The sequence below is a fragment of the Brassica rapa genome, chromosome A02, assembly GCF_000309985.2.
Source record: "Brassica rapa cultivar Chiifu-401-42 chromosome A02, CAAS_Brap_v3.01, whole genome shotgun sequence".
Taxonomy (NCBI): domain Eukaryota; kingdom Viridiplantae; phylum Streptophyta; class Magnoliopsida; order Brassicales; family Brassicaceae; genus Brassica; species Brassica rapa.
In genome coordinates, this window is record NC_024796.2 from 30950375 (window position 1) to 31065955 (window position 115581).

The following is a 115581-nucleotide window of genomic DNA, read 5'->3' on the forward strand; positions in this document are numbered from 1 at the left end:
TATATGTGTGAATTTGATGTGATAATGTTTTATGATATTGATTTGATAATAGAAAAGAAATGTTAAAATAAAATTATTTAGACGAGCATCAGATATATCGTAATTGTTTGCTTTATTTTAATGAAATTATATGAAGATCTTTTTGTTTTTCTTAATTTTATTTTATTTTGTTGTTCATCGGATATATTCAAAAATTAAGCATCCTGTAGATTTAATGTTTGGAATATTTTTTGTAAATCAATGGTTTTTTTTGTCGGAAATCAATAGGCTTGTCATATTTGAGCACCTTACATCATGGGGTAATATCCCTGAAAACAATTTTTCTTTGTTTTGTTCATCAATTTTTTTTTTAATATTTAGTTAAAACTTAAAAGTAAGCAATAACATGGTGTTTTAGATATGTGTAATGGTCAATATCAACAGTGGTAAGGTTATGCTAAGGGTTTTTAAATTGTGATTTTATAAAGGGAGGGTCTAATCAGTATAATACCTTTTCTGATTTATCACGATATCTATATGAAAATGTTCCTACATTCACCGATATTTTGTAAATATATCACTTTATACTTATTTTCGTATATATATATTTTTTTATAAGATTTGACTGGTTAAATTTATAGAAGATCATTAAATCAACCACTCAATTTTTATTAATTAAACATTTAAGGAATGCAAAGGCTCCTTTTCTTTTTTGAGACTTGGCTCGGCTGGCTCCTTTCTTTTAAACTTCCAATAATGTTTTGTTTTTTTGCTTGTTTGTTTTATATATATATACTCTGAACAATGTAAATCATTCAAACTCTAATATAACTAATGTAATTATAATCAACCAATGAGTCCATATATAGTTAGGCAAAAGATTTGAAAGCTTTAAATTCCATGCAAAATTTATGGCCGTATTGAAATGTAATCTAAAATTAATAAGTTTTTTTGGCTTAAATTTAAATATCATTTCAAAAATAAATATTGATGCTTTATAAAATATGAATTATAAAATATAAGATTTGTAGATCAAAATTTATGTAAGTCTCTGAAATCTAATAAAGATTGATTATGCAATACTGAAATCGTTATGAAAATACTTGAACAATAGTCAATATATAATTCATTATAGTCAATCGTTATGGTAAAAATATATGATAAAACAATAGTTCGTAAAAAATTATAGTAAACATATGTATTAAACTTAAAATATATTTATGAAATTATTATGTTTATTTATGAAATTATTATGTTTATTTTTCTAAATAAACAAGTAAATAGTAATGTTTTTTTGTCACAATGTAAATAGTAATGTTAAGCACCTGAATAAAACTACTAATCGTTGTAATCAAAATAATCTGTTTTCTTTGATAATACTATATTATTATTTATTATTCAATGGAAATTTAAATAAGTAAGAAATCATGGATAATAGTTTATCATAAATTCGTATTTAGGAAAATTAACAGATTAGCATTTCTTTCGTTTTATTTTAGTTGTTGTTGTAGAGTAAAATTTTTCTGTTTTAAAATAAATGTCGTTTTAGAGTTTAAATGCACAATTTATTAATTTTATAATTTTTAAAATATTGGTTTAAATGTGATTAGATATATAGATAATTATTTTTTATTATAAAATGTACAAAATTAATATTTTTTAATATGTATGCACAAATTAAAAAAAAATGCAGAGAAAATATTGTTTAAAAAAAAATATATATCAAACAAGTGAAGAGTACGTGAAGATGTCAGATCTCGGGATTTCACTTCAAGATTTGATCTTCGGAGAAGCAAATCTAGGCAACTACACAACAGCTATGAAATAGAACGACAATGACCTCAACAACTACACAGCCACCTCTAATCCCTAAAATAATTAAATCCGTGAAAAAGCATAATCTAAAAAGTAAATACTTTAATAAGTTTTGTAGTCAAAAATACTTTGTAAGCTTATAAAATCTCTATTTATACAAATTATTTCGATTTGATCTTAGAAGCTTTTCGTGATACTTGAGAAAATTGATTAATATATGCATAACTTAATTGAGTTCCAAGTTAATGGAAAAGTATCGATTTTTACGAATACAACAAAGTTTAGATATATTTTCAGAAACCAAAGAGTAAAAGTTTTACTGTTTTGCACTGTGACTGTAGTTGTAGTTCGTGGTTGAACTGAATTTATCTACCCGACCAAACTATCGATCAATCTAAAAATGCTACTATATTAAGAAAAGAATACCAACCATAAAAAAATAGGTAAATTATTATAGAATGCTATTATATCATTGATATTCCATAAACTATAATTATCAAATTTTAACTAGTTTAAAAAAAGTTATATGGTTTATTTGGGTATTAGAAAGTGACGAAATAGCAAGTTCTTGTCAATGGCTAGATGACAATAAGCGAATGGTTTCCTCTTGTCTATGATTCACCTTGTTAGTCCAGACCATAAAACAAATCAAATCAAACATAGATCGAAGAATTGTCAAAAAAAAAAAACATAGATTGAAGAAAAGTACAATGAATACGATTAAATCAGGAAAGGGATACACACATTTTGTTCCATTTACTAAATTTAATTTGGTCTCACAGATCATTGACCCGGTCAAAGACTGTGCTCTGTTTGACAACTTCTGGTACATGTCTCTATTAATCATTACCAAATGTCACTATTCCACATGTAATTACGCATTTTTGTACATATAGTAACACACGATTGAATGTACATACTAGCCTCTCACTGAAATTCTACTGTTTTTAAATAAGTTCTCTTAATATAGATAAATTTTCTTATAATAAAATATCATTTTAGGTGTATAAAGGAGCTATGGTTATTGCTTGTATCATTTTCATATAGACTAACAACTTATCTTTTTTCATAGACTAACAACTCTTTACCTAAAATCAAGAGCTTTTACTCTATTATCAGTTAACTATATTTTAAAAATCATTTAAATTTTTTACCATATATATAATATATGTATCTACTACTGCTAATAGTCAATGTTGGTAAATTCCGTCTACCATTTCTTTTATTCCATTCACATATGAAAACAACAATACTTATTAGAAGCACTCCTTGAAAAGTAATGATAATGAAACGAATTATACGTATGTGTATATATAATTATATATTCATGCTTAAACAAAATCCCTGTTGATGTAAACAAAAAGCTCCATGTTCTTAAATTTTATTACTGTTAAGTCATTCACATTATCAATTTTTGAATAGTTGTAAGTACGTGCTATCTTTTAAAAGAATATTTTGATTATAAGCAAACGATCAAACGCATAGTTCGAGCACCCTTACTCTCTGATATTTTTATACACTAAGAGCATCTCCAAGGGGACTCTATTTTTTCCTCTATAATTTACACTAAAATAGAGTAACTCTATTATAGAGTTGAATTTGCTCCAATGGTTCACTCTATAATAGAGTTACTCTATAATAGAGTGAAATATAGAGTATTCTTGTTTTTTTACTCCAAATATAGAGTGAAAAAACAAAAATACTCTATATTTCACTCTATTATAGAGTAACTCTATTATAGAGTGAACCATTGGAGCAAATCCAACTCTATAGTAGAGTTACTCTATTTTAGAGTGAAATATAGAGAAAATTATAGTGTAGCATTGGAGATGGTCTAACATGTATTAGCCCTAGTTTCAAGTTTCAAGTAACGAAAAAAGGGGAACAAAAGGTAAAGAGCGTTAAAAGTAAGAGTAAAAAAATGAGAAGAAACTGTCCACTTTTAATTGGTTTTTCTTTCACACACAACCATCCATTTCAATTCCGTTCACACTCTCTTCCTCTTTTTTGAAGTTTTTCGCAACCAAAATAATAATCATAACCCTCTCCATTATTTCTCATTCCTCTCGCTAAACCATCATCATCATCCTCTCTCTAGCTAAGCCAACATCTATCTTTCTCTAGCTCTCTCTCTGCCATGGATTCCGGCAACAGTAGTAGCATGCAATCTTCAAGCGGTGGTGGTGGAGGAGAACAAGAAGAGTACGACTCACGCGCCGATCAATCAATCTCTGCTTTATTCAACAACAACAACGCAACCACCGCCGGTCAAACACAGCTTGACTCTCTCATAGCTAACTATCTCAACACCGGTTGGTCAACAGATAATCCACTCTGGTCAACAACGACCATGAAGCCCACTGATGGCTCTACACCACCAGTCTTCTTCACAAACCCACTTCAACAAGATCTGAGAATAGTCTCAAACACAGACACAAGTAGTCCCATTAGTTCTGTCCCTACCGACAAGAAAAACGGTCTGGCGGTGACAACACGGATTCCTAAGAAGAGATCTCGAGTCTCGAGACGGGCACCTACCACTATTTTGACCACTGACACTTCAAACTTCAGAGCCATGGTTCAAGAATTCACTGGTAGTCCTTCAAATCCTTTCGCTGGATTATCATCATCATCCTCTCCTTTTCCAAGATCAAGATCTGACCTATTCGGCCCTTCTTCTCCTTCATCATCCTCACGACCCTTGAAACCCTTTCCTCACAAGATTACCCCACCACCATCAACCAGTCATCGTTACCTAACTCCTCCTTCTACATATTATCATCAGGGTCATCTCCTTAACCTGAACATGCAAACCATCGCAAACCCTTTTTTCAATAACCACGTGGACGTGGGAACAAACTTTGGGGGGCTTCACAACATTATTGCCTCTTCATCCTCGTCGATGGCACAGCCAACCCTAAACACTATGCATGGACTGGACAAGAATTCTGACACCGATAATGATCCTCTAAGATCGATCAATGGTGAAGAGCAATACATGGTGCAAAGATCCGATGGTTACACACCGCCCGTTGCTTCTGGATCGGAGAATAATTTAGCAGCGGTGAGAAATAAAGGTATGAAGGAATTATCATGGATCTCTCCTTCTGATTAGATTCAACCTAACCTTTTTATTGCATTATGATCGTTTTTATTATTATATAGATATATAAAAAAATGGAATAGAGAATCTCAGCGAAAATATTTGATGAATGGAACATTAATTAGTGTATGGAAATATTTTGGAATCTCTTATGTTCTAAAGTTTCTGTGGTCTAAATTAACAATGACTTTGTATATATTGGAACAATGTTATTTCTTTCTTATTAATGTTATTGTTATATCGGTTTTGCTCCGTTTATTAACTGTACTGGATTGGGTGTGTTTATATGTAGAAGTGGGTCTATATAATATATTTGATTTTGAACATCGGCTCGAGGTTTCTATACTTTAAAATTCTATTTAATTAAGGGAAGGATGCAACAAAGAGAAAGGTTTATCAGTTTATGTCACGAGGGACCCAAATATCATGCTATAAAAATGTTAGCTCTCTTGATACTAGGGTTGTGTATGAACCCTAAACAAAAGAACATTGCATTGGTTGTTATTTTATTTCACCTAGGGTTATTAGTTTATTTACCTATAGATAGAGTGATTGGTGGCGAGATCCAGGGAATCTTTAGCCGCCGCTTATCGTAAATTTATCCTCTTATTTTTATTTTAAACTCACATAAATTAACACGTCCTTCATCTATTAATCAATAATAGTAACAGTTTCCCAAAGAAACTATATTTTTACAAATTTATAATTTTTATTAACTTGAAAGTTCCATATCCGAATACAAAGATGTATTAACGATATTGGAGGAAATATACAATCACATTAACTCGTCGTGTCATTGTTATTCGACAGTAATCGTACTCGTCATTCAGTACGTCACCATGCCCGTAATTTCTTTAATCATAGTCGTCGTCATTAAACCAAACTTCGATGGTTACACTTACATCTATGGGGCATTTTAAAATTAGTAAGCAAAACAGAAAAGGGGAAAAAGTTAGTGAGCAAAGTTGCTTTAATCACACAGAAACTAATCAAAAACTGTTCATTTAGTTATGATGTCAGCTTCTGCTCGTTCTTTATTTTCTCAAAGAAATGGTGAAAGAGTTTAATCGTGAATAATAGTTTAGTTAATATAAGATAATTAATCTTGATCATATAACAACCATTCACTCTCACAATCGATCGATTTGCGCTTTTTAAAGTGAAAAGAAGGATGTCATGCCTAGACGATGGCGTTGGGGGGAAGTAGGGTTAGTTTTTTTATATTTTCTTACAAGAATCCCTCTGGTTGATGATATAGTGAAGATCTTCTATTCTTTTGTAGTACCTTGAGGTAAATCAATGGTTTTGTTCTCAATTCTCATTAATTCAAAATATCTCTGTTTTCTATATATATATATATAAATTGCTAGTTGAAAATGTTAATAAAGTAAGCAACTCAGAAGAGGAAAAACAAAACTTTCTGATATATCTATCAGTTTTGTAAATTATAACATAGAAATCTAATGATTGATAAAACATGGATTTTTGTGAAAATAAAGCCATATCTTTCTTTATATCTTCTTCTGGAGAATGGAAATCCAAATGATTAGGCTAAGGATTTTAGAAGATTTAGGGGGCAAACAATTATAGCAGTTTTGTTGTTTTGCAATGATGTTTCCACGTTGATAACTTGATTATCTACATATATATATCTACATATATATAAAATCATAAAATGTTGTAGCGAATAAATGCATTTTCAATTAAAGCAATCTTCAGATGAAAAAGAAGTGTATAATGCGTTTTCCATAGGCATGACGGGACAAAGCCTTTTTAGCAGTAGCTACGCCCCACTATTCTCTACTTATTTCGTAAAATTGAAAAGGTAAAAACCTTTTTATGCATTAGATCGATCACACTATCATATTTCTATATGCGCAGGCATATATGATATCCCCACTAGTAATCAACTATACGTAATATTTGGAACATATAATAACGTTTTAAATCAAGAGGTTAGGTTGTAGTTTACGAATTAAGGGGGCCGTTAGTGTCGAATTCATGTATAAATTGGACAATCATCATATCCATAAAGTAGGGGAGATGTCAACTATATCAGATGATTACTACTCTAGAGGTGGACTAAATATTTGTAAAATTTTTATTCGATTCATTATTCGTTTAGATTTGAACAGAAAAATCTTGATATTTGTAATTTTGCGAAACAAAATATATACTAATATGCAATATCTATACAAGATAAAGAAAATCACATATACTAATATTTTTAGAAACAAATATTTGAAATCCGTTATATACATATATATATACATATATTTAAAAAATTATATATATAATATTATATAGTATAATATCTTAATATTTTTACAATATTTTATTTATTAAATATTTTATATTAGCTATTAGAAATTTTAAAAATAAATATATTTTTTAATAAATATGACTATTTATATTATTTGGGATTTAAAAAATAATAATTTTATTTGTATGGATTAAATCGATATCCAGTTAAAAGTTAAAAAAATTACGGATATCCAGACACCAAATATTTGGATGGCTACAAAGTGTATCGAATTGGATAATTGATTATTCGGATAAATACTTAAAAAAAAAATCGAATATTCGATCTTTATCCATCTTTAATTACTAGACTTGTTCAAAGCATTGGTAAATAATTTTTTATTAATAAACTTATAGTATATAACTATAAATCACTTAATAAGGCACATAAAGTTTTGATCAGAACCCAAATTAATCCTGGAACGTGTAATATATAGCATGCTTTACTCTACTATCAACTGCTTGACAATAGTTTTAAGAGCAAAAATGAACTAGAGCAAAGTAATGCCACGTTTTCATATATTTAGGTTCTAGTGTTAGTCAGTTGATTTTTTGGCATCGATTTTGATTTTTTAGAGTATTTTTGTGTTCAGTGTTCATTATGTTGGATGCGGTCAAGATTTTACATTTCACAAAACTTTACTTGAATTTCAAAGCTCAAGTTTATAAACTCGTGGGAAAATATCTTTACTTTCTATGAAGTTATCTCAAAACTATTTAGCTTTGGGTCTGAATGCTACATAAGAATGATTATTTTAAAACTACTTTCCTTTGGGTCTGAATGCTAGATCCCGTTGCCATATACGAATGATTAATCTTAAAACTATTAAGCTTTGGTCTAAATGCTAGATCCCGTGACTCAAATATAAATTAAGCCCATTTGATAAGATAAAAGCCCAAGACGAACATTCGTTGATTTTTGTTTCCTGCTGCGTACACGAAGTAAGAGAACAGCTGTTTTCTCCCCTGCGATTATCGTTACTTGTTTCTAACTAAAGGTTAGGACTGCAAGTTCATCTTCTCCTTCTCTACCTATCTCCTCTAGACTGATTGATATAAGCTCACCAAGCTCAACAGCACTCACTCATCAAGCATTTGGTTTATACTGATACATACAAACAAGACTACTTACACATTAGTAAAGCTTGGATTAATGTAAATGTTTATGTTACAAAATACCCATAACACATCATATATTTACATCACTCGCGCTTTCTTTGTCATTTCTTTTCTAGTCAATCATCATCACAAAGTTACAAAAAAATACATCACAAACATTTTCCAAATTTTTCTCACTATACAAACAAAGCATGAAAGAAGAAATAAAATGTGATTAGAAGCCAGAAGAATTCTGAGTGACCATTCTGTTCCGACCACCACCACCCCTAAACCTCGACCGTATCGACCCGTTCGAGTCAAGAATAACTCTGTCCCAATCAACCGTCCCTTCGCCATCATCCTCCTCCTCCTCCGGAACCCTCTCCCTCATCAACTGAAGAATCTTCTTCGCCTTCTCCCTCGCCCTCTCCGTCCCCCTCTCCTCAACCTCCTTCAACACTTCCACCACCCTCGCCTCCTTCGCCAACCCCTTAAACCTCAAACTCTCGTGACTCAACGCGAACAACGCCGCCACGCAATTCTCCCTCGCCGCCGCCGAGGACCGACTCTCCTCCCCCCTCCTCTCCTCCTCCTCCCTCAGCTTCCCGACAAGTATCCCCACCGCGTTAGCATCAAGCATCGCCGACCGCCCTTCGCTACAACAAGCCAAGTTACATATAACCAAAAGCGCTCTACTCGCTGACTCGCCAGACCGAACCAACGAGAACAGAACCGGAACAGCTCCAAGCCTAACAAGCTTCAACCTATTCGTTTGGTTTAAAGACAAATGATACAACGCTAGACCCGCGTCGTGGCGCGTGCGGTCACTCTCGGCCGCTCTAAGCGCGTGGAGAAGCGGCTGAAGCGCGCCTAAAACTCCTATAGGCATTTTATTATCGTCTTCCAACGAGAGACTAAAGATCGAACCCGCGGCGTGCTCTTGCGCCTCCTTGGAACCTGACTTTAAAACATCTATCAATAAAGGAATGAATCCTAACCGTACGATCGTTAGCTTGTTGGTCTTCTCGAGAGATAGATTCACGAGAGAAGCTAGAGAGTTCGTCTGCACTAAGCTGTATCTAGACACGATCATGCTCTTGAGGAGAGCGAGGATCCGAGATGAGCATAGCGAAACTCTAGCTTCGTCTTTCGTCCGAGTCATCTTCCTCATCATGATCAACCCCTGCTCCTGATCGAACACGTCGGAGCTTTTGAGCTTGTTGTAGATCTCTTCCTCCTCCGGCGAATTCGCGGCGGCGGAGAATTCGATTTCGGAGGAGGAAGACGAAGGGGAGAAGCAAGCGGGGCGGGTGGTTAGAGGGAGAGGAGTAAATGGGCTTTGGGCCACGATCACCGATTCATCAGAGCTTGTCGAGTTGAAATCCCCGGTGGGCTTTCTTCGGCCCATTAGGTCAGAGTCTGCGTGGTGGTATATCACGGGAGCTCGGTCCGCCACCGCTCTCAGCAGCTCCTGCTCCGACACGCGGATCTCCACTTCCGACGGCGGCATCTGGTGGCGGAGATTGGTTTCCACGGCGGAGTAATCCGGCGGTTGTGGTCGTTCCACGCCGACGGAGTCGCACCAGCCGTCGATTGTTGATTTCATGTTACGGTTAGGGATTACTGTAGAGAAATCCGGCGGATTTTCGTTAAGGTCATTGAGTTTGGGGATGAAGCCTAAGTCGCGACAGACTTGGACGCAGACACGTTCGAAGGTTTGACCGGAGGAGACGACAACTGGGTCGGACATTATTGTTTTTGAAATCGGACATATGAATTCAACTGGAGGTTGTTGTTGTTGTTGGTTCTGTTCCTGTCTTGATGAAGAGGATCTGTGGCTGAAAGGGTTCCATCTGAGCCGTCCGCTCTTACCCATCTTCTTAACAAAATCAACGGTGAGGAATTGATGGTGAGGAATTGATTTTGGGGGAGAAATTAGGGTTTAGAATCCATGTTTGTGGAAGGAAGAGGAGATGAGGGGGTAAAGAGAGTCGTCTCTGTTCTTCCTCTTCCTGAACTACTGACTTTTTCTTTTTTTTTTTCTCTCTCTTTATTAAATTTTAACTTCAGACATGTATTTTACAAAATCTTGACCGTAGATTAATATGGTGGACCATTGAATATTGAATTAGCTCTCATAGTTCATGCATTCTTTATAACCTTTTTTTTTGGCTTTCTTTTTCAGGGTCAATTGTTCAGATAACTAATTAGAAACAAATCTGAATATTAAAGACTTGATTGAAATGAATTTTACATTTATATTTTTTAATTGTAAAATTAAAACTGTAAAAAAGTTTGTAACTAATTTTGCTATACGATTTCAACTGTAGGTTTGAAAAAATTTAATGATTTATATTTAAACTTCTTAAAGTCAAATATAAGTATTTTAGATGTTTTGTTTTCTACAACTAAAAATGAATAGGATATAAAAATATGTTGTTTTAAAAAATAAATTATAAAGCATGATTAAAAAAAGATCTATGGTTTAAAAATTATTTGAACTGTAGAGAGACTCTATAACACTTCTAAAATACTTACCAATCAACCTTTAAAAGTATTTTACATTTGTTGTGAATGTGAAATTTGTTTTGTGAAATTTAATAATAAATTCAGAATAGTAACATACTTCAGATAGATGTGTGATAAAGGACCAGACTTAAGATAGATTATATTACCTAGTATTAGTAGGCTAGTAACATACTTCAGATAGATGTGTGATAAGGACTAGACTTAAGGCTTACTGGGATCTTATTCTGGACTGTGTTGGGCTAAAGAGCCAATTACTATGTCTCTTATGGACTGTGTTGGGCTTAAGAGCCCATTATTATGTCTATGTGGCTTCTGTATCTAGCTTGTTTCATGGTTAGTATTTAGAATACATTCAAACAGTTTCTTCTGGTCCTTTTTTCATGAAGCTCTTAGTCAGGAGAAAATCTTTGACGGATATGGGCAAATGGTGCATTATCGCTGCAATGGTGGACAACCTCCCTGTAGAATACCAAGCCGGTGGGTGTTCCTTCAGGACCATTGATACCACCTCTTTCGCAAACGTCTCTGCAGGTATTGGCTTAACGTTTTGCGACAAAAACGCCCTTTCACGGATAGCTTCTTGGAAAGGCTTATATAGTTTCAGCTCAGGTAACTTGTCGAAGCTCGATATCCCTGAGTCGGATATGTTAGATTGAATACCTCCTGGGACAATGTTGATCACATCAATCCCAAATGGCCTAAGCTCCAACCTTAGAAAAAGAAATAACAAACAAAAATATGATAGTTTTTAGATAATATGATCAAGCAAGAAGAAGATTGATAAGAATCAAGAACCTTAAAGTGTCTGTAAGAGCATGAAGAGCAGCTTTTGATGCAGTATAAACCCCTGCCCATGGTCCTGGTGCCATTGTGCTGATACTTCCTATGTTCACAATCTTTCCTTTCTTCTTTAACGCCATGTGAGGTACAACAGCTTGTGTCATCCTCATGGAACCTGCAAAAAAAAAAAAAAACTTTAGTCAGGAATTTTAACGAACACATTGTGATCATAAGAGAATTTGAGACATGTTTTAATTTACCGACCGAACACATTGGTGTTAAAGGTGTGCTCCATGGTCTGAATTGGAATCTCCGCGAGTGGTCCTATGCATTGAACTCCGGCGTTATTGACCAGAACATCGATTTGACCGAACTTGTCGATAACTTCCGACAAGACTTTATTCACGTTATGTTCTGACTGAACATCGAGCTCTTGTACTAAAAACTTGGGATCGTTCGCCAAATCGGCCATCGTGCTCTGCGATCGACTCGTCGCCACAACACGACAACCCTTCGACGAGAACTCACGAGCCAGCGCGTTGCCGATTCCTCCGTGTGAGCATCCTGTGATGAGCACCACTGGCATCTCCTCGCTGCTTCCCATTCTTAACTCAGATTAAAAAAGAAAAAGGTTTATTCTGCACAACAGAAAATATGATGCTTCTTTTATGAGAAATCCAAAATTTAAGGATCGAACTGCAATAATTACGCCGAAGTCTCTCAACACATGAAATGGATGATGAAGTTTTAAATGTTACGTTTCTTCCCCTAGAGTTTTTCAACGTAAGGAGCGTGGTCCCCTGAGATTTGTTTTTATTAATCAAATCATATCCAAAGTTTGATTAAGTAAACATAAATTTACATTTGATTAATTCAGTTATTTACTTATTTACATAAACTCAAACAAATACATAAAAAAGCAGAGAAAGGAAATTAGATTATGATGAACAAAGTGGAATCTAAGCAGAGAAGAAGCCATGTGAGATGGCAAGAGCGAACTGAGATTTAGCTTCAAACTTCTTCATCAAACTCTCTATCTTCTTCTCGTTGACTCCTATTGTCAACTTCGCCGGAACATTCTTCCACCAATCAAATTCCAACGACGCTGATTTCGAATCCGCCGTCTGTCTCACCCTCCGCTCATACTCCTCCGCCACCAAAATCGCTATGTCCGCCATGTCACTCTCTCTCTCCTGCTTTCGGTTATCTCCGGTTATTGCTTGTCTCTCTCTTTCGTGTTTGGTTATCTCTGGTTCCATACCAATAGATAATATTTATACTGCCTTGACGTGCGGCTTTGGATAAGGTTCGGTCTGTATTTCTCTTATTTTAAGTATTTTTTTATTAATATAAAATTTGGTTAATGGTTTTATAATCGCTCCCAATCTGTTGGTACCGGTGGTTTTCGTTGGCAGGTGGACACGGTCGGTTTTACTTTTACTTTTCTTTTTCTTCCAATGGAAATGTTTTTAAAATTAATCAGTGTTTATCGTCGTTAATAAAACCATATTAAAAAATAAATCAGGGATTATCTAAGATAAAATATTAGTTTTCTGTGGAAGATTGTTGAGTGCTTGCTTACCAAGGTCTGTGACATGTCATTGACGTATGAATTCTCTGTATAAATATTAATTATAGTAGTTTGATTGTTGAGTGCTTACCAAGGTCTGTGACATGTCATTGACGTATAAATTATCTGTATAAAATACTAATTCAGTGTGGAAGGTTGTTGAGTGCTTACCAAGGTCTGTGTCGTGTCATCGACGTGCGGAACTAAAAACTATGGGTCATAAACTGGACAGAGTGACACTATTCTCTACGGTTGAGAAAAGACGGGTGTGTCTAGGGGTGGGCGTTCGGGTACCCGTTCGGGTTCGGATCGGGTATTTCGGATTTTCGGGTATTTCGGTATAGAGGTCTAGAACCCGTTCGGGTATTTCTGTACTTCGGGTCGGGTTCGGGTATTTTTAGTTCGGATTCGGTTATTTCGGATCGGGTTCGGATATTTAGATTTTGAAAAAAAAAATTAAAATTTTCATTTCTCAAGTTTATTGTATTTAAAAATATAACTTTTAGTTAACTATTTTTTTATTTTTAATAGATTGAATGGTTAATAGATTTGGACATAACATTTTAAAACTAAAAAGACACTAATTTAGTTATTTTTTTTTTAATTTTGGATATAACTTTTTGTTAATTTTTGAAATAAAAAACTTGACATGCATTTTAAGTGAGTAGCAAATCATTTTTTCCGTAATTGTATGTATATCATATGAACTTAAATTATGTGTAGTATCAATATAAATATTTTATATAAAATGAGAGATATAAACTAGAAACATAAGGTTAATTATACATATGTTCGGTTATCTTCGGATATCCATTCGGGTTCGGGTATTATCCGTTCGGGTTCGGGTATCCAATCTCTCCTTATTCAATACCCGTTCGGGTATTTTGCTACTTCGGTTCGGATTTCGGTTCGGTTTTTTCGGATCGGGTTCGGGTGCCACTTCGGATATCGGATAAAGTGCCCACCCCTAGGTGTGTCTTTCAGTTTGTGTTCCACACTAAAATTGCTTTAAGCCCATTTGTAAAACTAAACCCATTAGTAAAATTTAACCCATTTGTAAAATTATACAGATGATTGTTTCCAACTTAATTATATGGGCCTATTTCGATGAAGAGCCTCACATCGGTTGACTACATGGTTTATGATCGTTCTCTGCACTCAAAACGGATTTCTTTACAAAGGTTACAGTTAGAGTTCAGGGATTATTACGTTCTTTTTTTCTTTTCTTTTTTTGTAACTGGAATATTACGTTCTTTCCAAGAATTGGTTTCTATATTATGTCTGTATGTCTTAAGTCTTAACTATTGTGAACGTAAAAATCTGTAAAACAAATAAAATAAATCCTGATAAATTTGAATTTATAATTAATATGAGATCTGATTCAAAATACGGTTGTGTGCATGACAAAGAATATAATCTGAAAGGAAAGTGAACGTAGAGAAGAGAACAAAGTAATCTTAAATCGTGATAGTTTTGTTGTTATTCTTGAACAGGCCAAAGTCTTCAACAATTGCGACGATTAGGAGTTTTTTTTCTTTTCTTTTGTCGTTGTTGTTGAAGAGGCAAAGGCTTCGACGTTTAGGAGTCTTTTTGTTGTTTTGTTTTGTCGACTATTAGGAGATTAATTTCGACTATATAACCAGTATAATTTTAAATCGAATATTTATCTAACATATTCACTGTAATACCCAACTTACTAAAGCATGACACGTTTACACGTAAGTAGATAAGTGGGATCTACTTATAACACATAACGTCTTTTCCGAGTCTCGTAGGGGCGTGGATCCCCTGACTTGTTTAAATAATTCGTTTAAAAGTAAGCTACGTAATTATTATACTAATTTGCTGGGTAATCTTTCTTTTTCTTTATCGAGAATCTCTTCTCAAATAATTCTTAAAGCACTCGATATCTCTACCAAAGAATCAGATCTAGAAAAATATGTGTTTATATGATTTGCTTTAGCTTGCCAATATAAGACTATGAATATGGCAATTTTACTTTGACGTAATTAATTAATACGGTTTTTTGGAAAATTATTCTAAGAATATATAAAGACTAAAGTGCCTAGTTAATTTACATGGTCGTATGACGAAAACAATGACCCAAAACGTCTTCTCAATCAACACTCTGCAGGCTGCATGTATGAATAATGTGTCTACATGAGCACATATCAAATGTATAATAGTCATGGTATTAATACTATAAAATCCATTAACAAAAATACGATTGCATAATAAATCAGATATGGTCCATCACTGGAGCTAGGCCTGGGCATAATATCCATAATCCGAAATCCAAACCGGATCCGAACCGAAAAACCCGATCTATATCCGGTATGAAATGTAAAAAATATCCGAATGGGTCTTGTAAGGTGGTACAAAACATATCCGAACCCGAAGTGTTATTAACCGAACCGAACGAGTAACCCGAAAAACCAAAAAAAAAACCAAAAAATCCGAAAAAATATCCGATAAAACCGATCCGAATATCCAAAATAATATACAATATAATTATATGAAACATGAATATATACTTCAAATATTCAATCTCATATTTATCTTGATATGTTATCTAACAATAAGTATTTAAAATTTAAATAACTACCTTAAATACTTAATTATATATAAATAAATATATATTTCTTATGTTTTACTTTTAAATTTTAGATTTTATTTCTGGTATATCCGAACCGATCCGATATAACCCAAATCCTAATGATATATAATTATTTTCTGGGTTCTATGATGTGATAGAAAACTGACCTGAACCTAATATGTTATATCTGAACCCGACTCATACTTACAAATTTATTAGAAACCGAAATCTGAAAAAACCCGACTCGAACGCCAACGAGTACCCGAACGCCCAGACCTAGCTGGGCCCAAATATTGCCTTACTTCTAACTTCTATTAACACCTTTAACATCCATTATTTAATAAAACCTTGGTATTAATTGCACAGTAGAATTTTTCATCAGTTACATATATCCTATTGGTAAAGTTTGCATCTCATCTAGGCTCATGCACGTGCCATTGCATGAATCCAGTTCTCTGCCTGTACTCAGCAGATTATTGATTTTTAAGTAGATTCTAGTCTATGAAAGCAAGATTCGATTTACAAATCAATGATTCTTCATGTTGGTGTCAGTACAACACTAATAATGTTACTAATTTCTTGGTTACATTGTTTTTTTTTGGCAATTTTATATATACGGCGGTGTGTCTCGACCAATATTGAATTATGTAAATGGAATTTTCTTGGAAATTTATGATACAAATCATTCTTTTTCAAAAACCAAAATCACTTTATTTAAACGTAAAATTGTATAACTAGTTATATTTGATCAGTTAAAATAGTATCATATTTCAAATTCATTAATAAGTTATATTAGATAGATTAATTAGTCAGATGTTCAAATTCATAGCATCTCTCTTTGACAAAGGCAAATCCCATAGCATCTATATTTGTATTCCGAATAAGTATAGCTATTGGTTTAAAACGCTATACATAATATCAGGAAAAAATCTACATAATATTAGTTTAAAAACTCTACGTAGTATTAGGGGAAAGAAACTCTACGCAATTATAATTTAAGGTAGCTATTGCATACATAATTTACGTATGATTCTTACGGTTTTTTTTTAACAATTATATAACTTCAAATTTTATATACTCTTCACTAAATATACCACTTTCTTTCGACATTTTTTGTTATTTTGTTTTACCTTTTCTACTTATTTTCAGTTTCACTATACGGTCACTATATATGGTGATAGTATCACTTTTAGGGCATCCGCAAGGCAAGTACCTAAGAGCATATGTCCAAAGGAGTATCTAAGGCACTTCTAAATGATGTATCTAAGTATTTATGTGATTAAATTTAAATAAAAAAACATAATTTAGATAGATATGGTTCTACAATTAAAGGTTTTGGATCCACTTCTAAATGACATGTGTCATTTTGTGAGAGATGGTATCTAAAAAAAATGTTCTTTGTCACAGGTGAGTTCACAACAAAGCCACCATGATCTTTTCTTTGTCACTCACCCATAACAATCGGAAAACTCAGATGCAACCATTGTAAAAAAACAGATTTGATTGAATACATTTTTAATGCATTCATTTTAAAAAAATAATAATAATAAGGACCAATCTTTCAAACAAAATACAGACGAAACACATAATCAAGCTACTGTATAGAGACACGAGAATCATCTCCATTGCAGGTCAAGAACATTAAAACTGAAAATCCAACAAAAATTGTGACTAAAAAACCACCAAACAAGAAAAATAAGGAAGAGATTCATCTTTTACTATGTTTCACTTTGTCAAGAATTAAACAGCATTACCATATAAAAACCAGCCCCAAGAAAAGAAAAAAAAAACTTGAAATCAAAACCACAGGTTGAAGACAAAGAACATACAGTACTTGCTCCATAGAAATTTGCCTAAACACATTAACCAAGTAAAGAAAGTTTAGCTCCATCTTACGCCATTTATATAAGAGTGTGATGCAAGTAATCAAATCTCTTATTACAAATTTTCAAATTTTTGAAATTTAGAACCTTTAATTGGTTCTATCATTGAAGAGGCTAAAATTAAACAAGTATCTAAAATTTTTAATTTAATTATTTTCACTTAAAAATTGATTTAGAAGTCTAATGGTGGATCTATTGTTGGAGATGGTTTAAGCAAGTACCTAATTAATATAAAATTCAGAAAAAACTAAAAAATAGAAAAATAGAGAGAAAAATAAAGAATCACCAGGAGAGACTTCTAGAATAGATGGCATCTAGTTGATGGCAAACAATTATTGCATCAGTTATATTTTTAGTGATTATTGGTTTATTTAATAAAATATTAATTTAAAAAACTCATTATCGACTCTAACCGTTGTGGATAGCCTTAGTAGCTAAAAACCATTGCTTTATTAAAATAAACAAATTTATCTTGAAATTTGTATAAAATATACAAGAATGGATTCAGAGCCCCTCCATTGACGATATTTGAGCATAAAGTTTTCAATTTAAATTAAAGTGCATGTACATATAAATATAGATATTTAAATATGAAAATCTCAAAATGGAAAATCCAATTTAAAATTTCTCAAATTATAATTTTTGGGGTTTTCAGAACCCAACATAATATTTATATTGTATAAGTTTTTAAAAACTTCTTATGAGATATCTCCAATAAAATTACTTTAACCTCGTTCATGCCAAAAATATGAACAGGAAAAGAATGAAAATCCAAACACGAGGTATAGCCACTAGTGGTGGCAAAACCACTTTATAAGATAGCACTTGAAAATAATTCTACAAATGGGCAAAAGCTTAGTGTTTAATGTGTGACATATCTTTTTCTATCTTCTCGTTTTTTTTTTTTTTGTCAACATTGTATTTTATTATCCATGAGTTAAAGAGTACACAGTACACATAGTATACATCAATCCATACGTGTCCACCATATAATACAAAAGATACACGTGTTAAAAAAGAGGCATGCAACTCAATTCCCAAGCTTCACCGGCAATCTTCTCCTTTCCGGCAGCTTTCTGACTAACCAGTCACCGGTCTAAGCTTTCTTCTCTTTCTCAACACCTTGATTGAACTATGGCTTGTACTCTTTTAACTCTCTCCTTCGCCATAACCGCTACTATAAGATGAAACTCTAGCCATCTCTGGTGATTTATCACAGGGAAGGACCCGATCAGATTTGAGGAGACCCTTTGTTGGACTATCTTCAACGCTGGAAGGTACCAACTCTGCTGAATCTCTCTAACAACGATCAAAGTCAAACCAACATCTTCATCTCCCTTTTCATCAGGGATACTAACCCAAAGCCAAAGACAACTTCAAAAGGGTAAGATTTAAACCCATAGAAAAGAGATCTGAAGTTAACCCAAGAGGTAGAGATCTCAAGATACAGCATACGGGATGAGAATGAATTACGAAGGATGGATTAAAATCCGGACTTAGCCGGAAGAAGGATTTTATTTAGGTTCACCCAAGTTCGAGAAGGATGGGACTGATAATCAGCTCTGAACTTAATTGAACTTTTCACCCCAAAATCGTCAACACGACAAAAGAAATCGCCAACGCGAATAGGAAATCGCCAACGCGAAATCGATCATAGATAAAAGCTATTCACAACCAAAAACAAAAGAAAAGGATGGTAACCGGCGGCAAGAGCCACTGGCTACCGCTTTCTACTATGATTAAGAAACCTGTTTTAGAGAGAAGTTGGAGAGAACTCGGAAGAGAGAGAGAGAGAGGTTCTTATTAATGTATTTATCTTCTCGTTTAATAATTATATACAATTAAATATTTTATCCAGCTGGAATAAAATTGATGTATATTAATATGTGGATATAATGTGAAATGAAGTTCACCAATATCTATCATATAGTATGGATCGTACGGTTAAAAAGCCACAATCATATGAATTGCGTAGCTTTACACACAAATCATTTGCACGATCGATGTTTCATCAGAAAGAAAGAAAAAGATCAAATTATTTACTTATTAAGCTTATCCTGGAGTACTCCTCTTACTAGACAAACCAATATATTAGATAATGCATCTTTTATAATTTTTTTTTTTGATCAATCATCTTTTATAATTTCTTAACATAATATATCTCATCGTCATTGTACCTAATTTATGAAACTTATCTTCTCTCTCCCTATGTGTATATGCATGTCCCCTGAAAGATCTCACGTCATGTATTTATGATTTATCGTAAATGTTTTAAAAGCATTGTTCGTAATCGTAACCCTGGATGCTATATATATATATGTGTGCAATCTTTTGATAAATTAATGCTATATAGACAATACATAAAAACTGACAACAAAGTTTTTATGCTTCGGCATTTCACGCAGGCAGATACAACTATAGACTTCTAAAAGTCTCAGTTTAATTAGTTATAGTTTCTAAGCTAGATATAAATTATAATCAATGTATAATGATAGGTTTATGGTCTAAAATCTGTTTGTGGGGATCAACTAAGACCTGCACAACTTTTTCATTAACTATTTTCTACAAAACTACAGCCAAAAAATGATTTTTAATCATAATTAAAATGCATATTGTCTCCTATGGGGTTTGAAGAGCCAATCTGTTTGAATACACCAATTAAAAGTTGCATTAGGTGATTCCTTCACGTAATTAACTCTAATAGTCTAACCTGTTTGAACTTCCAAAGGCTAATAACCAAGTTTTTAAAAATAAATTATACTCGTTTTCCACAATTATGATTTTATCATCCACAATAATAATATATGCATGGATTTTTTCCTCATATACATTAGCATTATCATCTTTTGCAGTAATTAACAAAATAAACATTGATTAGTTCCGAACAAGCCATGCTTGCCGTTCGCTTATTTGCTTAGCTGATATTATAGTGATGCACTAAGTGATAAGAGTATATAACAACTTGTAAAAAAGAAAGATTATAAGTAGGTTTGATTAGTGAGACAGCTATGATATTTGGATAAACATCAGTATTTTTATATTTATAACGTATAAATAACAGCTTCTCAAAAGAAAAAGTCTTTGATTACGGATTTTAGTTAACTACTCCTTCCGTTTTTCTTATATTTGACGTTTTAGAAAAAATAATTTGTTTGAAATTATTTGACGTTTTCAATTTTTTATGTAAAATTTATTATTAATTAATGTTAGATAATTAATAATATTCTAGTTTTTATTTTATTATGGTTAGATAGACAACTAATGATGTTTTTGGTTAGAAAATTAAATGTTTTTTTAATTTATATGCACAATCCTAAAGCATCAAATATAAAAAAAAACAGAAGGAGTAATATTTATTTCACGTAGCGGTTATTTACGTCACAATAATCGAAGCAGAATCTCGGCTAATCTAGTCTCCATACTCCCACTCATGACGACGCGAGTATAATACTGTCTTCTCTTGAACTGCTAAGTTTTATTCCAGAGAAACTCAAGTTGAAAGAAAGATTTATTAGAACTTTTATTAAATTGTTTATAGTTTTTTCAAAATACCAAGACCGGTTCTAAAAACACGACCAGCTTGAAGGCTTCCCGTCAAAACACCGACGCATGCGAGGGTCATAGAAGCCAGACGTGCGCAAGGTAGAACCTTTGTTTCTTGAACAAACTATAAAAGGAAGAGAATAAAAAACGGATCTACCTGGTGCGCACATCAGCGAGAGGTAGTGGAGACGTGACAACTGAATAAAAACGAATAACAATTTCAATTTTAGTTTAATTAAAATAATAATTTTCTGGATATTAAGATTCGAATCATACATATTAATTCGCTGCTAAATCAAAAAAAAAATATTTGGTGCGGAAAACAGTTTGTTTTTTTTTTTTCATTCATTCTTTTTGCACTAATCGGTACAAAAATGTATGTGATAAAATGGTACACTCCACAAAAGTATTAATACGTAGGAAAAATAGCATAACATGTAATAATTTCTTTTACTCTATGTAGCTGCGTTATGCTTAAAGACAAAAACCACCGTGAGAATACACACACAAAAAAAACTAAACGATGCATAAATAGTAATTATTAATATATCTTTCTGACGATGGAAGTTTTCAAATAGCTACGTCAAATGTCTCATTTAAGTTGTCGTGTTCTCTCGTGATTCCTTTTCTTCTTCTTCTTCTTCTTCTTCTTCTTCAAGATGAGTTTTTGAGATAGAAGGAAGAGCTTTTAGAATCCATTGGTGTCCAACTTCGTACTTCTTGGCTTTACGTCCGGTCTTGTCGCTAAAGCCTTCTTTCTTTCCTTCATGGTTTTGGCCACATAAGTTGGCCTTCTCCAAGCCACCGCCTTGACGCAAGAACCCATCAGAAGGTTTGGATTTAGATCTCTGTTCTTGAGTTTGCTTTCTCCGTAGACAAAGCAAGAGAGTGAGTGAAAAGTCAGAGATTTCACGGCGTCGTTTATGAATCAAACCCTTCCACTTTGACTTTACTCCTGTTTTGTTATCACTTAAAAAGTCTAAAAACATTTTTGTTTTTATATTATTGGTTTCTTATTTTCTTTTTGTTTCCCATTTTCTCTCTTGATCGATTGTATAAACTTGGTGAAGTACTTCAACATGTTTTCTGTGGGTTGCTTGGAGTTGAAGCTGTTAATGATTCGAATATTGCTGAGAGTTATGTTGTATTACAAAAGTTTCAATCTATATCCTTTGTCAAAAAAAAAGTTTCAATCTATATCAACTTCTAGAACATGTGTGCTTGACTTCATGATTGTTGGCTATCTTCTTTTGATTTCACCTTTTAACCATAGTTGCGTACAAGAATTTAACTGTTAATCTTGTTAAGTTGGTCCACCTTTAGTGCTGAACATAAAGTGACATTCTCAATAAGTGCAAACTTGACTTCTGAAGCGTTTTTTCTTTCTTTCTTTCTTTCTGATTAACGCATGATCTTATCTATTAACACCCTTCAAACACTATTGAGGATAAGGTTCTTTGGCAAAGTTATAGTACTTTGTTATTATCAATGGAGGTCATGGATTATAGTAGGAGGACGAGGGATTGGGTGATAGAACAGTTGGTTAAAAGCTCTTAACCTTTATCTTATTTTAGCTGATCATTACAAGACATTTTTCACTTATGATCTCTTTTGGTTTTCTCCAAGGTCTTTGGGAATTTTCATGAACTCTCAGATTTCTTTCTTTGTATAAAATCTTTTTGAGTATGGAAAGGTGGGTTTGTTATTTTCTCCTGTTTTAGGAATCAAAACCAAGAACTATTACAACTTTTACTATTTTCTTTGACTCTTTATGATCTATCTTTTTTTGTGGTTAAGACCTAATACCCATCTTTTCTGATTGGCTCTTTGGAATTCGTGATTTGTTTGGTTTATATGCTTTCACACATTGTCCTAATAAGCTTTGTATTCTTCTTAAAATTTGCAGTTGAGGGAAGTATGAATTCAACATCAACACACTTTGTGCCACCAAGAAGAGTTGGTATATACGAGCCTCTCCATCAATTTGGTATGTGGGGAGAAACTTTCAAGCACAATATTGGCAATGGGGGAGATATGAACACTCCTAGCCACATTATTATACCGAATAATCAAAAACTAGACAACAACAACTTGGTAATCATCTTTCTTTCCTTGTTCTTTTAATCTCTTAAATTCATAATCCTAAATGCTTTCATTCCATGAAACCACTTCTTTGTAGTCAGAGGATACTTCACAAGGAACAGGAGGAACTCCACACATGTTTGATCAAGAAGCTTCCACGTCCAAACATCCTGATAAGGTAATTGCTAATGACTATTGTTTTTATCAGTTTTATTTAACGTGGATCGTATGGACTGATCACATTATTTACTCCCTTAGAACTTAATCTTTTGTTACAGATACAAAGACGGCTTGCACAAAACCGCGAGGCTGCTAGGAAGAGTCGCTTGCGCAAGAAGGTATGCAAAAACTTATCACATTATTTATTCCCTTAGAACATAATCTTTTTTTTTATTTATTCATTGGGAGATTCTGTGTGCAGGCTTATGTTCAGCAGCTAGAAACAAGCCGGTTAAAATTAATACATTTAGAGCAAGAACTCGACCGTGCTAGACAACAGGTTTAACGAGAGCAAAATCAAAATATTCAGTTTCTTTCCTTTTCAAAAACATATCGCAAAATTCTCATAGAAAAATTGGATATAATCTCAGGGTTTCTACGTTGGAAATGGCATAGATACTAACTCTCTCAGTTTCTCGGAACCCATGAATCCAGGTTTGTAAAAAAAAACAGACTGTATTGTAGTCTTTCTTGTGTGACAAGGATCAAAACTTAAACATCAAGAATAATGCAGGGATTGCTGCGTTTGAGATGGAGTATGGACACTGGATTCAAGAACAAAACAAACAGATATGCGAACTAAGGACTGTTTTGCAAGGGCAAGTTAGCGATGTTGAGCTTCGTTTGCTAGTTGAAAACGGCATGAAACATTACTTTGATCTTTTCCGGATGAAGTCAGCAGCTGCGAAAGCAGATGTTTTCTTTGTCATGTCAGGGATGTGGAGAACTTCTGCAGAACGGTTCTTCCTATGGATAGGCGGGTTTCGACCCTCGGATCTTCTCAAGGTAAAACGCACAGTGTTAAATTTTATGAAATTCCAACTTAAAACCAATTGGAGATAAATGGATTGACTATAAAATGTTTGACGTGGAAACTTATATTCTCATACATCGACTATAAAATGTTCTTGAGTCCATTATAAAGATTTTCTTGATTATTTGCAGGTTCTTTTGCCACATTTTGATGTCATGACGGATCAACAGATACTAGATGTATGCAACTTAAGACAATCATGTCAACAAGCTGAAGACGCTTTGTCACAAGGTATGGAGAAGTTACAACACACGCTTGCGGATTGCGTTGCAGGTGGAAGACTTGGTGAAGGAAGTTACATTCCTCAGGTGAATTCTGCGATGGAGAGATTAGAAGCTTTGGTCAGTTTTGTAAATCAGGTACAAATCATACCAGTAATCTTTTGTTGGTTTTAAGACGGTTAGTATCAGTTTTGTTGAGTTGTTTTGCATTGTTTCTCTAGGCTGATCACTTGAGACACGAGACATTGCAACAAATGCGTAGGATCTTGACCACAAGACAAGCGGCTCGAGGGTTATTGGCTCTTGGTGAGTATTTTCAGCGGCTTAGAGCCTTGAGTTCGAGTTGGGCAACTAGACACCGTGAACTAACATAGATTTTGAGTTTTTGGAAACAATTGAACAAGAAAAAGACCACCAAGAAGAATCAAGAATGAAGATGTGTGCATCTTTAAAACAGAGGATTGATTACTCGGAACAAATGGGTGTTACTGCCGGTAATTAATTTTTATTTCTGCGGTGGAATCAGGGAATTTGAGAAATATATTGATAAAGCTGTAAATATCAGAAGAGGGAGCTGAGTGCAACGATTTTTACTTTGTAGCTTTTATAGAGAAGTTTTTCTGATGTTTGTTTGAATATATAGAACTTGGTTCCTGATAGATAATATAATACATTAGTGTATGTGTGTGTTCGAGTTATTAACTATCATCTTGAGTATTTTGAAAATATAGAACATTCAAACTAACGGTCTTCATCTTGATTATGTACGATCACACTATCATTAATAAACATGTTAAGAGTTAAAAAAAAAAAAGAACATTCAAGCAAATTATAAAATAATATAAAAATTCACGTATAATATTTTCTCACATCACACTAAAGTATATTTGTATTATACTAAACCTATTTACATTATATTTAATTTTTCTTATACATTTTGTCATTAAACCAACAATAATTGTATTACTTGAGATTAGAGACACAACCTTTTTATTTAATCAAACAAACTGGATTAAGAGGATTTCTACTTTAAAACTTTTCTAAACTAGAAACTATAGGTAATGTTTTTTTTGTATAAACTATCTGCAATTTAGATACTATTGGGAAACTTTCGTAATTAATGATAAATACAGGGGCAACGGAGAGATATAAGAGAAGCCTCGTCCCGACAGTTTGATTCGTTATCTTCTCAGAACTCGCGAGTGAAGTCTTCTTCTTCCGACAATGCTTAGCCTCTCTATCACCTCACCAGGGACAGCGGCGACTTTCCTCAGAGGAGCTAGCTCGGCGACTTCAACCTCGTCTTCGTTCCATGGCGTCAGAATCCGGCACGAGGTCTCCGCTCGCGTGCCGGCGGCGACGGTTTCATCGTCGTCTGGTAAAACAATGGTGGTGATGATGTCGAAAAGAGAGGCGGAGCTGAAAGATATAAGGGGGAAGACGACGGAGGAGCTGAACGAGGAGGTGATTGACCTTAAAGGAGAGCTCTTCATGCTCCGTCTCCAGAAATCGGCGAGGAACGAGTTCAAGTCTAGCGACTTTCGCCGCATGAAGAAACAAGTAAGCCTTCTTTCTTCTTTGTTGAAATTTTAATATTTTTTATTTATACAAATTTGGAGGCTTTTCTATTTTCTTTATGTAAATTTTCTTCAAAAAAAAAAAAAAATTATTAGAGACCAATGAGTCTTGAGCTTGTTGCAATATCTTGTGTAGTTATTTAAGTGGCAATTAATTCACCAAGCTAAAGGTATGTTATTTAGGCTGTACTTTTCTCTTTTTTTTGTGGTACTTAAGAGATGTATGTTATTTTTGGTTGTGATGTGATTAATTTAGGTGGCGAGGATACTGACGGTGAGAAGAGAGAGGGAGATAGAGGAAGGGATAGGGAAGAGGTTGTCTAGGAAGCTTGACAGGCAGTGGAAGAAGAGCATTGTAGTCAGACCACCTCCTTCTCTCAAGAAGCTTCAAGAGGAGGAAGCTGCTGAAGAGGCAGCTGAAGCTGCCAAATCGGCCTGAAAACCCCAGCCATTTGATTGTTCGGTCTCTTCTTCTTGTTTCCTTGGGATGTTACTATCTGCTAATGTTGCTTTACTTCTTCTTTTGTTTTGTAAACTTCCCTCATTAAGTTTAATGGTTTTTGCTGAGAGAATTGGTTACCAATCTGACGGAGGAACGAGTATTATTAGCTCCTTACAACTTGAGATGTAGCAAAAAGAATGTTGATCTAGGTTCTCTCTTGTGTTACAATATAAAAAGCAAAAAAATTGGGGCGAGAGAGGCTCGAACTCTCGACCTCAGGATCACTCAGTAGCTATGAGACCTACGCGCTAGCCAACTGCGCCACCGCCCCTTTGAGATTCTCTGGCTACTTTATTTTATAAACCAATTCTCAGTCGACAAGGCCATACAAATGCCTGAGACTTGTGTTTTGTGAAAGAAGAATGTGGTGTCTGAAACTTCTCAGATCATAAGAAAAAAAAAAACTCTTATTAGAGGGAAACATTACATTAATCCAAAACAAGTGGACTACACAAACCCACCAACAATAATGACAATACAGCAAACCAAAGTGATTTATCAATATCTGGTGTTCTTCGCTCTTGTCTTCAAGACTCCAGGAAAAACTTGTCAACACCAAAACCTTTCACATCTTCATTCACTGTTTTTTTTGTGTGCTTGCATTATGTCTGGTCTATTGAAAGAGTATATGTTTGGATGTTGAGGGTTCCTCTGCTTTGTTGTATTTCCCTTCATTAGTCACTTGCTTGTTTGCTACTAGTACTCTCAAACATCTTCCCGTTCTTTGCAATTGTTAGGATAAGCTCCAGCTGCTTGCGCTGTTGATCCTATAAACCAATTAACCACAGCTTTCTCATAAGCTCAAAGGAAACTAGCACGGTCCTCTTCAGTTCAGGCATGACAGAATCTTAAAAGACGATTCTTTTGAATAATAATAGATGTGTACCTGCATAGCGAGCAGAACCTTTTGAATCTCGCCAAGCTCCTTCTCTAGAATCTCTTGTTGTGCAGCTAATACTCTTGTAGCTTCAGAGTTCTTTTGAGCCAAAGCTGCAGTCTTTGCACAAAAACAGACCAAACTCTTTCAGATACATACAAACACCCAAAAGAAGAACTACACTTGACGTAAAGACAAGCTACATTGACCATTCAGACAAGGTCCATATTCAAGTGAAGCAAAAGCTTTTACCTCAGAAATGGGCTGCTTGAGAGCTTTCCGGGTGACTCGAAACCGGATCCCCAGTTTCTCCAGATGCCTTGACAAAACTCTAACAACGGTGGTCGACGTTTTCAGCTCCTCTTCAAGCTTCTCCAACCTTCGAATCAGGTTCGTCCCTTCGCCGTCACTCATTCCTCTGCAAATCCTCATCCATTGCCGCCGTCTAAGCCAAGAACCAGACGCGACCGAACCCAACAGCCCGACAAAACCCAAACACAAAACCTTCCTCCCGATTTCGCCAACCACCAAGTAGTTCACCGCGAGAACCACCGAGACCACGGCGGAGGATACAATACAAAGCACCTCCGCGACAGAAACAAAGCTGCTGACATCGAAACCATCGGAAGAAGAGGAGGAGCTGTCTTCGTACGATTCGGTAGAAGACGCGTGAGCTCTACAATCTGATTGGTGACGTGGAGTGGTGACGTGGCGGAGGAGGAGGATAGGTTGAGGGAACTGTTTAGCATTCCGGTGAGAAGTCCGTACAGCAAAGCAGAGGCTGTTGCTTCTGCTGATGCGGACAGGATTCGAACCAGGTAAGAAAGCGTATCGACAAGGAAGCGATAAGGACATTATCGTAATGTCTTCTCGGATCTCTCCGACAAGTGAACTCAAACTCAAACTCGAGTCACTGTAAGAAATGTCTAGCGAGGACTTTAAAACTGCGTCGTATAGACTTACAATGTATATGCTTTAACGGTGACACCAAATTAACTTCTTCTCCCTTTGTCAGTGATTTCAACAAATATTAAAACCCAACCACATAATGTAACACATAACAATATGAAACTTGTAAAACCAGCCAAGATTCGAAAAAGTTTACATGCGAAGTTGTTAAAACAAAGAGAGCAGAGAAGTCACTGAAAGCTCAAACAATGGAATGATATAAGACATGTTCAAACCATGTAAGGTTTTTTTTATTGGTATGGCATGTAACGCATTGGTCTTCTGAACCTTGGAACTTTCCTGCATAAAGATTAAGAAAGGAACCAACAGGAAAATTAAGAAAGAGAAGAAAACTGTGAGAAAATATACAATGTGTATTGGTGTTAAACGAACTCTTACCCATAGCCATAAGGAGAATACATGTACGGAGACATGAAAGGTCTGCGGAAGCCCATGTACGGGTTGAACCTTCTACCACGGTGCTGTTTCAATCCGGGAACGTTTGTTCTCTTAGGCAACACCTGCAAATTAAATTTCAAACCCAGATGAGAAGACAATGGAATCATTGTGAAAGTGTTATAGCAAGAAGCTTTTGTGTAGTAGTACCTTTAACTGACGACCATGTAACTCTGATTCATTCAGTAGTAGAGCCTCTTGTATAGCTTCAGCTTCCACAAACTCGACGTAGGCAAACCCCTTTGGCTGCCCGAACTTGTCTGTCAGAATCGTCACCCGGTGGACAGTGCCGCATGATTGGAAGTGTTGCTGCACTTCTTCAGGTGTACATGCGTAATCAACCTGCACAGATAGCAGATATGTGCCTCTTTTTTCCTTTTTTTTTTTTTTTGCTCTAAAACGTATTCTTTTTCTTTGTTTTTTTTTTCTTTATATTTTTTTTCTTTTGCACTTTTTTTTTGTTTTTTTCAATCATTTTTTGCTCTAATACGCAGATTTTTTAACTTAGAAAAAAACAAAATGTAGAGACCCCACTAGAACTTCTGATATGAGATTAATCCTGCGATTGTAGTTAGTGAGAAGAGTCATAACTCATAAGAAAAGCAAAACTCATAACCTCATGTTCTTAAGTTATATGAAGAATGCATCTCCTTTATTAAATCCCTCAGTCACTTAACAACGAAACTCCCTCAAGAAACTACATTTTAAGATATATTCAACACTCTCATCAGTCACTAATATTCATGGTTAACTACAGATATATTCAACCACTAGAGTTGATAGCATGCCATGTAGAGAACATAATCAGATTATAGACTCACAATTAAACTAATAATACCTCTAAAGCTCTTCTTTTAATCAACTGAGCCTAGTCATCAACGCCCAATTCAAAAGCCTAGGTGCAAATCAACCAAAGAAGCATATACTTACATTGCCAACGAAAACAGATCGAGCATCGACCTCCTCCTTGCCTGCTTGATCTGCTGCCATAGTAGCAGGATCTGCAAAAAAACAAAAATTGAATTTAACAAAAGAAGTTGATCTACTGCAGCTAACGAATCAGAAACAAACCTTGAGGACCCATATCCTTCTCGACCTTGGCCTGCATCTCGCGAAGAGCAGCAGCTTCGTCCTCAATCTCTTTCAATCGTTTCTTCATCTCATCCAACTCCTAATTATAAATACCAAATCAAATCAAATCAAATCAATCGATCAGTAATAGCGAGCGAGCGAGAGAGAGAGACCTTAGCGGCATCGTCATCAGCTGCAGTCATCATGTCCATGTCTCCATCCATCTCTCCGACGTCGGGGATTTCTCCGCCGTATACCTCGTGCTCCTCTTCCTCCATCGCCTCTCTCTCTCTCTCTCTCTCCCCGTCAGGTTTAGCCGATTTGGATAGTGTGACACGTAATCAATCATCGTATCCGGCCCATTTATCATTCCTTAATGGGCCTTTACAGGCTCAATTTCTGACCTTTTCGTTAATTATTATTATTATTTGCTATCAGAATATTAAAAACATGTCACCAATAAATCAACCCCTTTGCCGAGGTGAAACGTTGAAAGGTCTCTCTCTCTCTCTCTGCTTCCTCGGGACCAAAAGAACTAACGGTAACATTTTCTTCATTTTCTTACCGTTGGATGGTAAATATTTCCTTTTTTTAAAATTTGGAAAAAGAAAACACCAACGGTAACTTTCACTAAAACCCGACACCATTTGTCTATATAAACAAACAATGGCAGTTTCCTCTCTTTACCATCACTCTTCCTTCTTGATCTTGTTCTCTCTCTCTCTTTCTCAAGAAACGATGGTGTACTTTCATAGACTGTGAAGTAAAAACCTTGAAGGAAGTATTGAATAGTGTCGCCGCATCATATATACGATGCGAAGCTTCCCCTCTCATGCCTCGGCTCATTACCAAAACAAATGCCTTGCGCGCTGCGCTCTCTTCAGATCAGAGTCTAAATCCCATCTTAATCACTTGAAGGCAGGTATATTCTTTTTCTATTATCATCTCTCTCTTATTTTTTTTAATAAACATAAAATTTTAAAATTAAAAAGATTTCAAACTTTTTTAAGAGAAATTTTGGTATATTGTTTTGATTAATTATGAAAACTTTAAGATGCATGATGTGAAAACTATTCGATACATATGGCCATTCAGTTGATTTATCAATTGTACGTAAGCGATTGTATGATTGTTTTTGTCTTCACGGATTGTATTCATTTAGTTTAATTTCTAAATTGATCACTCACAATATCAAAATTACTCTTAAAAAATATTTTCTCAAAATAAACATTTCTATTATCATCTCTCTTTTTCTTTTTTGAATAAACATAAAAATTAAAAAGACTTCAAACTTTTTTTAAGAGAAATTTTGGTATATTGTTTTGATTAATTATGAAAACTTTAAGATGCATGATGTGAAGACTATTCGATACATATGGCCATTCAGTTGATTTATCGATTGGACGTAAGCGATCGTATGATTGTTTTTGTCTTCACGGATTGTATTCATTTAGTTTAATTTCTAAATTGATCACTCACAATATCAAAATTACTCTTAAAAATTGTTTTCTCAAAATTACTTTGATTGCATATATAGTTAAATGTTGCATGTTATAACATTAATTAGAGAAACCCATATCAGACACTAACCCTGAGAGTTTAATAATTGTTTCGAGGGATCCATCGGAGGAAGTTAACAACAGCATGATGGCATTTGGGCTCCTTGAAGTAGAAGAAGGAGAAGAAGCTGTTATATAGGTTGATAACCAGGAAAGCCCAACTGCTGACCAGAAGCCCACGTGATAATTGCATCCTCTAAAGAGAGCAGTGGGTGAAAGTCCAGAGAAAAAGAATACTAGAATAGTGAACCTCTAGTAGTAGACAGTGGAAATTTAAGATGAAAACGTTTTGTAAGTAATGTTTTTGTGTTGACAAAAAAAAGAGTAATGTTGTTGTAAAACTTTAGTTTTCACATTAATCTTTTATTTATAGTTTGAAAATTTTATCCTTTTTTTTTACTATGTGTTTTATATAGTTAGTTACCTTAAGAAAAGTTTGTATTGACAACAACAACAAGATATTAAAAGTAGTATTTACAAATTGTTACTTTGTTTCATAACGATACGAAAAAAATAAGAGTAAAAACTGTATTTACACCAACTTGTTAAAAAATTTCATCGATTAACTCAACCAATAAGAGATTTCAAAACAAAAGAAATACATTTTTTGTTGGTTCTGCAAAAATGCGCAGCATGATCACTCTCTATCTAAACTTCGTGCCTGCACAAGAATCAAGCAGTAGTATCTTCCACCACCACTATTAAAAATTATTGTCCTAGAACATTAATAAATAAATTAACCAATAACACCAAGATTTGTTATCATAATTACTAGTAACAAATTGATGTATATTTTACAATAACGCAAAAGTATACATAAAACAGTTGAAAGAAGGCAGAACAATTTGTGATTCGGTAGTTGAAATAATTTAATATTAATTAAGCTGAACAATTACGTTTTCTATATATGAAAAAAAAAAAAAAGGAATAGAGAAAGCTTTCTCCATCATCAAACGAACCGAACCGAGATCGAGATCGAACCCAACCACCGAGGAGAAAAAAGAAAAGAGAAGAGAAGGAAGACGAGTGGAGCGATCTCTCTCTCTCTCTCTCGATTGTTTCTTTCATACAATTATTTAAAATTAAGATATAATAATCAGGCAATCTGTAGTGTCGATGTGGGTGTTCTACTTGATCTCGTTGCCGCTAACCCTAGGATTAGTAGTTTCCACGCTCCGTTACTTCGCCGGACCTGAGATTCCTCGCTACGTTCTCATCACCGTCGGTTACACCTGGTTCTGCTCCGTCTCCGTCATCATCCTCGCCCCCGCCGACATCTGGACGGTACGGTACCCACCCATCTCCATCGTTTTTGTTATTATTATTCAATTGGAATTGGAATGTTCGTTAGGATTGGGATTGAGTTTCGCTGAACAAATGTGGAGATTAATTAGCTTACTAGTTTAGTCTCTTTAATCTGTTGAGGTTTTTAGATTAGTGCCAAGATTTTGACTCAATTAGGTTACCGGTTCTTAGCGTAATCTAAGAGATGTCTCTTAGTTTTTTTTTAAATTAAAAGTTAAGAGACCGTATCTTATATTACGCTAAGAACCTTATCCTAAGAGACATGCTCTTATGAGACTAGGAGAATCATAGGGGTCTTCTTTGTTTTTTGCAGACACTGTCTTTGCCACCTAATCATCCTGAGAATGGTGCTATTTCCTTCTTGTGGAGTTGGTCTTATTGGAGTACCTTTCTTCTCACCTGGTATGAGCTCCTCTAATTCCTTTGCTCTGACACTTTTTCATTCTTCAACACTTGCAAAAATTAGTATAATTTTCCCTTCATTTTTTTTTCTTCTTATGTTTTGGGTGTAGATCTGTTCTGGCTGACAGTATTTAATACTGCACCTCTAACGGGTCCATCTGCATTGTTTTCTAGTTACTAGTTGTGCCATTACCTAAACTATGTTTCTTCTAAGCAGGGCTGTGGTGCCCCTTATTCAGGGTTTCGAAGATGCTGGAGACTTTACCGTCTCAGAGAGACTCAAGACTAGCGTTCATGTCAACTTAGTTTTCTATCTTGTTCTCGGCTTCATTGGTCTTCTCGGTCTTATCCTTCTCATCATGCTCCATAGGAACTGGTATGGTTGAATATATTGGCTTCGTCTCTCTCCAGCCTTTCATAAGTTTTCCTCTTAGAAAATTTTTAGTGTTGTTACATTTGTTCCTGGAGTATTTGACTAGGCGTTCTTGTAATTTAACAGGACAGGAAGCATTCTTGGTTATGCTATGGCATGCTCAAACACCTTTGGGCTGGTCACTGGTGCATTTCTTCTTGGCTTTGGCTTGAGCGAAATTCCTAAGACCCTTTGGAGGAATGCAGACTGGACCACCCGCCAAAAAGTTCTCTCCCACAAAATTGCCAAAATTGCTGTGAGACTTGATAATGCCCATCAAGAACTCTCAAATGCGATTGTAGTAAGTACTCATCTGCTCTCATTTACCCTCTCTGTTTCAAAGTTGATTATGCATGCCAGTGTCACCGTAGATCATGACTTCCTCATTGGTGCTATTCAAGATCTAAGGAGATATTCTATTTAGCAGACTTGTATGCGAAGTAATTTCTCTTCACGTAGTTAAGTCCCTTAAGGTTTTAGCAGTCCAAATAAGTATAAGCTGTGCTCCCTTTAAGAGATGGTGACACGTGTTTGTTTGCTTGTCAGACTTTTTATCACTTAATAACCATTGCCTTGTTAGGTTGCTCAAGCGACTTCTACTCAAATGTCCAAGCGTGATCCTATGAGACCATACATGAATGTTATAGATGCTATGCTGGCTAAGATGGTAACCTCTACTTCCCTTTTATCCGTATATTGTGAACATACGATAACAATTATCCAATTTTAATTATGATTTCTCTATATCAGTTCAGGGAAGACCCATCATTTAAGCCCCAAGGTGGTCAATTGGGTGAAAACGATATGGACTATGATACAGATGAGAAATCTATGGCAACATTAAGGCGGCACCTTCGAAATGCTAAAGATGAATATTATAGATATAAAAGGTATGTATATGTATATCTTTCTATTGGCCCTGTCTTAATATAGACTTTGTTACTGCAGCATTACATTGAAATCGGTAGTCATGTGTGAATATGGCTGTTTGCAGTGAGTATCTGACGTATGTTACAGAGGCCCTTGTTCTTGAAGACACAATGAAGAACTATGAACGGCGTGATTCAACTGGATGGTCATACTTTCTGTCTTTTCATCTCTCATATAATTAATTATACAAATCTCTTTGTCGTTTATCTTTACCTTAAACATCTTTGTTTCACCAACTTTCAGGAAATATATTTCGAGCTTCAGAGCCAGTAGGACTGGAAAATTAGGGAATCTTCTTGATACATTGGGTAAGCTCATTTATAAAGATTCCCACCTACAGAAGGAAAAAAACGAATGAAAACATCCTTGTAAAGAGTTGCTGATTATTGATTTTGGCAGAGTTTATCTGGAGGTGTATGCTGAAGAAGCAGATTCAAGTGGTGTTGGCAGTAGTTACAGGGATTATGTCAGCTGCAATTCTTTTAGCTGAAGCAACCCTCCTTCTTAGTAAACTGGACTTATCCCTCTTCTCGATCCTTATTAGGTTCGTCAAATCCGATGAACTGCTAGTGCAGGTACGTTGTTCTCTACATTTTGTGTTAATTCTCGCTTTATAGTAGCAAATTGTTTCTATTTTCTACCTAAATTCTGATCATATTATTTGCTTTCAGGCGTTTGCTTTTGTACCTTTGGTGTATATGTGCATCTGTACATATTATTCACTCTTCAAAATTGGGATGCTGATGATTTATTCCTTGACTCCTCGACAAACAAGTTCTGTTAATCTACTAATGATTTGCTCGTAAGTGAATGTATCCTGTCTTTTGAAAAATAAAAGACAATTGAAACACAACGCAGATGCTTAGAAATGTTTTTATATGTATCTATCTCTGTAGGATGATTGCTCGATATGCGCCCCCAATATCTTACAACTTTATTAATCTCATTCAACTTCATTCCGAGACTATATTTGAGAAGGTATAGTTTTATATCTCATAATCTCCCTTTGCTCATTACCTGGTTATAAGTCTTGAGAAGGTTTCTTTACGTTGTTTTTCATTTGGTTCCTTGCAGAAAATGGGTAGAATCGATGACGCTGTCCCTATATTTGGACAACGGTTCAATGAAATCTATCCACTCATAATGGTTATCTACACATTGCTAGTTGCAAGCAACTTTTTTGATCGCATATTTAGTTACTTTGGCAGCTGGAAAAGATTTAAATTTCAAACGGAGACCGATGATATGGACGGCTTTGATCCTTCAGGGTTGATGATTTTGAAGAAAGGTAAAAAAAGATACCATAGTTATCTTTCTATTCATGGAGCGTTGACTGATAACTCGTGCGTTTTTTATGTTGTTAAGAACGAACATGGCTTGAAGAAGGACAAAAGGTAGGCGAGCATGTTCTTCCACTAGCAAGGAACTTCCACGATGCTGATGACATTGAACCAGGAAGCAACTTCTCTGTAAGTGTATGTCAACTCACAACGAGTTTGACTCCGTTACAAACCCCACTTACTATGATCTTCTTGGTAGGAAAACTCTTCACTTGAAATGAAGATGTCATCAAGCTATGACATGGATACAACAAAAGGAAGTTCATCGAACGACGACATGTCACGTAAATACGGATCAGCTAGAGAAGCAATCACTAACAAATACGCAGCCATTAGAGAACAGCAGAACAGACACTCTCCATCTCCAAAGCCAGAGAAGATGGCTTCAGCGAAAGTGTCTTTACTCGAAACAGAGAGCTCATCAGGTCCAAGTAGTGGTCCACCAGGAGAGGTGCCCTCTTCTCGCTTGGCTTCGACATGGAGGAACATGAAACAAGGAATCCAGAGTTTTAAAGAGAATGTAGCTACCAAGAAGTTTCTTCCACTAAGGCAAGGTCCAGAAACAACAACAATAGCCAACACAAGCTCAGGAGTGATGCCTTCGTCGAGGCCGCAGTCTCTGGATGAGATATTCCAGAGACTGAAGAACCGGTCAGAAGAACACGGACACTACCTTGATGATGATGATGAAGTTTAACTATGAAGATGGTGTTCGTTGGTAATGAGAAGTGATAAAAAGACTGGTGAAAGCGGTGAGAGAACAAAGCAAGCATCAGATTTGTTCACCATAGTATACAGAAACATTACAAGACGCTGATTTAAAAACTAAAGCTAATTTAAATGTTACGAATCTCAAAAAGGAACATTTTTGTGTTGTAGGTTTGATATGTTTTAACAGTTATTACATACTATGTACTATCTTATCTTATACGCAGACTTGTCGAATTTAATTTAAAACAACTTTGGATTTGTAAACTATATAATACGGTTTTCTGGAAATCTTGTTATATGTTTTACATACAGATTTATAGAATTGCTGATTGTTATAAAAATTATAATTTGTTCATATTTCATCTCTCCAATAAGTATTATTCATTAAGGGACATCAAATCTATGATGCAAGATGAGATAGGTTACCAATAAAGAAAGAATGTCACGTAAGATAAATCATTAGGTGGCTTGCAAATATATAAAATAAATACTTCAAGATATGATCAAAAATCACAGAATTAGTTGGTCAAATCTCAAGAAACTTCCTAGCTTTACGTATGCGTCTTTGGTCAAAATTGAGTTTTGTAAGAAACCGTAATACTTCAAAACCAATTTCTAATTTTCATTATCTCCTCCACTAAAATTTTATTTTTAATATTTAACACATATTAAAAATTGATTAAAATATATTTTATTTTTATTAATTATATCTATTAAATCAATAATTTTTTTAATAAATAATATTATTTATAAGATTAATGTATTTATAATTAATATTAAAATTAAACTAAATATAAAATGCATCAGAATTTTAAAATGACACCTTTTATATAATAAAAAGAAGTGTCAAAAGTGTTACAAAAAAAAAGTGTCAAAATGACATGATTGTTGTATAAGTAGGAAAAAATAGAGTATAATTTCTACTCCATTTGACTTTTTCTGTTAATATGTACACATAACAAGAAAGAGAAAAAAAAAATAGCATCTCCTACACTCTTTGCCGTGAAGCAACCAACCCTCCGACGTCGGCGCCACCGCCTCTCCCTTTCAGATGAAACAGCTTCCTCCAAAAGCCACTCACCTTAGCCTTCGTGGATTTCAACTTCTCCGTCGTCGTCGTCCTCTTCTTCACCGAATCACTAACGATAAAAGAACCTTTGGGAACATGAGCCATGGATCTGCTTTTCTTCAGCCCTCCACCCAAAGCCTCCATCAGCTTACCACTAAACGCTTCCCTCACAGCGAACGACATCGTCATCGAACCGGACCGTCGGTGGTATTCCTTAACCGGAGGAGACGAAACGGTGGTGGTGGAGGAGTTACTAGATAGGTTTATGGTGTAGTACGACGTCGTGTCGGGTAGTAAGTAGAGTCTTTCTCTTAAGCAAGATGCGCATACTCCTCTGTGACCTTGGTGCTTGTGTTTTATGCAGTCCATTTTTGCTCTCTCTTCTTACTTCCTCCTCAGAGGGTTACAAATGTGTTATATATACACACGCACGTCGTACCTAAGTGTGTACTGTTCTGTTGCAATTAATTAATAAATTGTTTTATTCATTTTTATGTCAATAAATTATAATGATAGATTTTGTTTACTTTTAATAATTTTGATTTTTAAGGAAGAAGATCAATGTCTTTTTAGTCAATTTGTAGGGAATGAGTGTTATTATCCCATAAAATCTGAACATTATATATCATCATGGGAAAGAAAACGATTCTCCAATCTATTTTTAAGTTAATTCTGATTTATTAAGAGATTAATATCCATCCAGAATCCACATGTATGAAAAGAAGATACCTAAATTTGGAACTTAATTTCATTTCATTTTAATTATTGATAAAAATCTTTGAATTCATTCCCTTTTTAAATCAATCATTGATTAAAAAAACTTTGAAATTCATTCCATTTTAATTAAAATAACCGCAATAACTCGACAATTCTCTCAAATAATAATTTTTAAATTTTTGTCACAAAATAATTTTTAATTAAAAAAATAATTAAAATAGTCATTTTTTAAAATTTAATTTTTTTTAAATTTGAAATCATATTTTCAAAATCTCACCATTTAACTCTAAATACTAAAATATAAATATAATTTTATTTTTGCTATTGTTTTGTGAAAATAAATTAAAAGGACTATCGTAAAAAAAATCTAGTTTTTTGTGAAGTTAGTTAAAGAATTAGGATCACAGATTCATAGAACGGGTGATTGAAGTAGTCACAACCCGTGACGTTAATAATACTCTCTTTTTTTCACACAAAAGTCGCAAAGTAGAGGCGAAGATGAGGGTCAAGTCAACAAAAGAAACGCAATGAAAGGGTGATAGGGATGGACGGTTGTGGTTTTAACTTTTAACAAACACTTAACATGGCTCCGTTAGGTATCATCTGATGGTGACCGTGTCCGGTGTACTAGGTCCCGGACTCGTTTGTCACGCGTAAAACCAAAGACATACTCGTGCGGATTTGACTACGTCTTATTATTGTTTTTCTCAATGTGCGCTGTAAACTTCAGTTACATTTCATGCACACGTGAGAGTGTAATCGAATGACCGTAGATTTTATGGGAAATTGGAATATTGACGAAAGCAAAATTTCTAGAAGTTCGTACGGTTTCGTGATCGTGGGAATGAGTGATTTGCTTTTGGACCAGAACATCTTGTTACTAACTTAATCCGGAAAACAATATTTATTCGATGAACCTTCATTATACCTCTTTAAGAAAAGTCTTAATACTTTTTACAAAAAAAAAAAAAAAAAAAAAAGTCTTAATACAATGTTTAATAATGGACCTTGTGGTTTCTACACATGTCGCGGCTCACGTACCCAAAGGAGAAAACTTGGCTCATTAGTCATTACCGAGTTGTGAGTATTTTGGAAAACTATAGTGGCCCATTAAGCCCAAGTGAGTAAAATAGTGAATGTAAAAAAGTTATGGGGTGAGAGAGGCTCGAACTCTCGACCTCAGGATCACTCAGTAGCTATGAGACCTACGCGCTAGCCAACTGCGCCACCACCCCATGTTGTTGATGGTCAAAGCTCCTATAATAATGAGTATGCTGTACAAAACAGGTGAGATACACAATGAAACCAAACAATTAGTTCCGTTTGCTACACTAATTACACAATCACGTTCAGAAAAGCGAGTGGTAGAAACGATCATAGGAAAAATGAACATTGAATATATATAATTAGTTAGGGTCTAACTTGCATAGCAAACTAAGTAAGTTGATAAATATGCTAACCAGAAGGGTGTTTTGTAGTTTACTAGTAGAGTATCATTTCTTAACCTAACCGTTAGTTAAAGGCTATATATACTATAACATATAACGTTTCCAAACAATTTATAATGGGAATTGGGACCTCGATTATTCAGCTGCAAAGTAAAACTTATATGACGACCTGTTAGTTACTAATCGATTAGTAAGATACTGACATAAAAATGTGCATATTTCAGTGATAGATATGGTGAATATTAAGTCATGATCGATAATTAATTTACTGAACAGTTCTATTGATCAAAAACCGTATTTAAAATCCTAACCAGAAAGTTTTATTCTCTCTACTCTCAGATATTTGTATAGCAGCTGCATATATTCCAAATTGACTTTTTTAGGTTTTGATTGGAAAACTATTGATTAAAATCATTTGGATTGTTGGTAGAAAAACATGTTGGTACATGCAATTTGAGCCGAGCCGGTGGATGGAGTCGCAGTTTTTTCTTTTGATTAACTCCAAAGCACATGGAAAGGGCGGAGATGTTACTGCTGCTTACGTGACAGGAAGAGTCAAAATTGGCTGGAGAGTAAAACGAGGGTCCAGCTTCGTGAAATGACAAGCCGAGTTTGTTCCTTCGCTGACCCCAACTAACCTCTCGTTATGGCCTCCAAGAGTATTTGCTAATTTTGTAAGCAACATTATGTTCTTCAAGGACAATGTTTTTGGCAAAAAAATATAATTGTCGTTCTTGATCTTGAATTCACCAATATATAGTGCTTCGGATAAACAAACACTGTCGTTTTATATATTATCCAAATTATCTTTTCTTTTGTGACAAATGATCAAATACAAATCGATTACCATTTTAAAGAAATTGGTTTCAAGATAACAAAACTAGGAGATATCGTTTACGGGAAGTTTCGTTTTGCGCAAATTAGATCTCACTCTCATATGTATAATATTAATTTTCTTCCTGTCATCGAATATTAATATCCGAATATATATGTGTATTAAAATAATTATGTGGATACAGCATATATCATAAGGGTATAAGTGCACATGCATGGTTGGGAACTTGGGCAGCATCAAGTTGGCATTACACAAAGTTCTCGACCAAAAATCAGAATCTCTTCATCTATTGATTTATTATTTTATTATATACATATATATACCGGTTTGATCAAATATACATATATATATATACCATTATCATGTTTTATACAGTAAGCATCAAAACAATAAACCTTTCTGTTTATACGTTTGAATTACATACGTTTATCTCCTGATCAAAAGAAATTAAAAGGCGAGTTAAATACGTTTATGTGATTCAGCCGTTGGTTTGTCATTAATTCAGTGGGAGAAAAGGCAAAGATGCCCTATATACTACAACAATGTCAGAGTTGTTTAGACAGAGTGGAGCATGTCACCCCAAGTGTTAGCTAATGATCATTTATTCCTTTGGCTATAATATAATCCATTGATTAACAGACAGCCAATTATAGTTACGTTCACAATTCTTTTAATTTGTTTTAAGTATATAGTGCGTATATTTTGGGCTAAAAGATGAATGATAGTGGAAGTCGACGTGAACAACTTTATTTTTTATGTTTTTGGGAATGATCCTATATTATTAATATACACCCCCATTTGACTAAATGAGCTGATTTTCAAAGTGAATTCAACATTACTTTAAAATAAAAATGACTACATGAACACTTTTAAATTCATTTTCTTATATAAATGATAATTAAAAATTTTGAACTGATAACTATGTTGCTTAAAGGTAGAGACAAATAATAAACCATAAATCATGGAACTCTTTTATTTTATACTTTCCGAACTTAGCTAATTAAAACAATGGATCTAACTAATGACCAAAAAAACGAAAAAGAATAATACATTTTTTTATTATTTTTAATTTTTTTATTATTCATATGAAATAATTTTTTTTTATTCTTTCTCATTCATTTTATTTTAAAAAAATATAGAACAAATTTGTTTCTCACTAAAATTGATAAAAAATAATTTTCTTTTTCATTCCTATAATTTTATTCTTCAGTATATTTTTTTTATTCATTCATAGTATTTCTATAATAGTCATCATTTAGACTTAATATCTATTAAGTTATATAGTTTGTATTTCCCCGCCATACATAGTTTTTTATTTGTTTGTTAAAAAACTTTGATTTTTGAAATATCTAGGCCAATATCTATAACTATAAATCTAGAAAAAAAACTTTGATTCATAATTCTTGTTGGTCAGCATCTTTTTCGCTTCCTTTAACGAAAGAGCATCCTTACTCTTTTACATCATATCGAAAAGTTTCACAGAACTTTTGTAATCAAGCTAGTTTTTGAATAACTTTTTTTTGTTGACCAAAATAATCTTTTAACGGCAGTAAATAATATGATGATACACGTGCATATATATAACCATTACCGTGCAAAGAATCTATATCAAAGGAACATGAAAAAAGAGAGGGAGGACTCTGCGAGATATACGTGTGATTTAAACGGTGACGCGACGGCGGTAAAGTGACGTGCTCGATGTAAAGCAGGTCCCACATCACATGCTTCTCCACCATTGTCTTTGTCTGAAAGGGAGAGAGCAAAAGTCTTGCGGGGTCCACTATCTTTTGTGTGGGGGCCCACAGTAGCTTTAAGTCTTTTGGCCTTCTCTAAAATCTAACACCTTTGATAAGAGAAGATCTCTTGAAGATCTAACACGTGTACGGCTAACATGTTCTGAGATTCGGGGTCAGAATACGGATCGCCGCATGGAGATTAAAAACTCACAAAAAAATATTTTCTGAAACTGGTTGAACAGCATCCCATGTGCATCTCTCCACTTCGTCTTGTCTGAAATTTTAATTTATTATGTATTTTTATTATTTTACTACGAAAAATTTAATCTTTTTTTTTTGAAACACCAAATTTTGTAATCTTATCAATTGATAAAATATGAATTTCAGAAAACAACGTCGAAGACGACCGATAGATAAATGAAAAATACACACCACCACACGAATTTAATACTATTACAATGACTCTTGGCCTCTTGGGTGAATACTAGAACGACCGATAGAAGGTTAAATTACGTTATAATAATTTTCTTTTTCATTCCTGTAATTTTTTCTTCTTAAAATAAGGATTCAAGTTTTATATTTCTAAGATTGATAATTTTTTTTTTATATTTCTAAGCAAAAAGCTCAAAATGCTTTAAATTATAAAAGCAAGTAACAAAAGGAGAAAAAGGAACGGCTAGAAACAAACACGGATATTTAGGGAGATCCAATTAGGTGGCTCGGCTTTTCATGTTCTTATCACTCGGAAATTTTCAAAATAATGAAAAATACTATGCATTTTTTGTGTTATGTGGTTTTGAATATTGTAACGTTGTTACCAACACTTCACCATCTAAGTTCAATTAAAGATCTTTTCTGCAGCAAGCAGTTTTATTTATCAAAAGTTGTATATAACGACTCAACAAATAGATTACCCAACAAACATATTTTCGAAATTCTTGTCACAAGACTCACCATCTTAAGTAATGACCATTTGCATGCAATTGCTAGATCCCTTCGGGATTTAAAGCTTTTTTTTATCACTACATTCAACGACGCAATAATTCTAAGTATTAATATAAACTTCAAAAAAAAATTTCATCTTCACATAATTTGGTTATTTAAATTATTTTATTTCAGAGTTTTTTTTTGTCCTCTCTCTCTTCAACCTTAACCTGCAAGGATACACTGCCGACGTGCATGAAACCGCATGCGATTTTCAGTTTAAAACGTTTTCCCTCCAGAAATGTTTTCACAAACGTCCCTCATTGTTCATAGTTTCAGTTTTATTCTCAGCATTGTCTTTTAGCTTTAGGAACTCCACTGACCAGAGCAAAACCACTGCTCATTATCCGCAAACAACTTGCAAGCTTCCTCTCCACTAAAAAGATCTTCATGCTCTTCCATTTTCACAAACTGCCCAAAACATCCCATCGTCGACATCTCAACCGCTGTCGCCGCCGCCGCCGTGGGACTATATTCTTCGTTCAAAACAGCGCTTGAGTCGCTACTGTCGGCTGGATCTTCTCTGAAGCTTTCCGTACGTGGGAAAATGCTAAACATCTCGTATGCGAGCTCCGATGCCGGAGCTTCCCCAGGCAGTGGAGGACACTGGCTTAGCTCTAAGACTTCGTTATTAGCAATCACCGTCTGAAACGCCACCGTTTCCACCGGTTTTACAACGCCGGTTTCTTCTGTCACCGCGTTACCATTGTTTCCGCATGTCCCTTCCACGTCAAGTTTTGCTCTCAGCTCTTTAATCTGCGGAAATGCAATATTTAATAAATCATAAGTTAATTTTGTTGTAGAGTGTAGTTTATTATTTTTATTTCCATTCGTGTAATCTAATCAATAAACATGAAATTATGAGTTATAATTATCAAGTTCTCAACATTTAGAAACTATAAATTTTATTCAGTTTTTTTTTATATATTCTACAGTACTTAAGACTTGTGGATTCCTTAAAATATAAAAGTTCTAATATATACACAAATGTAAACAAACAATTAAGTTGATCCTTTTTAGTATATGTACATTTTAAATGATATAATAATGTCTTATTCGTTCGTTTCTTATATTAACATGCGTTTGTGGGTGGGTGCCTAAAACGTTCGAGTTTATACTCTCGTACCGAAGTGCCAAAATATTAAAATACGAAGTTGTATACCTCTGCAAGAAGAGAATCGTTATCACGTTGAAGCGAGTCGCGGCTGCGTTTGAGTGAATCAAAGTTTGACTTAAGAACGCCGTAATCACGTTCGAGCTGCTTTGTCTTCCACCGAGCACGGCGGTTCTGAAACCAGATCGCCACTTGTCGAGGTTGCAGCCCAAGCTCTTGAGCCAGCTTCACTTTCCTCTCGGGCTCTAACTTGTTATCAATCTCGAAATTCTTTTCTAACGCTTTCACTTGCACTACACTCAACCGCCGTTTTTTCTCCGCTGCTGCCGTAGACGACGCGTGTCCAACGCCGATGTCCTCTAGACTTCCGTCTTCTTCTAGACCGTCGAACATCTGGGAGTAGTCTCCGGCGCCGCCGGGGTAGAGAAAGCCGGTGGCTGTTGGTCGTGGACTTAGTTGTTTGTCTGATAAAATCATTAATCACGGTAGTGCATTAAAAAAACGTATATATCGATCTGAACGGATAATTTAAATCAAATTTGGAATATTTATAATATGCTGTCATGAATTACACTAAATTTCAAAAACCCTGACAGGATAACGTCTCGATAATATGAATTGTCAGAAAACACATCTTTGCCAGTTTTAAATAATAAATAATTATAAATAAACACTCGACTTGTACCTCTAGCTAATTCTACATTTTCATTAATATAAATTAAATCAAATCACTAATCAACATCCAGATATCCTATACAGAACTGCAATTTCAAAATAAAAAACCTTAATAAGATAATTGACGGTAACCTCAAAAAAAACAGATATACAACTAACATGTTTTTTACCTGCTGTAGAGTGGCAAATTGGTAAGAAACCGGATAAAGAATCCGAGCTTCCTCGTGATCTCTTCATCTTGTTTGGTCGGGAACTATTGAGATCAAGAACTACTTACGAAGATCGAAAGATTAGAGGGCCTAGATCAGTGTGAGTAGTAACGAACGATGAGGATCTATCTACGACCAATACATGTAGTAATATTGCTGGAAGATACGATCATCTCCGAAGGATTTTGGCGCTGTGTCTACAATTATCCATCCAAAGATGGAAACAGATAATTGAACAGAGTTAACCAATTTACCTAAGAAAGATTCATCTAACACCTCCCAAGAAAAATATTAAACTCTTTAACCATAGAATTTTCTCGATCAAGGAAATATAAAAATTAGAATTTACAATAAAGAGAACAGAGTGGGAGAGAGGGAGATGCTCTCAAGGTCCCTCTCCGGGTTTTAAATAAGAAGACAGCTTAACCCTAGGGGAAGTGTTGGAGATATCTTGAGTTTATTTCAATATATTTTTTTGTTGGAATGTTCATTTTAATATAAATTTTTAAAAGCGAAAACAATTTACAGCAATTTACAATGGTTGATGTTTTACACCGGCTCTATAGCCGGTTTTTTCATGCGAGTCTGTTTCAGGATCTTGACGAGTTGATGGTGTTTTTCAGCTCGGCTACATTTGGAGCCGGCATCGAATTCTAAAGATTCATTAAACCAGACGGTATAATCATTAGTTTCTATTTTCTATAGTTTCTTTTAAAAGAAAACAACCCATCAATTTAGTTATAAATACTCCCTTTTATCATACAATATAAATTACCCCCTCTGTTTTAAATAAAAATGGATTTTCAAGATTCTAAGGTATTTTAGAAATTAATATTAAAAGTTGTATATTTTTAAGAAACATTAGTTGAAAATATTTAAATTAACTAAATATCATTGGTTGTTAGGTACTAGAAATTAGAAAGTGTATAGTATAAATAAATAATAAATTTAAATATAAATATTTATGATATTTCATATGCATGAATATTCTAACATTTCATCATTAAGAATGGAGAGAATATTTTAGAAAAATTATTTTGTTTTTAAATATTAGTTGCGTTTATTAGATAGTGTAACTAATCAAATTATGAAGATTTATTTATGATTAGTTCAAATACATCTAATTTATCTATTGAATATTTTTTTTTTAAAATATAACTTTTTAACCTTTGTGCTTTTATTTATAATAGCTTATATTATGAAATAGATTGAGTATCTTTTAACTAATGAAAATAAATTTTAATTATATATCTTGATGTTTTTTTTGCTAAATATAAAATTAATTTAATCAAATGAATTATTTAGTAAATAATTCTGAAAAGTTGTCAACAAAAAATCAGACCTTGAAATTATTAAGGGCATTACAGATTTTGATGTGATTAGACTGCGCGAAACCACTATACTATGAACAACTCAATATCTTGATGTTTCAGTTCAAATACTTTGTAAACTAAAAAAATATATATATATAAAAAGGGGACTCAGATTTTTAAGTTATTTGGAAACAAATTTGTAAGATTAATTGGTATTTGTAAACATAAATATCAGGGTGATATTATTATATGTAGTTATCTTTAATGAAACTATATGTTCAGTGACATTAATAATATGTGGTATGACTAAATGTTGTTTTATATAGTCATACCGTTTTAATAGTATAGAGTGTGATTGATAAACTAACAAAATAGCTAACAGTAGTTTAACGTAAATTGAGAAATGATACATACTCCATTGTTAACGTAGTGATGCTGCAATAGTAACGTTAAACCGTGACTCTATATTTTTTTAAAAAAATATTAACAAAAATTTTGGACTTCCAAAATATGAATTTACTACTTCGTTTTCACTTGTATACTTTATTATTTGTTTGGACTGTTTGATGATACGATGAAAAAGAGTAAATTAGAGATTCAGGTTGGTCGAAATAGGGTTCAATAATATTTTTTATATTTTCCACTGAAATAAAATAATTTTTATTATAGAGTTGGTTTTGTTCCAATGGTTAACTTTAATTATAAGACCATTTCTAATGAAATATTTTTTTCTATAATCTATACTATTAAATTAGGATCATGACCCATTGATATATGTTGTGTCCAACTGTTTTTACCACTGAACCTATTTTTAAATATATTTATTTAGTTATATAACAAGAACTACTTTGTAGTTTGTACGCTTGGTTCATATTTGAGTAACTTCTATTATAAATTCCTAAATAATCGGGATCCATTTTTTTGTAAACTAAAACTGCTCAGTGACTTACCACAAGTTACGGATTCTATATAGGTAATAGTTTTCTGCAGTCCACGCCCTTTTACGATACAACTAATGCTATATTATTTCACAAAAAAAAAAAACTACCCAATAAAAAAACATTTCAATTGCAATAATGAAGATAATGATATGACTTCAGAACAACATCGTCCCATCTTAAACCCAATACGATGTCATCTTTAGATGAGAAAATATTTTGATTTTTATTTTTAGCCTTTTATTAGCAAGAAAATTAACTGTAATAAATTTTACAAATAAAAAAATATCCTTACAATTTTATTAAGCTTCAATCAGACATTAAATTTTTTTGTGGTTACAAATTTTTGCAGATTATTTCAAGGAACATGCAAAATATTCATCAACTAATAAATTATTTAAACAAACATATTAACTCATCTATTATATTAAATTAGGAACATGATCTATTAATATATGTTTTGTCCTACTATTTTAATACAATTATTAAAATATTTTACTAATCACTTAAAAAAATATTTTACAGAAATATAATTATAAAAAATACAAATACGATTAAAACACACAAATAGAAAAATTAGTTTAAAAAAATGTAAAATAGAAAATATACCCGCTCTTTGAAGAGCGGGTCAGAATCTAGTTTACATTAAAATACAATAACTATATTATAGAGTAATTTCTGTTTTAATAGTGATACTTTATTATAGAGTGAAATATAAAAGAATGTCACTTTTTCACTTTAAATATAAAGTAAAAATATAATATTTCTCTATATTACACTTTATAATAGAGTAACAGTACATTCTATTGGAGTAAAAATTACTCTATAATAAAATTATTCTGTTTTAGAAGAAAAAATAGATTTTCATTGGAAATGCTTTAGTAGAATTATTCTATAATAGATTGGAATATAAATGAATGTTGTTTATTTACTCTATACTTGGAATAAAAAAACAATATTTTTCTATATTTCACTCTATTATAAAATACACCATTAAAACAAATACAATTCTGTGGTAAAATTATTCTATTTTATAATAAAATATAGAGTAAATTATAAAATACAATTAAAATGTCATAATCAATCGTAGTATTAATACGCTGGGCCAACCATTCATATTAATACGATATAGACATGGGTCATGGGTGTTATAGACAGCAGATACACGTAAAGAAATATTATATAAAAAGTTGAAGAAGTCGGTCCAGTAGGTGGCCATGCAAATTGATTTGCTTTAACCACAAGATTTTTAATAGGTATCAATGTGGGTCAGCATTTTTATTAATTTATATTGTTAATTCGATGCACAAGTTATATATATACTAGTAACAATATTAGTGTGTTTTTCGTCTTTGAAAAATTATCGGTTTCCTCAGTTACAAAAAAAAAAAAAAAAATTATCGGTTTCCTGTTGTCATATATTTAGATTACGTATTGTGGAAAGTTTAAAACCCCATCATATATCTAAACTCATCAGGATATAAAAGTAGTATATGCGATATCCAAAGAAAGTAGCATGCTGAATATTTTTTGTTGCTCGTTATCCGATAACGTATATACATTTATAGATTAATAGTTGCGCACACACAAACATGTATTTATTTTAGTGTGGTTTATAATGTTATAGAGAGAGAGAGTGTGGTGGACAAATGATATTCACAAGCTGCAGAATATTTTAAAAATCGGGTAATGAGAAAGGCCACATAGCTTTGATGAGATAGCTGTCTCTGTAACGATTTTGCCCATTTGCTACAAAATGCCATTCTACTGCGGCAGTAGTATCTAGTAAAAATATACATATGTTTTTTTTTTTTTTCCGTCAAAGTTATTTTTAATTAAAATTCAGGGGACTAAGCCCAACAAGGCTGGCCCAACACCAGAAACAAATTACAATACTAAGGCCCACAAAACGCTGGGCAAAATTTAAAACACAAGACGGGCCTAAAGCCCACACCAATCGCCACAAACTCAACGGGCCGGACTTCCCCTTATGACCCACTCGTCAAGGAGGCGGGACACGTGTTGTAATCTCCTTCTCAGCGCGCCACGCGTCAACCTATACCTCGACCTGACCGTCGGCGAAGCGAGAAGCCCCAAACCCCACCACCGAAACCCTCGTTACGGCGGAGCTCAAAACCGGAGAGCCTCCACCGAAACCTCTTTTCTTCCGTTTACTGACCTTTCTACGGAGAGCCGCCTCGATCTCTTCGAGCCCTCATCCGCCTTGTGAAAGCCACGAACCACAGAACTCATCGATCCAACACTATGTTCGATCCAAAACCGAGAACACCACTTTACCCCACTAGAACCGGCGACGCAAGGCTAAGTACGCCTTCACCCCCCGGAGACAGGACCGACGAGGCTTGCTGAAGAAGCCAAACACCTCCCGGAGACTTGACCGGCGGCGACGGAGCTTTAGTAGCCTCCACCTCCCGGAGTATAACTTCACCACACTTTACCCCTCCACGCGACTGCGCCTTCACTCCAGCAACCCATCCACCGTAGATGGCGGTTCACTCCTCGAGCTAGCGCCTCCGGATGAGAGCTAAACCAGAACTCCGGCAAGGCGAATCAAGGGGAGAGAGCCAAAAAACGGACTGCTTAAACGGACAAGGAAGGACAAGCGGTTCCGGTGACGGCACGCGCGCCGACGCGCCGACCGCTCACCGGAACCAGATCTACTTTCTCTCTCTTCTCTCGAATATACATATGTTTAACATGATGATTTTGTGTATATATCCATCTAAAATCTTGAAATGGAAAAGCCTAAAAGAGGATTGGTGTTTCTATAAATCAAGAATTAAATAATCTTCTATACGGAGTTTAGTTGATGAGCTGGTTATCCTATGAAAGCAACTAATTCCACTACATTCTTGATGTTTTTTGTCTTCTAGAACATTGATCACGACACAAATGATCAACCCATCATATTAAAAAAGGCCTGAATATACCGTCTTCAACCCATCATATAAAAAAACATTTCTAGTTCTATAAAAATATGCAAAAGTTAACTTTACCAAAAATACCTTTATTCTTTGCTTTTTTACTTGTACCAAATACATTTTATTCAAATGTCTTTTCTTTTCTAAATCGCCACATTTACCCATATGGCAATATCAATAACATGAAATGTATAAACGAAAAAATGAAATGTACGATTTGTTAATATTGAATAAATTCCTCAGGTTTATCGTTTAATGGCAGAAGAGCTGAAAGAGGGTAGTTCTTAATCTAGTAGTATTACTGTACTCGACCTTTCTATAATATTACCGTTATTCTCGAGGAATCAAGATTCAGGCAATCACAAATTGAATATTTCACCCGCGTCCCGTTAAACTCTCCTAAGTTTGAAGGCCCATATTTTGCCTGAGAAAAAGGCTCATCTTGTAAACCTTATAACATGATTAACGAGGGTTTTAGGATGAAATTCTTAAAAGAATATAAAAAACCGTCTCTTAATTTTTAACTAAGGAAACTAAGAACCGTTTCTTAAATAACTCCTCTCCCGTTAATTATGTTCTTAATAGGCTTAAATTTGGCCGCTGCACAATACAAAAATGAAAGTATGGACTCTTAAAAAACCTTTAGCAACATGTATATTTATTGTAAATATGAAACTTTCTTTTACATATTTTATACGCAAGTTTTTGTTTCTTTTCTAAATTTCTCCGTGTGTAAATCGAGATAGGTAAACCAGAAATATAATCTATAGTAAATTTATAGAAGATAGAAGTCCAAAGTTAACGTAAACAAAGTTCATTTTTCTTCTCTTTTGGCCTTTACCAAAAAGGTCAGTGTCCCTTGTGAATTCTGCTAACGACTTCATGCACCGCATCTGCGATCTCATTAGCTGTAGTCGTTAAGCGACAGTCTTCATCTACCTAATCCAGAGAATAATAACGTGCATAGTTAGATATGTATTTTATCATATATATAGTTGATTAAGCTTGAATATAATATATATTAATCATTAATTAAATATAAATTTCCCCCAAAAATGAGGAAGAAAACAATTTACCTTGACGCTAAAAGTGAAAAGAGACATGTTACTGGAAGTTGTGAGGTTGAGATGAAATCAGTGGCGGAGGTAAAATTTTATTTTAGAGGGGTCAATATGATAACAAATGTATTTTGCAAGGGTCAATAGACTAAATTCACCAGATTTTTCTTTGAAAATACAAGTAAATTTTTGGTTTTGCAAAAATTGACATGGGTCAATTGACACCCCTCATAGCACACTGGCTCCGCCACTGGATGAAATATAGTTAAACCTAAGGAGTCAAACTCATTGATCATCTTGAACAACAATCTTCGGCGAGTCTTTGTTAACACCTTAATGTTAGCATGCATTTCGACCATAGTAACTTCCACGTTAGCCACCACCGCAAGTCCGTTGTGGTGGTGGCGGCTCGAGGCGCAAGCGGTGGCGGTGGAGTATTGAGGGAAGTTGAAGAAGTTGGATAATATGTTTATCGATTGATTAGGTTTCGTGGGTTTTAATTGGGCCTCGAATGATTGAAGAAGTTGTTCTTGCTTCTTTAGATAGTTTATAGTCCCTTCTATGATTGATGCTTGGTCACTCTATTAACAAAAGCAAGAAGACAAGTTAGCTAATTGGGCTAATTACTTTACTATATAACCAAAGCTATATAAAATTAATAAAATAAATAGTTAATATATTAAATAAATTAATTAACTATATTTCAAAGTTTTTCAAGATAATAACATCTTTCAATTTCCATTATATTTTTGTATAGAGTATTTTAAATTGTAAAAATATTGGAAATAAGTTTCCAAAAGGGAAACAAAAAAAAAAAAAATTTGACGTCGTGTTTTTTTATTGGTTGTCTAAACATATGTACTTGACTGATCATATAACTTGTCTAAACGCATGCATGGACTTGATATTATCACTTGTAACAGAATCAGTATATCTAAATTGCTTAGCCTTTGCTGATGTCTTATACACCCAACATATAACTATTAAGCTAAAAGAGATTGGAGCTATATATATGTGTGTGGTAAAAAGAGATAATCTTACACGCCGAGAATAAAAGAGAGGCATCATAGCTTTGAGAATGGAGAGAAAATGATTCATCTGCCTTCTCCGGTTACGCTCGACGGCGATGTGATTCATCCTTTGGTTCTCTTTCTCTTCTATCTTTTGTTCACTTCTCGTTCTCCTCCTCTTCCTTTTCTTCCGCGGCGGTTCTTGACTAAAACCACCTTGTGCTTGTAGAGAAGATAGATTTTCCGTTGGATGAGAATGTTGTTCTGCTATGGAGTAATCCAAGACTTCGTAGATTGATGATGTTTTCATGAGTGAGAAGTCATATGGATACTCTTGTTGAAACATCATAGTCTCTACTCTCTCTCTTTATCAATCAAACTAAACGAAAAAAAAGTTGGGAGGCTAATGCATCAAGTTAAGTTATTAATGGATATCTAATAACCTTTTGGATGGATTTAGTAATAAGTTTGTTCAGAGTTAAAAATGTACCCCTAGCTAGATGGAGAGTAGAGACTAAACGTATAAGAATTAGATAATCTGAGAAGTGTTTTAGTAATAAATATATATAGCTGGCGTTTACTAATTGGGGATCTTCAGACAAAACGACCCTACATTCGTGTAATTATCAATAATTAACAACCTAATTTCAATGCTGGTTTTGGGGGTTCACACTTCACACCAGTGCCGTGCCTACCATTTGAGGGGCCTAAGGCAAGAATAACTCTTTACAAAAATCAAAATAAAATAATTATAGAGAGGTTAAAATATTAGCAGTAAAAAATTCATTTTCTATAATTATTTTCTGATTTTTGGTGTTTAAAAATACTATTATAAGTATTAATTATAATATTTCATTTTTTTGTTTTATACTGAACTTTCAGATTTTAAGTATATTTTGTAAATTTTTCAATCCTACTGTAACTCATATAAATCATATAACTATATTTATAAAAATATGAACTAAATTTTAAATTAATGAGTTAAGAACAAAATGCAGAAAATCATAAGAGTGCATACAACAAAATCGATAAATGAAATCTAAGATTTTTTTTTTTGTAAAGGTTGTAAAGAAACATATATTTATATGGAATATATACATGAACATAATCACCTCTAACAATTTTCATAAAATTTGTAGTTATGCATTTCATAAAAACCTAAGTGAATGTATATTTAGTAAAAATGGGGCCCTAAATTTTAAATGAAAAATGGGGGCCCAAGGCAGTTGCCTTTTTCCAACAAAGGTGAGCACGGCTCTGCTTCACACATACACGATTTATAAAGGGTACTTAATAATTGGTGAAGTTTCATTATCGGTATGAACGCCCATTATTTTATCTTAGTTTTGCCACATTTTACGCGTTATGTATTCGTCATGAAATCTTTTATTATCCTTCCCGAATCTTGTACGTTTGACTAATGCATGTACAGAATACATATGTAAGGACGACATACTCATTTTATATAAAATCCTAGGGTTTTTAACACTCAATACTCATAGTTAACCAAACGCTTAATCCAATTAAAATGCAGAGTTTAATTTTTCAGTCTCTCAGCACCTCTTTTTATTTTTAAATTGAGTTTTATTTTCCTCTAAATATTTGTTGTAATTCGTTTAAAAGGGATCTAATATACGGATAAAAGAAGTTTCCTTTTTATTCTATATCTTCGAGAGATTAATTAAGGAAATGTTCTTCTATACAAACAAGAGACGTTAGTTAAGGAAATATTCTTCTATACAATCGAAAGATTAATTAAGGAAATATGCTTATATATATACACGATCGAGAGATTAATTAAGAAAATATGTAGTAAATATGGAAATAAATCATTGAGTTTGCGATTTAATAATGACGAGAGAGAGAGACGCTTGTGTTTCCGTAGGTTCCAAGAAACCTATATAACATATTCAAGCTCACAAAGTTTCTCTCTCACTTTCATAATTCTTCTCCTACGTGTTGTTTTGAGAGAGAGGAAAAACCCTAGTTTCTTAGAGAATCAAGAGAACTCACCATGCGAGCTTCTTCTTCGTCGTCTTCTAACTCACTTGCTGCAACCAGTTTGAGCAATAGACTAAAGACAATCTTCAAGAAGGCTTCCGAGCTTTCTATCCTGTGTCAAGTTGCGGTTAGCGTCATCTACTACGGACCAAACGGCGATTTGAAGACATGGCCTAAGGAGAAAGAGGTAGTGAAAGACATGGCCTTAAGGTATAAGGTGGCCACCAAACGCAAGAAGAGCTCTAATCTTCGTGATTTCTTGGAGGGCAAGTTAGAGAACGATAAGAACTTGAAGAAGAATAAGAAGAAGACGAAGAGAGAGTTTGAGAACGTCAAGTATCCAGATTGCTATCCAGTTCTTGATCATTACTCTCCCGACCAACTCCATGAACTTGTTCTGTCCTTACAAGGGACTCTCTCTACTATGGAGGAAAGGATTCGTGTTCTAGAGGCAAAGAAACAGAGGAACACAAACTTGGTTCATCAGACAGTGCAACCCTCAAACCCTAGCAAGTGCTCTCTGTATCTGTATAACCATGACGATGCTACTCTCTCACAGCTCCCACTCTCTGCATCACATTCCAACCAACTTATCAATTACCAAAATCACTTGAGGATGCAGCAGCAGAGGCTTTATGATCCTTGCGTATCTACCACGCAAGGTCACCCAGCTTTACTTTCAGTACAAGAATCTAGGTTGAAGAATCAGTTGATGCAGCAGCAGGAGGCTTATGGTTCTCATCATAACGTGCGTATGATGAATAACACCACCAACAGCAAGGTTCTAGGACATCCTTGTCCCTTAAAAACAATTCCAAAGGAGTTTTCTTTTGATCTCCAGAAGAACCCTAATGATGATATGGTCGGTAGACCTAAGTACTCTCAAGATTTTCCAAATTTGTTTTTAGCCTATGCTGATATCCCTCAGCTTCAGACATCTTCTCTACCATCTATACACCAAACCATTCCTAACATTAACCTTATTCCTGACAACTCAAGATGTCCCTGAGTTGAAGTAGTTACCTCCTTGAGAGCCAACAATGAAGAAGTGAAGGGATGTTTCTTCATCTAGGTTCCTCCTGCTATAGTCTATAAGTGGAGATTTTTGTTTTGACTTTTTTGGTTTTCTTGAATTTTGATATATTTATTCATTTTTGTAACACTGATTTATTATAATACTATAATTATGAGAATGATTATCTAAACGATTCTACAACCGACAATTCATATGATTTATGAGAATTCACGTCTAATTGTACTACTTGCAACCGCTTCATGAAGATCCTCTGATTATTTTCACTTGCATCATGTTGAAGATCTCATGTAAGTTGCTTCTGTTAATCTACATAATTGTTAATAAATCGTCTTCTCTGAAGTTCACAACCTTGATTTCACAGTTTGAAAACATGAACCCTTGATGAAACAACTGGATTAAAAAGGCTTCCACAATACATTTATGTATATGCACATCCATCTAAAAATAACCGAGAAGTAAAAAAAGTTTGCATTAGAGATAAGTATCACACATCGAAAATTCAAATGGACCGTAAGTAATATATAAAAGGTTACAGCCATTCCATGTACTACCAATTGATTTTAAGTTAGAAGCCCTTAAAAACATGAATATGACATGGTATCAGAGCATAGATCCTATAAACTGTAAACCCTTAATTAATTTAACTTCTCTATTTAATCCTCTCAACCGGGTATAACTATTTTACTAAACTCGCTCAACCGAATATAAATATCAAAGTTCTGAAATTTCTTGCCGTAAGAACCATCATCTCAAAAATGAGTATTAGGGATAAGTATATCACATCAGAAATTGAGGATGTTAAGTAATATATAGAGGGGTAAACCCGAATCTAGGAGTTGAGATGTTTATGTGTTCAGTGACAAGAATGTTATCAGTATATAAGTTAAACATCTCAACTGGTTTAATCCTCCACCTGGTTTTCATTGCTCTTGCATCTTTAAGTATTCAATCCTCCACCTGGTTTTGAAGGCCCATTGTTAAAGAGATTCAACTTCCATTTTATTTTATCTACCCATCAACTATTCCCGCGGCAAGCAAAACGCTAATTCTAATAGTATATAAGAGCTTGAGCTTTTAGCGTTTTGATGTTATCAGTTTGAATACATCTATCTTATTAAAACTCAAGTACAAAATTAGAGTGTTTGGAGATTTGAATAGAACTATTAAAAAATTTGGAGTGTTTGGAAACATGGATTAAAGTCTTTAAAAAAAAATATATTTTTGTTTGAAATAGGCTAATGTTTTTTTAAAAAATTGAAAGTTATCTAGGCCACTTTTAAAATATACCAAAATGGGTCAATCTAATTGCCTAAATTTTTTTTTTCTAAACTAACCATAAAACAAAATTTAAACTTTATATACATATTTCAAATCAAAATAATAATTCAAATTTGATTTATATCAAAAAATGATTCAAAAATATACATATATTCAAAAATGGATTTTTACTAAACTATTTTTCAATAACCATTATAAAAAATATTGTCAATATATATAAGAAAAATATAATACAAAGCCCAATTTGAAATACCAACTCAAATTATGATTTTTATATTTCATATTAAGTCTTAAAAATATAATATATGTAATTATTTATATGATGGTATGTATAAAATACTATTAATTATATGATTACTTATATGATGGTACATATAAAATATGATTAATTATATGATGATAAAATACGATATATAATAATGACTAGGGATGGGCTTTTGGGTACCCATACGGGTTTGGTTCTGATCAGTTTGTATTTCGGGTTTTCGGGGTCAAAGATTTCAGCCTTATTAGAATGTTTCTAAATTTTGGTTTGAGTTCGATTTGGATCTTTGTGGGTTTGGTTTGGGTTTGGATAACTAATTTAAATTATTTTTAAAGTCTTAAATCATTATATATTTTAAATTTCTCAAAATGTATAAATAAAATAATATATTACATATAAATTTGAATAACATATGTCATAATACTTAAGTTTAACATATCAATTGGCTTGATTTAAAATTTTGGATACGGAATTAATAATTATTTTAAGTATTTTTGGTGATTTGAGTATACTTTAACTATTTCATATATTTACTTTTGACTATCTATATATATTTTCAAGTATTTAAACCAATTTAAAAGTATCATTTTTGATGTTTTATATACGTTAAATCTAAAAATAATTAATATATATATAAGTATATAAATCTATTTTTAGATAAATTCGGATACCCAAATACTTCGGTTCGGATCAGATTCGGTTCTCTAAATAACAAAATTTTGAATAATTAGAATATTTAATCAATTTATGTTCGGATTTGGTACTATATTTTTGGATCGGTATCGGTTATATTCCTCGGATTCATTTTTCCAAATCCTAATAATTACATGAAAAACAAATATTAACATATTTTCAAAATATACACCCGCGCGCCTGCGCGGATCAAAATCTAGTGAAAATTATATATTACTACCTAAAATGCTGTGATACATTGATCTTTCTAAAAACAAAAGAACATTGGAAAGACAGAGGGAATCATCAACGGCTATGACAACCAGCTTCCCATTTTCTCTAAGCACACAATAAAAGTATAATGTCACGGATGAATTATTTTGTAATATACGTATATTTTGGTATGTAAATTAATATTTTAGTTGAAAGTTGTTAGTGATCTTGTAGTGATGGATTCGCCTCGTGGACTCTTATTATTCTCCCAATAAGTCGACACTAGTTGACCTCCTCAACACACGTACGAGTTTTTCTTTATTTAAGGGAGAAAATGCTATTATTTTCTTGTTTTGAAATATAAATAATTTATCTAAAAGCGTGGATTTTTAGAAACATATGTATACCTTTTTACGAAAACATTCAAGCATATGACTTCTTGGTTCGCCTGTGATCATCATTTAAAATTGCATAAAACAAAACAAAACTTCTTATAATGTTATAATTAAGAACGATCTACGAAATGTAATTTATGTATAATTAATTTCTTGTTAGTTATATAAAATTATCATGTTTGATTGTATGCCTACACATTCAATAAAAATAATGGCCAACTGAAATTATTTAACTTTATTCTCCCAAATTATTGACAATAATAGAAAGCAAATGCATGTAAACATATACACATATATAAAAATTATTAAAAATGCTTTGCACTACAAGAAACACATGAACACACATGGCCAACACTACTACATACAAAAGTTGAGATCATCAAAAGCTATGCTTATTACATTTTCATCTAATTAAGCATAGCTAAAAAATATTTCGGGAAAAAAAAAACCTAAAACACACAAGAATGTCTCAATAATCCCAATATAGTAATATAGTATGCAAGTGCACGTCCATGCTGTAAACACAATGATCCAAAGATCATTTTCTTGACGATCTGAAAAAGTAGATGCTTAGTTCTTGTCCGATAACTCCGCTTGGGTCGATGACATGAAAAGATTCCGAATCAAAGGATCCAAAAACTCGTTTGAAACTCGCTCTTAAGTACATCATATGATCACTCTTCTCTCGGTTGATCTCTTCACCGTTAACGACTCCGGCTCCTTCAGTCACCGGAGTAAGTACCTTCAACGCGTCTAGCTCGGTTTTTGAAGGCTCTCGTTTGATAGCAAACCCAACTTTCCGACCGTTGCAATACATGTTCCATAAAGGTGTTGTAAGAAGTGAAAAAGAAGAATAATCTTGATGTGAATCATACCCATCCTCATCGTTTGATTCAAGAGCGATTCTTAGCACGCCACCTCGCATTTCGCGGGCTAATACCTCGGTAGGGACGGTGAGTTCTAAGAGGACAATTATTGGATTTAGGGTTTTGGAGTCGTTTGTTGCTTGGATGCAGAAGTTTACTTTGCCACGACGGAAACCAAAGATTGTTCCGGTGAAAGATGAGGAGTTTGTGGTAGCGGAAGAGGTTCTTGGTTTTATTTGGCGATAAGATTTGTCTTCTTGATTATCATTTGGATCTACGAGTGTGCAGTAGCATGATGGGATGAGAAGTTGGACGATGGTGCGAAGGAGCCGCCATGAACGGACTTGTTTATGGCAGTCTACGCCTGCGGTTGTGGTGGTTGCCGCGAGGCGGCGGCAGTGAGGGCTTGTGATGAAGGACATTTTTTTTTCAAGCTGTGGGAAAATGATGATAATATATGTTTCTTATGGTTTAGGTGGTATGGGGGTATATATATAGAGAAATGGTCGTGAAAAGAAAGTGATATGTACTTTTGTTAAGATTATTGACGTTATCACACTTTAGAAGATTATTATAGTATTATAAATGACAATTACTTTTTTTTTGGTCAAAATGACAATTACTTATATCATATGGTTTTATCCGTGTGTACTGATATCTGAGCTTTAACAACTAAAGTATTATAGAGTAGAGACGTAAATATTTCTTAAAGTATATAGGTTTGATTGTAGAATGAGACTGTTAGTTATAAACTTGTAATGGAAAGTTTCAGAAATGTTGGCTCTACTTGATATATTATCTATCAATTTGCAAAATATAATATACGAATACTATTATTTTGTCACATGATTAATGAATTTAATGTTATATATAGTTCTAAAAAATTAAATTCATGCAGCTACGTAATATATGAATGTTTAGTAATATTCTTCTCATGCATGATTAATAAATTTATTGTTATATATAGTTTTGAAATTTTAAAATTCATGCGGTTGAATATGTTGACTCATTTGGATCATTTAAAGGCTAGAAAAACAATGAGACGGAGGCCTAGGAAACTTCCGTACGATCATGTATCCAATCATTGGATTTTCACTCGTCATTTTACCTTATTTAAGTATTAAGAAAGTTTTAATCTGTAGTTTTGTCTATCTAATGTTTATGCTCGTGCATACTTAAAACAATAATATTGCTAATAATTTAGTAAACGACAATCAATAAGTTTCTCATATATGAATCGGATCGACACTTTTGTTAGAGTTCTTTTATTTTAATTTCGTGTGTTTACCTATCCGCTTGATTTATGTTACTATTCAAGACCTACTAATACGGCTATTACCAATATAAACTCCATTTCCAAAACCTACTATATAACATGACTATTGCCAATATAACATCTTCATATATTGATATCAAATTGAAGACTTGCTAGCTCTTATACCGGAGTATTCCTCCTACAAATTGATATAAGATTCACCAATGAGGGAATTAAAATTTGTGATATGTCATCCTGCTATGTGTGGTAATTTAACTCAATTTTGAGACGAACCCTAAGTGGACAAACATAAACTTCTAAATAAGCGACAAAGCCAAATTACCCGTCTATTCGACCATCGACAAGGATTGATCATAAGGGCTAAACTTGTTACCCATTCCGTCACCCATCATTGGCCTTATATATTCCACATGGTTCCCACCAAATTTGGACAATATACGAACCACCATATGTGATTCTTTTTTAAAATTATGTTGTCTAAGTAAGAATATCAAATTCTCTGGAATGCTATAGGTGAAAACCAGTCAAGAAAACATTTGCTTTTGCTTCTAAATTAAAGAGAAAATAGTATACATATTTTTATAACTCAAATTATCAAAAAAGTTATATTAAAATTGACTAAAATATTTATTACTCAATTAACCTCAGAAGATTTAGCCCTGGTATATATATGCCAGTGTGAGATGTTTGATTAGATAAACATAGGAATTGATCATATAATCACTGGACTTAAGAAGTCGAACTGACGTCAATCAGGTAAATGAGTCACCTGACGACTGACACTTGACATGTTTACTTTTAACTCTTGTTTCAAGAGTTTATCTTCGCTTTTCGAGCACTTGCATCTTCTTTTTTTTCTTTTGTAACACCGACGGATGTTGGAGAATGCATTGTTGTTTTGCGATTTGGTTCTTTCCACTCGAAAGCATTAAACTTTTTTTTTTGGATCAAAACATTAAACTTTTAAAAATATGGATATTACAAAAGAAGTGACAAATGACAAGACAATATATCATTTGTCCCAAATTTATTCGGCAGTCCAAGAGCCTGTTTTGGATTTTATTATCGTTGTGGCAATTTATCGTTTGTTCTTGTCATCTAAAACCACGCTATCGTAATTTCAAAAAAAAAACCACGCTATCGTACAAACAAGTACGAAACAACAACGCAATTAACTCAAATCAGCCTTTATTAATCAACATTAGGATTAATGAACCACGTTTAAGAACCCTTTTTCAACCTCCAACGACAATTACAATCAATGGCAAAGCCAGGTTAAAAGGTGTGGGGGCATGTGCACCCACAATTAAATTAAAAGTTAAAAAGTGTGTATGTAGAAAATCAAATGTTTGTTAGTTCATAGGGTACACAGCAGCTAGTGTGCACCCTTACTTTTCCAGGTTTAAATTATTTTCCTATGCAATACAATACATAAGTCGACTGTTTATGGATCTTTACTCAAATTGAATTGCACATGCCCCAAAGCCCCCAACCCATAAAGATGAGATAGTGTTTACGTCATATTCAACCAAATATGTTGAAGGACTATTTCTGGAAAATAATATCTCTTCTCTAAAGATCTCAATAACTAAGCATTCTGATTTTTTCTGGTGTTCCAATTTTAATAAAAGTATAAATGATTCAAGTGAACAGAAGAAGAGAAAAAAGGTAAAGTGTTTATTTGTCAAAAATCATTGTGGTTCCAATATTAATCTGAGAGAGAAGAGAGAGAAGAAAAGTAGATCTCCTTGTGGTTCCGGTGAGCGGCCGGCGCGTCTGCGCGCGTGCCGTCGCCGGAACCGCGGTTCTGTCGTATAAAAGCTTTCTTAAGGCATCTCCTTCGTATCCCTCCCCATTTTCGCCTTGTCCGACCTCTGGCTCCGGCCTAATCCATGGTGCATGGTGGTCGTTTGTGTGGAGTTAGGACGCGGTAGTGGGAAGGTTCTCGATGGAGGAGAGGCGGCTCGTTTAGATCAAGGTTCGATTCCGAAAGGTGGAGGCTCTTTTTGCTCCGCCGCCGTCGGTTCTGTCTTCGGGAGGGGGAGGCTTACCTAGCTCCGTCGTCGCCGTCTTGTCTCCGGAGGGTGGAGGCTACAGTAGCTCCATGCTGCCGGTTTGGTACCCGTAGAAAATTTGGGTGTTAGCGGTGAAAGTTCGGTTAGGGTTTTGTTCTTGTCGGCTCGGGTGGAATCGAGATAGTGCGGATGAGGTCTTAGGAGAAGATGAAGCTCTCCGTCTATGAGACCGCCGACAAGAGAAGTTAGCTGAGGGTGTGGTGTGAGAAGAGTGGGTGGTCCGGATGAGAGCGCGGTTTGTCCGATGACGCTTTCGGTGGAGGACCACCGGGAAGGAAGGTGTTTTGTTGCGGGGTATGAGATCCGGCGAAACGAAGCATGGTTTGATAGCTCCGACGGCGTCCCGAGGCAGAGACGGTCAGGTAGAGACGGTGTGCGACGCGTGTCGATCCGATGGCGCAGATGCTTCCACGTGTTCAGCAGCCAGTCTCCTCGACGCGTTTGATCCAGCCGACGTCGGTTTGGGCTTGATTGGTTTGGGCCGCGGTCCGTTTATAGCGGTTAGACTGTAGTTGGTTTGGCTTTTGGGCTTCGTGCCTTTTGTTTAAGTGTTTGGGCTTCGGATTTTGTAATTTGGGCTTGGCCCGGTATCATTAATCTATATAAAAATCTTGACAGAAAAAAAAAAAAAAGAACAGAAGAAGAGAGGAAATAGCATATCCCGTCTAATGCGCCAAATATATAAATGTTACATGCAACCATAATAATAGTATAGAGTCATAGACTCCCACAAACAGACCAATAAACCTGAACTTAACTAAACGAAAACTGAAAGCCCATCAAAACCCAAAAACACCAAGACAACATACCATCTTAAGGTAAGCCTATAGAGTGTCTTCTACGGTTGGTCTGAATAAATAGTTATTAGTCTTTCCAAGCCCTGAATGATTACGTTTTCAGTGGATCTCTCTTGTAGTTTTCATCGCTAGCTGATGGTGTTAGATAGTCCATTCTATAACTTAAGCGACAATATCTGCAACCACTTAAGTACTGTTCTTCTCTGAAAGCCACAAGGTATTGTTGTCTGTTTCTTACACGATGTAGTGGGCATAAAACTTCATGATGTAAAAAACAAACCCTTGATAATAACCAACTCGATTGGTGCGTTTACACTATTACGCTTCAGATCAAACTTAAAAAAACAATATATATATAAATAAAGAGAAACGAAGATTAAAAGATTGAAATATTCATTGAGGCAAATCGTCGAACAACTTAAACGCAAAATCCTAAATCCTCAAGCTCTCTCGCCTCTGATCCTCCTCGCGAGCTGGATATCCTTAGGCATGATCGTCACCCTCTTCGCGTGGATCGCGCAGAGGTTAGTGTCCTCGAACAGACCAACCAAGTACGCCTCCGCCGCCTCCTGGAGCGCCGCCACGGCGCTGCTCTGGAACCGCAGATCGGTTTTGAAATCCTGAGCGATCTCGCGAACCAGGCGCTGGAAGGGGAGCTTGCGGATCAGGTGCTCTTCTGGTACTTTCTGATCTCACGAAGCGCCACTGTTCCGGGGCGGAACCTGTGTGGCTTCTTCACTCCTCCGGTGGCCGGAGCCGATTTCCTCGCCGCCTTGGTCGCGAGCTGCTTCCTCGGTGCTTTCCCTCCGGTGGATTTTCTCGCCGTCTGCTTGGTTCGAGCCATTTCGTTGAGTGTGGAGATGATTGAAGTGAAGAAAAGTTTAAGCGATGAGAGTTTGTTTATATAGTGAGGCGTTGATGAGGAAGAAGACAGAAGAGTTTGTTTTGGTTCGTTAGATCTTTCATCTTATCAACGGCTACGATTGTTTTGAGTTTAGTGATCCGCGTCATATGAAAATCAACCAATCGTATTAGTTTCCTCTAGCGCGTTTTTTTTTTCAATTTAGGCGCGTGTTCCAAAATTTTAATGTGGATTTAGGAAAAAATCTCTAAGAAAAGCCCAGTTAGGCCTGTTAAGATGCCACTTAACACAAGCCCACAAAGCCCAGCTCGCCGTTCAACTTTTTATACTACTAAAATTCAGTGCAGTCTATGCTAGGAAGCATGCAAGAGTTTGATAAGTTATGCAACCAACGCACGTTAGTATCTGATTAATTAACGTGCCTGATGGTGTAAAATATAGGCTTTGTTTCCATTAATCAAAGCTTTTAATGCGCATGTTTATGCCACCAACGCACGCTAACCCCCTGAAAATCTATCTAGCTAGTATATGTACTAATAAAATATGTAATCTATCTTACTCTATAATTAATTCAAGAAAATATATATAAATACTGAATGAAACCTTGCAATGTTACAAACCACAAACCCACATTACTCAAGATACATACATTTCAGAAAGATAAAACTCGATATAAAACAAAATTTGATCAAATGGGAAAATTCACAACCTTGAGTGGCATATTAAAAGACGAAGCCTCGCAAATGAAACTCAACGTGGTTCATTTGTGTAGCTCCGAGAACGCCAAAACCATTGACTTGGCTCTTTTGAAAGCCACGACTCATACCTCACACAAACCACCTTCCGACAAATACGTTAATCTCCTCCAATCGACTGTTGACACGCGTTACGGTCCCGAGACCATCGCTGCGGTGGTGGAGAGGCTGCGTTTGACGACGGACGTGTGCGTGGCTGCTAAATGTCTCATTCTTCTCCATATGATGTCTAAATCAGAAAATGGAGATAAAGGAGAAGGTAGTGTTCGTGTGACTAATCGTAGTTTGATATATAACGAAGGAGGTCGACATTTAAAATTGAATGTTCTGAACGTGGATTCATCTCGTTTTACTAGAGAGTTGTATCCATGGGTTCAATGGTAAGATCATATATGTACTGAGGTTAATATACTTTTGGTTGAGAATAGAAAAATTGATATAGATATTGACAAAAATCATTGAAAGGTCGTATAGGGAAAAATGTGGTCTTAGTAATAACCAAATATAGTCTTAAGATTTTTTTTAAAATATAAATGTAGTCTTAAGATTATCAAGAATTGTTCTTTTGACTAGGTACAAACAATATCTAGATTGTCACTTTCACATTGCGGAGGCTCTAGGTGTTATTCCAAGCATAAAAGAAAGTTCAGAAGATAAGCGTTTGGAGATTCAACGAGTATCGTCTTACACAACCGATTGTATTTTCAAACAAATCGGTTTCTTAGTGGCTCTGTTCGAAAACATTAGTGCCCGGCCAGAAACTACGGCGTCGAAATCAAACAAGATCGTTATTAAGATGATAGAACTAATGGTACAAGACTGCTTCTCGGTCATGAGAATGATCAAGATAAGGTTTGAAGAACTGAACGTGAGAGAAGCTAGACTTGACGTGATGGTTCCGGTTTTGGTGAGGCTTGAAAAGTGTAAGGAGGCATTGAGCGACTTTTCTTGGCAACGTAGATATTTGGTTGAAGATTTTTGGTGTTTGGTTTCGAAGTTAAGACATGGGTAACGTTAGAAGACAAAAGAAATGTTGGATGAAAAACCTAACGTAATCGGTTACTAAACTCTTATCTTATAGTAATAGCTTGTAAAATAAAACTACCAGTCTTGTGCAGTAACTCGCTAACTGCTTAGGGCTTCTATGATACTTGAACCGGTTCTAGATAAATTGTGTAACGACTTATTGGGTTTTGCTGACAAAATGTTTACAAAGACAATACATAGATAAGAAAATTATGCTGAAATGTTTCAAGAAATCTTCATTCTATTGTTTTGGACCATTTGGTAACACGTGCTTGTGCTATCTGCGCCCGCAAATTTTGCCAAACTAAGTGCAGCATTAACCCAACACCCCATTTAGGGTGCTTATTTTTTTTTGTTCTTTTTTTTTCTCTGATTAAAAAAAAAAAAATTTAAAATCCACTAATCGTGGACCGCCACGTGTCAGTAGAGCCCGCAAACAGTTGAAAAACCTTCCAAAATTGCTGCTTATTTAGGCAGCATAAGCCACCCAATTTTCGAAAATAGTGGGACCCACCCACTATTTTATTTTTATTTTTTAAGCTCTCATGGTTAAGCTTCATTGGTTAATGATGGCCTAAAACTAGTAAATGTGGGGCTCTAAGAGCATCTTTAATCCATAAAACCTATTTGGGTTGCTTATTTTTTTATTTTTTATTTTTTTATCTGTTAAAAAAATTAAAAACGAACCAATTGCAGACTGTTACGTGTCAGTAGGGTCTACGAATAGTGCAAACAACCCACTTAAATCAGTGCTTATTTGGGTGCTATAAAAGCACCATATTCCACGTGACAGTTAAGGAGTGCTTAGATTTTTTTTTATTAAGAAAAAAGGAAGAAGAAGAAGAAGAAGAACAAGAACGAGTGCTTGATTAGACATCACAAGTACCTGTTGCTTGCACTGTTCACGGGTTCCACTGACACGTGACGGTCCGCGATTGGTTTATTTTTTTTTAATTTTTTCTTAATCAGAAAAAAAAAAAAAAAAAGCATCCAAAAAAAAAGGAATGCTAGGATTAATGGTACTCTAAATAACTGTTTTTTGAGTTTTTTTGTGGAGCTTACACTAAGCACTTGCATCAATCACCTGCATTGAGGTTGCTCTGAACAGCATCAGCAAGTCATACTAACATATTAATGTGTGTGATTTACTAACAAAATTGTTTTTTCTCCAAGATTAGAAATTTACACAATTTAATGTACAAACATTAATAATAAAAAACGAAGGTGCCACGTGACAGTTAAATATGGATCTAAATCTAACAGCTCATGCAAACTCCACAACACTTTTGTCCAAAATGCTGAGTCATTCTTATCCCTGCTGCCAAACAGCATCCGTATCACGACCGCCGAGACTAGCCTTCAAGATCACCACGGCGATGTCGTCCGAAACCAAACAGAGGAACCCAAGAATCCTCTGCCTCCACGGGTTCAGAACAAGCGGTCTCATTCTCCGTTCGCTTATTACATCTAAATGGCCCGACACGGTCCTCCGAAACCTCGACCTCGATTTCCTCGACGGTCCGTTTCCCGCCACCGGAAAATCGGACATCGAGCGGTTCTATGACCCGCCGTACTACGAGTGGTACCAAGCTAGCAAGGTCAGAGAGTATATATAAAGGGTTGACTTTTTAATGTTTATTCAAAAAAACAAAAAGGGTTGACTTTTAAAGTGTTTGTGTATAGGGTTTTAGAGAATACAGGAACTTTGAAGAGTGTTTGGATTATGTTGAGGATTACATGATAAAGCATGGACCTTTTGATGGTCTTCTTGGTTTCTCTCAGGTTGGTTTTGATACTACTGAGTCTTTTGTGCGCTGTTGATTCATTTTGCTCTGTTTTGATTCTTGTAGGGGGCTTTTCTATCTGCTGCTCTTCCTGGAATGCAAGAACAGGTAGTATATAAGCAATTAGGATCCAGGTTCTGATGAAACATTGGCTTTGGTCTCCAAAAATTTTGGAAAATTTTAAATAGATAAAAGCCCTGAAACTATGATTTTTAAAAATTATTTTTAAAAATAATATTTATAGTCCCCAAAATTTCAGATTCGGCCCTGCTTAGAATAGTTTGTTTTGTTTTTTTTATGTAAGTGTTTGAGGTTGGGAACGGTGAGATTGAATTTGAGACGTGCTTTTGAAGAGTGAAACATGTGGTTAGAATTGTTTTTTGTTTTTCTTTTGTAGGGAAAGGCTCTAACTAAAGTGCCAAAGGTCAAGTTCTTGGTGTTAATATCCGGAGGAAAGATTCCTGGGTTGAGGTTTGGGCAGCCTGAAGCTGCGGTTGGTGCATTCTCATCTCCTGTTCGTTGCCCCTCACTCCACTTCATAGGTAATAATATGACATGGGAGATACTTGTCCTGTAATGTCTGTAACCTTAAATGATGAGAGTGCAGAGTCTGTAATTCTGTATAATGGTTGCAGGGGAGAGGGATTTTCTGAAAACAGAAGGTGAAGTTCTTGTGGAATCATTTGTAGAGCCGGTGGTGATCCGTCATACAAGTGGACACACTATACCTAAACTTGGTTAGTGAAGAAGAACTTAAGATCTGTCTCTTTCTTGTTTTGATTTTGTGAGCTTCACATTCTGTCTTCTGCAGAAGCTGAAGCTGAGGAGACAGTGTTGAGCTTCTTCCAAAGGATTAGGAAGATGCTTTCTGATGAACCGTCTTCTGTAAGAAGCTTGATGTGATTGAGAGCTCTAAAAAGGTTTCAGTTGGATTAGATGATCTTATAACTATATCTTTTTGAGGTGTTTCTCTTAGCTTTTGTGTGCATGTAGATATAGATTAAAAGAATAAGACAGTTGTAATATTGTACAACAATTTCAGCTATTAAAATTAATAAAAGTAGCCTGATCAATTTTATGATCAATTTTCGGTAAAGTGTGATTAGAAAACAACTACAACGAGATTAACTGTAAAAAGATAACTGGGATGTTAACTAAGTCATAAATAGGGGTTATTGAGTAATAAAAATTATGAAGGGTTAGTCTAGCTATTCATATTTGAGGTAATTTTTCTTCTTTTTTTTTTGTAGCAATACATATCCAATCAAATACGTAATAATATTTTTGTTAGTAAGAATGTATTCTATTTTATTTAAATTTCCTATATTAATTTTGTTTAAGAAAATTGATGGGAGAAAAAAAAATGGACGTTGCGGTGCACTAAAGAAGAAGAGTTCAATTATTGTTCTTTTTGATGAAGCATTAAATGGTCAAATGGATTCTCATGATAATCTATATGTTCCACTTGTAGCCAGTGTTTTACTTCTTTCTCAATCTACTCTTATGCCCTATTATCTTAGCTCTGTCGGTTGCTTTTTAGTCTTTACAAAAAAAAAAGGGTCTAAATTCTTTTCACATTTTTCCTGTATAAGAAACATTATATAATGTATACAATTACTATACATATGGAATTACCAACATAACTTTTAAAATGAGAATTTTGGGCTAGAGAGGTAATAGATATTAGATCTATGGGTTGTGACAATTCAGAACTATATAAATATTAAATCCTAATAAAGTTTTATTCCCACGCTCGCAGAGCTTTGACTGATTCGTTTTGCTTATATCTCGGATCACTTGTTTGGTTTAGCTAGTCTATGCTTGTTTGATAACATTATTCTGTCTCTTTTAGTTTTATAGTTCTGGTGCGCGCACGGCTTATGTTATGTTCTTGTGTGTTTATGTAATGTTCTAAAGAGTATGTCATTTCCATCCATCATGTTTTAAATTTGAAAATATTGTTGTGTGTTTGTTAATAAACGGAGACCAATCCTCTGTGTGTCTCCATGTAGGAAAGCTGTTTCCCGCCAGCTGACATGTACATATCAACTCGTCATCTCAAACGTCTTTCAGTATCCACTTTCCTCATTTTCTTACAATCATCAGACCCGGTCTTTATATTTGTATTTTTGTTCCGAACATCAAAGTTTTACTTACGAACTATGTAAATTCATGATGCAATTTACCAAAGACTAGTCACTAAAAACAATTTATATGAGTATTACTACTTGTCAGAATGTTTAGTATAATATATGATCACCTCAAACGTTTCTTCTTTCAACTTTTGCAAAACATCTACACGTACTTAAATGTAAACATTGTTTTATTCCAGTTAAAAAAAAAAACATTGTTTTATTTGCTGACATATAATAATTATCTTTAGCAAAAAAAAAGACATATAAAATTAATTTAATAAAATGAATTATTTAGTTAATAATTCTGAAAAGTTGTCAACAAAAAATCAGACCTTGAAATTATTAAGGGCATTACAGATTTTGATGTGATTAGACTGCGCCCATCACTTTATCACAGAAGAATCAATGCATTCATCTATACTATTGGCATATCGACAAAAATAATTATCACATTTTTATTATATTCCTTTTTAGTTTCCCAAATTTTTTTTATCTCTAATACTATCCTTTGCTTTAATTTTAAAACCATACACTACACTATTGTATTTTCTGTCAACTTGTGCCGGCTTAAAACTATATTGGACCCTTGGACAAATTTTGTTTATGTATTACAATTAGTTAAGCATAATATTTTAGACCTAAACAAACATAAATACGACCCCTTTTTATCACTAAATTTAGTTAATTTTAAGATGGACTCATGGCATATGCCATATTTTCCACCCCCTAGAACCGGCACTGCAAGAAAACAGATAAGCTTATTACAATCCCAAAACAAAGAAGCTGCTTATTTCATTTTTTTTTCTATTTTCAGCTTTCTTTCTTTAGAAAAAAAACTGTAAAACATAAACAATACCATCATTAGAAGCTACTCAGAAAACCTTCAAACCACAAGTGACTAAATTATGCTTGTTCCTCAATTTGATTCTTAAACAAAAAAAACATATTTTACATAGTATAATGGCAATTAAAAATCAGTTCAGTCAGCATTTCACTGGACTAAAATGTTTCCAATCCATCTTTATAATTCATATTCATGATTAGATTTATTTTCAAATAGTACAAAATGAAATAGTTGTAATAAGCAATTAATAAGCACATTAATTGGTTTTACTACTTAGTTGAGAAAAAACCAAGTACATTATAAAGTAGTGGTAATGATCAATTAATAAATATATTGGTTCTACTTAGGTGACAAAATACATTGTTTCAACTAGGCCTGGAACGGATCGGGTATCCGGACAATTTTAAAGTATCCAGATCCGGATCCTTATCCGGCGGATCCATAATTTTACTATATTTATCCGAATCTAAGGTTTTCGGATATCCGGGCGTCGGATATCCTTCTAAAAATTATAATATCAGACGGATATTCGGATCCGGATTTGAATCCTTAAAATAAATAAAAAATAATTTAAAAATAAAAAATATAATGTTTTTTTTTTAATTATTTCTATGTATAATATTACAAAATTTACATATACTTTTATAAAAAAAAAAGAAAATATATTAAATAAAGTTAGTTTTTATATATAGATATTACTATGTTGAAATAGTTATTAATAAAACTTACGTATCTAGATATCCAGACTAAAAAAATAAGATATCTGGATCCGACTTTGACGGATCCAACATTTCACTATCCGAATCCGGATTCGGCCCCTCTGGATATCCGGATTTTTGGATCGAATCTCGGATCGAATCCGGATCTCGAATAAAAATCTCAAGTCTAGTTTCAACTATATTTAAATTAAATACAGTATAAAATTAGAAAAGAAAAAAAAAACAATGTAGAGAGATAAAAGAAAGCGTTACAAAGTGTGGTAGAGGATAAATTTATTAGATTCCGATTTCCAATAACCAAGAATATGTATAGTAGCAAAAAAATAAAATAAACCCTTTATCAAATCCCAAATCTAGAGAGAGAGAGAGTGAGAAGATAAACCCTTTGATGTCCACATTCTCTTGTCATTTCTTCTTCTTCTTAATCTTCATCTCTCAGAAAACGACTTAGTTTCTTAACCATCTCCACTTGCTTTAATGGACTTTGAAGAAGAAATTAATCTTCACGAGGAAGAAGAAGAAGACGCCCTTTACGACTCTCCTCCTCTTCCTCCACCCTCCCGCGTCCTCAAGGCCTCCACTGAAAGTCCTGACACCGCCGGAACAACCTCAACCGGCGAAGGAGGATTTATGGTGGTTCACGGCGGTTCTTCCCTCGGAGGGGGAGGCAGGTTTAGATTCCGTGAGTGTCTCAAGAACCAAGCGGTGAACATAGGAGGACACGCGGTGGATGGCTGTGGCGAGTTTATGCCGGCTGGAATCGAAGGTACCATCGAAGCCCTAAAATGCGCCGCTTGTGGCTGTCACCGTAACTTCCACCGCAAGGAATCACTTTACTTCCACCACCACCACGCGCCGCCGCAACAGCAGCATCATCCTCCTCCTCCGGGATTCTACCGTCTTCCAGCTCCTGTGAGTTACCGACCACCACCGTCACAAGCTCCTCCCCTCCAGCTCGCTCTTCCTCAAAGAGAGAGGTCAGAAGATCGAATGGAGACTTCTTCAGCGGAGGCAGGAGGGATTAGGAAGAGGTTTAGAACTAAATTCACGGCAGAGCAGAAGGAGAGGATGTTAGGTTTAGCTGAGAGGATTGGATGGAGGATTCAGAGACAAGATGATGAAGTGATTCAAAGGTTTTGCCAAGAGACTGGTGTTCCGAGACAAGTTCTTAAGGTTTGGTTACATAACAACAAACACACTCTTGGTAAGTCGTCGTCGCCACCACTTCATCATCATCAGAATCCAACTCTTCCTCCACAGTCTTCGTCGTTTCATCATGAACAAGACCAACCATGAATCATGCATGAGTTTCTTGATCACTACTAGGGTTTTAAGTTAGCTGATTAATTACTTAAAATATTTGAGAAGATTTTATTTTTTAATTTATGTACTCATTTTGGTATTTTCATGTTGATGTTGTTGCTGATGATCTTTCTGGTTAATTACGTTTTTCATTTTGAACTTCTAAAATATCTTATTAAACACTTGATTTGCATAGCTATTTAATTATTAGTGGGTCTTTAGTAATTAGCATCATATGTGTCCGTAAGTGTTTAAATCTATCAAGTATTTTGTCTAGGAATTTATACGGATTCGTACGTGTGTGTGTGTTTTTTGTGTGCAGTTGTGTAGTAGAGATAGCATATGATTAATGTTTTCATGTGCATTTGTGTGTATATCCTTTTGATGAATGGTTCTTTTGCACTGGTTGACATTGTTCTTGTTTCTTAAGTTCTTGGTGTTTGACAGTGTTTTCATGATTCCCTGACCACCATTTTCAACGCGCGCACACAAACATTTGCCGATTTGATAGCGTCCTTGTTTCTTGAGTTATCTAGGTGTCTTAAGAGTTACTCCTTCGGTTCCATAATAAAATACATATTTTGTTTGAATGCACAACAATTAAGAAACTTACTTTTCTACAAAATAATATTATGATAATATAAATTAAAAATAAGTTAATCAATCATAGATAATGTGTAAAATGATATTGTTTAACCAATTTTTAATAAAATTAAAATATTTTAAAAGTATCAAAACATTATATATTTTGAAACATAAAAATTTCTCTAAAACATCATTACATTGTGGAACCGAAAGAGTAATATATTTATCGTACACATAGTATACTACATATGTTTATTAATAATGTTATGTTTTCGTGTGTTTCTATATACACGTTTCATTTAGTTGTCCAATGAGTGTAGTAGGACTCATATGTGGATCGGTCGGAATCTCCTTGGGATGGAGATTTCTGCTTTAAAAATTTAGTTCAGTTGCTAAGATATAGACGTGGACTATTCAGTAACCAATCAGTATAAATATATATTGTTCAACTTAAGAATCATTCATCTGTTCCCCCTTAGAAATGAAAAAAAGATGAAGTAACATCTGATAGCTGCTGCAATAGTATTCTAATTCCAAGGAATTAGCTTAGACAAAAAAAACGAATTATGTCGATGCATCCAAAGCCAGCTTCGTCTTTCCACTATATGTGTGTATAAGTGTGTATTTATATACTCCCTCCGTTTTTTTATTTAAGTCATTTTAGAAAAAATTTTATGTTCAAATTATATGACGTTTTCGATTTTCTATGTAAAATTTATTGCTAGCATTTAATGTCATATGCCCAACGATAATATCTTTCTATTTTATTATTGGTTGATTTATGATTAAGTAAATAATTAATAATTTCTTAATTTATATGCACAGTTCTAAAACAACTTATATTAAAAAACGGAGGAAGTAACATTGTTCTTTGAAGATCTGGGGAATGCGACATGTGGGCTCTTTGGAAGCATGAAGGAGAAGAGGAGTATAAGACATATGGGCACGCATGCATACATAAGTATATTAATGATGTTCTTCCAAATCCCTAGACTCTCATTCTGACCTGGAATCAATTCTTTATTTTTTTCTCAAGTGCATTAATCATTCTTATTTAGTTTTTCCCGTTTCATACTCCCTCCGTTTTTTATTATAAGTCGTTTTAGAGAAACTTTTTTGTTCCAAATTATATGTCGTTTTCGGTTTTCTATGTAACATTTATTAATAATTAATGTTGTATGACCAATAGTAATATATCTTCTATTTTTCTATTGGTTGAATTGTGGTTAGGTAAATAATTAATGATGTTTTTGTTTAGAAAATATAAGAAATTAATGATTTTCTTAATCTATGTGCATAGCTGTAAAACGACTTATATTAAAAAACGGAGGGAGTACTAATCACTATAATCAAGGATATACCTTTCCATTGGATCAATATGTTTAGTAATGTACTCCCTCGTTTCCAAAAATAAGATTTTATAAAGTATTCACGCTTATTAAGAATTTAATAAATGTTTATAATTTAATTTATTTTTTATTTTATTATACACTTTTCAATAATTTTCCACCAGTAAAATTTAATCAGTTCAAATATTCCCAATTAATGTTTCTCAAATATATAAAAAAAACACCTTAACAATATAAAAAATTTATCGAACAAAAAAAAATCTAAAAAAATCTTACTTTGGTGAGCAGAGGGAGTATTTTTTCTTCCCCAAAGCTTTAGTAGTAATAACGTCAACTGAACAAGTTAAAGTAAGTGCTTCGGCCTACTATAAATTTATTTGAAATCGGGTGGTAAAAAACTCATGTACCAACGGAAAGATTAATGAAAATTAGGGTTTCTGAGTGATGACGCAATGAAATATACAGAGAGAGGGAACCAAAATGATTGAAAAAGGATAGAAGAGGCAGATAAGATTCGAGTCCCCATGTCACGGCCACTTCTAGATTTAGCCTTTCATGTCTCAACCTCTCCATCTTTTCTCTCTCTTTCCTTTTTACGAAACAATAGAATAGAAAGAGAGACAAATGAAAAAATATACACACACATGAGAGAGAGAGAGAGAGAGAGAGAGAGAGAGAGAGAGAGAGAGAGAGAGAGAGAGAGAGAGAGAGAGAGAGAGATGCTTTTGCTTGATAAGGCAATCTCTACGCTTTCTTGTCTAAATTAAAGCTGCACACTCCAAGTGTGGAGATGACTTTGTGGTCCTCTGTCCTTTTTCTCTTTGTTTCTTGTTGGGTCCAAAATTTTGTTTTCACGAATTTCAAACGCGTGACTTGATCGAGTTTCATCAGTACATGTTAAGGAATAATGTGCAACCAACGTTTGCTAATCAACTATTTTCACTCGATATTACGTGGCTTTGACTATAATTCAAAACCTAACTAAATGTGTTTCTCCTTTTTCTTATCCTTCTCTCAATTGTTTATTTTCTCGGAACATGAAAATTATCTTAAGAGTATTTAGTTTTTCCAATGAGTATGAAAAAAACAAGTCTTCTAACTATTTTCTTAATATATAGCTACTGTCTATTCAGTTCACAATTATTTGCTTTAGATATTACTAAAACTTCCTAGTTTACCAGAAAGCTTAATTTTGGTAGAGGAATTTCCATTTTTCCATATATCCATGAATGAACTAAAAATAAAGAAATTATGGCCGGGGAACTTATAAGTTGTATGTTCGAAAAAAATTATTCAGCTGTAAGAAAAGTTTAACTAGGCTGCTGCAGTAATGAGAAACGATCGGACCCTACGTTGGAGTCTGGTTATGTAATAAATTTCATAGAAAGTAGTGCAACGCAGATTTTTGTGCAATTATTTTGGCTTTATTATGTTGTAAAACTAAATTGAATTATTGATGTGAAGTGTTTGATCAGAAAAATATATGTTCTCAAACACGATTTTCTTACCGTGGTTGCAGTCAATACGCAGATACCTTTCGGACAACGACCTATCGATGTGTTTCTTTTTGTTTAATTTGGGATATTCCGAACTCATATAAAGATCCACATTAATTTTCAAAAAAAAAAAATTCAATTTACAAATGATTTTTCTCTCCAAATATTCAAATGAAGGCAACATGATTATGACCACACGAGTTTAGTGTAGAAGAATTGATTCAAACTCGAATTTCTTTAAAATCCGCCTATCACTAAATCGAGTTTATTTGAAGTCCGCCTATCACTAAACCACTTTGGTGTGGTTCATTGTGTATATTATGTACCATACATGCAAGAAAATTATCAATTGATCATCATCATCATTCTTAATGTGGAATATTTAGTGTTGTTATGATTCTTTTAGGGGTTCTAAATGTGACCCACAAGCAAGGTTTTATCACCACCCTTTCAAGCTAAGTTTGGAACCAAATAATATTATTATATTAAATAGAAAAACAAACAAATTCGATTAAATTGCGTAAAACATATAAGTATATAGTAGCAGCTAGGGCTAGACTTTTCTTTATCCTTTAAATTACACGACATTCCCATACTCTTAGCTTCAAATACATTGTTCTAATTTGGGAAACTAATGATGCTTCACGTGCAATGAATACATTTTCCACTTACTCCTAGAAATAATATATATCAGTGATTTTTTGGCAATGTATATAGTTAATTTAGTCACTTAATAACCATAACTCAAATGATAACTTAAACACAATATTATTACTTACAAAAGGAAAAACATTTTCTCTTTAATTATGCGTAAAAGAGAAAGCAAAGGTTGAAAAAAGTATGGAAGCTATATAACTTTTAGCAACTTTTACCGAAGAGAATAGTATATAACTATATATGTATTTGTTTTGGACAGTTGAATGACTATGACGACTCATTATGACGAATCCTAATTAATGAATTATAAAAGTTCATTTGTTTTGTATTGTTGTCTTCACCTAGTCTACTGTCCAAATAAAAGAATTATAAAACGTTTATCTGTTTTGTATTGTTGTCTGCACATATTAGTCCACTGTCCAAATAGTTCTTCATTTCAAATTTCATACACACACTGTGACACACATAGAAGTATGATATCTCTTGCGTGTGTATATATATTTACTCTTCGAGTAGGAATTGACCCACAACTATACGCATTCACATTTGTTTTGTCTGATAATCGCTTCGTATACCAAAATCTACATTTTGCTCAAAGAAAAAAAAAACTACATATTGTCTCCAAACACAATTGTTTTGTCTGATGAATTGATAATCGCAAAATCGCTGTTGTGCCGAACGACAATGGCCCATTATTTTTAATAAATATAGCCTTAGCCCACATTTCTTAGTTGCCGAACCTAGAGGTTTAGAGGACATGGACCAGGCCAGTCTTCAATCATTTTATAATTTTTGCTTGTTTATCGTGAAATGCTTTTCATAAACAATTATAGGTTTTGGACTTCTGTTGGTAAAGGTAAGAGCTCAAAAACCCCTTAAATATGTTAGGGGATTAATGGAATTTTTCAAAAAGGGTATTAGTGGGAGTATTTTTTTATAGTTGAGAGTTTTGTTAAAATTTTCTAACATTTTGTTTGAATTAATATAAAATTTTACTAAATATAGAGAGTTTTGTTTATCCAAATAATTATTATAATATATTTAAAAAGAGTATCAGAATCTATTAATCAATAACAGTTGATTGTAATTAAAAAGTTACAATCCAAAAAGAATAACAATAGGAGTTAAAACCTTTTAACAATTATTAAAAAAACAAATTTCATATAACCTCTTATAACTAAACCGAAAGACATATGGTAATGGCCTAATTATCAGCCCACTAATACAATGCGCGCCTTATTTACGTAATGACTCTGTTTGAAGGTTGAACAGTTTCTCGAAAAAAAAAAGTCAACTCTTATTATTGTTAATGCTCAATACTACCGACATGATCACTAACAGTAATAAACGAAAAAACATTCCCTTTTTGGTATAACCGAAACTAAGGATAAATTAAAATATCGGAACTGGAAATTTTGTTATTTTATTTTAAAATTTTATTGGTAATATTTTTCCTTCTCAACCTCTCTTCAGACAAAATAATGATGATCGTTTTTGTTTTTGCTGAAACATAGAAATTTAGGAAAGATGGGTATGAGAAGAAGAAGAAGAAGAATCATGAGTCTTAATAAGAAGAAGCATGAGTCTTAATGCTGAAACAAGAAGCTGATACTTCAAAAACCCCACTGGGTGTTTGTGAACATAAGCCTGAGCCACCACTCTCTATCATTCCCCCAATCTTCTTAACTCTCTCCTGCAAACAGAGTTAATAAAAGAATCAACAAAGTTTAAAAGCATTTTTCAAAAACCAAAAACAAAGTTTAAAAGCTTGACACTTAGTTTTGTCTCTTGAACACAAAACACAAACATAAAGATCCTATCAGCTTTTACCCAGCTATTGAATAATAGACTTTAAAGTGGTCTTTGATCTATATGCTCCTCTAGTTTTGGAAGTCAAAGGATCCGGACACACTAACCAGTTTCTCTTTGTTTTTTTCCACAACTTTTTATAAAATATAATAACACATGTGTATGCAATGCATCAGTTAATGGCTTAATGCACACACACATATATTTATGTATCATCTTTAATGATTTCATTCTTCTCCACAACTGACATTTCCTTGAAATTGAAGTAATGAAAATGAGTTTGAGAGTTAAAGTGGAATTTGATTTACCTTCTGAAGTGGTGAGAAAAGAGGAGAGAAGGAAGAGTTGTCAAACTGTACTGTGTGCAGTTCTCCAGAAACATAAAGTGCCACTGCAGCAGCAACTTCAGAAGGTCTAAACTCCAAAAAGTCAATACCTGTTCACTCACACAACCCACAATTATACTCCAACATTTTAACCCCAAAAAGCACAAAAAAAGAAAAGTGATAGACCTTTTTCACCTTTGGCTTTGCTGGCTATCACTTGTAGTGATATGGATATGAATGTGTTGGATGGTTCTTGATCACTTTTACTCATCTTCCTCAGGAAATAACTTATGTATGAGCAAGGAGTTATGGCTCTCAATCTCCCTTCCAATCTGTTCACCACCAAAAGTTCCATTCTTTGGATTGATTTAGCCACAAACAGAAACTCAGGATGTCCAACCTATTCAGAATGTGACCAAAACCTCAATCGATCAATGACGTTAACAAATTAGACGATTTACCGATCTTTTTTGTGATAGAGTGATCGTACCTGAAGATCAATCAATAACCTTGGGACAGAAGTTTCTTCAAGTTTGGCTGCCAATGATAAACAAGCCACAGCCAACAACTGCATTGTCCAAGCTTTGTCATACTACAAGACAAAATCATATATCAAGAAGCAACATAAGTGGGAGTTTTAGATGATGAAGGGCTAAAACATGTTCATGAATCAATGTGAACTTACAGGGAGGTCATGAACCGACAAGAATCGATCAAAGTAGTTAACTGATAAGCACATACACAATGGTCCAAACTGGTGCACCTCACAAGCCTATTGTAATAAGAACAAGAGATGCATTAAAATTTTATCTATTTTTCCTCCATCTCTATCTTTTATAGATCTACAGCCTTGAGATTTAATATAATATATTTGTCAAATGAACGTCATATTCACAGTTGATAAAAAAAAACATCATATTCACAGATTTAAGGCAACATCTCTCTCTCTCTCTCTGCATAAGCCTAATATTCATATATACCAACACACTCTATGTCCAGATCATTCATCAAAGGGATGATAAAAATTCAATAAATAAAATAAAAATCAAACCTTAAAAATCCAGTTAAGGGCTTTTCTTCTTCTGGCATTGAAATCCATATCTCCACTTCTGAGTCTCCTGATGTAATCATCACTTGGCAAATGCTGCTTCTCCGTCTCCATCATCTCTCTGATAATCTCTTCGCTCTCTAATGGAAAACCCATCTGAAAATTCGAAACTTCACGACCAAAAATCATGTCATCATCACCAACGTTGATGGTTTCTGTACATAAAAGACCCAGTTCTAGATTTTCCGCCATAACAACAGAGTGTTGTTCAAAAAGTTAAATTGTTCTTAATATAATGTCATCCAGAGATTGGAAAATGATGGATACAAGTTAGAGGAAGGAGCTTTTTATTGATGAAATGAAGATATGTGTTTTTCTCTTTGGGTAACTAGGTAATGTGATAATAGGAGAAGAAGATCAAAGAGTAGAATATAGAAAGTGAATTGACTATCATGGTTACATACGTTTCCATAATGATAAATTTATGGAAATGTGTTTGAATTTTGTTGGTGGGAAGATATTTAGTTAGTTTTGTTCATTGTATTTTAGGTTTTCGAATCTGAATAGTCAAATATCTAAAACAGCCAATTCTGAAAATTTTATCATTTTATCCCCATTATAGTTACAGCCAATTTAGTTTGACTAATAGTTTAAAACAGTATCAAATCCATTATGTATCTACAAATATTTTATATTTTTCATGAATTTCAATATATTTGGATTAGTATCTTGTGGTATTTTGTAAGCATAAAATGATAAAATTATATGATAGAATATACAAAATTAATTAGCATTGTGATATTGTTCTTATTTAGCATAAATATTCGTCGAACCATAAGATATTTTTCTAATTCAAACCGAATTAAAAATATACTCCAAATAAGTTTAATGTAAATTAAAATTAACATACCATTAAGTAGAATATGGATTTAATATATATATTCAAAATCCATCAATAATGATGGTTAAATAATTATCTCTCATTGATCTTTGACCACACTGTTTTTACTATACAGTCACTTTTAAAGTCAAAATTTTCAATTATTACATCTTTGCATATAACTTGAATGGAATCAGAAAACTGTAGACATGTATAAGAACTATATCATATACACATTTGGTATGGTCTTTGATTTTTACACAATATTGTCTTTCTTTAATATGGATTTCTTTTACCCAAAGATATTGTATTCTGTTTTACCCAACATTTAAGATGAAATATATAGTCAACATTTTACATAGAATATATATTAAGTTATTAACTTCCCCAACTGGTGGTCAAGTTCTCGAATCCAGGACTGGTGCTTTAAGGTGATTAGTATATTTTTTTCTTAGCTTGAATTTACTTCAAATGATTATGGAATCATAGGCGTGTACTAAAAATTTGCTTTATTCATGTGGAATGAAAAAAAATATTTCTTATCATTCATACAGAATTTTCAGTATACCACATGTCATGTATTATTTTTAATTATACGTGTTTTATTCTACTGTTGGTAGTAGTAACAACGTGAGTTAAAATCACGTGCGAGATAACTAAACTTTGGTGTTAGTTACAGTCTTTATCTTGTCTTTTTTTTTTTGTTAACCTTGTCTTAAAAGATTGGTAAAAATCACGTGCGAGATAAAAAAAAAACTTTGGTGTTAATTACAGTCTGAAGTCTGAACCAAACCAAAGTGAAGTTTTAGTTTTTTTTGGAAAAACTAGATAGAAATAAACTGAACTACAAATGATCTTGTTTGGTTTTAATTTTACAAAACCAGTGAAATCACATGATAGAAAACCTCTTTTAGAAAAAGAATAATAATAGAAAACCAAACCATAGACGAGATTGACAACTCCCATGTGAAATCAGTTCTGTAACGAAGATGGGCTTTCGATTAAATTTAGCATATGGGCCTTTAGTTAGGCTTCTAGATGGGTTTCTAGAACTCGTTACCGTTATATCTTGGACAACTGTGTAAAAGTCAGCTAAGCAGTTAAAACACGCGCGAAGCAGTGTCGACCGTCGATGAGACTATATTAGTTCGGTTCCATTTGGAAACAAAATTTAAAAAGTAAACGTCGCCTGAGAGATTCGAACTCTCGCGGGGAAACCCCATGTACTTAGCAGGCACACGCCTTAACCACTCGGCCAAAGCGACTTAGTGCTAAGGAATAACAATTTAAATTTGATAGAACAGAGTAATTAGACCTCAATTTATTTATAGTCCTAAAAAATAAATGTCAATCTACACTAATCACAGTCATTGAATGTTTCTTTATTTTAGAAAAAAAAACGGAAATGAATTGAAAAGGATTGATTGATTACAACAGTATAATAATATAGAAAGTCAATTTTTTTTTTTTTTTTTTTTTTGGCCTCCCCGATGAACTGCTCTTTATGATTTGGCTCGACCAAAAACAGCTCGAGACAGACTTCCTGAACATCCGCCAACACGACACCAGTCAAGCCAGAGGCCTAGCACACCTACAATAACAAGACCGAGCCTTATTCCGACGGACAGCCACAAAGTAGCTATGCGCCAAAGACCTTTACAAAACGGGTTGAGGACAGCAACATCTCCACAAAGGCACACCAGAACATCAACACCAGCCGGAAGAACCCATCCACTCGAAGACAGAACGCAAGCGACTAACTCCAGTGCTGGGATGATGAGTTCAAACCAAGAAAACCTGAGACACCACCTAAACCGAAGACCCCTCGGAGAGGAAGAGCGACTCAGACAAGTGGAGAGGAACCCATCCACTCGAAGACAGACCCGGGTTCTGTCTCTCGTTTTAACTGTGGTTTAACCTCTTGCGGCAAGTGGTAAGTATGGAATGGTTGAAGCCGCTTGATTTCGGTTTGGTTGGTTGTGTCTGTCCCTGCTAGACTAGATCAAGTTGTTGTTTAGATTTTGTTTATTTTTCTATTTTTTGTTGCCTCTGTACTTCTGTCAAAAATTTGAAAATTGGTAATAATATCTTTACATTTTACCCAAAAAAAAAAAAAAAAAAAAAAAAAAATATAGAAAGTCAAATTCAGTTAAATTCTTTGATTAATGTTTATTCTGATATATATATACTTGCTTTCTGAGATAAGATATATTATCCCATATTAAAATTGTTTCCAATAAACATTAAAGTGGAATGTTAGAAAGTTTCAATTAAGCGACTTATTACAATCTCTCTCCTCTCCTAGAGAGAGAGTTCTCTCTAGACAATCTTTCCTCTCTTATCAAATTTCTATCTTTTAGAGAGGCAAAGATTTTTGAGAGTGAGAGAGATCCACTTTTTGGTTCCGGTTTCGGTTTCATCCGACCGGACTCTGTCTCCGGCGTTCTCGCCTTTTCCTCCGGCGAAGATCGGCCGGCTTTTGTCTCCGCGTCGCATATACCTTTATGTGACGGCGGCTTACTCCGGGTTTTTTCTCGTTTACGTCGATCTACTCTTCTTCCGGCTATCAACTTCAAATCGTCTCTCTTTCTTTCCTAGTCGGATTGTTCTTTCCCTTAGTTGGAAAGCCGGTGATGGATAGATCGATTGTAGATGATTGTTTTTTTTCTGAAGGATAGATCCGGTTGGCGATTGGGTTTCTTTGAAGCTGGCTCTTGTAGCAACCGTTTCATCGATGATCTCCGCTAGCGGCGGAGTTCTGATGCGCCGCCTCCTTGCTTCCGGTGGACGACAGCGGACCTTCATCTTGACACGTGTGCATGCATCGCCGGGCGAACGCACACGCGGTGGGTGACGTGTCCCTCTCTCCTCGACGGTTTACTCTATGGGCTGACGGCCCATATTTGTTTTCTTTGGTTGGCCCATCTGTTTGGGTTTTTCTCTTTGTTCCGTTGGCCCGTTTGCTGTTTGGGCTTTTTGTAAAGTTGTTGGGCTTAGTCTCTTGGGCTTTGTCCCGCTTAATAAATTCAGATGACAAAAAAAAAAAAAAAAAGTTTCAATTAATTTAGAGAACTACACGTTATATAATTTGTGTGATTATGCAACATTCATGAGTCAACGAAAATAATTGAAGTAATTTTACCGTTATAGTGTGTCACGAGAATAATAAAAGTGAAAAATGGTTATGGGAAATGAAGACAAGGGGACCCATGGAGAGACAAGACATCAAAGTTAATGAACAGTTGTCCTTGTGAGACGCACCCACGCGCTCCCTCTCTCTCTCTCTCTCTCTCTCTCTCTCTCTCTCTCTCTCTCTCTGTAAACCGTTTCTGGAAAATTGAGGAAAGAAAGAAAGCTTTCACATCCCCAATCCTCTAACAACTAAAGAAGAACGTACACGTTGAAGAAGGAGAAGTAGAGTGTTCTGAGTATCGATTGATTTAACTTTCCTGGAAACTGGATCTAGATTTCTTCGTTTCTGAGAAGCAAAACAGTAAGTGATGAATCTTTATCCGAACCTGAGAAGAGGGATACTACTCTCTGTGCTCTACGTCGTCGTTTTGCTGTGCAACGCCTCCACCTCCACTTCGTATTCTTCATCTGTAAGTTTTGTATTATAAACACTCGACTATGTTTTCATGATTCCAGAAATAGTAGTTTCAAACTTTCCCGTTGAAGAAATTTCTCAATTCGAATCTATTTATAGAAAGTTTAATAGACAGAGACACCAACGGGGTTTATGTTAGTATGTTTTTGATTTATTATTGGGTTTATTGAATTTAAAGACTTGAAATTTAATTAGTCTGGGACCTGAGGAATCAATAACTCAAGACTTGTTTAGTTTCATGTCTTGATGGAACTAAACCATTGTTCTTTTTGCAGGAAGCGATCACAATAAAGCCAAGACACTTATCTTTGCTTAAGAGTGCTTTACAACGGGTAAGAATGAGAGATTCCTTTAAAATGATTTTCAGAAAATAAATGAGCTGATGAGACTTGTTTTTTTGTTTTTTTTTTTAAATTAATTTCAGCCAAGTGGGGAGCAGTCTGATCTATGGAAGCCAATGACTGACCAAGGATGGAGTCCATGCATCGATCTCGAAGATCCCCCTTGTAAGTACTACTATTAAACAACATTTCTCATTTAGTTTTTACATTAATCTCTCTCTAATCTTTGGAATAGCAGCATTACCGGATAAGACCAAAAGCTATATCCAAGTGTTTCTCGACGGAGGACTTAACCAGCAACGAATGGGTATATGCGACGCAGTCGCAGTCGCTAAGATCCTAAACGCAACGCTCGTGATCCCGTTTCTTGAAATCAATCCCGTTTGGCAAGACTCGAGCTCTTTTGTTGACATCTTCGACGTGGATCACTTTATCGATGCGTTAAAAGATGACGTAAGAGTAGTTAAAGAGCTTCCTGAGGACTACTCTTGGAGCACGAGAGAGTACTACGCTGCGGCGGTTCGTGAAACACGTGTCAAAACCGCTCCTGTTCACGCTTCTGCGCAATGGTATATTGAGAATGTTTCACCGCTTCTTCACAGGTATATTTAACGTTAATCTGACAGTTTTGAAAACGTTACAAGAGTCTTAAAAGTTTGGAGATTTTTTTTTTTTTTTTTGGTAGCTATGGGATTGCTGCGATCTCTCCGTTCTCTCACCGTCTGTCGTTTGATCACTTACCTGGTGAGATTCAACGGCTGAGATGCAAAGTGAACTTCCAAGCGTTGAGGTTTGTTCCTCACATTACATCGCTTGGTGATGCTCTTGTGAGCCGTCTTAGAAACCCGTTGTGGAGAAGCGAAAAGGACAGAAAGAGTGTGGATCATTTGGGAGACATGACGAATCCGAACAGTAGACATGAACCAGGGAAGTTCGCTGTTCTTCATCTTCGCTTTGACAAGGTAATGTTCACTCTCAGTTCATTACACTTTTTTAGGCAGTTTCAGTTCGGTATCGGTACCGGCTTTTCGTTCTAGAAATTTAGGAACTGTTCCGTGTGCTTACAAAAGTAGGTTCGGTTTCTGTAGCAAAGTTGGAAACCAGCTGATATTTAGAAAGGGGTCCAAATTTGCTCCGGTTTAGTTCTTTTTGGTTTTTCGGGTGATTTTGGATAATATGGCTAAAATATTATATAATTCGGGTTTTCAGTTTAAATATTAGGTAATTCGGGTAGTTTAGATAAAAGTATTGGGTAGTGCGGATAATTTGGACTAAAAAGATTAGAGTGATTTGGTTTTTCAGATAATTCACTTTTATAAATAGTATTTTAAGATATTTGGTTATTTAGAAACTAAATATAACTAATATTTTAAAGATATAATATGTATTTTAAAAATTCGGGGTACCCATTCGGTCACGGTTCGGTTTCAGTTTTTTAGAGATATAGGATCTGAGTTCGGTTTTGGTATGGTTCCTCGGTTCCGGATAAATGTACATATGCCTAACATTTTTGGTGATGTCTTTTTGAGTTGTTTGGTAATAAGAAGTTTGTTCTGTATATAGGACATGGCTGCACATTCGGCGTGTGACTTTGGTGGAGGCAAAGCAGAGAAACTTGCATTGGCGAAGTACCGACAAATGATTTGGCAAGGAAGAGTGTTGAACTCTCAGTTCACAGACGAAGAGCTAAGAAGTCAAGGACGTTGTCCTCTAACACCTGAAGAGATGGGACTTCTCTTAGCCGCTTTCGGTTTCGACAACAACACTCGTCTCTATCTCGCTTCCCACAAGGTCAGACTCAGACTCTTCACTTATATTTCTTCTCTAACCTCTTCTTATGTTCTGTTTCCTTTTATGCTTTCTAGGTATATGGAGGAGAAGCTAGGATCTCAGCACTAAGACAAGTCTTCCCAAGGATGGAAGACAAGAGAAGCCTAGCTTCTTCTGAAGAACGAGCTCGTATCAAAGGCAAAGCTTCTTTACTAGCTGCACTTGATTACTACGTGAGCATGCACAGCGACGTGTTCATCTCTGCGTCGCCTGGAAACATGCACAACGCTCTCGTTGGTCATAGGACGTTCGAGAATCTCAAGACGATTAGACCGAACATGGCGTTGATAGGACAGCTTTTCTTGAACAAGAGCATTACTTGGGTGGATTTTCAACAGGCGATTGGTGAAGGACATGTGAATAGACAAGGACAGATCCGGTTAAGGAAACCGAAACAGTCTATTTATACTTATCCGGCTCCTGATTGTATGTGCCATGTTTGACGATGAGGATATAATAAAATAGTTTTACATTTTGCTTAGAAATTAAGTTGTATAACCTTTTTATCTATTATATGGAAACTTTTTTCTAATTAACCAAACAAACTATTCACTATTCACGTAAATTTTGAGAAAATTTCAAAAATATAACAATACTATTTTAATGCATAATTGCATCCTATACTAACATATGATGATGTTGAAAGAGGTTTGGAGTCCTTGTTGTATCTCTTTTACAAGAAAATAACGATTTTATAGTGGTTATTCCACCGATTTATGAATTATTATGAAGTTTTACTAAATTAATTGATAAAAATTATAACGATTCTCATATACCATAAAAGAAAAATTAACATACATTAATACAAATGTAAAATGTGGTTGAAAATTCTAAAACAATACTAAAAAGTTTAGGCTTCAGTATATAGAGCATTTAACGTAAAACTCAATATTTTCTTAGATTTTGAGAAAAAATCAAAAATATAACAATATTGCTTTAATGCATAGTTGCCTTCTGTAGAAATATATGATAATGGTTGAAAAGATTTGGAGCATTTGTTGTCTCTATTTCTCTAGAAAATAACGATTTTATTAGTCCACTACTTAAGGAGTATATGAAATTTTACTAAATTAATTTAAAAACAAATTGAACGATGCTCATGTACAATGAAAGAGAGTTTAACATAAATTAATACAAATGTAGAATATGGTTAGAAATTTTGATACAACACTAAAGATTATAGGCTTCAGTATATAAAACATTTACCAAAATTCAATGTTTTTGTAGAGGGTTACACATAGATTTTGAGAAAATTTCAAAAATATGCCAATATTGTTTTAATGCATAGTTTCATCCTACACTAATATATGATGATGTTGAAAGAGGTTTGAAGCCTTTGTTGTCTCCGTTTTTCAAGAAAATAGCGATTTTATAGTTGTTTTTCCGCCGATTTAGGGAGTATTATGAAGTTTTACTAATTAATTGATAAAAAATTAGAACGATTCTCATATACCATGGAAGAGAGTTTAACATACATTAATACAAATTTAGAATGTCGTTAGAAAATTTATAACAACACTACAAAGTTTAGGCTTCAGTATATAGAGCGCTTAACATAAAACTCAATATTTTCGTAGTAACACATAGATTTTGAGAAAAATTCAAAAAATATAACAATATTAATTTAATGCATAGTTACCTTCTGTACTAATATATGGTGATAGTAAAAGAGGTTTAAAACCTTTGTTGTCTCCGTTTCTCTAGAGAATAGCGATTTTATAATGGTTAGTCTACTAATTTAGGGAGTATATGAAATTTTATTAAATTAGTTTATAAAAAAAATTAAATGAGGCTCATGTACCATGAAAAAGATTTTAGCATACATTTATAGAAATGTTGAATGTGGTTAGAAATTTTAAAATAATACTAAAGATTATAGGGTTCAAAATATAAATTAATTTATTGAAATTCAATATTTTTGTAGGGGTTAACACATATATTTTGAGAAAATTTCAAAAAATATGACAGTATTGTTTCAATGCATAGTTGCATCATGCACTAACATATGATGATGTTGAAACAAGTTTGGAGCCTTTGTTGTCTACGTTTTCCAAGAAAATAACCATTTTATAGTGGTTATTCCACCGATTTAGGGAGTATTATGAAATTTTCTAAATTAATTCATTAAAAATTATAACTATTTCCATATACCGTGAGAGAGTTTAACATACATTAATATAAATGTAAAATGTGGTTAGAAATTTTAAAATAACACTAAAAATTTAGGCTTCAGTATATATAGAGCATCTAAAGTAAAACACAATATTTTGGGTTAACACATAGATTTGAAGAAAAATTCAAAAAATATAACAATATTGCTTTAATGCATATTTTCCTTCTTTACTAATAAATTGTGATGATCAAAGATGTTTGAAACCTTTGTTGTCTCCATTTCTCTAGAGAATAGCTATTTTATAATGGTTAATCCACTAATTTAAAAACCATATGAAATTTTACTAAATTAATTTATAAGAAAAATTAAACGAGGCTCATGTACCATGAAAGAGAGATCAGCATACATTAATACAAATTTAGAATGTAGTTAGAAATTTTATAACAACACTAAAAATTATAGGTTTCAGTACATAAATTAATTTAATGAATTTCAATATTTTTGTAGGGATTAACACACAGATTTTGAGAAAAATTCAAAAAATATAACAATATTGCTTTAATGTATAATTGCCTTCTGTAGTAATATATGGTGATGGTAAAATAGGTTGGAACATTTGTTGTCTCCATTTCTCTAGAGAATAGTGGTTTTATAATGGTTAGTCCACTAATTTAGGGAGTATGAAATTTTACAAAATTAATTTTAAAAAGATTGAACGATGCTCAAGTACCATGAAAGAGAGTTCATCATACATTAATACAAATGTAGAATATGGTTAGAAATTTTAAAACCACACTAAAAATTATAGGCTTCAGTATATAAAACATTTACCAAAATTCAATATTTTAGTAAGGGTTATAACACATAGATTTTGAGAAAATTTCAAAAATATGCCAATATTGTTTTAATGCATATTTGCATCATGCACTAACATATGATGATGTTGAAAGAGGTTTGAAGCCTTTGTTGTCTCCGCTTTTTCAAGAAAATAGCGATTTTATAGTGTTATTCCATTGATTTAGGGACTATTATGAAGTTTTACTATGTTAATTGATTAAAAAATTATAACGATTTCCATATACTATGAAAGAGAGTTTAACATACATTAATACAAATGCAGAATGTGGTTAGAAATTTTAAAACCACACTAAAGATTATAGGCTTCAGTATATAAAGCGTTTTTCGAAATTCAATATTTTTGTAGGGGTTAACACATAGATTTTGAAAAAAATTCAAAAAATATGACAACATTGTTTTAATGCATATTTGCATCATGCACTAACATATGATGAAGTTGAAAGAGGTTTGGAGCTTTTGTTATCTCCGTTTTTTAAGAAAATAGCGATTTTATAGTGGTTATTCTACTGATTTAGGGAGTATTATAAAGTTTTACTAAATTAATTGATAAAAAAATATTAAGATTTCCATATACCATAAAAGAGAGTTTAACATACAATAATACAAATGGAGAATGTGGTTAGAAATTTTAAAACAACACTAAAAAGTTTAGGCTTCAGTATATACAATGTTTAACATAAAACTTAATTTTTCCGTAGGGGTTAAACACATAGATTTTAAGAAAAATTCAATAAATATAACAATATTTTTAATGCGTATTTTCCTTCTGTACTAATATATGGTGATGGTCAAAGAGGTTTGAAACCTTTGTTGTCTCCATTTCTCTAGAGAATAGCGATTTTATAATGGATAAAGAAGTGGATAAACTAAACTGATGTTTAACTTGAAAATCTTGAATTTATCTGATTTTTTAATCTGAATTAACCTAAAACCAAGAACTAAAATAGAATATTGAGGTTCTATATCCTCATCAACTAATAATCCTTTTTTTTGTTGGTTAACTGGTAGGAATCAGGTGTTGTGAAGTCTAGGGTAGAAGCGCACAGAAACAGTTGCTATTAAACCAAATAAACCGCTAATAACCGTCGGATCAATCTTTAATTGGTTAAGCCCGACAAAAGCGGGGGGAAAGAAACCAGAACAGAGACTAGTATATATAAATGAAGAAACAGAGCAGAAGAGGAGATCATATGTGAGCTTCTTCTTCTTCTTCTTCTTCTCCACAAGTCACAGAAAAGTCAAACAGACGCCGGAAACGACGCGATTCTAGAGTTTCCTTCCATCGTCGATCTGATCTTCTCTCGGTAATCTACGCTTCGGATATTTTTAGCATTTATATCCGCCGAATATTCCGGCGAATCATTGACGGACATCGAGGCTTCATTCGATCGCTTTCGCTTTTCTGTTTTTTTTCTTATTATTTTAAAATTGAAACACCGATCTGGAGGATAATTAATATGAAGAATCCACTTTGATCATTGTGATGATGATGATGTAATTAAATGGATAGGAGATTTTCTCTCTTTTTGGTTTTAATGAATTTGCTTTAGTGTTGGTTAGTGACAATGATTTTTAAAAAAAAGTTGAGATATTTAATTATTTGGTGACAGGTTGAAGAAGAAGAGGATAAAGAAGCATAGGTCCATGGCTGAATGATAACAGTTTTATCTCCGGAGATTCGGAGTTTTTTTTTTCTTTTAGGAATCTAATAAAGAAGAAGATGGCAGTCTCTTTCCCTCGTCTCCCCAGGTGGTTGTGTGGTGGTGGTGGTGGTAGCACTAAGAAAGACTCAAAAGGATCATCTCCTTCACTGAAGAAGACTATTAAGACTGGATCTTCTTCTTCGGTGAAGAAGATGAAAAGAGGATGGGTTGATAGAGGAGAGGAGGAGGGTAAGATGGGGAATGTGCTGTTCCCTGAACCAGATGATCCTGAGTGGTCCATTGGTTGGGTTGAACCACATGGACCTGGGTTTAAAAGTGAGGATGATACTGGTGGTGGGTTTGTGGTTCTTGTTCCTTGTTACAAGAAAGTGATAGATGGTTCAGGGAATCAGATTCCAACTGGTTTCCTCTCTCCTGCTTCTGGTAATGCTTGTTTCCATTTTCATAAATCATTAATAGCAATTATTTGACTTATATGTGTATGTTTAGGTTGATCTCAGTGATTAAGTTTGTAGCTTGGAGCTTTTCTTGATTACCGAGTTAGAAGTGAATTTATTACCATAATTTATTGTTTAGACATTGAGGATTCTGAACTGAATAGTGTGTGGTTCTGTTTTGAATTAAAATCTGCAGATAAGAAGAATATGGAACAGTGGCTGTCGTCTATGGGGAAGCTTTAATAAGCTTTTGGAGGATTTGTGAAGATCAAGACTGTTTCCCACATTGTGTTTTTAAGTATTCAAAAATTAAAAATAAAAAAAAAACCAGAAAAAAAATTTGTGGATAGGTTTTCTGGAGACTTCTTTTGGTTCTCTGTTTCAAGTGAGTGACAACAAAACATCAAGTCATCCCTCTCAAGAATCTACTACTAATGGACAAATGTGATGGTGATGGAGGCTTGGCAGCCTAAAATGAATGAAGAATGATGGATTGATATGCTATGAATATGATATATGATTTGAGTACTGGATATTTTTCATGTGGGTGTTTGGAGTGAAGACGTTTTCTGCTTCTGTGGTCGAGATTATTGTGAACAAACAAAGAAAAAAGATTTTTCTTTTTGTTCTTTTGTGATTGATGATGTGTAATGGTGTACATACATGTACATAAGTTTCTCTTATATGTCTTCTTTCTTGGATCACATGCCTTGTGCTTACTTTCGACAACACGAGAGCCCCTGACGCTGTGCACGTTTATAATCATTAGAAACTTAGCAGAATCATCGATTTCATAAACAAAGTACACTCAAACATGTTGAACACGCTTTTGGTCAGACAAAACTTACATTTCACTATTTCCCATGAGGCCGAGTAGATTGAAAGCAGGACCAGGATGTCCTTGTTGTGAAGAGTAGGACGCAAGTAGGTTTTAAACAAGGTTGAAATCTGCATCAGTTGGTGTAAATTCCTCCTCTGAAATCTTGGATGATTCCTGCAGATCAGCGCCGGCTCTGGACGTGTGCGGACGGTGCTTTGGCACAGGGTCTCACCATTTTTTTTGTAATTTTTTGGTATATTTAGGGTCATACAGTTTTAATTTTATACATGAAAAGGTCATTTTTGTTTTTTTGAACACACAAAAAGGGCCCTAAATTTTTTTGATTTGTATAAGAAAGGGCCCTAAAAATTTGTTTGTGCACATGGCCTAAATATATTCTGAGCCGGGCCTGCTGCAGATGCAGATAAAATATCATTAAAACAAAAACTCAACCTCATAAACTCATAACAACCTACATAACAAAATGGCTTCAAGATGGATATGGAATAATTACCCCGTCTTACTTAGAAGAGTGTTGTTGATTGAAATGTTCAAAGCTCTTGTCAAGAGTTGAGTTCTTATGTTCCTCACTCATTGCTCCAGAGTATGATTCCATAAAGCTTTCCTTCTCATCCTCGTTAGACTCTCTTCTCCTTCGCTATCATCTTCAAAGTCATTAAAATCCATCTCCATCTGCCTCTCTTGAAGAACAGGTTTTAACTCATCTTCACCAACGTACAGCCTAGAATCATTGTCAGAAACAGGAACGCCCTTGGCAAAAAAACGCAGATGTGAATCAAAATAAAAAGTTACAAAACTTTTGGGTTGAGTTTAAAAAGAAACTAGCTAGGAGGAAGCGTGTGGTACTCATTTGTTATGCCAGTCTTGAATGAGAGCACGAAGAGTTTGGTTTGGTGTGAGAAGTTGATAGTCTACTACTCTCATATTTTTTCATAGGAGATGTGTCATGTCCCATGCTTAGCCATTCCCCTATAGCGTCAAGCTCATAGGAAAACACGTCCGCTGCAACAGGTGTATTCTTCATCAGCTATCTAAGATACATATAATCCAATTGTAATTGGCTTTTGAAGTTTTTTTGGATCTTTCTAGTTGATATCATGTATATTACGCTGTAATATGAAACTACATATGTGTCCGGTGTCCCCATGCATGGCCATCTATTCATGCACGCGTGAATAATGATTTGCTTAACGAATACGTTACACGTACCTAATTAACAAAAGTACTATTAAGTCATGAAGACTACGTGGACGAATTGATAATTTTTGAAGCATAAAAAATGGTAATGTGAGCTTTTTTTTGTTGCATTTTGGAAAACATATTATGAAATATCTCCCAAACGGCCAACTCCATCAAGAACTTTTCCTACAAGGAAGTCACTGTGGACTATTCTATTCAAAACATTAATGGCCATGAATGTTTATCGTTTTCTAAATGCTTTTCTTTTTGGCTAATTGTTTTTTTTCATAATAGTTTTCCAGTTTTCTAGTTTTTTTTTATTTTTGACTATAATTTTAAAATTGACTTTTAAGATTTGTTTGTATGTATGTCTTCACCTTTATTTTCTTGTTTGCTAAAGTTGAAATTACTAACATAAAATATCTAAGTATTTAATTTAAAAAAAAATTGAAAAATAATAATAACTCTTTTTAATGAGTTAAACAAATTATGAGTTATAAATATTATCAAAGAAACAAAAACAAAGTCTTAGGAAGAAAACATGCTTTAGGTGAAAGCCAAGTAATATAGCTTTGTATTCTTCATTAAGAATTGGCGAAAACCTTAAAAACTACATTTCATAATTTTTTAGAAGAAGAAAAAAATACTTCTATTAGAATCTTGAACGGGTCATAAAAATTAGTTTTTGACCCCTCAAACACTCTAAAATAATATCATTCGAGGCTTATATTAATACTGTTCTTCCTTCTCATTTACAAGTATGAGTGAGTTCTTCAGTTTGCGTCATTTTAGTTTTCAAAGCAAAGTTTTTTTTTGTGTGTATGTAGATGGGTTGGTGGAAGAAGAAGAAGTCACGAGCCGTTGTTAAAGAACAGACGTGGGACAGAGACCAATGGAGAGGAGAGAAAATTCTAGAAGCGCTAATCCAATGCTGTGATGGCAAACCAAATTCCATCAAATTCTTCACTGCTGATCAAATCCTCAAAGCCACTCAAAAACATTTTTGCAAGTGTAACATCCTTGAAAGACGTCAAAACATCTGCGAGTGTAGTCGTGTTTCCGAATTATATTTTCATGGGAAATGGTATTCAGGTACGCTCGATAACCATCGCATGATTCTACTTAGGAAAATGAAGGGAAGAAGTCCACATCCCCCTAGAGACATCTGCACTGGACCTCCTAAGGACGTAGCGATATCTTCGATGGTGAGTGATCACAAAAATTTCATGAAGTTGGTTGGGTGCTGTTTTGAGTTTGAATATCCAGTCATAGTTTATTATGGTGGAGAGAGACAATACTCACCTGTAGATTTGAATAAGATAGTGTCATGGAGAAGGAGAATGAAGATAGCAGAGGAAGTTGCAACTGCTTTAGCTTATCTTCACGTTGCGTTCCCAAGACCCTTTGTGTATAGGAACATGGGGTTGAAAAATATATTATTAGATAAAAATGGCGTAGCGAAGTTGAATGATTTATCTTATTGTGTCTCGATTCCAAAAGGAGAAACACATGTCAAGCTTACTTGGGCTGGTAAAGACTACGATTACATGGACAATGATTATATTTTCAACCGCGTAGTGTCGGAGAAAACTGATGTTTTCGGGTTTGGTGTTTTCATGCAAAAGCTTTTGACCGGAGAAAAAATTTTGAGGAGCTTTGTGGTTGGAAGAATTGGAGAGAGAAGAACAAGTTTCCGAAGTGGTTGTCCTCGTACATGGGAGAAGGAAGAATGGGTGAGATCGTAGATCCAAAGATGAGTTTGGTTTTAGAAGTAGAAGAGCGTTGTCTAATGGAAGCTTTTCTTGTCCTCTCAGAAAGATGTATTGGTCTTAGAGGGGAAGTTCCAAAAATGGTGGAAGTGGCTAAGGAACTAAGGAGGTCATTAAAACAAGGGGAATAGAGAAAATCACGAGAGATGTTGGAGAGGCGTAGAAGTGATGATAGGTTCTGTTTATTATGTGGTGACTGACTTTCAAAGTTTTGATCTTATTTTCGGGTATTTTTGCTATAAGAAAAAGAATTTTGAGTCAATGAATAAGGAAAAAGAAAGAAGAAATATGTGATTTGAATCATTATTTAGTCTTTTTTTTTTTTTTTTGATAAAAGGACGTTATATTTTTGTATCAAGGGGAAGAAAATTTTGCCGACATGTTAGCGTGTAACATCAAGAGCATGCATCGCTGTCCAATGTGGGTCGAGGTTGCTTAGCTATTCAAGAACCTCGTATTTATGTTCTCACTAGTTATTTAAAAATAAATAATAATTCCCAAATTTAGTTTGTCTTATGAAGGTTTTATATTCATGTTTGTTAGTTTTGATAATTTTAGTTTACGTATGAAACTAATGCAGCTAAAGAAATGATCACATGCATGGTCGGCTTTGGTGAGAGATGTCTTTGCGAGTGATTGATGAGATTGGGATATCGTAGTGGTGCTTTCAGCCTCGCAAGGAGGCAAGAGGCTTGGATTAGCTGACGCTGGGTTTGGAGTGTGGCTCGGTGTTTGGTTCGGAACTTGGTTAGGCCTTGTTGAGACAGATACTTGATGATTTCTTGAATGATTTCTGATGACTAAACAAGTGACTATATATTCTATTTCCATAATTTTCTAATAGTTTTACCTATTCATATTACAAAGTTGCGAGATTTTTCGATTAATCATTCGGATTTCAAAAGTGACTACAGCTTTCACATGAACAAAGGTTGAAGACACAAGCATAAGCTGAGACTAGAGGCCAATTATACATACAATCTTTCCTTTCTTTTAGAGATTTTTACAATGGAGAATATGGAGTAAAATCACATGCAAGAAAGACAAGGTAATACTTTTATTGTTGTTGTTGGATTGGTTGCTTCACTCCATTAAGAGTTGTCTATGCCGAATGAGACCGTCAAGGTACGAGGAAGAGGTATGATCTTGTAGGTCACACCCGTCGAGACTCACTGTTCTTGCTCCGCCGTGCGGCTCAGCTAACCGGTCATTCCCACGCAATAGCTGCACCAACTACATCCAAAACCAACCCAATTCATAAGTTGCTTATTATTAGATCAAACACTAATGGGACTAGTTTGGCTTTGGAAATGGAACATACCCGGTTCATATCAGGACGCATAGTGGCTACATGGTGTATGCACATTGAAGCTGTTTGCATCACCCTTCTCATCTCAGTTTCATCAAAGTCATTTCCTAGCTTAGGATCAACTATTTCCTCCAAGCTGCTCTTCTCCAGAAGTGGTTTCACCTTGAAAAATAAGCATTTCAAACTGTCTTAATTGTTGTAAAATGCGTACAAAGAGAAGAAGAAGAGCAGTTTCAGATCATTACCCACATCACAATGCTTTGCCTGCTATCTGTATCAACCGCTCGACGACCAGTTATGATCTCTAGAAGCAACACCCCAAAAGCAAACACATCCGTCTTCTCATCAACAACCCCATGCATAAAGTACTCTGGAGCTAGATACCTGTAAGAGAAACAAAGAACCAAACCTGGTTAAGATTTAAACATCAAGAAGAGATTGTGTAGCCGTGGAAATCTGTGTCTGACCCGAATGTGCCTTCGATAGGGAAAACAATATGTTGAGGACAATTCTCTGGGAGCCACTTAGCAAGTCCAAAATCAGATATCTACCAAAAAAAAAAAATTCATATCAGATTCAGCTAAAACTGATTAGTTTTTGATTGTTGAATTAATCAATCAATAAAAATACCTGAGCTTCATAATCTTGACTTAGCAAAATGTTGGAAGCTTTGATGTCACGGTGAATAATCCGTCTAGGACAATCATTATGAAGATATCTCAAACCATCAGCTACACCCAAAGCCACTTTATACCGTTTCTTCCAATCCAAACACTCCTCCTCAGACCCTACAAAGGTTTAAAAGAAACATAAACACAATTAATAATGTTTTAAAAGCATTTTTATTGCAATGGAGAGTGTACCGAAGAGTAGAGAAGCGAGACTGCCGTGCGGAGCGTACTCGAGCACGAAATGCAAACCGCGGTCGCTACTGAAACCGCGAAGCCTTGCTGCGTTTGGGTGGTTAACGTGTGCGATCATCCCTAGTTCAGATAAGAAGTCGCTGACTCTTTCTTCTTCTTCCATGGCGTGTCTCATCAGCTTCTTGATGGCCACCGTCTCTCCGTCAGGTAAAACTCCTCTGTACACCTCCGCATGTCCTCCCTTCCCAATCATATTCTCTAACAAAAACACGTACAACACATCAAGATCCATGCTAGCCACTAGGAGACACAAGAACATAACCAGGACCGGATCTTGACACATTCCAGGGAAACATTGGTCTTATCCCGCAATTTTTTATTTAAAAAAACATTTATATAGATACAGAGCATTCTAATTATTTTAAAAACTTTATTAAAATTCTTAATAAAAATCTATAGATCTCAAAAAAATCTCAGGACCGGCCATGTACCGAACCTTACCGGGATTAAAACTGTTTATGATTCTTAAAATCTTTAAAATTTTAGGACTGGCCATGAACATAACCTTACCGAACCTTACCGGGATTAAAACTGTTTATGATTCTTAAAATCTTTAAAATTTCAGGACTGGCCATGAACATAACCTTACCAAACCTTACCGGGATTAAAACTGTCGGTGGCGGCAACAAGCTCTTCGTACGTGAAGTTCCGCCACGAGGGTTTAGCTACGAGGATTTGGTCGCAGTCAACAGGAGAAGGAGATAGCTTAGGCTGTTTCCGCCGCATGTTTTTCCTCGTGAGCTCGTAGCTGGCGAGGAGAGGAATGACAGAGAATCTCCTTATGGACTTCTTCTTGATAGAGTCTATCATCTTGTTCCATTGAAGACCGTGGTGCTGAAGAGACGAGACGTTCGGAGGAGTTGTAGATAACGGCGACGATGACTTATCAGGCGAGCACGAGCTGCAGCTGCTGCTGTTGTCGGAGTCCGAACTCGTTAATGGGATTTCAAGAACGCATCTCGGCGATGGATCGTCGATAGATAATGAGTCGCTGTTCTCCGTCTCCGTCTTTTCATTGCTTCCTTTGTTCTTCTTCTTTTTCTTCTTCTCCATCTCTGCACATAACATGTTTGAGTAGATTTTTTCATTAGAAGACAAGGCATAAACATAATGTCGTAACATTGACTATATAGCCTTACCTTCAACAGCCATGGCCTTCGTCCTCTTGGATTCTCTGTGAGAAGAAGCTTTGAATGATAATATTAAAAAAAAAACTCAAAGCTTCATGAAAGTTTCTCCGAAGAGTAACATCTCCGTGAGGAGAAGGAAGAGAGTCCGGAGAAACAGGAAAGCAGAGGTTTGTCTTCTCTTCTAATGTGTGGTTTCTGAACCGTTGTTTTTTTTTCTTTTGCTTCTTGTCTTTGTTAGAGAGTTTTATCTTTAGAAATGTTTATTCTTAGAAGATTTTTAGAAAGCTTCAAAGTGGAAGAAGAAGAAGATGAAAGACCAGGTTTATTATGACTGGTAATGGATTGGAATCTATGCTATATTTATACAAAATCCACCACATGCATGCAAGTCGAGAGTTCTGTTTCACTTTTTTACAAAAGATAAGAGTTCCGTAACTAACGCTATCCAACGAACGAACACGCCGACGGTTGACATATATTATCTGGAGCTGGTCAATGGCATTTTCCGTAATTACAGTGGATGAGAAGACAAGACATCCTCTGTGTTTTAAAATATAGTTATGACTTGTTGTGAGGCCACTAACATTGTTTTTATTCTTTGTTGGGTCTCTTCAAGCTATTTTTTATTATTAATGCAACCTTTAAAAGCAGCATAAGCGAATTTAAATGGCGGACTGTGTGATCCCCCCTCCCCCAAAGAAATATGATACTCATTCCGTTTTAATATAGATGATGTTTTAGAAAAATTATTTTGTTTCAATTTATATGAAGTTTTGAGATTATATGATTAATTTTAACTTTATTAGAAACTGATCAACTAATTAGATTTTACCATCTTTTTTATAATTAGTTAACTGATTTTAAAATTATATTTTTAAAATATTTAAAAAATAATAATTTTCTTAATCTTTATGCACTAAGGCAAAACATCAAGTATTATGAGCGGGAAAGAATATCTTGTTTTCAGTTATCGTGTGGCACCACCATAGAGACTAGTATGAAACACAAAGGCAATTAAGCTTTAACCACCCTAGACCTTATTTTAAAAATATATTTAACTTTCTTATATAATAAACTGGTCAATATCAAGATAGACAACATTCATGAGAGTGTTCTGGTTGACGACACGACCGTCACGAGTCATCATGGAGCTTAGTTAAAAGACGTTTATTCGAAACACATCAGGCGCGACATCATTGGACCCACCATCTCAAGCTCTAACTTAAGTGCATAAAATAGAAAAATCTAACGACGAAAATGAAAAGAATAGGCATGTGTCAAACTTTCTACATGTGTGGGTTAAGTACATATCATCGGAGAAACAAATTCATAATCTAGATAAGCACATATTAAAATAATAAGTGAAGTTGTTGCGGGAAAATGATTTTTTTATATGTATCTTTCGTGAAATGCGAATTTGTTAAGGCAATAACTACATTCTAAATAAAGTTACTAGTTAATTGGTAATTTCAGTGTGAAGGTGTATCATGCAGAGTGGGTGAACCAAACCTCTTAATAAGTAGACTCTCCCAATCTAATCTAATTTGCTTTATCTTTCTCCATTGGGCCCCAAATTCCAAATCATAATAGCCACCAAACTCACCAATGTCAAGTTCTGTCTGAGAAGTCAGTCTAACCAATCTCGTTCTCACTTGAGCACTCTTTTGCTTCAATCCAAAAGTCAGCTAGTTTTTTTTTTTTGTGAATTCTGGTTTGACGTTTTTTTAAAATGTACTATAAGTCTATAACTAATAAATACTAGTAACTAAATCAAAGTAAAACCAAGCCGACAAGCGTTAATCCTATTTTTTCCAAATAGGAAAGTGATATATAAGCTTATATTTTTAAATATGCCCGACTGCTTAGAGATAATCACTTAACCCAACAAGAGATTAGAGAAAAGTGTACTAAGTAAAATGTTTACATGTCAATATGTCATATACTATCTAACCGAACCACATAGATAGTGGATGTGACATAGAATCTTTACGTCTCCGTGGAAAATAGTTAAATTCATCAACGCAAAAGCCTAACAAGATCTTCGGCCTTCTGCTTACGAAACAAAGCTCTATCCACTGAGCTATAAACGCTAAGTTAGGACTAACTAAACAATGTTATTACCAACAGTTTGTAGCTTAAAAGTAGTTCCAAAAAAAATTAGTCCTAACATACACCTTCTCTTCATGTAAAAAGGCAATTAAGAAAAACAACTTTCACTTGCTATGCCATCTAAAGAAGCTAGTGACCTTTCACCATACCATCACTCCCGAGTTGTATCGAAGATTCTCTGATGATGCAAAAACAGAGAATTAGAAGGAAAAAATATTTCAGAACGGTTTGTGTCACTTTCAGGTGCTATGAAAGCATAAAAATCTCTTAATAGGCCTTGTCCAGTTTAAAAGATTATTGGGGCTAAAATGCTCTCAAGTGGGTCAACTAGTGCCTAAATGGGCCTTGTGGCATTTTCAAATATTCCGACAGCTGACCGACATACTCTAAGGTATTGGTCGGAGGAAAAATGCATCGGCGATGAATTGAAATTGTCACGGGGGAGTGATCGCCTTCTCTAGAATTTCAAGCTTATTTGGTACAAGCGACAGTTCATCGGTTGCACACAAAAAAAAGACAGTTCATCGAACCCTATTTTAATATTCAATCTAGGCTTCTCTGCATCACGAGTAACTTCTTAACATGGCCATTTCATATTGAGTCATTGACAATGGAAATGAGGCCACCGTTTTTTTTTTTTGTATTTGGTTGTTACTCTTGTGCATATGAATGAAATAATGACAATGTTACAGTTTTACAAAAATAGAAAAGGGTAAACTGTTTTTATGATGAAAACGTAGTTTATTATTATTATTCTCAGAAAAAGTAACAAATGATTCATTGTTCATTTTGAGCATTTCAAAGGAAAATGAAGCTTTTAGTTGTTAATTTCTCAGTTGGCGATACTTAACTCAAATCGAAATATTTATATATAGACCTTTAAATCTAGTAGTTTGGAGTTTATTGCGTTACTATATATACAAAGTAAAAGTAATGACGTGACAAAAAAAAACATGTAACTTGTTTTCTGTTGGAAGCTTTCTCTTCTTTCTTTCTTTCTCGTCATTATCAAAAGACGTTATGTTGTGATGAGGTTATGACAAATTTCATATTTGTGCTTAGGTTCGACGAACGGCCTCACACATGTACAAACTTCATATTATCTCCTCCTCGCAATTGGTTTATATTTGATTCTTGTAGCAAAGCCGTGAAATAGCGACATATTAAATTTACTCATATTGCATGATATAACTAGGCAGTTACATCACTTGTATTCACATTCATCATGCTCCTTCACTACCTATCCGTTTCATTAAATTATCACAAAATACTTCAACATGTTGTATATAAAAGTTATTTATTTTTTATAAATTACATTACACTTTAAGCTTATTATTTGGCTAGTTAATGTGGTGTCTCGACCAAAAGCAAGAAAAGGTTTATTCTTGATTTATATTACCTTTTTATGATGATTTAACAGAGGAAAACTAAAAGTTAAGATATCCGAAAGACAATGATCTTCTAAAGCAAACTTACTAAGAGCAGCATTAACCCTTCACGGGTTCTTAGTCGAATTTTTTTTTTAAATTTTTTTTTTTTTAATTTTTTTTTCTAAAAAAAAAATTAACTAATTGTGGGCCACCACGTGTCAGTGGGGCCCGCAAACAGTGCTAAAACTAAGTAAGAGGCACCTCTTGCAGAAGAGTATTAAGAGGTGCTTTTTATCAAAACTGTGGGACCCACCTCTTAAGAACCAAGCTAAGAGGTGGGGTTAATGCTGCTCTAATGATCAATAAAAAAAAGCTTATTAGAAGGAGAATGTAGTATTGAAAAGTGCCAACATCGCCTTTTTGTTTTGGGAGTAACCAACATCACCTTTTAAGTGACCGGAACCTATAAACATTAATTCTTGCAGATGTGTGTGTGTATTCGTACAGATAAATGATATAGTTATCTATCAAAATAATTGGAATAACAAAATTACTCTTGTGATTTTAAAAAACATAGCTTTGTCTCTATAACGTTTATGAGTGAGCTTATAAATACAATTATAGTCATGACTAAATTCTAACTTTTGTTAGTTAAACTAAATCGTAATAAAATTATTTATAAGAATAATTTTTTAGACATTTATATTTCGTTTATTTGTAGTGATTTTGACAGAATTTAAAACATATACATTATATGTGTTCATGCGTACATATATAAAAACCTCATGTGTAGAGAGACTGCAAAAGAAGGCTAAGGCCTGCTCTCTGTGTTCACGTAGACTCGACATAGTTCAGTGACTTCTAAGATGCTATATGCTTGTATGTACATTAATTAGACCACACTTCACTGACAAAGTTTTCATGTAACATCAGTCTATATTTTCTACTTACAGCACAACTATCGATGTTGTAACGAATATTACACTGTCTGGAATTATTGAGATTTCATTATTCACTAGGGCACAGTTCAATTGATGTGGATGGCAAATTTCAATTTTGGGTATAATTAGGCTCAGTTAAACTTATTAAATCAAGTAAAATGAATTGATTGGTATTATAACTAATCTCAAGGAGACATAATCTGTTTACTGAGAATCACATTTGAAGATTTATTTTTAATTAGTATTCCGTCCATTCCTAAATACAAGATGTCTTAGATAAAACACATTTATTAAAAAACTTGTTTTTATCTAAAAAATATAATTGAAATTTAAAATTTAAAATTACTCAACCAATTATAAAATAGAATTATTAAATTTGGTTGGTTCCACAATATTTGATAAAGTTCAAGGTACTTAAAAATATGAGAATATCTTATATATTAGAACATAAAGATTATTCTAAACATCTTATATTTCAAAACAAAGGTGAACCAATTAGTTTTTTTTTTTTCTGAAACACCAACCAGGCAACCACCAATTAGTTAGTTGAGAATTTCACCACTAAGCTCAAGTCCAAGAGCCTTTCAATAATTAAGCTTTAAGCACAGTAAATCCTGTTTTGAATTCGCCCAATATTAAAAAAAAACAAACTAATGAAAAAGTTAGAGAATCTAATACAGTATATATCTATCAATTCTTGAATTTTGGTTTTTGTTTACAAATTGAAACTTATAATACAACAATAGTAACCCAAACAACAACAACAAAAGCTTACTACAAAGAACACCCAAATAAAACAAAACTACAAACATAAATATTTTTGGAAGTGACATCACAAACACACATAGTTTTAAATCTTGATCATATAAATATAGTTTATCTTAAACTTACCAAGAATCATGGCAAAGCATTAATTATAATGATTAAGATCAGTCCAAGCTTGAAGTCCATTGTTCCATTGATCGCTTCCTCCTGTGTTATTATTTTCATTGTTATTAATCACCCTTTCGTTGTCGTTATTATTACCAAAGTACCACTCTGTCTGATTCTCTCCTTTCTTAGTTGTCGGCGACGGCGATGAGTTAACGATCTCGAGATTCCGGTAAAGAAGCGGCTGTGGCCTCTCCACAACAACAGTCTCTTCTTTAGAGTTGCCAAAAAACATAGCCATCCTCTGTTGCTGAAGCCTCCAGTGTAAATCTTGGTTTAAACAACTCAAAGTTTCTATCGACGTAGCTAAGTTTCCATCGGTTGTGAAAGTCGCCGGTGAATGGTTGTTGTTGTTGCTGTTGTAATCTCCGAAACCCATTAGGGTTAAACCTGATCCGACATCAACAGGTGTTGTTTCGACCTGCTCCATGGTCGTCCTAAGGCCAAGAACTTCTTGATTATTCATAAGTTGAAGATCGTTTATTTTGTTGAGAGATAATCCAGCGAGCTGAAAATCCATTGCTGTTGGAGGAGTGAAGAATTTAGATGCTTCTTCCATGGTTGAAGAGAAAAATCTCTGAGATGAAGAAGAAGAAGGAGCTATAATGTTAGGTTTTATTGATTTTTTGGTTTTCCGACAACCGCCACCGATGGGGACGTTTCTTAAGGAACCGCCACGTGTCCAGTAACGGCGGCAAGATTTGCAGAAGTGACGAGGCTGAGAGAGGCTGTAGTTGTTGTAGTAACAAAACTTTGTGTTTGAGGAGTTGCAACGAGGGCATTTTAGGGTTTGTTGGTCTTGAGAAGCGGTGGAAGACGGTGGTTTTTTGGTATGGGACGCACCGGTGATACGGTGATCCGGTTTAGGAGAGTGGAGATTGGTATGGGAGGACATGATAATGATGGGACGAGAGAAATAAAGGAACAAGAAAAGTATGATGAGAGCGAGAGAGATTGAGGAACAGTTGGTAAAAAGGGTTTCGTCTGGTGTGAATTTATATATAAAATGATTCTGCATGTATGTGAGCTTGTGTATGTTTTAGAAACGTTTGTTTGGCTTAATTATTTATAGATATTGAGTAAACAAAAAGTGGCTTTGTCTTCAAAAAGTTGGAGACGTAAATAGTTATTTTGTTTATGAGACTTAAATCACTTTAGTTTTCTTTTCTTGTCGAGTTAATTATTTGAATGTTTTTGCTTTTGTAGCAAAAAAAATTGTCTTTGTATTTATTAATATTAAAAGAGTGTGTTTATCAAAATGAAACTTTAATATCCAGAGTTTTATCATTCATTTTAAGATATTAAATGCAAAAAAGAAAAATCTTAACGAATTACAAAAAGCGAATGGTACAAATTAATATGAGCATATAGATTTGTTAACATGTATATAAAATTCAATATTTATGTATTAACAACTAAAACTAGAATTACGATGTTGCATGTAGAACATGTTATAATTCTCTTGCATAATAATTACCTCGACAATACTCAATCTTTTCGCTAAAAAGTAGATTTCGAACATGTTTAAACATTTTTTTTTACTTTGTGGACTATGTATTTAAACATGTTATATATACTATGTTGGTAATACTCTTGTGTAATCTTAAACCGCCATTGTAGTAGACTTGTATACTCATAAACCGCCATTTTGTCAAAAATGTACATTTTATTACATTCGATATATGAATTTCTTTGCAGGTATAGTCTTTGTATACGTAGAGAGATGAGTGAGGGATAATAGAGACAAAAGGAGAAGATGAGAGAGAGGCATGAAGTGGCAGAAAAGACAGAAGAACATATATAACTGTGCAATTGATCGGAACAAATCGGATAGAATTTGTTATCTGTCGTGTTATGTTGTTGCGGTAACGTTTTTTCAATGTGTGAAGTGTGCACTGCACCGGTCTTTATACGTAAACTATATATTTTATACATATATTCATTTGTGTTACAAAAAAAAAAAATACATATATTCATGCAGCCAGTTATACTTATTATAGTTGTCAGCAGTATGCAACTCTACTAAGGAAACCATAACTATTTGAACAATTTATTTATATATCCTTTAAGTTATTGTTGCCAAGAAACTGAGAATACATATACTAACTTGTCGATTTCAAATTTATATAGTAGACATAAATTTGATTCGTATGAGTTCACGTTTAAACATTTAAGCACGTTTTTAAAAGTTTAACGAGTAGGGTTTGTTACATTAGTTAACTTTCTCTCACATCTTTGTAAAGTTTTCCTAATATAATTTTGACCATTAACTCCAAAAACTTCTCTTGACACCTTTTATCACCCCCTTTTTTATTTTTATTTTGTAACGGTAATATATAATATGATTAAATTATCAACTAAAACTTGCAATATTTGACGTTTGTGAAGTGAAATTGCATCATAATCAGATTCCATAGGGTTTTAGTATACGTATTAATTCCAATTACACAGTTAGTGAGGCCATGTTCTCAATAATATGCATATATCAATAAATAATACATCCAAAAATAGAAAAAGAGAAGATTGTGTTTCGATGATTGATCAAGCGTCTCCATCTGTGAAGAAACACGAGAGAACGGAGAAGAAGAAATAGGAAACATGTGAGAGCTTCAAGAATGGATCTCTCGTGAAACTGAACCGATCATCCTCTCTGATACATACAGCTTACACCCACTTTTGTTTTGAACTGATAATAAATCCAAAACCATACCGCAATTGCAAATGAGATTCATACACGCCCGGTTTAACTTTTAAACTATTCTTCATATGTATCTCCATTAGCCTTTTTTCATAATATCAAATTACTATTGAAACTTGAAGAATATTTACAAAAAAAAAAAAAAATTACTACTGAAATTAATCTACAAGGAGCAAAATAAGTAGATATTTGCATCGGTGATATTATTAGATGTTCTAACCCCAACAATTTATACTACTCCGATCCATATAAATCCAAACCTGATATACTTGGCCAAAAGCACATTTGTATCACAAAATAAAATAAAATATATGTTTGTTCTTTTATTTATTTTGTATCAGAGGTTTGGGTCTTTGGCCTATATTGATACAAAACAAGTTCTTAACAAACTAATATTCTCCCCAAAAAGAAACTTTGTACCTTTTTAACATCTGGTTTTCCTTTATTTGATATCAATAAATATTGTGAGAGATATATATAAAAATATATTAAATTAGTGTAAAGACGCAGTTTCAACAAGGATTGGTCAAATGCAGTTCAAATGTTATATCGTTATCAAACGTTGTAGAAGCATATACCACCTGATATACCCGGTCTGTTCCCATTTATTCCAGCCGTAATCTGATCCTCCTTTTCATTGATTGTTTTACATTTATTTATATGAGTTCGGTCCGAGTTTAATGCTCTACTGGGATCTTGAAACAGGAAAAGAAAAACAAGAATTAATATTGAAAATTGTGAAGCTAATCACGAGAAACGTACGGAACGAGAGAAGGGCTGATTCGTGGAGGCCCATTAGTTTTAAACCAACCATTGTGCTTACAAGCTTGAACGTACCTGTATTGTCGGATTTTTAGATTATTTCGTCTAACAAATAATTACGATGTGTATGGGAACTTATGGACTTGTAGCCCATTATTAAAAAAGGACAAAATGCACTATGGCTAAAAAACGCTAGAAGGAGGATTCGAACCTCCGACCTTGTGGTTAACAGCCACACGCTCTAACCAACTGAGCTATTCCAGCTTTTGTTTAAGCAATTAAGAACGTATTAACATAATTCGTCTTTTTCTAACAAACTATTAAAACATAAATTTTAAAGTACGAGATACATTTAAATCTACCATCCATCCCCATTGGAGATGCTCTAAGTTCGTGAATAATTTTGTAAGCAGATAACTCATTTCTCTGTCTAGAGAGAGACTACACATTTAAAAATAATCAAATGGGAATTACCCATTTAGTATACAAGAGCAAACAAAAATAATATTAACAATTCTAATCACATTGACTTTAGTAATGTGAAAGCTGGCACTAGAGATGTAAGAAGATACGAACTAATTGTTAACTTGATTTGCAGCGTACAATGATTCAATGAATAGTTTTGGACATGTGAATAAAAGATGAGATGTGACTTTGATTATGATTACTTCAGAAACTGTGATGGAAAACAAAATAAATTCATAATATATTCATAAACAGGCATAATTAACTGAATCTGGCTCGTGTTCTCGTAAAGCTCTCTCCTATGCTGTAATAGTTGAGTGACCCTTGTCTTATTTTTTACCTGTTCGTTCCATTGTTTTTTATTTTACAAGTCGTTTCCTAAGGTAATGTACGACAGAGATCGTGTCGAATAAGATTTATATGTCTCATAAAATAAAATAAAAATTCAGAACTTTTGACTAATTTGAGTTTTCGAATATGCTGTCCTACATTATCGCTAAGCAAATAGCTTCGGTTTTGTTTTAACTGTGGATTTAAAAGGCTTTATGAAGAAACCAAAACGTTGATTTGAAAAATCGAGCTTCCCTTCTAGCTTAAATCTACACATAACCACTTTGGGGAGTTAATCAGTGATTAACGAAACGTAAAGATTAGGTTGATGGTGTGGACTCTGGAGAGCATAGACGATGTCTACAGACTCTACACGGTGTGTATGCAATGTGATAAATACATTATGTCTATCCAACACGGTAACACCATACTGTTCATAAATCAAAAGAGTTGTAAGTCTAACTTTTCACAGTATTTGCTGTCGATAATTATTTGATTTGGAATGGTTAAACAGTTAGTATAGGAAATGAAGCTAAGCATATTTGTACTTTTAAAACCGGTAGAAGAATTTTTCTTTTTTTTTTCAAAATGAAACTATTGATTATTCTTATTTCTTACAACTAGAAAATGCAATTTATTTACTGTATTGTTTATAGATCATGTTATTTATTTATTTATTTTTTACAGCGAAAAATTATTTTACTACTCAAGTTTGAAGTGGTATGGATATCCAGACCAGAATAGAATAACCAACAAAATGAAACTCTCTATGAAAAAGAATAGACCATGTTATTCATCAATAGTATATCATACTCTATATATATTATTCATGTATAAAAATACGAACCATTTGATTCGTTTTTATTTTCTCTTAAGTTTTAATTATAAAACTGTAGTGAGGATTAAAACAATTTTAAATCATAAGACTATACATTTAATCGCCTGAAATTGCTTATATATAACATTTGCTTGAATGTTGATTTTCGCTTATTAAATGTCTTTTTCATAGCTCTACAAATATCTTTAAAATAATACAAAATATAGGCTTCCCAAATTTGACAATCAAGCGCATATTGTCTGGAGCTGCAAGTAACTCTGATATAAAATCCAACAATTGTAAGAGTAGGTCTAACAACAAAAAATCGTTTACTTCATGAAAAACCTTTATACATTTTCATATTTCATTGAAAACTTTTGAGTTTTATCCAGCATCTAAATTTGACTCTATCGAATCCGTGTAGAACATCCTTGTTTTAAATTTCTAATATATGTTTGCTCAAAAAAAAAATCCAGCATCTAATTAAGTGGTCTGAATATTATATGCTTTTTTATATTTTTGTATATCGATGATAACTGAAACATGCATGCAGCCGCCAATTTGATATTCGCATAGGTAGCATTTTCACTAAGTTGTGACTCGAAGATTTAGAATATACGATACAGGTATATGATCTTTTGCCCCTCTTTTCACGCAAAGTGCAAAATTTTATAACTGTACAAAATTCCGAAACAGTTTAGTTCGCACGAATATATGACATCAGTAGAGAGGAGGGGAGATTAAACCGAGGGACCAGAGATCGTGTGTATGTGTGAGTCTACGCTAAAATCTAAAATTATGATGCGACACTATGTTCTGATGAATTTTTATATTATAGAGGGGATATGATATATGATGGGACCAACCAGGATTTAGGAGTCGTTAATAAAATGCCATAAGAGGTAGCTTGATTGTAATTATGAATGAAAATGATGTGTGTAACATGATGACCATACGCGAGCTCCTACTTTAACGTACACTTTATATGGAACGGAGACTATGACGTTGTCATTTAACTTCTTGTTAATCATACGCAGGCTCGTTACTTTATCTACTATATATTAATGATCAGTAAATGAAATTATGTTAAGCAAAATTACAATTACGTGGAAAATTAAGGTTTAGGTTACGCTCTAAATAGTTTACATAGTGTTAGGATCAACCAGCTCGCAATACGTTCGAATGCTTTCAATCTCACGATCTTTCTCTCTCTCGATGAATCATAAACAGAACAATGACACAAGAAGAAGTTATACGAGTTCAGGCCCTCAAGATAGAGTAATAGCCCTACGTCTCGACTGGTAAATCACCAGTGTTTCACTATGAATCAAGAACTCGAATAATCCCTCTCTTGCTCACCTTTGAATGTAGCTCACAAGAGAGAGGGGATAATCCACATACGCCCTTTATATATCAGGGACTAATCACTCACATTAAGCTGACTAACACACGTCATAAACCATAAGCTAAACTCCTAATTGAACCGGCCAAACCACCTTTTCCAATCTTCAGCTTATTGACATTCCTTGTCTTGGTTTAAGCTTAACCGGATTGATCTTCCATCACCAAAGCTCTACAAAACCCCACCTTGATGACATCAATCTGAGTAAGCTCCTTAATGCGGCAAACGTATGAACTCCCAAGCCTTACGGCTTATCATCAGTGACTTGCTACTCCGAGAAAGCTCAACGCCTTCTCAAACTTCTCAACTGGAAGAACCTTTGTCAACATATCAGCAGGGTTCTTCTCTGTAGCAATCTTCAGCACTCTTACATCACCAAGCGCTATAATGTCTCTGATGAAATGCATCTTCCTACTTATGTGTTTCGTTCTTTCATGATGAACATTGTTCTTCGCTAGGCAGAGGGCACTTTGCGAATCACACCACACATCAATACTCCTCTGTTTATAGCCAAACTCTTCAGTTAATCCTTTAAGCCAGACGCCTTCTTTTACAGCTTCCACCATAGCCATATATTCCGCTTCAGTCGTGGATAGAGCCACCACATATTGTAACCCTGATCGCCAACTGATAGCACTTCCTCCTGCCGTAAACACATAACCTGAAATTGACCTTCTCCTACCAAGATCAGATGAGAAGTCTGAGTCGCAGAAACCTTCGACTTTGAACTCCTTTTGCTTTCTGAACACTAGCTTCAGACTCTCTGTCTTCTTCAAGTACCTCAGTACCCATTTCACTGCTAACCAATGCTCAGAACTTGGATTGCTCATAAACCGACTGATCAATCCTACTGCATAGGCAACATCACATCTAGTTCCCAGCATTGCATACATCACACTCCTTATAGCATTAGAGTATGGAACATCGTCACCGACTGGTTCTTGTCCATCATCATCCTTAATCGCAGATAATCTGAACTGAGCTCCAATAGGTGTAGTAACCAACTTTGCTTCATCCATGTTGAAAGCTTGAAGTACCTTCTTGATGTATCCAGACTGAGATAGAGTAAGTACCCCACCTTCTCGGTTTCTTACTATATCCATACCCAGTATCCTCCTTGCTGGACCGAGATCTTTCATCTCAAACCTACTTGCCAACAGCTTCTTAACTGAAGAAACTTCTTCTTTATCCTTTGATGCTAGTAGCATGTCATCCACGTAAAGAAGCAAGTAGATTCTAACTCCTTTCTTAGACTCTTTTATGTAGACGCAATGATCAAACTCACTCCTCCTAAACCCTTGGTCAACAACGAACTGATCGAAGCACTTGTTCCACTGTCTAGGTGCTTGCTTAAGTCCGTATAAAGCCTTTTCAAGTTTGCATACAAGGCTTTCTTTTCTTTTAACAACATACCCCTCTGGTTGTTCCATGAAGATCTCCTCTTCAATAACTCCATGACGAAATGCAGTCTTGACGTCAAGCTGCTCTAACTCTAGATCTTCATTCACCGTAATTGCAAGGAGTAATCTTATCGAGACATGTTTAACTACAGGTGAGAATACTTCTTGATAGTCTATTCCCTCCTTCTGTGAGTAACCTTTTGCAACAAGTCTTGACTTGTGGCGAGGCTTCTCTACTCCTGGTATTCCTGGTTTCTTCCTATACACCCATTTACAGCAAATCACTTTCCTGTCTTTAGGTCTTTCAACTAACTTCCATGTTTTATTTGCCTCAAGAGAACTCATTTCCTCATCCATTCCTTCGTTCCAGAGCTCCTTATCTCTGCTTCTTATTGCTTCTTGATAATCCCTTGGCTCATCTTGACTAACTTCAATAGCCGCAATCAAAGCAAATGCAGCTAAGTCATAATCACCATACCTAGCTGGAGGTATTATCTCTCTTCTTGGTCTGTCTCTGGCTATGTTATAGTCTCCATGAGTGTCTGTAGTCGTTCCACTACTATCACCTTCCTCACTGTCAGACTCCACCTCTTGATCTTCTGGAGATACAATCAACTTTGAAACTTCTCCTTTATCTCCAGCTTCCGTGTCCACTAATACAGAGCTTCTAGTTCCCATAGCTTTAGGAAACTCTTTTTCACTAGACAGCTTTACTTCATCCTTGTAAACTTTGTCTTCCACAAAGATTACGTTTCTACTAATCACACATTTCTTTTCTTCTAGAAGCCACACTTTATATCCTTTAACTCCAACAGGATAGCTCAGAAAAACTCCTTTTACTGATCTTGGCTTCAACTTCCCTTGATCCGTGTGTACATACGCTAATGAACCAAAACTCCTCATGTGCTTGTAGCCTGGCTTCTTCCCTAGCCAAAGCTCCTCTGGAATATTGTAATCAATTGCTGATGAAGGGCTTCTGTTGATTTGATAGACAGCTATAGAGACTGCTTCGGCCCAGAATTCTTCTTCAAGTCCAGACTCATTCAACAGGCATCTCACTTTTTCCATTATGGTTCGGTTCATGCGTTCTGCAACGCCGTTTTGTTGTGGCGTGTAGGCGCATGTCCGATGCCTTTCAATACCTTGTCCTCTGCAGAAGCTATCAAAATCTTTGTTACAGAACTCAAGCCCGTTGTCTGTCCTTAGGCACTTCACTTTCTTGTTCACTTGATTTTCTACGAGCTTCTTCCACTCACAGAAACTCACAAACGCATCGCTCTTTGCTGCTAGAAAATAAACCCAAGTCTTCCGTGTATAGTCGTCTATGATGGAGAGAAAATACTGCTTCTTTGATATGCTTGGCGTGACATTTTGTGAGCCCCAGAGATCGGCATGTATATACTTGAGAGCCTCTCCAGTGTTGTGTTTCCCAATCTGAAAGCTTAACTTCTTGTGCTTCCCCATTACACAATTCTCACAGAAGCTCATCTCACTGATCTTCCTTTTGTCTAAAATTCCTTTCCTTGCGAGAATTTGCAGATTCTTCAGGCTCATGTGACCCAAACGTCTGTGCCACAGGTCAGTTTCATCACTTGACTTCTTAACCTGCACATTATTACTCTCCCCTGCAACAACAGTTTCACCATCCAACAAATACAACGATCCAGAAAGCGTTCCTTGTAACGCTAATTTCCCATCTTTATAGAATCTTGTTTTTCCTTTACCACCAGCATGATCAAAACCTAACCTATCTAAAGTTCCAGTCGAGAGTAGATTCCTTTTGAGTTTAGGAACGTACCTGACATTGTTCAAGACTTTCACTGTTCCTCCATAGGCTTTGATCTTTACTGATCCAACTCCTTGCACATCCACTGTGGAATCATCTCCTAGCGCAACTCGTCCTGAGGTTACTTCTTCAAACGTATCAAACCAGTCTCGTCTTGAGGTCATATGATACGAGCACCCCGAGTCAATAACCCATTTCTCTTGGTGCCATGAGTCAGAAACCGTCAACGCATCAATAACCACAGCTGCTTCCGCATTTTCTTCTCCTTCCAGTTTCTTCTTACGTGCATAACAGTCAGCCTTCTTGTGACCTTCTTTCTTGCAATACCAACACGTAATCCTTGATCCAGAACCGGATCTTGATCTGCCTTTCCACTTCTTGTTGCCAGATTCTCTTTTCTCAGGTCTTCCTCTTGCCACAAGAGCATCTCCACTCTTTGCTGATGCATTGAGTTCTTGCTTCTCTCCCAACTCTAGCTCTTTTGACTTTGCAGCATTCATGACACTCTCAATAGTAAGAGTGTCTCTCCCATACTTCAATGTCTCCTTGAGAGAGTTATACTGCGCCGGCAACGAGTTTAGCAACAAGATTGCTTGAACTTCCTCCGTGACCTCTACACTCAAGCTACTCAATCCAGATACAAGCTTTAAGAAATCGTCAATGTTCTGATCCACAGACTTTGATTCCACCATCTTAAACGTATAGAACTTGTGTTGCAAATGGATTCGATTCGGAAGAGTCTTTTGATTGTATAACCTTTCAAGAGCAGTCCATATCGCAGCGGCGGTTGTACAATCATCGAGCTTCCGTAGAACATGATCTCCGAGATTCAAGATCAGCATGTTCATAGCCTTCTCAGCTCGCTCAAGCCGTTTGACTTCATCTTCCTTTAGTCTTTCTTGATAGACATCTGGATCTTCTTCTTTCTTCATCGGTTTGGGATCTGGAATCGATTCTTCGAGCGAATCCTTCAATCCCAAGATCGACAGGTGAGCTAACATTCGTTTCTTCCACATTGAGAAGTCGCCTTGTCCGTCAAAGATCGCAACCTTGACCTTCGCCATCGAATCGCCCATCGAGCTTCAACGCGGCTCTGATACCACTTTGTTAGGATCAACCAGCTCGCAATACGTTCGAATGCTCTCAATCTCACGATCTTTCTCTCTCTCGATGAATCATAAACAGAACAATGACACAAGAAGAAGTTATACGAGTTCAGGCCCTCAAGATAGAGTAATAGCCCTACGTCTCGACTGGTAAATCACCAGTGTTTCACTATGAATCAAGAACTCGAATAATCCCTCTCTTGCTCACCTTTGAATGTAGCTCACAAGAGAGAGGGGATAATCCACATACGCCCTTTATATATCAGGGACTAATCACTCACATTAAGCTGACTAACACACGTCATAAACCATAAGCTAAACTCCTAATTGAACCGGCCAAAC

General features: G+C 34.5%; 24 protein-coding genes, 4 non-coding genes and 1 pseudogene across 32 annotated transcripts; 11 read left to right on the plus strand and 18 right to left on the minus strand.

The window, feature by feature from the left end:
* The first annotated feature begins 3653 nt into the window (after positions 1-3653).
* On the plus strand, positions 3654-5223 carry LOC103855283 (calmodulin-binding protein 25). Its single transcript, XM_009132247.3, has one exon. It carries the CDS (start codon positions 3932-3934, stop codon positions 4907-4909), a length of 978 nt encoding a protein of 325 aa, XP_009130495.1. The 5' UTR covers positions 3654-3931; the 3' UTR covers positions 4910-5223.
* A 3100-nt stretch (positions 5224-8323) lies between these two features.
* LOC103855284 (U-box domain-containing protein 38) lies at positions 8324-11137 on the minus strand. Its single transcript, XM_009132248.3, has one exon. The coding sequence runs from the start codon at positions 10170-10172 to the stop codon at positions 8532-8534; it is 1641 nt and encodes a 546-aa protein (XP_009130496.1). The 5' UTR covers positions 10173-11137; the 3' UTR covers positions 8324-8531.
* Positions 11138-11142: 5 nt separating this feature from the next.
* LOC103855285 (short-chain dehydrogenase RED1) lies at positions 11143-12259 on the minus strand. Its single transcript, XM_009132249.3, has 3 exons — positions 11870-12259; positions 11621-11780; positions 11143-11535 (listed from the first exon to the last, which is right to left on the minus strand). Exons 1-3 carry the CDS (start codon positions 12207-12209, stop codon positions 11178-11180), a joined length of 858 nt encoding a protein of 285 aa, XP_009130497.1. The 5' UTR covers positions 12210-12259; the 3' UTR covers positions 11143-11177.
* Positions 12260-12429: 170 nt separating this feature from the next.
* LOC103855286 lies at positions 12430-13229 on the minus strand. The gene has a single exon (XM_009132250.3). It carries the CDS (start codon positions 12862-12864, stop codon positions 12565-12567), a length of 300 nt encoding a protein of 99 aa, XP_009130498.1. The 5' UTR covers positions 12865-13229; the 3' UTR covers positions 12430-12564.
* Positions 13230-21679: 8450 nt separating this feature from the next.
* Positions 21680-25250, plus strand: LOC103855287 (transcription factor TGA1-like). Of its 3 annotated transcripts, none has more exons than XM_009132253.3 (9): positions 21680-22739; positions 23104-23291; positions 23377-23457; positions 23558-23617; positions 23701-23778; positions 23870-23933; positions 24013-24284; positions 24444-24671; positions 24755-25250. In XM_009132253.3, exons 2-9 carry the CDS (start codon positions 23115-23117, stop codon positions 24905-24907), a joined length of 1113 nt encoding a protein of 370 aa, XP_009130501.1. In that variant the 5' UTR covers positions 21680-22739; positions 23104-23114; the 3' UTR covers positions 24908-25250. The 3 variants fall into 3 exon arrangements, with proteins under 3 accessions (XP_009130501.1, XP_009130500.1, XP_009130499.1); XM_009132252.3 differs by having other exon boundaries at positions 21680-22735; XM_009132251.3 differs by having other exon boundaries at positions 21682-22029.
* Positions 25251-25700: 450 nt separating this feature from the next.
* Positions 25701-26682, plus strand: LOC103855288 (50S ribosomal protein L29, chloroplastic). Its single transcript, XM_009132254.3, has 2 exons — positions 25701-26093; positions 26367-26682. Exons 1-2 carry the CDS (start codon positions 25758-25760, stop codon positions 26547-26549), a joined length of 519 nt encoding a protein of 172 aa, XP_009130502.1. The 5' UTR covers positions 25701-25757; the 3' UTR covers positions 26550-26682.
* Positions 26683-26798: 116 nt separating this feature from the next.
* Positions 26799-26883, minus strand: TRNAM-CAU. The gene is given in 2 exon segments: positions 26799-26834; positions 26846-26883. It is a non-coding gene; the product is annotated as a tRNA-Met (tRNA).
* Positions 26884-26998: 115 nt separating this feature from the next.
* On the minus strand, positions 26999-28400 carry LOC103855289. Its single transcript, XM_018656803.2, has 3 exons — positions 27742-28400; positions 27499-27609; positions 26999-27379 (listed from the first exon to the last, which is right to left on the minus strand). The coding sequence occupies exons 1-3, from the start codon at positions 28342-28344 to the stop codon at positions 27287-27289; spliced, it is 807 nt and encodes a 268-aa protein (XP_018512319.1). The 5' UTR covers positions 28345-28400; the 3' UTR covers positions 26999-27286.
* Positions 28401-28504: 104 nt separating this feature from the next.
* Positions 28505-32595, minus strand: LOC103855290 (polyadenylate-binding protein 2). 2 transcript variants are annotated; one of them, XM_009132255.3, is made up of 7 exons: positions 32559-32595; positions 30138-30266; positions 29965-30064; positions 29824-29894; positions 29044-29235; positions 28837-28958; positions 28505-28737 (listed from the first exon to the last, which is right to left on the minus strand). In XM_009132255.3, the coding sequence occupies exons 1-7, from the start codon at positions 32589-32591 to the stop codon at positions 28689-28691; spliced, it is 696 nt and encodes a 231-aa protein (XP_009130503.2). In that variant the 5' UTR covers positions 32592-32595; the 3' UTR covers positions 28505-28688. The 2 variants fall into 2 exon arrangements, with proteins under 2 accessions (XP_009130503.2, XP_033141783.1); XM_033285892.1 differs by lacking the exon at positions 32559-32595 and having other exon boundaries at positions 29965-30046.
* On the plus strand, positions 32553-36872 carry LOC103855291 (LMBR1 domain-containing protein 2 homolog A). Its single transcript, XM_009132256.3, has 14 exons — positions 32553-32807; positions 33142-33230; positions 33448-33606; positions 33730-33943; positions 34223-34309; positions 34393-34532; positions 34637-34717; positions 34816-34880; positions 34972-35147; positions 35244-35374; positions 35469-35550; positions 35647-35860; positions 35938-36041; positions 36112-36872. The coding sequence occupies exons 1-14, from the start codon at positions 32640-32642 to the stop codon at positions 36607-36609; spliced, it is 2208 nt and encodes a 735-aa protein (XP_009130504.1). The 5' UTR covers positions 32553-32639; the 3' UTR covers positions 36610-36872.
* A 536-nt stretch (positions 36873-37408) lies between these two features.
* On the minus strand, positions 37409-38683 carry LOC103855292. Its single transcript, XM_009132257.3, has one exon. The coding sequence runs from the start codon at positions 38059-38061 to the stop codon at positions 37612-37614; it is 450 nt and encodes a 149-aa protein (XP_009130505.1). The 5' UTR covers positions 38062-38683; the 3' UTR covers positions 37409-37611.
* Positions 38684-39559: 876 nt separating this feature from the next.
* TRNAM-CAU lies at positions 39560-39644 on the minus strand. Its single transcript is given in 2 exon segments — positions 39560-39595; positions 39607-39644. It is a non-coding gene; the product is annotated as a tRNA-Met (tRNA).
* A 3747-nt stretch (positions 39645-43391) lies between these two features.
* Positions 43392-45851, minus strand: LOC103855293 (homeobox-leucine zipper protein ATHB-5). The gene is made up of 3 exons (XM_009132258.3): positions 45372-45851; positions 44575-44990; positions 43392-44168 (listed from the first exon to the last, which is right to left on the minus strand). Exons 1-3 carry the CDS (start codon positions 45436-45438, stop codon positions 43719-43721), a joined length of 933 nt encoding a protein of 310 aa, XP_009130506.1. The 5' UTR covers positions 45439-45851; the 3' UTR covers positions 43392-43718.
* A 5378-nt stretch (positions 45852-51229) lies between these two features.
* Positions 51230-53327, minus strand: LOC103855294 (transcription factor bHLH99). The gene is made up of 4 exons (XM_018656671.2): positions 52703-53327; positions 51921-52242; positions 51680-51735; positions 51230-51542 (listed from the first exon to the last, which is right to left on the minus strand). The coding sequence occupies exons 1-4, from the start codon at positions 53018-53020 to the stop codon at positions 51453-51455; spliced, it is 786 nt and encodes a 261-aa protein (XP_018512187.1). The 5' UTR covers positions 53021-53327; the 3' UTR covers positions 51230-51452.
* Positions 53328-53629: 302 nt separating this feature from the next.
* Positions 53630-57066, plus strand: LOC103855295 (agamous-like MADS-box protein AGL75). The gene has a single exon (XM_033285890.1). The coding sequence runs from the start codon at positions 54686-54688 to the stop codon at positions 55679-55681; it is 996 nt and encodes a 331-aa protein (XP_033141781.1). The 5' UTR covers positions 53630-54685; the 3' UTR covers positions 55682-57066.
* A 1769-nt stretch (positions 57067-58835) lies between these two features.
* LOC103855296 (protein MIZU-KUSSEI 1) lies at positions 58836-63568 on the minus strand. Its single transcript, XM_033285891.1, has one exon. It carries the CDS (start codon positions 59817-59819, stop codon positions 59070-59072), a length of 750 nt encoding a protein of 249 aa, XP_033141782.1. The 5' UTR covers positions 59820-63568; the 3' UTR covers positions 58836-59069.
* Positions 63569-63813: 245 nt separating this feature from the next.
* On the minus strand, positions 63814-64443 carry LOC103855297 (annotated as a pseudogene).
* A 59-nt stretch (positions 64444-64502) lies between these two features.
* LOC103855376 (putative clathrin assembly protein At5g65370) lies at positions 64503-67156 on the plus strand. Its single transcript, XM_009132352.3, has 2 exons — positions 64503-65542; positions 65736-67156. The coding sequence occupies exons 1-2, from the start codon at positions 65004-65006 to the stop codon at positions 66172-66174; spliced, it is 978 nt and encodes a 325-aa protein (XP_009130600.3). The 5' UTR covers positions 64503-65003; the 3' UTR covers positions 66175-67156.
* LOC103855298 (esterase OVCA2) lies at positions 67150-69057 on the plus strand. Its single transcript, XM_009132262.3, has 6 exons — positions 67150-67786; positions 67872-67970; positions 68039-68080; positions 68370-68514; positions 68608-68709; positions 68784-69057. The coding sequence occupies exons 1-6, from the start codon at positions 67433-67435 to the stop codon at positions 68873-68875; spliced, it is 834 nt and encodes a 277-aa protein (XP_009130510.3). The 5' UTR covers positions 67150-67432; the 3' UTR covers positions 68876-69057.
* Positions 69058-69853: 796 nt separating this feature from the next.
* LOC103855300 (zinc-finger homeodomain protein 1) lies at positions 69854-73159 on the plus strand. Its single transcript, XM_009132263.3, has one exon. It carries the CDS (start codon positions 72148-72150, stop codon positions 72964-72966), a length of 819 nt encoding a protein of 272 aa, XP_009130511.1. The 5' UTR covers positions 69854-72147; the 3' UTR covers positions 72967-73159.
* A 92-nt stretch (positions 73160-73251) lies between these two features.
* LOC117132166 (cyclin-D4-1-like) lies at positions 73252-79647 on the minus strand. The gene is made up of 3 exons (XM_033285893.1): positions 79390-79647; positions 79177-79304; positions 73252-78752 (listed from the first exon to the last, which is right to left on the minus strand). The coding sequence occupies exons 1-3, from the start codon at positions 79547-79549 to the stop codon at positions 78624-78626; spliced, it is 417 nt and encodes a 138-aa protein (XP_033141784.1). The 5' UTR covers positions 79550-79647; the 3' UTR covers positions 73252-78623.
* Positions 79648-79651: 4 nt separating this feature from the next.
* On the minus strand, positions 79652-80494 carry LOC103855301 (cyclin-D4-1-like). Its single transcript, XM_033285342.1, has 3 exons — positions 80246-80494; positions 79880-79966; positions 79652-79786 (listed from the first exon to the last, which is right to left on the minus strand). Exons 1-3 carry the CDS (start codon positions 80492-80494, stop codon positions 79652-79654), a joined length of 471 nt encoding a protein of 156 aa, XP_033141233.1.
* A 1811-nt stretch (positions 80495-82305) lies between these two features.
* On the minus strand, positions 82306-82387 carry TRNAS-GCU. Its single transcript has one exon. It is a non-coding gene; the product is annotated as a tRNA-Ser (tRNA).
* Positions 82388-84358: 1971 nt separating this feature from the next.
* Positions 84359-87441, plus strand: LOC103855302 (O-fucosyltransferase 39). Of its 2 annotated transcripts, none has more exons than XM_009132265.3 (7): positions 84359-84724; positions 85005-85061; positions 85154-85235; positions 85306-85672; positions 85756-86032; positions 86634-86861; positions 86936-87441. In XM_009132265.3, exons 1-7 carry the CDS (start codon positions 84623-84625, stop codon positions 87341-87343), a joined length of 1521 nt encoding a protein of 506 aa, XP_009130513.2. In that variant the 5' UTR covers positions 84359-84622; the 3' UTR covers positions 87344-87441. The 2 variants fall into 2 exon arrangements, with proteins under 2 accessions (XP_009130513.2, XP_009130514.2); XM_009132266.3 differs by having other exon boundaries at positions 84361-84724; positions 85309-85672.
* Positions 87442-90919: 3478 nt separating this feature from the next.
* On the plus strand, positions 90920-92655 carry LOC103855305. The gene is made up of 3 exons (XM_009132268.3): positions 90920-91175; positions 91482-91958; positions 92169-92655. The coding sequence occupies exons 2-3, from the start codon at positions 91592-91594 to the stop codon at positions 92213-92215; spliced, it is 414 nt and encodes a 137-aa protein (XP_009130516.1). The 5' UTR covers positions 90920-91175; positions 91482-91591; the 3' UTR covers positions 92216-92655.
* A 268-nt stretch (positions 92656-92923) lies between these two features.
* On the plus strand, positions 92924-96390 carry LOC103855303 (inactive serine/threonine-protein kinase At1g67470-like). The gene is given in 2 exon segments (XM_033284903.1): positions 92924-95633; positions 95636-96390. Coding segments are annotated over 2 exon segments (1071 nt in total). The 5' UTR covers positions 92924-94819; the 3' UTR covers positions 95893-96390.
* Positions 96391-96620: 230 nt separating this feature from the next.
* Positions 96621-99681, minus strand: LOC103855306 (receptor-like cytosolic serine/threonine-protein kinase RBK1). Its single transcript, XM_009132269.2, has 8 exons — positions 99133-99681; positions 98593-99048; positions 97934-98191; positions 97701-97858; positions 97538-97617; positions 97316-97454; positions 97083-97232; positions 96621-96994 (listed from the first exon to the last, which is right to left on the minus strand). The coding sequence occupies exons 1-8, from the start codon at positions 99143-99145 to the stop codon at positions 96845-96847; spliced, it is 1404 nt and encodes a 467-aa protein (XP_009130517.1). The 5' UTR covers positions 99146-99681; the 3' UTR covers positions 96621-96844.
* Positions 99682-103188: 3507 nt separating this feature from the next.
* Positions 103189-108513, minus strand: LOC103855307 (dof zinc finger protein DOF5.7-like). The gene has a single exon (XM_033284904.1). The coding sequence runs from the start codon at positions 105489-105491 to the stop codon at positions 104454-104456; it is 1038 nt and encodes a 345-aa protein (XP_033140795.1). The 5' UTR covers positions 105492-108513; the 3' UTR covers positions 103189-104453.
* On the minus strand, positions 108124-108197 carry TRNAN-GUU. Its single transcript has one exon. It is a non-coding gene; the product is annotated as a tRNA-Asn (tRNA).
* Positions 108514-115581: the final 7068 nt, after the last annotated feature.

Coding starts and splice junctions, on each gene's coding strand:
- LOC103855283 (XM_009132247.3), top strand. CDS start 3,932: ATGGATTCCGGCAACAGTAGTAGCATGCAATCTTCAAGCGGTGGTGGT.
- LOC103855284 (XM_009132248.3), bottom strand. CDS start 10,172: ATGGGTAAGAGCGGACGGCTCAGATGGAACCCTTTCAGCCACAGATCC.
- LOC103855285 (XM_009132249.3), bottom strand. CDS start 12,209: ATGGGAAGCAGCGAGGAGATGCCAGTGGTGCTCATCACAGGATGCTCA. Junction 11,781..11,869: donor CTTTAACACCAATGTGTTCG/GTCGGTAAATTA, acceptor TTTTTTTTGCAG/GTTCCATGAGGATGACACAA. Junction 11,536..11,620: donor GCTCTTACAGACACTTTAAG/GTTCTTGATTCT, acceptor TCTTTTTCTAAG/GTTGGAGCTTAGGCCATTTG.
- LOC103855286 (XM_009132250.3), bottom strand. CDS start 12,864: ATGGAACCAGAGATAACCAAACACGAAAGAGAGAGACAAGCAATAACC.
- LOC103855287 (XM_009132253.3), top strand. CDS start 23,115: ATGAATTCAACATCAACACACTTTGTGCCACCAAGAAGAGTTGGTATA. Junction 23,934..24,012: donor CTCGGAACCCATGAATCCAG/GTTTGTAAAAAA, acceptor AGAATAATGCAG/GGATTGCTGCGTTTGAGATG. Junction 24,285..24,443: donor GACCCTCGGATCTTCTCAAG/GTAAAACGCACA, acceptor GATTATTTGCAG/GTTCTTTTGCCACATTTTGA.
- LOC103855288 (XM_009132254.3), top strand. CDS start 25,758: ATGCTTAGCCTCTCTATCACCTCACCAGGGACAGCGGCGACTTTCCTC. Junction 26,094..26,366: donor TTCGCCGCATGAAGAAACAA/GTAAGCCTTCTT, acceptor TGATTAATTTAG/GTGGCGAGGATACTGACGGT.
- LOC103855289 (XM_018656803.2), bottom strand. CDS start 28,344: ATGTCCTTATCGCTTCCTTGTCGATACGCTTTCTTACCTGGTTCGAAT. Junction 27,610..27,741: donor TCAAGCAGCCCATTTCTGAG/GTAAAAGCTTTT, acceptor TTTTGTGCAAAG/ACTGCAGCTTTGGCTCAAAA. Junction 27,380..27,498: donor AGGTTCTGCTCGCTATGCAG/GTACACATCTAT, acceptor ATTGGTTTATAG/GATCAACAGCGCAAGCAGCT.
- LOC103855290 (XM_009132255.3), bottom strand. CDS start 32,591: ATGAAAGAAACAATCGAGAGAGAGAGAGAGAGA. Junction 30,267..32,558: donor TCGAGAGAGAGAGAGAGAGA/TCGCTCCACTCG, acceptor AAACCTGACGGG/GAGAGAGAGAGAGAGAGAGA. Junction 30,065..30,137: donor CTGATGACGATGCCGCTAAG/GTCTCTCTCTCT, acceptor ATTTATAATTAG/GAGTTGGATGAGATGAAGAA.
- LOC103855291 (XM_009132256.3), top strand. CDS start 32,640: ATGTGGGTGTTCTACTTGATCTCGTTGCCGCTAACCCTAGGATTAGTA. Junction 34,533..34,636: donor GAATATTATAGATATAAAAG/GTATGTATATGT, acceptor GGCTGTTTGCAG/TGAGTATCTGACGTATGTTA. Junction 36,042..36,111: donor AACCAGGAAGCAACTTCTCT/GTAAGTGTATGT, acceptor TCTTCTTGGTAG/GAAAACTCTTCACTTGAAAT.
- LOC103855292 (XM_009132257.3), bottom strand. CDS start 38,061: ATGGACTGCATAAAACACAAGCACCAAGGTCACAGAGGAGTATGCGCA.
- LOC103855293 (XM_009132258.3), bottom strand. CDS start 45,438: ATGAAGAGATCACGAGGAAGCTCGGATTCTTTATCCGGTTTCTTACCA. Junction 44,991..45,371: donor AATTTGCCACTCTACAGCAG/GTAAAAAACATG, acceptor TGATTTTATCAG/ACAAACAACTAAGTCCACGA. Junction 44,169..44,574: donor ACGATTCTCTTCTTGCAGAG/GTATACAACTTC, acceptor GCATTTCCGCAG/ATTAAAGAGCTGAGAGCAAA.
- LOC103855294 (XM_018656671.2), bottom strand. CDS start 53,020: ATGATGTTTCAACAAGAGTATCCATATGACTTCTCACTCATGAAAACA. Junction 51,736..51,920: donor CTCCTTAGGTTTAACTATAT/TTCATCCAGTGG, acceptor TCCGCCACTGAT/TTCATCTCAACCTCACAACT. Junction 51,543..51,679: donor TTTTCACTTTTAGCGTCAAG/GTAAATTGTTTT, acceptor TCTCTGGATTAG/GTAGATGAAGACTGTCGCTT.
- LOC103855295 (XM_033285890.1), top strand. CDS start 54,686: ATGCGAGCTTCTTCTTCGTCGTCTTCTAACTCACTTGCTGCAACCAGT.
- LOC103855296 (XM_033285891.1), bottom strand. CDS start 59,819: ATGTCCTTCATCACAAGCCCTCACTGCCGCCGCCTCGCGGCAACCACC.
- LOC103855376 (XM_009132352.3), top strand. CDS start 65,004: ATGAAACCTTGCAATGTTACAAACCACAAACCCACATTACTCAAGATA. Junction 65,543..65,735: donor TTGTATCCATGGGTTCAATG/GTAAGATCATAT, acceptor TCTTTTGACTAG/GTACAAACAATATCTAGATT.
- LOC103855298 (XM_009132262.3), top strand. CDS start 67,433: ATGGATCTAAATCTAACAGCTCATGCAAACTCCACAACACTTTTGTCC. Junction 67,787..67,871: donor AGTGGTACCAAGCTAGCAAG/GTCAGAGAGTAT, acceptor GTTTGTGTATAG/GGTTTTAGAGAATACAGGAA. Junction 68,710..68,783: donor ACACACTATACCTAAACTTG/GTTAGTGAAGAA, acceptor TGTCTTCTGCAG/AAGCTGAAGCTGAGGAGACA.
- LOC103855300 (XM_009132263.3), top strand. CDS start 72,148: ATGGACTTTGAAGAAGAAATTAATCTTCACGAGGAAGAAGAAGAAGAC.
- LOC117132166 (XM_033285893.1), bottom strand. CDS start 79,549: ATGGAACTTTTGGTGGTGAACAGATTGGAAGGGAGATTGAGAGCCATA. Junction 79,305..79,389: donor GATAGCCAGCAAAGCCAAAG/GTGAAAAAGGTC, acceptor GTGAGTGAACAG/GTATTGACTTTTTGGAGTTT. Junction 78,753..79,176: donor TTTTCTCACCACTTCAGAAG/GTAAATCAAATT, acceptor CTCTGTTTGCAG/GAGAGAGTTAAGAAGATTGG.
- LOC103855301 (XM_033285342.1), bottom strand. CDS start 80,494: ATGGCGGAAAATCTAGAACTGGGTCTTTTATGTACAGAAACCATCAAC. Junction 79,967..80,245: donor CCCTTAACTGGATTTTTAAG/GTTTGATTTTTA, acceptor TTATTACAATAG/GCTTGTGAGGTGCACCAGTT. Junction 79,787..79,879: donor TGTCGGTTCATGACCTCCCT/GTAAGTTCACAT, acceptor TTTGTCTTGTAG/TATGACAAAGCTTGGACAAT.
- LOC103855302 (XM_009132265.3), top strand. CDS start 84,623: ATGAATCTTTATCCGAACCTGAGAAGAGGGATACTACTCTCTGTGCTC. Junction 85,062..85,153: donor TTAAGAGTGCTTTACAACGG/GTAAGAATGAGA, acceptor AATTAATTTCAG/CCAAGTGGGGAGCAGTCTGA. Junction 85,236..85,305: donor CGATCTCGAAGATCCCCCTT/GTAAGTACTACT, acceptor TCTTTGGAATAG/CAGCATTACCGGATAAGACC.
- LOC103855305 (XM_009132268.3), top strand. CDS start 91,592: ATGGCAGTCTCTTTCCCTCGTCTCCCCAGGTGGTTGTGTGGTGGTGGT. Junction 91,959..92,168: donor TTTCCTCTCTCCTGCTTCTG/GTAATGCTTGTT, acceptor TAAAATCTGCAG/ATAAGAAGAATATGGAACAG.
- LOC103855306 (XM_009132269.2), bottom strand. Junction 97,618..97,700: donor GTCAAGATTATGAAGCTCAG/GTATTTTTATTG, acceptor TTTTTTTGGTAG/ATATCTGATTTTGGACTTGC. Junction 97,455..97,537: donor CCTATCGAAGGCACATTCGG/GTCAGACACAGA, acceptor TTTCTCTTACAG/GTATCTAGCTCCAGAGTACT.
- LOC103855307 (XM_033284904.1), bottom strand. CDS start 105,491: ATGCAGAATCATTTTATATATAAATTCACACCAGACGAAACCCTTTTT.